This window comes from Scophthalmus maximus, chromosome 11, assembly GCF_022379125.1.
Source record: "Scophthalmus maximus strain ysfricsl-2021 chromosome 11, ASM2237912v1, whole genome shotgun sequence".
NCBI classification, from domain to species: Eukaryota; Metazoa; Chordata; class Actinopteri; order Pleuronectiformes; family Scophthalmidae; genus Scophthalmus; species Scophthalmus maximus.
The window spans coordinates 757,639-901,817 of NC_061525.1; the positions used below are offsets into that span (position 1 = coordinate 757,639).

Consider the following 144,179-nt stretch of genomic DNA (forward strand, 5'->3'; position numbering starts at 1 on the left):
TCAAATTAGTTGTTTTTGCAACCTGCTGCTTTGATACAGGACATTAAAATGCTGATATATTAGTCAATAGTTGGCAATAAACCTGCTTATTGTATGTTCTAGGGGAAACACCAATTGAGACTTACACAAAATACTTCCAATACAAATAAATGTGACCACCTGCTTTGTGTTTATAGTCATTACATTTTATTTATTGAATATGCCACTTGACAATGATTACACTGAAGTGGGTCTTTTCTGGCTGATCCAGACTTCACCTCGGGTAGTGGCACTCCACTCCAATGACAACCCTCTGGCTCCTTATTATACCACTTAACACTTTGGGGTTGTAGACCAGTGTAAATGCATAAATAAAGGCATTGTCTGTCATCTAAGGAAAAAGAAAAAAACATTTCATTACTCAACTTCAAAAATGACATGAATGAATTCAATGAATAAAAACCTCATACCACAAGTTTGCTGTCACAGCCATGCAGCTCTGATTCAAAGACAAGCACATGAGACAACTTGTCAACATCAGTGGCTGAACAACCACCGAGCATGGTGTCCTCTGGCTTTATCAACTTGCCGAGTCCAAGCAGGTCTTGACTCACTTCCACCTGGACTCTACTTTCCCCACACCTCACGGCAACACGCTTGCTCGTCACCCGTTGCGGCCATTCAAACTTAGGAGGAGGCCTGATCACTGGATCCACCGGATCTGCTGGAAAACTCCAGGAGAGTGCGTTTACTGTTGGCTGAAGCTGCTCTACCTGGAGTCTGCCAGCTTCTTGAACAAACGCCCCCGAGTGCCCCCTCTCAGGTTTTACTGCTGCTGCGGGCTTCTGCGCCTCAACCCCCCAGTAGATTGGCTCACTCATACTGAGGAATCGAGCATCACTAAGCCTCACACAGACCAGCACAAAGCCAAACACAATAAGCTGGCTGGAGCCCATTGCTGCAAACAACCAGACACATATCTATGCAGCTCTCTTAAGCATGATCATTGAGCCAGACAAAGAAGGTGACTCCTCCCTCAGCCCGATTAGCTGAATCCCTCTCCACATGTGTGGATCTCACAGCTGCTCGTCCTTCACTAATGGTCAGTGTATCGCAGCATTGCACATTCAGCTGAGTGATTCTCAGCCATCCAGGAGTGATCTACAGGAGAATCTACAGGAGTGATCTGTAGGAGTATCTCCAGGAGTAATCTACAGGAGTGATCTACAGGAGTGATCTGTAGGAGTATCTCCAGGAGTAATCTACATGACTGATCTACAGGAGTGATCTACAGGAGTAATCTGAAAGATTGATCTACAGGAGAATCTACAGGAGTGATCTGTAGGAGTATCTCCAGGAGTAATCTACAGGAGTGATCTACAGGAGTGATCTGTAGGAGTATCTCCAGGAGTATCTCCAGGAGTGATCTACAGGAGTGATCTACAAGAGTGATCTACAGGAGTGATCTGTAGGAGTATCTCCAGGAGTAATCTACAGGACTGATCTACAGGAGTGATCTACAGGAGTAATCTGAAGGATTGATCTACAGGTGAATCTACAGGAGTGAACTGTAGGAGTATCTCCAGGAGTAATCTACAGGAGTGATCTACAGGAGTATCTCCAGGAGTAATCTACAGGACTGATCTACAGGAGTGATCTACAGGAGTGATCTACAGTAGTGATCTACAGGACTGATCTACAGGAGTAATCTGAAGGAGTGATCTACAGGAGTGATCTACAGGAGTATCTCCAGGAGTAATCTACAGGACTGATCTACAGGAGTGATCTACAGGACTGATCTACAGGAGTGATCTACAGGAGTAATCTGAAGGAGTGATCGACAGGACTATCTACAGAAGTAATCTAAAGGAGCGATCTACAGGAGTGATCTACAGGCGCTCCACACAGTGAAGTCAGATGAGAAATATATATCTAGAGTGATTGAGTGGAAATTGAACAAGCATATACTATACTGTTTAATGCACATTGATGCAAACATTTATTCAGTAAATTCTAATAATAAATAAATAAATAATATTACAAAATATCTGTGTTGCTATAGTCATATCAATGAAAATTTCATGAAGAAGATATTTTTCCCCTCAAAGTAACATAAGGCGTTTAAGTCTAATTGGTTTAGTATGCAGTGATGACAAATAAAAACATACCTAAATTTGCATTTTTTATTCCGGTACAGCTTAATATCAACAAATTCTCTTGTAATAGATTTATGTGCTGTGGCTCTCCGGTTCTCTCTCTCTCTATCTCTGTGTCAGCAGAAACCAAATAGTTTTCAGTGACTCATAATTACAGAGTGAGACAAATGGATGCGGTTTAGAGAGGTATAGAACATGGCAGGAGAGATGATGAGGGGTAAACTAAACAAATGTAGGTCTTACAATGATCTACTGATGGATGTTGGTTCTTAGGAATGTCTGTTGTTGATGTCAGTGTGGAGCTCTTGTTTTTTAGGGCCCCGGAGGTGCAAGGCCCTATTGTTTCTGTAAGGATTATTATTAGGGCCCGAGCACCTGGAGGCTGGCAAAGGTCCTCTTGTATTTGCTCTGTTTATTGGGGCCCGAGCGCCGACCAGCAGAAGGCTGGCAAAGGCCTTCTTGTTTCTTTGTATTCTGCTTTTTATAATTTTTTACTGTTGCAACATGCATGAAAAGTCCCCAAAATTTACCCTGAAACTGGATGATCTGGAAACCAGACATCAAAGATCAAATCTGAGGCTAATTGGTCTACCCAAAGGAGCCAAAGGTGGAGCCTCTATGTCGTTCCTTCAAACCTGCTGCTAGAAGTTTTGGGTCCAGACACTTTTCAAAGCCCGCTCATCATAGAATGAGCACACAGATTACCAGGTCGGCAGGTTCCGAACTGGCCCCCCTGCGCCATCATCATGAAGTTTCTCAATTATCAAGACAAGGTGAAGGTGATGAAAACAACTCGACGAATCACATACAACTTACATACATACATAAAGTCTCTTATTTACCGACCCCCACACATCCGTCTACCCTGAACCCACAGCTCTTGCAAGAAATTAGTAGTAGCAATAGTAATAAAAATAATAATAATAAATATAATAATAATACAATTATATAATAAAATAATTTTAAGAAATGTAATAATACTCATAGAATGAAGTTCAGAATTATAACAGATATATTAACAAGTAAATGCTTTACAAAATGAAAAGCACAAGAAGACCATACAACAAGGCAGCAACATGATGTTTAGAGAAAGGAAAATAGTAAGTTCTTGAAGATGTGTAGTGAGTTAATAGTTCTAATGTTAGCTGGGAGATTGTTCCAGTCAGAAGGTGCTTTGTATTTAAAGGCACATCTGCCAGTTTCTTTATCGGTTCTAGGAATAGTAAAATAGGGTTGTTGAGAATGTCTAAGAGGGTAAACGGATAAATATGGGGTTAGATATTGTTTTAGATAGGAGGGATAGTTCAAATTGATACATTTAAAGATACATAGGACCCAGTTGTAGTGTCTTCGAGTTTTTGGGTATAACCAGTTCAAAGATTCGTGATGAGTTTGATACGGACACCTTAGGATGAATCTGCAGAGACTGTTGTAAATAATAGTGTTGCTACCAGGGTCGGAGCATAAGTCTGTATTAACAGTAGGACACTTTCTCTGCTCCTTATAAAGGATCAGTGTCTATAACCAAGTCTTTTTTTTTCTGGGAGGGAGGGATAACTTCACAGTTGGGTAGTTTGGGGTTTGTTTATAGGTATTCAATGTTTTTAAGCTTTTTCAAACTAAAACCAGTAATGACCAGACTAAAACAGTATCACTCAAAAACCATCTTTATACAAGAAACACACTTACTCTCAAGTGAAACTCCTTGATTAAGGAAAAGATGGCCAGGTCAAGTAATAGCATGTTCTTTTTCATCACATGCCAGAGGCGTTGCCGTGCTTGTGCATAAATCCATTCCCCTTCACATACAAAAAACTGTGTTGGATCCTGCAGGCAGATTCATCATTATACAAGGTTCATTACTGAACCGAGATTTAATTCTAGTTAATTTGTATGGACCCAACAATGATGACCCGAACTTTCATAATAATCTGTTCCTATCAATCTCTTCACTGCACGGTGACATAATAATAGGTGGTGATTTCAACTGCGCCCTAGATCCGAAACTTGACTGATCTTCAGGTTCAGATATTTCTCATCCAAGAAGCAGGAACATTATACATCAGATTATGCTTGATTTAAATTTAAAAGATATTTGGAGATTTAAAAACCCCATAAAAAAATGTCACTCTACTAGCCATAATACCAACAGTCGTATAGACTATTATGTTATTTTCAGTACAATTGTTCTTGTTAAAGAATGTATGTATAAGAGTTTCCTAATATCTGACCATGCTTTTATTTTGCTCAAGTACTCTGCTGCCGCTGAGGGAACACTTTCTGGCGTCTAAAGCCACGTTGGTTACAAAACCCTTCTGAAATATGTCAGGTCAAATATAGACGACTACTTCCTGCTCAATACTACTGAAACGTCTGCGACAGTAAGATGGGAGGCCTTTAAAGCCTACATTCAAGGTCAAATGATGGGTTACACTAAAAAGAAATCACATAAACGATGTTTACACATGCTAGAGCTTGAAAGGGATGAAAAGGAGCTTGAATTGGAAATAAATACAAATAATAGCAGTGAGGCACAAAGAAAACTAATGATTTTAAAAGCAAAATATAATATGCTATCCACTAATAAAGCCTCAGCAAGATTAATCAGACGGAAGCAGGCTTACTATGATCAGGGAGAGAAGGCAGGAAAACTCCTAGCATGGCACATTGCAAAATGAGAGAACAATCAATGAGATCACAGATACTAATGGAGATCAATTAATAAATGGTCATTGTTACCAATTTCCATGATAGGCCACATAAATATTCTCAGGATGAATGTTCTCCGAAAATTCCTTTCTTTCTTCTAGTCGATTCCTCTTAGTCCTCCTACTCAGTTGTTTGCCAAAATGAAAAGCATGTTTTGTAAGTTTATCTGGAATAATAGAAGGGCTAAGCTTCACTTATTTTTGCTTTATCTCCCCTATGAAAATGGAGGTCTGAAACTTCCAAACCTTCAATGATATAATTGGGCAGCCCAATTCTCTACTGCCTCCTGCTGGTTTTCACTAGGAACACCATTGTCCTGGGTAAGCACTGAAAGAAAGATTACATCTCCTTTACATCTCAGTTCTTACTTGTACTCAGCTAAACTAAAGGAACTCAAGAAATGTATTCAGAATCCCTTCGTTAAAAATACAATTCAGGTATGGTTTGAGGTACCTAAACATCATTATCACAATTCTCTCCGATCTGGGGAAACCGTCACTTCTCACTGGGTAAGACCCATATGGGCTTTAAAATCTGGGCTGATAAAGGCATATGTAAGGTTGCTGACCTATTCAATAAAAATGTTCTCATGTCTTTTGAAGATTTGCGACAGAAATATGACATTCAGTCCAAGCATTTCTTTAAATATCTACAGATCAAAAGTTTCATATTCAAGACGGAAAAATCATTATCCTTACCTATTCTTACCTCTGTGGAGGAAATAACAGTAAAACACGACTCCAAGAGAGGCCTGATTTCTCGCAGAAGATCTGCCTAAAAGCATAAAAATATAAACACCCATTTTAACAACAAAAAGGTGCTCTACTTCATTGCCTATGGGACTGCCCGAGTATACAGACTTCCTGGTTAGAAGTTTTGAATATCCTTTCATACGTCACAGGTGTGAAATTATCATTATGCCGCAAGATATGTATCCCTTAAGCAAGTAAGAAAATGAGTGAATACTGCTTGTTACAAGCAGAACACACCATAGCCACATTTTGGAGATCTGTTACCAAACCAAGTTTACAAATGTATTGTTTCACATGACATTTATTCATTTTTCTTTAATTGTATGTTTATTCTTAATTTCCGAAACATGCTCATACATACTTTAGTTCACGAAGTGGAACTCATTGTAATGTCATAGAACTTTATAGGAAGATGCCTTAACAATAACCTGACTTGTTCTGTTTGTTTGTTTGTTTTTGTCGTAACCCTTGTAATAAGTGGAAAATATAATCATTTGTTTAAAAGTCTCCTGATGCTCTTAAAGGAGCTCCTCCCCTTAATAAAGCCTGTTTGACCAGGTTTAATTAGTAATGATATTACTGATTCGAGCCTCAAGGTCAAAACCTAAGCCAGGATCTTTGCATCTACATTGTTGAGTGAGATGGGTCTTTAAGACTCTGGATCTTCAGGGTCATTGTTTTTTTTCAAAATCAGACTGATGCTAGCCAATGACATTGTTTCCGGCAAATGGGGCAGTGTTGAAACTGTAGTTATAGGTTTTGACCAGGTCTTATTTTTGAAAGCTTTAAACTATTCAGTTGGGAACCCATCTGGGCACAGGGACTTTCCACTGCGCATAGGCCTATTGCCTCTAATATTTAATTCTCCTGAATTGGCCTCCCCAGGGTTGTTTGATGTTCCTTTGTTAATAATGGTGATTCAATTCTTGAAAATAACTTGTCAAGTTCCTCTTGAGTACTATTGTTACCAGATTTATATAACGATTTGTAAAATGATACAAAGACTGAACTAATGTTTTTGTGGTCAAAGTGTCTTTTCCCACTCAGATCTCGATCCTTGCTATGGTATAATTTAGTTTCCTGTTTAGTAGGCCTGCTAGGTATTTACTAGGTTTGTTCCCGCATTCATACAGTCGCTGCTTTTGATAACATAATGACCTGAAAGCCATCTCATTCAGAATCGAGTTTAGTGCTGCTTTAATAGTCTGAACTTTAATGAGGTTTGTTTTAGTTGGGTTGTATTTATGAACATACTCCACCTTTTATAAATCTGTTTCCAATTCGCTTTGCTTAAGTAGCAATGTTTTCTTTCTGTGTGACATATATGATATAGTGAATTCTCTGAGGTAAGCCTTTGTAGATTCCCAGAGAAATTCAGGTCAGGGTTAGGGTTTCACGGTTGTCTTTCATATCAAAAAAAATAAAGATCTATTTCTGCCTACATCTTTTTCCTAAATTCCTTATCATTTCGTAAGTATGACGGAAATTGCCATCTCTGTATACCAAGTGTAGCTTCACTTATCATCATTTCCAGATGATATGGATAGATCCTATACTACATGTCATACTACCATGATTTGCTGTGGCAAGAAGTAGTCAATTCAAGAATAGGAATTGTGTGGATTGGAATAGAACGTGAAGTCCCTTGCTGATGGATTCAAAATTCTCCAGACATCCATCATTGAGATGTCTAACATTTTAGTCAGCAGAGCACCTGTATCTGTTTTTCTTTTTGTATCTGTAGGGGTTCATTCTAGTTTATTGTTTAAACAACAGTTGAAGTCACCCCCCAACACTGTAAAAAAGACATATATATTCCTCCAAGACTGCTGCTATCCCAGTCCAGAATGAAGAAGACAGAGGATTAGGGACATATGTGTATCATAGTGACATGTACACCATATATTGTGCTATGGAGAAGGACATATCTGCCCTCGGGCAATAGTTTCCCCTATTGTGGTGGGATATAAAAGACCCCCAAAAAACCACCTAACAATGAGAAAACACTTACATTCACATATAAATGAACCTAGCTATAGGGCACATGTGAGCCCTGTTGATCTCCAACATCTTTCTTGCCATTAACATAAAAAAAACTTGAACAAGCATTGAACATAAATCCCCAGACTTGTCTTTCTGCATCTCTTTCACATACCTCTCTGCTTCTGCTGGGTTTTTGAACAGCTGGACCTTGCTGTCATGTGTGATGCGCAGCGCTGCGGGGAAAAGCGTCCTGTAGGGAATCTCCAGTGCTTGGAATGACGTTTTTGCCTTCAGAAACTCAAATTTTTCATGGAGGACCGAGAGAAATCCTCAAAGAGGTGTATGTGGTTGCCAGAGACAGTGATTTCCCCCATTTTACATGCGCTTTGCATGATCATCTGTTTATCTGTGTAGTTGTGAACACGGATATACACGATCCTCTGTCTCGTTGACTCCGTCCACAGCTATGCAGGGCTACGATGGCATCTGTCCATGTTGATCAGCCCGTTTCTCACCATGAGGGGAAGGGTTTTCGGTAACCACGTTTCAAAGAAGTCTATGGTGTTGCCGTGCCACGGCGTGTTCATGTTTAGTTCGCAGCTGAGATACCGTGTCCTCTGTGTCGGAAATTCTTTGTTCTGCGTCCTCCACCCTTCTTTAGACAATGTTGTATACTAAGTAGCGATGATGTGAAGATGTATTGAAGAGAAGTCCGCCGACACCGTCTTGATTGTATATAAAGGTTTATTACAAAAAGACCAGCATCGATTACAAGCACTGCAGAACTTGGAGAGTGTCCGGCCAAAATGACAACCCTCCCGACTCTTCTTGGGGGTTACATTTATAGGTCCATCGTTGGCTTGAGTAGGAACATCTGGTTTGAATTAAGAAAGGCTATGAAGAGATGCAGAACTCAAAGGGGTCAAAAGTTGAGGTGAGGGGTCCACAGGAAGCCCCTGATTTGGCCCTCCGGTAGATAATGTGATAATGATAATAATAAGATAATGTGAACTACTCACAGTGCATCTATTGACAAAAAGACACTACAACAACTTTAACATTTTCGCACACCGAGCTCACTGATTTGGCAATCTGGTCGAATTTAATATCCAAGCTGGTGCTGAGCTTAGCAAATACTCCTTCTCTAATCTTGCTTACCAGGCTGCCTATTTCATCACCCTCCGCCATTTTGTTAGGTGCGCCGGTCTCTGAACTTGACGGATTTCGAGTTGAGTTTTAGGTCACAAGCCCTTTCTACTGTCAGGTGTTTTTGCCCAAAGTTCACGCAGTGACATTACCCTTGTGGTTGACCTGTTTTAGAAGTGTAAAACTATCCCTGAATTGTTCCAAAAAGTATTCAGCTCCAGTCAGACGCTCCTTCTCACTCCACATCACGTGGCCCTTCATGAAGGGGTCGTATTTTAACGAATTCCTCCTAGGTGGTTAATAGATCCATCTCCAACTTGGTTCAACATATAGAAAAGACCTTACGGATTAAACGATACCCAAGGTTTTAATCAAAGTCTAAAGGCGTGGCTGTGGCAAAGCCTGATTCAACATGACACAGGAAATTGTGTTTTAAGGGGTTAGGGATGCTTCAACAGGCACGAAACTTGCCATACGTAACTAAAGTTGGTAGGCACTTTTATCATGCCAGGACCTACCAAAAAGCCTATGGATGCCATTTCCTCCACCCCAACAGGAAGTCTGACATTTTGAATTTTAAATGCAAAGTTGGTGCATTTGGGGTACTTTTCTAACATCATACTTTAACTACGTCCTCCTCGCGAAGCCCTTTTGATTTTGAGAGTGTAATAATTTTTATATAGAAAATATAGATAACTCAGCATTTAATTATCATGCTCTGCCCAATTCCCATCTGTACTAATCCACAAACTCCCCTTGACGTGAGCAGAGAGAATCAGTGAGTCATGAGAGTTTCATGTTGTCACAGAACAAACACTTTCCTCTTCCTGCACCGAGAGAATGAGAGAGAGAGAGCCGGTGGTCAAGGGAGCTACAGACTGGATGTAGAGAGGAGCGGAATCAGTGAGGACAAATAATTGAATCAGAGAAATTACATTTTTGTTTTAAATCTGATTCATGGTAGTTATGTCGAAAAGCAGAAACAAACCGAGCACATCTCTGCTCAAGATAGGAATTTTATGTTTGCAATGCAAAGAATTGTTAAAAGGTGGATTAGGATTATTTTCCTAGTTTTACAGGGTTCTCTTTTTTTATTAAATTATATAAATTTTGTGTATTAAATTTTACAGAGACATACAATTAATCTGTTACAATTACAATGGGCAAGACACTTAACCCTATAGAGTCCATTTACAAATGACATTCAGATTAATGCATAGTTTTACAGGGTTCTCTCTAGTGCCACATAGTGGACACTGGAAGGGATATCTGCGACACACCCCAATGTGCATGTATGTGCGAGGGCCCGATCATCGCTACTTGCAGCTTTTATTATATATATATTTTTTAGCTGCGACGGGCCATTTTTGAGGCTGTTCCGATAGGCAAAAACTCATTGAATTTGGTACACATCAAAAATTGCTCCCACTACTCAGGCATGAAGTCTTGGTGCTGGGTGTGGCCCAGGGAATCCATAGGGGACTTGGGATGGTTTGTGTCTTATGAAACTTGGCAGACATATTTAGGGCGGCAAATTCTGACGTCTGAAATGGCTCTTTGGTCTAATTGTGTCAAAATGGCTCGATAGCGCCCCCTACAACATTTCAAAGTCAAGGCCCCCAGCTTTAAATTTGAAGTAGATGGCCGAAATCTGGTAGGCACATGTATCATGTCAGGACCTAAAAAGCCTCTGGCAGCCATTACCTCCGACTAAAAAGAATTTGGCAATTTTTAATTTAGTGTGGCTAATTGAAGGGGTCGTACTTTAACGAATTACTCCTAGGAGTTTAATCAGGTCCACTTAAAACTTGGACAACATATAGAAAAGACCTTAAAACTTAACCAAATGAAACGATACTCACACTTATTACAAACGATGAGTAGCTCAATCTGAGATGGGGTTGGGTAATCCAAAACGGCTACATAACGCCCCCTAGAATTTTTCAAAAATCAAGCCCCTCCTCACTTTTTTACCTTCCTGTATGAAATTTCAGGGGCACGTGTATCATTTCAAGCCTGAAAAAAAGTATCCTGTTGCCATGACCTAAACCCAACAGGAAGTCGACAAATTTTGAATTAAGTTTGCAAATGTAGGCTCAAAACATGCTTCAGTGACTGTTCCACCTTTTGTCAATGCGTGGAGCCGGAAAAGTGCCTGATGGGAGAAGGCAGCCATCGGACGAACTCAACTCAAAAATACATCAAAATTCAGAGCAACATGCCAGACCAAAATTCCAGTAACAAGGCCGTCGATGTAGCACGCCCCGACGTGCGTGTATGTGCAAGGGCCCGATCATCGCTCCTACCAGCTTTAATTTATATTTGGAGTTTGACTGGATCACCATTCTTTTCATTTTTGCTATCTGAGGAACCCATGCAATAATAATGTGATTGTAAACAATATTTATATTATAATGAATATACAACCCACTTGTTTTTTCATTTCCATCATGCAAATCTTAAAATTCTGGTACATTTCTGAAATTTAAATTTTTTCGATGAGAAAATTAATTAATCAGTTGTTGCCCAAAGTGGTTGAACTCGCATTATCACAGTTCGTATTTAACTATTCTCAATAGCAATCAGTATCCAGTACTTATTTTGAACAATTTCAGTCAATTTCAGTCTATCCCAATCAGTTGCATCAGTTATATTACACTCTAAAATGTAACAAGAATCTTATTTCATCTGAGGTTCCAAAAACATATTCACAATTCATTCCTTTTATTCACTCAAATTTTCTGAATAGTAAATGATCACATTTCAGATTCTTAACCTCTTGGATAGCAGCAGTGAATGAGTCGGATAACAGGTCCTCACGTCTTAACCCATCTAAATGGGGAGGTTAAGGCGAGGGTAGGTCACACATCAGGGTGTGCATGATCCATCTTTAACTCAGAGTCCAGAACACTGGAATAATTCAGAGTCCAGAACCCCTCATGTGACTGATCCTGCCGGCAATGCCAAAGTTTGAGGGGAAAATCTAAAATTAAGATTGCAAAACATGTTGTCTTTGTGATTTTACTAAAGCCTTTGCAAAGGGACCCCCAGTCTGTCAGAGCATTTCAGAAGGAAGACAAAACAATCACAGTTATCTACGCAGTTGAAGGACAACGTGGTTGGAAGAGTCACCACTTAGAATTTGTTTAGTGCGGAAAATAAATGTCCAGGTTTAAATTATGTATAAAAACATACTGAATATAATTATGTTGCAACTGAGATGGCTGCAACAGGAAGCAGACACATCAACCTAACTCCAATCTACAAGTTTCTGGACGGTGGGAGGAAGCTGAAGTATCCGGAGACAACCCACACAGACACAGGGAGAACATGCAAACTCACACAGAAAGGCTTAGACGGCCCAAACTGGATTCAAACCAAGAACCTTCTTGCTTTGAGGCAACAGTTGTAACCACTACCACCGCACTGCCCTTCTGAAGAAATCAGATTTTTTCTTTCATTCAAAACACAGAAGAACCCTGATGTTTTAAATTTAAAAAAAAACTTTCAACATATTTAACCTTCATAAAGAAAAATCAGTTTTGGGTTTTACTTTTTGGTGTTGTTTATAAAAGTGGGTGAGTGTCAAAGACAGATTCAAATATCGTGGAGAGCAAAACATTTTATTACTAACACTGGAATAATTCAATTTGTATATTATTATACAGAAACTAACTGCTTTACAAAAACAAAATGATACAATATCACATGTATGTACAGTGTAGTAAATATACCATCTCAAATTGTACACAAAGTATTTACAATTGTCACACTTACTGCAATAAAAACTAAATTCAGACTAATACTCTGCAGACATTAGATTTTGCATAACATCAAATTAAACATGCCACACTTTGAGATTTTTCATCTTAACCTATGACTGATTTTAAATTAGTGCAAGTCAGTCACTTCTTTAAGAGGTTATGGATACACAATCCTTTATATTTCCATTCACTCACTAGTCAAAACAGAACCTGGAGACAACTGATAACATGGTGGTCAAATAAAATCTTGCCTTCAGATTTTCTGGCTGCAATTTGCTAAAGGTACACAAGCTGATTGTGTTATTCAGGCTTTAAGTACACATATTCAAAGGAAATAAAGGAGTGTAGCTTTAAGAACAGACAATGAAAGTGTCAGTTTTAAAAGCTACACTAGAATAACTTTGAAGATGTCATAACTGCTGAAAACATTGTGTTAACCTGACATTAAATAGAACCTTGACACATTTCATGTATTTGTTCAATCGTGTCAGTAGCTGAAGTCTTCGGTAAGCTTCAAACAAAGTGCTTTTTGGACTGTTAAACAATGTCTGACCTTTATGATAGCTTCAATTTTTTCCAACTTTTCCTTGACAATCAGACACATATAGGGCCACGTTTCAACTGTTCAAGTGTCCAACTGAGCTACACCACCAAGACTTTTCAGGACAAAATTGAAAAGTAAGTGCTATTTTCCATAATTGTCAAATTCACCTCTGTGCCGGGATGCTTTTTAGTTAATACATTACACAGTCTAGATCAAAGCAGATGAACTGGAGTGGCAATCATCCTTTTTTCTGAAGCCATGTTCTGATTTTTCACCATTGGAAAAAAAAACATTTTGTGGTTGGTTTCTGATTCACAAAATAAGAGCAAATCTTTTTATGACAACTTATTAGAGATGGAGGCCAACAAGAAAAGTTTGGTTGCTGATGGATCCATTCATCAGGCTACAATCCACTTCCACAGCCTTCAGTGGACCAGGGAATTTATTTAAATGTATCCATTCTTTTGCCGTTCTTCAGGGCTGAACAATAAATTTGTTTCTGAGGCTGATGAATGGCATTCATCTAGTGACCATGTGTTGGCTGAATGAACTCCATGGACAGAGGGAAAATAATGCAAACTATTTTACAAGGAAAACTTAATCAGTTGTGAAGTGATTCACATATGTATTCATAGTGAACATGAGCACTCAAGAAATATGGAGATGTTGCTCAGACAAAAATAAAATAGGAGTTGAACAATACTTGACTCTTGTCATGAATAGATAAGGCAGGATAGAAGCGTTTTGACAAACCAACCGTAGCTGAGGTGTGGACGGAGGGTCCGAGTGGAACATTGATCAGCGTAGTCTAATTGTGCACCTGCTCAACTAAACAACCCAATAAATTGAAAACAATTTAGCAGCTGTTTGTCTGCAAGTTTAAACATTTAGACCAGTTTACAATAAACCATGGTGTTTTTAATCTGTCAGTAGGTCACGCCACTCTCTAGGCAGCCATTAGTTCCCAGTTATTTCAGTTCATCTAAATCAACCTGCAGGCAGGTGTCATCCATCGCAATGACCATCATGTCAAAGAGGCATCATTGTGTTGTGCTAATGCAAACTCGACTCTGCCTTAAATCCACGAAGTCGTGTTTTGATTCCGCCATTTGTTGTTAAATATTATAAGTCCACAGATTATTTTACAGTGGAAAAATAAAATGCTCCCTGGTGGACAAATTCTGAGATGACACTTTCTAAAAGACCTAAAACATCATTTTTTTCAACTGAAATGTCATTGGTTTCAGTCATGACAATGTATTGGGTTCTGTTGAAGATTGTTTGTGTACAGTAGAAGCACATGCAGTTCTGAGAAAACACAGACGGCACGGACCTCTCTGATTGCTCTTGTATAAAACACGAGATAGCCAATTGCTGACTGTAATTTTGGAAACAAATTCAACTAAATCATCTGAAATACTATGGAGAACAGTCTGCAATTATGTGTAGCTGATGTGATGTGTAGCTGATGTGCCTGAAACATGTTTTTGAAAGTCGACTACCGGTTCCCCTGCAGTACCTGATGTGCTGAGGGAACAGTGGGCTGATCTAAAATCCAACTTCTGGCTTTTACACCAGCAATAACCTGGTTGATTATTACAGCTCCTAAAGGAAATCTCCATCTCACACTATAGGAATAATGAATCAATCTATGAGTTCTGTATGGTGACAGCTTTGGAATCAATGTTTAAGGGCCTGACAACACACAAGTTAAATGACCTGTTATTTATTGGCATCATGCTTCTGGAGATGCTTGATTTAGTTTAATAATAATTTGTAGTGCCACTGCCACCCCTCAAAATATTCCTTTGCAGCTATTGCAAGTAGTTGTAGATCTTGTTGGAATATTAATTGTGAAATAACGTCCGGCCTGATGAATCCTTATTACCTCCCTCCATGATATATAAACAGAACGTACGGCTCTACCTGTGTCGCAGACAGATGACATAGTGTGGACACGTAGACATAAAGCTAGCATAACAGAGTTGCATTGAATAGCTCGGTCCTCATGTCAGTCAGTACCAGACTGACATCAGCATTGAATCACTGCTACTGACACCAGATGTTGACTGTTTGTGTATCACATCTGTGGAGGATTCATATTTCGCCACTGTGTGGAAATGATGGAACTCCCTCAACACTTTATTGTGCTGGAGTTAGAGAATACTGAAATCAGAGGTGAGTTCATTCTGACTTAACTGTGTGTAGCTAAAAGAGTCCAGTGATGGCATGACATGTTTGGCTAGATTCCTTGTCCTGTTAACTTTTTTGATCAGATTATTTATTGTCATTTAAGACTACCTCTGATCTGTGCTTTTGAGAAATGTGGCTCATTCTAAGTGTGTTAGTGAATTCCTGACTTTGGAAAGAGTACTTTTGTAAACAATAAATTTCTGTAGAAAAAAAATATTTTCACTCCATCAACACTATAGTGTCCAATGCTGCATGGCCCTAACAAACTGACAAAGGTTATCTTAGGGTGGACAAACCTCCCACAACAGTGGGTTCAGCTCAGACAGCTGAGGGGAAAGAAATGGCGGTGTGTTCTTTTGTGGTGGGATTAAACATAATGGCTATTGCCAATTTTGTTTAAAAATGATCACTGGATGTAATTATTAAAAGTTATTTCTCAATGTCAACTTGGAGGTGGCTTTATATTTCACAAAACTGACATAGTGATGTGTTGTCCCAGTACACTGCACAAAATAATCGGTGGTTGAAAAATTAGTTGAGGATTATTGCCTATTACACAATTTTGCTTTTACTGTGTAAACAAATGAAAATGCTATGCTGCTGAAAATTCGGTTCATACAAAATATAACCAACCAAATTGCAACAAACATTTGCTAAATAAAAGCAATTGCACAAAAAACAAACAAAAAAGCTTTGAGCTATTTACACAGTTGTTTCCCCTTTCCCCTGTTTTGCAACCTTCATATTGATACTTTGAAAGTGTTTAAAAAGAAGATGATTTGTGTAGCATTATCTAGCTGTACAGGATAAATACTTTCAGGCAACAAGGTAAATGGAGGATTGTATATTTGACGATCATTCGAGGCCAGTCATGACGCAGCTTGTGTGAACTTGTGGTGATATGGACAGCTTGCCTCCATAATTAGTACCTGTTCTTTGTCCTCAGCAAGGTTTGACCTTTACTTTACAAATTGTACACACTGAAAACCCCTGACAAAGGCACACCATGGAGAAATCATCTACATTGAAATTAGCACTAAGGACTGGTTATACATAATCTGTCTATGTAAAATATGTACAAAACCGCGAGAGGGGAGCTGACTTGTCCGAGTAGGACCAGAGGGAAGGTCCTGTCATAGATACAGCCTCCCGCCGCTGTTGCTTTAATTTTGGTCCATCTCAAGGAGTTTTTATTCATGAGGAAGGCTAAGGGATGTTACAGTTCAAACTCAAGTAGTCCATGTCCATAACTTCATCTTCATGTCCAGAGTTATTCCCAACAGCCTTTTCTGCAGATGCATGTGTCAGCAGGCGCTTAGAAGTGAGGAGAAACGATTGAACAGAACCTTCTCCAACACCACAGAAAGGCTCAAATAATAGATTTGATAAACCTTAAGCAACACAGAATTCAAGTTGGTAATATTTCTCCTCAATGCAAAATCATGTGATGTGAATGGGATGGTGTTCTCTGGCTGATCAGACAATCTTCTTGATACTGGGTCTCTTGAAGCTGCCGGCACTGCGTTGCTTCTGGACCTGACTGGCTGAACCGTGGCGAGTGCGACCCCCACTGGACAGAGCAGAGCTGGGGGACAGCTGGACATTCTCCTTGTCCACGCCTTGAGAACCACAGGGAGGACACAAAACAAGGTTTTAAAAGCTTAATATGAGGCAGTCATCAACTGTTTGTAACCATTTCAGGACAGCTTCTAAATACGACACTACAATTTCAACAATTACCAACAATTTCCCCTAAATCAGTGGTTTCTAACTGGTGGCTCATTGTCAAAAAGTTGCCAGTTCATTCTTAGTGGGTTATAAGTGTCAACTTCACACTTCAACTCGCGCTAAAAAATATTTAAGTGCTATTTGCTGCTGCAGAGCGAGTATGATTTGAAAATGTTCATGACAAGTAGCCTATCAATGCCAGCTTTGTCAGAATTATGACCCTCACAGCAGCTCATAGAAGAGATGGAGAAGAAACAAACACTTCACAACATGACAAAGCATCAAACACAATGTATTAATCTTGGTTTTATTTGCACTGGACACAAAATGAAATAAATAAATAAAAACTGTATTTTATCCGGTGAAGTGCTGGCATGTCTTGAAGCTGCTTAAGCTGCTATACTGCTACATTTCCCTCCCTCACATACAACAAACTCATGTTTCAGATCTCATTATCTCTACTTCAATGATTGTATAAAATATATATTTTTTGTCTGACAGGAGTAAACAAATGTCAAATAAAACGAGGGACAAAAAAAGTCTCATTTCAAGAGTTCTCCTGCTTATAATATGTCCTTTCTTTAACAGCAGAGGTCGCTGTGTCTTAAGTGGCTGAGATGTGTTTATTTATCCATTTATGGAGGTCACAACCATTTCGATATTTGGAATCCATCTCTGCCAGAGGTCAGAGAAACTGAATATCACAGTATGAAAGACTGAAGTGTGGATGCCACTGGTAAACATATTTTATCACCTGCCTATGTTTGGAGTTAACAAAGAACAAGAAGCCTCAGAGAAGAAGCAGTGGTGATTCTCCAGTAACAGTTTCCATTTATTCCACAGAGTCAGAGTGAGGGTCTGTCTGTGTATGTGTGTGTCAAACCTGGTGAGTGCTGTGAAGTAGCCAGTGAGGTCATGGAGTTGGACAGGTTGAGGTTGGCAGTGATGCTGAGCTGGCTCTGGCTGGTGGGGGGGTAGGGGGAGGTGGGCGTCCTCAGCTGCTCCTCCCCTCGCTCCTCGTCAGCTGCTGGCAGGTAGCTGTCAATCAGTGCCTCCAAAAACTTGACAATGAGCTCGGCATAATCTGGTATCTGGGTTTGCTGCAAGGTTAGCAGAGAAGATGAAAACTGTTAGAATGAAAGGTGTTTATAAAATCGAACAACAGTGTTTACACTGGTGCTGATCTAATGTGTTCTGTCAGTCTAATCGAGGTCTGTACTCAACTCGATTTTGTCAGATTTGACTGTTCAATATATACATGTTCCTTTATTTTCATATGGACAATCAAGCAATGCTTAATTGATCTGGCAGGTCTTTGAATGCGGTTCAGTGGGACGTTCAGGGTGACCGTGATGTTCATGATATAGTGAAAACAAGCCAGGTTTTTTCATGTGAGCCAATGTGAGCTAACCAAGTTTACAACGTATTAAGTTGCTGTGAGCTGTAAATTCACCACTGCTAAGCCACAAGGCAGAAGAACTTTTTTTCTTGGATCCTGACCGACCCAGACTCACCCTGGGTCTAGGTTTACAACTTAAGCAAGCAGACAGGATGACTTGAGGCAGAGGAATGATCTTACCTCTGAGAGCAGCATGAACGTGAGGAGCACGCACTATGCAGCTACTCCTGGGCATCAAAATGGCCCCAGAAGTAAACTATGCTAAATTTGAAGAATCTGAGTTGGCTGAGGGGTTTGAATCGCTGACTCTCAGGGGGCAGCCCAAGTCTAATCTAACAATTTACACTTGTTGTGTTCCAGGACCTGAGCTTCATATACAGAATACTTGGGCAAAAAAAAAAAAATAATAATGTGTTTTTCCAGAACAAAGGAATGCGAGCACACATTTAAAAGTAAATTGGTGACATTTATTGAATCACCAAAAAGTTTCACTAGATTTCACTCTATATTGGTATGACCAATGGTCAATAGATTCAATTTTTCATTTAGAAAATTTAACTAACAAGCTGATAAAAGAAAATATATTTCTGAAAGAGCTAAACTTGGCTGCTGCTGCTTAGTGTGCTCTCTGCATGCCATTGTCAGTACATGTCAAAGTTTGTGGAAGAAGAGTCGTTACTGTGTAACACCATTATCAATTACAGCCTTTAACGTCTTTTGCAATGAAATGTATCACACATTTTTTGTATCAGGTACACTGTGCTTTCACTCTGTAAATATTTCTGTCTATTACTAACAAATGTAATACTATTAAAATACACAATCCATTCACCAGGCAGTTAACTCTATGGGGTGACAGAAGAAGCTGGAGACAATGGTAGACTCGATATGAACTGAAAACTCTGCTGCCGTTGCATAAGTGTGGTGATATGTAAAGGCTGGTTGCAAAGCTGATGTACAGTAATAATTGCCTCAAAGTGGTATTTTTCTTGTGTGGCTGGCAAGTGTGCCTGAGAAAAACCAACAGGAAAAAATAATTATTCATACCTTAGAGAAGGGTCCGGCAAACCTCCAAAGTCCATTAAAGCCGAAGCCTGTGAAATGAGAGGAAGGGGAAAGAATGTGTATGTTTGGGGGCGGGGGACATAGAGCTGTTATCAATTTCAAATGACTTATTTCAGGCAAAGGGTTGCGGTCAGTGTGAGAAAATATCAGCGTGTATTACTTTGTAAATAGGATGGCTGGTACTGGGGCGGCGACTCCTCATGGTACACCACACTCTGGACGATCCCGTGGACGGGGTTGAGGAGATTGGTGTCTTGGCACATGGACAGCACAGTGTTGATTTTTGAGTCTAGCAGGTTATGGCTGAGGAGGAGACATACATACATACACACACTGTTTGTTAAGCCTGTATATGTACACTTTTGGTTAAGTCTGTGTAAATGCTGCTCGATTATACCTTCTCTTGGCAGTTTCCATATATATTGGTAATTTCTCAACATTATGTAAATGATTAAAAAGGAATAAAGGTGCTTTTTCATGAGGATGACTTGGGACCTACATTTTGTAAATGTATCTCTTTGGCGATATTATAAGCAGTGTTACATTTTACTATCATTTCTGACTCAAAGCAGTGAGGAGTAGAATGGACGAATGTTATGTTTCTTGGACTTGTCTTTGACTGGGACCAGCAGAAGTAGAGTGCACTTTCACTGTCCACGCGTTCCAAGTGTTGTCGCCATCGTTTTGTCGAAGTAGAAGCAGACTTTCGAGCAGTTCGCTCTCTGCCCTATTGCCACATGGATCAGGTCTGCGTATGTGACGGGTAGTGGGAGCTAGCGGACGTTAGCAGCAACGGTAACGTCGAAGCTTATCAATACTACAGTCTTTCAAAATTTAATAACCTGGGGCCTGTTAAATACCAGATTTTGGTGCCCATCCCTAAGGGCTCCCACAAGGCAACATAGCAGATGTTCAGGACATCTACAAATTCCTATGGATCCCACAGGCAAATGGAATCCATAAAGAGGCCCACAAGGAAGTCAGCCACAGCCAAATACCTACAGAGAGGCTAAACATCAGCTCCCTCACCAAAAAAAGTAAAGCAGAGGATGTACTTCCTGCGGCAGCTGAAGGAATTCAACCTGCCAAAGACAATGATGATACACTTCTACATGGCCATCATTGAGTCTATCCTCCCCTCCTCCATCACCGTCTGGTTCGCTGCTGCCACTGCCAACGACAAGGGCAGACTTCACCGTATCATTTGTTAATTTGCTCTGCAGAGAAGGTGAATGGCAGCAAACTGTCATCCCTTATAGACATGTACGCCTCCAGGACTCGGCGTGCAGGTCAGATTACAGTTGACCCCTCCCAACCCACCCACAATCTGTCTGTGGCACTCCCCTATGGCAGAAAACCTCACGCCATAAGAACAGTCTCTTCCCGTCTGCAGTCGGTCTTAACAAAAAAGTCAGAGACCCCCACTGACACTCAGCCCGCACATCATCCCTGCTCATTCCACCACTTTCACTTATTTTTGCCCATCTTCTTCTGAACATCCTGTATCAGCTGTAAATCTCAGCATGACATTGTACAATTTGTCATATTTCCCATTCTATATAGCTTTACTTTATATATATTACATTTTTTTATTGTGCAGTTGCTATTCTCTTTGTTCTTACAGTGCTTGCTTATTAAGTTCATTTGCTTTATCCTTCCCTTATTTTTCTATTTACTGTGTTTGTTATGCACTAATCAACAAAGCATTCCTTGTAAGTGAGAACCTCCGATTCTGATTCAGAGTCAGCTGAACAGAAAGAAACAAGATCCAAGCCATCAACACATGCAGCCTGCCTGTCATCAGATAACCCACTGGTGTAATAACCTGCTAGAGGAGGAGATACAAGCCACTGATATCTACACAAGGAAGCTCCTCACAATGCATGGAGGGTTTCACCCAAAGTCCAGCAACCTGAGGCTTTACACTTCCAGTGCATGTAGGAACTTCTCTTGCTCTCACCTGGCTCTGTTCGACAGGCTTTATGCACTTCGGTGACATGGTGAGTCATCATGTTAGGGAAGTATTGGCGGACTACTGACGAGCCGTTTAAGGAACTCCAGGAGCAGTGTTTTTCTGTTGGGGAGAGGACCTCCCTTTACCTCGGACTTTCGGCTTTTTAACTTTTACATAGAACCTTTTACATACACAAAAAAAATCTATATAACACATTAAAGGAATGGGAAAAACTGCATAATATGTCACCTTTAAGATATTTTTCACTGAGTCCCACATACATCGCAGGTTGGGTCTCAGTTCCTAAGAACAGTGATCTGTGAAAACCTCTACTTCAGAATTCCTGCTCGAAATATTTCCAGTTGGCAGAGACACTGATTTAAAAATTCTGACAGCTCAGAGTTCAACCTAATGCAGACACATGTTGATTACTTACACAACTGGGAAAACCTTTGGGAAGACAACGCTTGCTTCAGCCAAGTACTCGTACAGAATCCGTTGGTCAAAGTCATCAGTAGTGTATTTGACCTGGGTGGCCTAGAAAATCAGAGCAACAGTCTGTTTACTAACAGAGTAAGTGAGGAGAGGTAATTGCATTTGATTACTATCAGTCATGATCCACTGGTTTGAACTGTTGTCTTTCCTCACCAGCACAGTGAGGAGCAGAGCCTGGATCTTTGGGTCTGTCAGCACCTCCTCATCCAGCAGAACGTTGGACTCTGATACAGACACTTTACGAAGGTGAGAGTTTCCAATTCTCTGCGTCTCTGGAATTGTAACATGGACAGGTTACAATTACATTGCACATGTACCATATGCATCAGGTCAGGTCATGCCAGGATTGTACTCTCACCCATCTCGTAGTCGTTCTCTGCTACACGCCTCATCTTGGGAGGAGTTGTCATACCCGACTCCATCTCTGGTCTTTTTGGTGCTTTGGAGTCTGATATGAGGTGATCAAAACTCTTCCTGGTGCCTGGCCAACAAACAAACACAGCAAATACATTTACAATCTGCAGATTTAACATGAACTTTTTTTTTTCCTGCTCCTCAGGAAAGATCAACATGTACTGTACAGAGCTAAGGGACAAATAATACCCAGAAGCTTCTTGGTGTTGGCTTGTGAGGGCTGACCCATGTCAAGGCTCATGGACTTGCGTGTTCGCGGGCTGATCTGGCCCACTGTGGAGTAGTGATGGGCTGAAAGGTAGCGCTCTGAAACCTGAGGTGACGTCCACGGCTGAGTCTCTCGCAGAGTTCTGAGAGGAAGGTGAACAGACAATGTGATGATTCATTTGAAAGCTAAAACCTTAAAATTGGTTGATATAAACAAAAATATGAGAAAAATCCCTTTTTTCAATTATCTATCAGATTTAAACCCATTAATCTCAGACACTTAGAATATGTGCTCAAGTTTAAAAAAGATAAATATTATTTCTATTTGTGTTAATGAAGTAGTCAACATCATCACCAAAAACTGAAGTGAACAAATGCGATGCACAGCAAATAATGGCTTGTAGATGAATCTAAATTATGTTTAGGACCATGAAGATGAGTTCAATCAGACAGAGTCTGGTAGCAGCTCTGTGAGGCTGTACTATGACACTGTGGTACTTTACCCAAAATACTACATCCCGATTAAGTGCTTTATAGGTATAACATTTTCCAAGTTCACCATCCTATTATATCAGGTAAGTATGCTAACATATGCTTATTAGCAGTGAACACACAGAAGATCTGAAGCTGTTTGGAATGTAACTTGTTTTGTTTGAGCATAAACCTTAAGAACTGAATCTTTTTTCTTTGTTCATTCTGATTCTTCAGACATTTGAAATAAGATAGAGAAGGGACTTCCTGCTCACAGTGATCAACCCAACTGGCAATTTGGTTGAATTAGTTTTTTGCCATAGCCATAGCCAGAACTTGCATAAGATATAGTTTTGAGTCTATCAACTTATTATGTCTAATGACAAGTGAAAGGGTCTTCTGGTGAAAATAAAGATTAATTGAATGGGACAGAGCAGCTGTCATACGTATGGTCTACTTCTGTTACCTGCAGCTGGGATCAGAGATGTGACTGGAGTAGGTTTCCATGGGCACTGGGTCCATGGACAAGTCAGACATCAGTAGTGACTTTCTGTGTTTGAGGCTGCAGCGACTTCGTACCTCTTCAGATACAGTGAGCAGTGCTAAACCACAAAACAAGGAGATGGTGACGATGGTCATCATTGACAGCAAACAGACTCAAACCAACTAAACTACAAGAAAGTAGGTGTTGGTAAATAGTGAGAACTGAGCGCCCGGTAAAAACTCAGTAATAGAATATGAAACTTAAAAACCCAATTTTAAAGGTGGGCAGGATGAATGGAGGACGCATATACTAACAGACCTCATGCCAAAAAGTTTCCGTATTTTTTTCCTAAATTTCTCTTACAACAGGCAATATCGGATTAATCAAACGTTTTGTCTCTTCAGAAAAGTGTATACATTTTTTTGTTTTTACATTTTCCCCTGTGCTGTTACACCCTGTGCTGGTGTTTGGATTCTAAATTACACCTACGGGGGATCAATAAAGGTTAATCTTATCTTACCTTAAATTACCTGCGTAAACAAGATGAATACAACCCCTATGTATTTGAGCGAGCATGGATCAGTATATCTTCATTCCTTGCAATATTAAACCATATGCAGCATAATTGCTTTAAAGTGATGAAAAAACGATCCATAAGTGGAAAAACCTGGTTAACTCGGAAAAGTTCTCCTATATCCCTCGTACGCACAATTTAAGAACAAATTGGATAGTACGAACGATTCTTGCATGAGGCCCAATGTGTTACATACCAGCCAGATAGGCCACACTCTGGGTGTTGACCTCAAACTTGTCACATTTCAGGTGTTTGCTGATGAGAGCCAGCAGTGTGTGAAGGATTCTCACTGTTCTCGCTACTGTGGTGGGTGATGGGTGTCTGTAGCCTAGAGACACAAGTTGGAGACATAAAGAGAGACCATCAGGTACAACATACTGATCCAAACATTTTGAAAACAAAAAGGATACGCATGATACGTTATACTCAAACACAGCAGTAATAATACATAAAGTGGAGCTCACTGTAACTTTCTGATGGTAACTGGTTTCCTTCATGAAAAACTGAACAAACGTTCAGCACTAAAAACAGTCACAGCCAAATGATGTGATTTTCCTGTTGTCGTCATGGTTTCAAGTATGAGGCTGATGTGAGTTTGTGCACCCAGTGACCTAACAGAGATCACAATGTATCTGTTGAATTTAAAAGCGTATCTCTATCCACAGTTGCTTTACCTTTGAGTAGGTGGCCCACCAGTGCAAAGTTGAAATTAGCACTAAAATTGAGGCCCACAAAATGATCCATCTGCTTACAGTGCCACTCTAAGGGATGTCTGATCTCCATGAACACTTCTTCTGGACTCTGGAGGAGAAGAGGTGTAGGAGTGTTTAAAAACATTCACTGTCTCATCAGTGCAATTAGATGTGTAGTGGCTTTTAGTTTACAGGACATCAAAATGTGGGAATGGTCAAGCCCAGAGCAGACCAGACTTTGTGCTTTCAGGGGTAAGGTAGGTGTCAAAGCATCTGTTTTACCTTGTCGTTGAAAATGCGCATTGTGTCAAGAGTATGGAGGTTCTGCTCCAGCAGGGCAGTTCCAGCAGAGTACAGGTTGACTTCATCCAGCTGCAGCACAGCTACTGCGACCCAGAACAGAGCTTTGTGCATGGGGGACTCCTGCAAACACAGAGGAAGGGCTCAGTTACACAGCAATTTATAGATGGTGTGACTGGCCAAAAACATCAGGGGAGGGTTGTACTGGTATTGCCAGTGACATGACTAAATACCAAATTTGAGGGATGAAAAGACAACAACTAATGAACTAATGAAACTGTTCACATTACAAATACTGACAAAATTTCAAGTCTGCAATTTAAGTTCATTAGTTTGGTATAACTAAGAAACAACAATCAGCTGTAATAAGTAGTGACATTGGTGGTTCCTGTGGCTGCAGGCAGATTTACAGTGGTTCTGTACCTTATTGAGAAGAGGCTGCAACTTGGTTAGAGCAATGACTGTGGCCTCTATTAATACTTGGCTGTTGTAATTGTCTGGTCCCTTCAGACAGCTCTCCAGACCCTGGGATGGGGACAAGACATCAGTGGACTAACATTAGCACTCTGCTGTTGTTTTTGTACACAAACACAAACACACAAAATTATCATACATGTAGTATCAAAAAAATATCAATAATTCCTTCTTTTTTTATATATTAAGATTATCGTCAATACCGGAATATTGCATATGAATTACACAGTCACAGTGACCTTGACCTCTGACCACCAAATTCTGATCAGTTCATCCTCGAGTCTCATAGAATATTTGAAAAGGTAAGAAATTCCCAAAGCAATTCTGAGATTTCGCATTCACACATTTCAGGGAGGGACAACCTGAAAACATAAAATATTATCATATAGTATATATCATGTATTTCAATCTTCACATTAAGACAAAGACAATTTCAACATCGGATTTGACACAATCGGACCACAGGTAGCGGAGTGAACGTGGGCTCTTACCCGGTCGATGCTGAGCAGGGGGCTTGCCTTGCTGAGGATTCGGATGATCTGCTTGATCTGGCCATGGCTCACTCTTTTACTGATGCAGCCAAACACCACCAGTGCTCTTGGCTGGAGAGACGGGTTATACTGGAATGCAAACCTAGAATCCAAACACACACAAACACATATGATCCACGTTGCACATTCATGTTCTTAGCACAGATGCATTCGATTAGAATGGAGGAAGTTCATACTTCTGTGCAAGTTCTGTCCACTGGTCTAACCACTTGCAGGCTGGGATGTCCCTCATACAGGCCTGAGGAAAGACAACAAAGAGCTTTTATGACATGAATGCACTGGGCTAACAGATGATTAGTAGCAGGCTTGATTTTCACTGCTGACCTCCATGATCTCTAGTAAGGCCTCAGTGACGGTCTCCAGGGAGGACAGGGCGAACGTCTCCCTCTCGTAAGAGCCCGGTGAGAAGGAGCGGTCTCTGTAGCTGGAGCGGAAGGCAATGACGGCGGCTGACTTGACTTTACTGATGCCGAACAGCAGGTAAAACTTGGGCAGGGAGAATTCAGTCAGGCTTAGCCTCAGCACCTGCTTTGTCTCCTCTGGAATCAATACAACAAAACATTGGTTTTGATAGGACACAAGTTATTTTGTGCATGTGTGTGTGCAGTGAACGTCAGTCCTCACCACTGAAGTTGAGCTGAGAGCAGGTGCAGAGGGAGTGGATGATGTTTATAACCAAACCATGGGTGGAAGCCCTGAGTGACAGCGGCCCGGTGGCTACCAGCAGGGTTACTACGTGGAACAGGTAGGGCAGGTGGGCTGCAACATCGAGGGAGTTGTTGAAAGACAGCATGAGCATGTAGCGTGCCAAGATTGCAATATCGTCCCACATAAGATGCTGCTCCAGCGTGGGTGTTGGCGACAAGCATGTCTTGTCTATGATCTTGCACATCCGTCCAATAACCTGCCATAAAGAGAAAGACATTAAAAACACAGACACCATTTGTACTTCTCTTTTTCCTGCCTCTTTATTGACTGGTAAAAGTCTGGATATTAAATGGCAAATGGAATGCATCTATATAAGGATTTTCTGGTCTCGCTTGCAACTCAAAGTGCTTTACAGTTCAGTTGACATTCACCCATTCACACATTCACACAGTGAGTGTAGTTTGTGCGCAGTAAACACAGCAAACGGTAAGAATCATCCTTCGCCTGAGAAAAGTATATAGTTTCCAAAAAAAGTACAAATACTCAAAAACTGTACTTAAGTACAGTACTTAAAAAAATGTACCTCGTTACTATCCACCACTGGAGAGGACTTAGTGGTTTTTTGAACAGTGGTTGTAGCATTGTAGACCGCTGTTTATTTTAGTTTGAATGTTTGGTCCAAAAGTTTCACAAATTTCTTTAAAAAAGCGAAGGGGAACATCATCTGTAGGACAAGCTGTGGGTTCCACCGCTCACAAGCTCAAACTGGTTGAAAACAAGTGACAGAGATGGAAGGGTCAGAAGGTGAGATGTGCGCTCTAATAATCAATGACCTCGTCAGCTGATACTGTTAGCCAGTCCCCGCTAGCCGGTGCTAGCCGCTCCAGTGTAGCTTCTTTAGTTCCTTCTGCTCCCCCAGCAGCTCCCGAGCAGCCGGGAGGACAGGGCAACTGGGTGACTGTCCGCAATAAGAGGCATAGTCCTAAACTGAAGCTCACGGTTCACCACCAACCACTTCACGTTTCCAATAAATTCTCCCCTCTCGACACACCCGCTGAGGAAACAACTCTGATCATTGGTGACTCTGTTTTGAGGAACGTGAAGTTAGCGAAACCAGCGACCACAGTCTGTATCCCTGGGGCCACAGTCTGTATCCCAGGGGCCAGAGCAGGCGACGTTGAATCCCACATAAAACTGCTGGCTAAGGATAAACGTAGATATGGTAAAATTATTATTCACGTCGGCAGGAACGACACCCGATTACACCAATCGGAGGTCATGAAGATGAATATTGATTTGTGTGTACTTATGCAAGAGCAATGTTGGACTCTGTAGACTTCTCTGGACCCCTGCCCAACTTGAACAGTGATGACATGTATAGCCGTACATCATCACTAAACCGCTGGTTGTCGAGGTGGTGTCCAGATAACAATGTGGGCTTCATAGATAACTTTGGGAGAATTCCTGGTCTGATGGGGAGAGACAGCAACATTGGATGGTGCAGCTCTCATTTGTAGAAACCTTTTTCGGTTACCTAGACGGTCAAACCCGTGACATTTCAGAGTAGGGACCAGGAAGCAGAGTTGCAGTTTTACACGCTTCTCTGCACTTCTATTACAGCAGCCCCCCTTACAATACCCTTATTCTGCCCCACGACCACTTCAACTATCTAAACGAAAGGTAAATAAAAGAGGTGTAATTCACACAAATCTCATAAAGATCAACATAAAGTCTATAAATGAACCTAAAAATAGGACAATAAAATGTGGATTATTAAATTTTAGGTCACTCCCATCTAAATCTTTGTTAGTGAATGATCTGATAACTGATCAACACGTTGATTTACTCTGTATGACTGACACCTGGCTATAGCCAGAAGAATACGTTAGTTTAAATAAATCAACACCTCCCTCTTATAATAATACTCATATTCCTCGGACCACAGGCCGAGGAGGAGGAGTAGCAGCAATCTTTCAATCAGACTTATTGCTTAACCCTCGACCTAAACATAGTTTTAAACTCATTTGAAAGCCTGACTACAGTTATTGTAGTCGTTGTATATCGACCACCAGGCCCTTACTCTGAATTTCTATCTGAATTTTCAGACTTTTTATCTGAGTTGGTGCTAAGCACAGATAGTTATTATAGTGGGTGATTTCAACATTCATGTGGACGTTGCCAACGACAGCCTTAGTTTTGCCTTTAATTCGCTCATAGACTCAATTGGTTTTACTCAACATGTAAACAAACCCACTCACTGTTTTAATCACACCCTCGACCTCGTTCTGACATATGGCATAGACACTGACAATCTAATAGTATTTCCTCAAAACCCTCTGTCCGATCACTACTTAGTTACATTTGAATTCTCGATTATTAACTCTACTGAATTTGGAGAAATGTTCTACTACAGCAGGTGTCTATCAGAAAACTCTGTTAGTAAATTCAAAGAAAAAGTTTCTTCGTTATTTACTCCACTGCCATGTGTCGATACAGTGCAGGATAGTTATCCAAATTTTACTCCCACACAAATTGATGATGTTGTTGATAGTGCAGCAGCCTCACTACGTTCCACACTTGACACTGTCGCCCCTCTGAAAAAGAAGACAGTCAAACAGAGGAGGAGAGCTCCATGGTTTTATGCAGAGACACGTGCTTTAAAACAGAGGTCACGAAGGTTAGAAAGGAAGTGGCGTTCCAATAGTCTAGATGATTCTCACCTAGACTGGAAAAATAGTTTAATTACATATAGGAAAGCCCTCCGAAATGCCAGAACCAATTATTATTCTTCACTAATAGAGGAAAATAAAAACAACCCCAGGTTCCTCTTCAGCACTGTAGCCAGGCTGACAGAAAGTAAAAGCTCTACTGAACAGTCTATTCCTCCAACTCTAAGTAGCAATGACTTCATGAGCTTCTTTACTAATAAGATTATTACCATCAGAGAAAAAATTTACCAGCTTCTTCCCACTAATAGCACAGACACACTGTCCAACACAGTAGCTTCTGAACCAATAGTATCGCCTAATTTATATTTAGAATGCTTCTCCCCTATAGATCTGGCTGAGCTGACTTCACTTGTCACTTCATCCAAGCCATCAACCTCTCTTTTAGATCCTATTCCATCATGCTATTTAAGGATGTATTAACTTTAATTAATAATTCCATATTAGATCAGATCAATTTATCTATATTAACAGGCTATGTACCAAAGGCCTTTAAGGTGGCAGTAGTTAAACCTCTGCTCAAAAAACCGACTCTAGACCCAGATATCTTGGCTAACTATAGACCCATATCAAACCTCCCCTTTATCTCTAAAATCCTTGAAAAAACAGTTTCTAACCAGTAATGTGACTATTTACACAGGAATAGTCTGCTTGAAGACTTTCAGTCAGGGTTTAGAAAACACCATAGTACAGAAACAGAACTACTGAAGGTTACCAACGACCTTCTCATGGCCTCAGACAATGGATATGTTTCTATTCTCGTCCTTTTAGATCTTAGTGCTGCATTTGATACCATCGATCACAAAATTCTGTTACAGAGACTAGAACACATTGGGATTAAAGGAACAGCAATAGAATGTTGTAAGTCCTACTTATCTGATAGATTTCAGTTTGTTAATGTTAATAACAAATCTTCCATTCTTACAAAAGTGAGACATGGAGTACCACAAGGTTCTGTACTGGGACCGATACTTTTCACTTTATATATGCTTCCTTTAGGCAATATTATAAGAAAACACCACATCAATTTCCATTGCTACGCCGATGATACCCAGCTGCATTTATCTATAAAGCCAGATGAAACTAATCAGGTAGACAAACTTCAGGACTGTCTTAAATACATAAAGGCCTGGATGACTTTTACTTTTTTACTTAATCATTTTACCCTGCCCTAAACACCTCAGAGAAACATTATCTGATCATATAGTTACCTTGGATGGTATAACCTTGGCCTCCAGCTCTACTGGGAGAAACCTTTGAGTTACATTTGACCAGGACATGTCCTTTGACTCACACATAAAACAAGTTTCTAGGACAGCCTTCTTTCACCTGCGCAACATCAAGAACATTAGAAACATCCTATCTCAAAAGGATGCTGAAAAACTAGTCCATGCATTTGTTACTTCTAGACTGGACTACTGTAATTCATTACTGCTAGGATGCCCCAATAAGTCTGTGAAAAGCCTCCAGTTAATCCAAAATGCCGCAGCACGAGTTCTGACAGGAACTAGAAAAAGATATCACATTTCTCCATTGTTAGAATCTCTGCATTGGGTTCCTGTAAAATTCAGAATAGAATTCAAAATCCTGCTCCTAACCTACAAAGCCCTTAATAATCAAGCCCCATCATATCTTACAGAGCTCATAGTTTCATATTATCCCAATAGATCACTTCGCTCTGTAAATGCAGGACTACTTGTGTTTCCCAGAGTCTGTAAAAGTAGAATGGGAGGCAGAGCCTTCAGCCACCAGGCTCCTCTCCTCTGGAACCAGCTCCCAGTTTGTGTCAGGGAGGCAGATACCCTCTTTACATTTAAAGTTAAACTTAAAACCTTCCTCTTTGATAAAGCTTATAGTTAGAGCTGCTCAGGTGTTTAATAAAACATTTCTTTATTATGCTGCTATAGGCCTAGACTGCTGGGGGAACTTATATCATGAGCATCTTTCTCCCTCTCCTGTTCTCTCCTTCTCCCTCTCTGACCCCAGAGCTGCAGGACCCAAACCCCTCATTATTATTGTTATTATTATTATTATTAATAATAATATCATCACTAATAATAACAACAACATAATTTTATTTTCTAATTATAAGTATCAGTCTGGTAGAGATTAAAGCGGCGGTTGTACAACTGTCCTCTCTCTCTCTCTTCTCTCCTACTGTCTCTCCTCCCACCCTCTTTCTGCCCACCTCTCCTCTCTTCCTCATTTCTCTCCTCACCCCAACCGGTCGAGACAGATGACCGCCCACAACTGAGTCCGGTTCTGTCAGAGATTTCTTCCTGTTAAAATTGAGTTTTTTCTCTCCACCGTCACCAAGTGCTTTGCTCATTGTGGGATTTGTTGGGTTTTCCCTGTAATATTGTAATATTGACCTCACTATGTAAAGTGCCTTGAGACAATGTATGTTGTGTTATGGCGCTATACAAATAAAATTGAATTGAATTGAATTGAATTGAACAATAATCTTGTCAACAATGATCTTGTCTCTGAGGAAAGATCAAGAGAAGCAGATTGGTTTTTTTTTAGAATAGACTTATGGTACTAAAAAGAACATGAACAGTTTTCTGATATCTGCAGCTGGTCAATATGACAACATGGCTATGGTTATAACCATTTAGAAAATAGCATTTATTCAACTCTTGGGAGACAAAGAGTTTGAGTACTGCAAACAAGGGTCCATTGTTCTTAGTTGGCTGTCCCGGCATGACATCAGACAGTATTCCAGTGGACAGCACTGGAGTAAACACTCAGGTATGTTCCAAAAGACATTTCATATTATTAATTGAACATTCATAAATTCAGTACAGCACTCTGATAAAACTACACTAAATCACTAAGGGGTGCAGCAGCACATCAACTTCAACACTGACTGGCTTTTCTTCCACAATCTTGACTTCACAATAGCCACCATTCAGTGCATTGTGGTGTCTGGGGCCTGGCTTTTCTTTTGTCTGCATGTGTATGTTGTGTTTGTTTATCTAAAGTTGAGGCTGAATTAGGATTCAAAGCACACAGATGATGGACAGTGATTGGATGAGTTGTTCTCTTTGGATTCTTTAGTCGGGGGATATTTACAGCTTTGGATTAACTTCTTTTATAAGTAAGTTATTATTTTCATTTACTGCAGATTTCTCACATTATTGTCAACTAACCCTTTAACAGAATTTCCATTCCTTCCTTCATTCACCTTGTTAATTTATCCATAAAACTATGTCAGAGCTGAAATACATTAATTTTGTGTTAACCTTGTGGAATATCACATTCAGATTTTACTCCAACAATATGGAAAAGTATTATTCAAACTTGCGGTAGAAGGATTTGAAGTATTTTGCCTAATTTTTTGGAAAACCTCTGTAAAACTTGTGTTATTTGTATTTAAACGTTGCTGAATTTTAAGGCTGACTGGTATTGGAAGTCCATTTAGTGCAATACAGCATTGCCTCATCTGACACCTAAAGCACATGCCAGATGGCCCATATGGAGGTACAGTACAGGAGCACTGTGAAGTTCCCTGCCATTGAAATGTGCTCAATAGATTAATTTGCCTTAAAGTAGCTGGGATGTGCTTATCTGGGAAAAGATGTGACAAGAAGAGCTATTTTTCTGAGTGTTGAGACATGGCAAGACACTGCACTTTGAGATTGCTTTTAGCAATGAAAAGTGATCATAAATGAAATTTATTATTATTATTATTACTGGTGGTATGAATGTTTCATAAGGGAGCAATATCTTGAAACGTGAATCACTCCCTTCGTAACGAGAAGGAATGTGTGAATACCCACTGAATCAAACTTAGTGCAAAATTCTGTTCATTTGGACATGGTGATGTTGCTGTACTCCGTTAACATCATCTCAACTAGAAGTGACCGAAAACAAAGAGGTATGACATCAGTTGGTTCTATTACCACCGTGCCTCAATAATGTCCCAGGTCAAATATAGAGGGAGACATGCAGTGGTTGACTTACCTGGTTATCTAACAGTGCTCACAAACACTGCTCTGCGCACTGGGCAAAAACAAAGTCTCCTCTGACATTGTAGAGATCACTAATTTAATCCAAATCATAACTAGGTCTGTCCAGGTTAACATGTGATGTGTACAGGTCACTGTGCTATGAGCTCACAGAGGGGAGTCTCACCTTGCTGGAGACCAGTTTGACATTCCCTGATGCCAAAGCCACTGCAGTATCAGCCATGACCTCTGCTTTGATGGAGCCTAGGCCTCCTGTGGCACTTGTCTTAATGAAGCTGTCCAACACCACATCCAGCAGGTCTGTTATCTGAAGACAGCGACAAGGTTAGAGGCCAAAACACTTGACATTTGGACAGTACAAACGGTTGGTATGGTGACACACCTGGCCGAGGCTTCCCCAGATCTTAGCTTGGATAGACGGATACATCTGCTTTTCATTGATGGTCATGGTGATGAGTTTGTCCAAAATTGCAGTGACGCGCTGGCGCTTGGCATCATCATTGTGCTTACAGAAGCGAACCAGGTTGAGCAGCCAGGGTGTCATGTACTCCAGGCAGAGATGCTTCAGCTCAATACCTGCAACACACCAACACAGAGACTTTACACAAACCCTGGTTTGCTATCACAGAAATGGATTATTGTTGCAAGTAGAGAGAAAATAAAGATTTTCTTATTATTTGTGACTTACAGTCAGCCACACTACTGTACTTTGTCTTTTTGTAAAGAACCACCTCAAATCATTTTAACATTTGTATTCACCAATTTTATAAATACACACAGAATAAAAGTTAGTATCATAAATAGAACTCTGTGTTGGAAAACAGTTGTGGGATATCTTCTGAGGCTCTGGAGGAGCTTTCTAAAGTCTTAGAAAATAACTGATGATGTCATAGTGATCTCCAGTGTGTAATATCAGCTTGGGCTTGGTGAGAGCCTGTGTCACAAACTGAGGGCAAGCAGGCTAACAAAATGCCATAACTGGTTGCCTCATAGGAAATGTAGGATCCCATTAGCCCACCGACACTCTGTCTGCATGACAACTGCTTTACATCATGTATGTGTGCCAGCAGCTCTATTAAGTGACTTACTGGACTTGCTGAAGCCCGAGATGCACTCCTCCAGAAACTCCAGTGTCAGATGGGGCTCATTGGCAGCTAGAGTCTTGCTGATGGAGACAATGAAGAGGGTGTTGTTGGCCGGGATGCACAGGCCTGACGTCTCCAGCAGCTGTCCCTCTATCTTCAAGTTAAAGGTGCAGGTCAAAGCACACAACAGATTGTAGGCTGCAGACCTGGAAGTGAGAAAGCATTAAGTCAGGTGCTAAGCCCAGTTCAGCACAGGTATTATGTTATTTTGGCCATGTAGAATAAAGCAACTCTACTACCTGAGCCACAGCTGGCAATGTAAGAAACAATTTGTAAGAATGTGTGTGAATGGGTAAATGTGACCTGTGTCCTGTATAGGACTTTGACTAGTCAATAAGCCTAGAAAAGTCCTGTATGAATAAGAATACTTCGGAGAATAACTCTAGATGCCCTGCAATACTGACCTGAGGCTGGGATCAGAACTGCCAAGGTTGAGCAGAGCGATGTTGAGCAGAGTGCCAGGAACATCTTTTGGACGGATCTTGGTGTGCTGTGGTATAGAGTCGGGCTGCGACAGCTCCCAGCGCGTCCTGATATGGATGATGGACTGGACGATTGCATCACACTCCTGGTGCATGAATGTGAGTGGTGTGCCCTGATTGGCCATGGTGAGGGTGAACTGGCTCTCATCCACCAGGCAAATCTCCTCAATCTCCGACGCGTAGTAGACATCATTGAGGAAGACTGGCTGGCCGAGGACACGTGTGCGCTCGGCTGAAGTCACCTGAACTGCTGTCGAACCCACCTGATCAACAAGAAAATGAGTTGTTTTAGCAAACCCAACGCTTGCTTGATTGATTTCTAATGACTTCACTTTGCCTAATAAAAACCAGTCTAAATATTAAGCGCCTTTTAGTACAACTGTATTGCTGCATCCTCACCTTTATTGAGACCTTGGTGTCTTTATGGGCCAGCTTAAGGGCATTATGGAAAACTTTGAGGTCTTCCTCCAGGGTCAGCGTGGCTGCAGGCAGCTTCTGCTGGTCAGGTTCGATATGCTCGGCCAGTTTAGCAGGAGAGTCAATAAACTGGAGTCGCTTGCTGCCTTTCAGGCCTGTCAGAAGCCGCTCATGGTATTTGGTGTACTCTCTCACCCATGTGTTGCAATTGTACACATAAACAGCTGCTACGTTTTCATAGGCGAAGCCAGGAAAGACCACAAACCACTTGGATAGGAAGTCGGTCTTGAAGCGATTGCTGGGTCCTACATGGGTTAAGTCTACAACTATCTCATATGGCTTGGCATAGTAGGGTTTGAGGGTAAGGAGGACATGATAGATGAGTAGGTCACCGTTGATCTGCCCCGTTTTGAACCTATAGAAATAAGACAAATAACATCAGACAAAATCAAATATAAATTACTGCTTTCTGTACTAAATGAATGTATTATTGGGTTGGTTGTGAGTTGTGGCCACAAGTCAGCCCAGAATTGCAAATAACATATATTGCATACATTCTGATTTCTGAGAAAACCTTTTCTTTATTGTATCACTTTTCTTGTCAGAGCTCTTCTGCCCCTGAAGTATCAAACCAGAGGCCCTGAAAATACGAGACTAGGACAGTCCCAGGGAACAGGTTGGGAAGTGAGTTCAGAGCATTTAAAGAGACTTTCTGCAGCAGGTGTCTCAGTCCATCTCCAAACCAACACTTCTACCATTAGACTGGTTCAAGTAAGTATTGTTAATATTACATCTTGTAGCTTCTCTCTGAATCAAATCATAGAAAACCCCGTTGTTATTGAATATGATACCACAAAAATCATTGATCATACATCAACTTTGTGTTCTGTGTTTTTTGCAGTCACATACTGCAAGTTGTTAAAAAAGTTGTTAATTAAGGCTGAGTGATTCAGTACAATCAAATTCACCTGAAACAGTTTACAGACTGTAAATGATACAGCTAGACTAAATAACTGACTTAGTTATTCTTTGAAAAATGTCTTTATTTCAGAGCACAATGAAAGGCACCAGAACTTCTCTGAGGCTGTTCCTGCTACTCAACCAACTGCTGTTCTGTCCCACTGATGCAGGCCAAGGCCTTTCAACCATGCAGATGAGCACATACAAAATAAAGGATCAAGGTAACAGTTCACCCTCTGCCATGGAGCCCAGCCCCACTACCACTGACACGCACACCAATGGCACTTGTGCTGACTGTTTGATTGACATTGAGATGGGTCTGATTGCCATAAGTTCAGCAGGGGGGCTGATTGTCTGCCTCCTGGTTGCCACCGTGGTATTGGCATGCCAGGTCTGCCACATTCAGCGCAGGGTTTATCCCCCTCGAACGTCACAGTCCAACATGGACCTGATGAACAGAGCAAGCTACTGGGGCACAGACCAGCCAGATGACAGAGGAGTGGTTGGGCCATGTGACACGACTGTCATACTTGAAGAGGAGAGAGCAGAGAGCAAGATGGAGGAAGAGATGCAGGTTGAAATAGAAGAGGCAAATGAAGAGGCTGGGAAAAGACTTGAGGAAGGGGCAACGGCAATGGCTTTTGACCCAGAAGAGAAGGCCAGTGATATTCAGAACTACAGGTCCAGGGACTCCTGTATTGAGAGTCCCAGGGATCTAGAGGACATGCCCCTTGTTGTGTAAGAAGAAAAAAATCCAGCCTTAGACACTCAAAACATTAACCAGCCAGTTCAGCTCATGTGTTGAGGTTTAATTGAGCATCATTCACATTTTAACAATTTATTTTACAACTTTAGTAAAATGTTTGAAATTTTGAATACCTGTGCTGATACAAAACCTGAGTTGTGGTACCGATAGCAAAAAATATATATTCTTTGAAATGTTTTAAGAAAAATTCAAGAAATCCTTATTTCATTCAAGAGGCAGAAGTTCTGAAATGTAATATACTTGTTTTATACTTTGTAAAGTGTAAAATTGGCAAAATGTGGGTTCTTTATCAGGAAGTTTACAAATCTGATAATGCATCCAGATATTTGGATATTTAATACTAGACAGTATTGTGGTTACAATATTGAGGTTCAATACCCAGTTCTAATAATGTGTATACATTTTGATGTGTTATTTTAACATAAATTGTTCTAAATAATGGTAATCTATTTGGAATTACAAATACTTCAGTTGGAATAAGGAAATGAGTATTTGCAATATAAAGTGTTGCTGAGTTTAATTTGTGGACAAGTGTTAGGTCAAAAGTAATGCAAAAGCCAGCTTCAACTCTAAACAAATATTTTTTTAAAAAGTGAATGGTACATCAATTCTTATGTTTTACAAAGTAACTGAGTGGACACGATAATTTCAGAAACACACAAAATGTACTGCAACAAGTACATCAAAAACTTTTAAAGTATCGAAGTGATCCTGAGTTCTCTGCCGCAATGCAACCTTGTGTGCTACTACAGCCACGTTGAAATGATAGTCAGAAAGTTGGGCTCAATGTCTGCTAACAGTTGTTGTATTAATGAATCTCTGTTGAACTTAGCTTCTGTCACTTCAGCTATCTATGACTTAATACCTGTAATACTTCTGCTCTTTTAAAACCATTATGCACATGAAAAAAGCATTAATTTAAAAATTCCTGATTTTAAATAAAAAGATTTTTTGCATTATGTCAATGTCCTTGTGTTTTCAATAATTATTCATAATTTTGGTTAATATCCCTCTATTTATATTGGCCTATAGTGTATAGTTGGAAAAAGCATTGAAGCATAATTGTAAAAAGAAATTATCTAGATCAAGGCCGCCCATGGTGGGCCAAATTTGTTTTGGCCCACCATGGCATTCGACAAGCTCATGCTCATTCTCCTCTTATTTTGAAGCGTATTGACAACGGAAAGTACATTTTGTACAGCTAAAAAGTTCATAATCTGAGTTTTTTTCAAGCTGAAGTAAAATGCCCACTATTCAAAATATTAATAATATATTCAAAACTATACAAAGGTGGACGATGCAGCTGATTCAACTTATTTTTCCTTGATTTGCACGTCTTTCCTTTTAAATATGTTTATGCTCCCAAAAACAAGCATATGGATCATCTCTTCAAATTAATAAAATTACTGTAAAGCAGATTAAAGAGTAGTGTGTATTATTTTGAAATTTTATTTTAGATTTAGAGTGTTAATTGTCTAAAAGAATATGATACATTTTGATGTAATGTAATTTGATATGACATCAACATTTATTTTTGGCCCGTGGCCTTCCATTGAGATTAATGTTTTGCTCTTCATAGGATAGAATTTGGGCACATCTGATCTAGATACTAAGTAGTTAAGTACTGTAGTTGTGGTGAGTACAAATTAAAAATACTAATGTTCTATATATTACCATTCAATGTGGTGAGTTAGACTAAAGTTAAAGTTTTGCTGCATAAGCTAAAGCTAGCAGTCAAAGATTAACTGTATGAGAAACACTATTTCTTGCAATCTGAAACACCCAAAACCGTTTCTGTAGTTTAAGAATGTGTGAGCTTACTTAGATATCACTGTGTGTCTATCCAGTTGTTGAGCATGTTTAAAAAAGTGAGTCATGCCATTAAATTCATATATCTGACATAGCAGCTACATGGAAAAAAGGGCTCTGCTAGAGATTCATTTAATGGCTGTATATTCAAGACATCATGCCTACATAGAGCACATGTTAAAAATGTATTTTTGATCAATTCATAGTTTTGTTTAATAATTCTAATGTAGTGTGTGAGATATGAATACAATGTTTTGCAATGCAGTCGTTAATAGTAAATTGACTGCATTTATATAGCACTTTTCTAGTCTCGACAAGTACTACAAATCCTATTCACATACTCTGTGAAGAGTATACTGTGTGATTGCCTCGTCTCTCGGGGGTTGTTAGTCATTGCTGCATCCGACAATATTAGTTTTTTTATTTGTTTGTTGTATTTTTTTTAGTAGAGCAGGATACAACAAGTGAGACAAGAAACATTTGGTGAGTAACACAAAGGGTGGGCTACAACAATAACAGTGAGGCTTAAGATGAAAACAAACTAAACAAAAATAAATATGGTGGACGATAAGAAGGGGTTTGTTACTGGAGAAAGTGAAACTTATCCCCTGCATCTCAACTACGATCTGGATGACAAGCAGGAAAAGATCAACACCAGTGTAGTGATGGAATGGAAACGGTAAACGGTAAAATTAGCTCGACAACATTTGCAGTAAATAGTTATTTGGTCCTGGTCTGACTTTTTCAAACCATGCCATCCTCTATTTGTCATTACGGTCTCTAAAACTTTCTAAAACAACCGACCTGTACATCATGGTTTCTGCTCTACAGCTTTAGCATGGCTTTAGTGGTGCATCACTGAAAAGGGCCGCCCCCCCCCCCGTCAGCAAAATGAATGTAATGTATTGTAATGTAACTCTCAAGATAACCCCCAGTCAAAGTATTGGCTGTTTCTTAACAAATTATGATAAACGGAGACATTTGAAAGAGTAAACATTTCCTCTTAACAGTCTCAGTAAGCAGGGAAAAACATTTCCCCAACAGTTCCCCCTTTTTAAAATTTTAACTTAACACTAGATCACAATACGATACAAGGATACAAAGCAACATCAACAAAAAATCAGATGACATAGATTAATCAAAATAAGATTTCAATGATCTTAATCAACCAAATGCTGACGAACATGTCTGATAAACTATTTGTGGAATGCTTATTATAGTTTTATAGCTCCTCCCTCAGGAGCTCTGCTAAGAACAGGGTGATTTTGGCCTGTCCAATTAATATTCATGAGCCTTTCTTCTAATTGGCTGACTGTTTTCTGAGTGACACATGGCCAGGCCAACCACAGGTAACATGTTGTTGACGACAGGAGACAACCAACCACCTCCTCAAACACGTGTTTGGTAGAGAGGCGTAACTCCTGAGGAATGGGGCAGTGAATGGAGTCTGTGCGTAGTGGTGTGTGTCTGCTGCTGCCGGGACAGAGACGCCGGCTGTTCTGGGCGGTGAAGGAGCTGGCGGACCGGAGCAGCGCCCAGCTGTGACTGCGGCAGCCTGTCTCCCTCTCGGTCGCTTCCTGGGCATTAGCCACAGTTTCTTACATTAACCTTCTTAGGAAGCTTGTGCAATGACCAAATAATAATATATAATAATGAGGCCTGTGCAATGATGTAGCTTCCTGACATCCAAGACTGAACAGCGTTTCCTGAACATTTTCTGCTGTTGATAGCTCGGCATCGGAATGACGGGTGGGCCGTGCTGGGGGAAGCTGAAGGCGGTGACTATGTAGCTGTGACATCACTCGTTATGGAAGTCCTGATGCCTCATGAAAAAGCACAGCTTCTGAATGCAGGCTGTGTGAGCACTTGAAGCAGTTTTTGCCTATTTGATAAATGTTTATGCACTATCGATTCTTGCACTTTGGGGTAATATCTTCATGGTTGAATGCACTTATTGTAAGTAGCTTTGGACAAAAGCTTTTGCTAAATGAATGTAATGTAATGTATTTGTATGTGGTTTGACCGTTTTGACACTTATTTACTTACAAAGCCCCTAGACCTTATTTATTATGAAACATTTTTTACAATATGGGGCCCTTAACGGTAAGGTAGGAAGAGTTCCATGTCCAGTAATGACAGATTTGATTTATTATAGATAAATCTCCAGGCCAGCAGATGGCAAACTTCCCTGGTTGTAGCGCTCTTTACTGGTGGAGAAAATAGGAAGATGCATTGGCCATCCTGGCCAGCAGATGGAAATGCCTCCCAGGAAAGATCCAGCAAGTCGAGCAACTCCAAGATGCCAGCTTATTGTCTTTTGATATTGAGGTTGATCGAAATAAATGTTGTGTTCACGTGAGGGTTTTTTTTGTCCCCTGCCTTTAAAGCCAAGGTGTGGATAAGTTGCAGTGGATTTCCTTGTCTTTCAGGGGTGCCAGTCAGAGTTACATCCGACATTATTCGTTTTTGTAAATTGACGGAGATACCATAATCAAAACTCTTTACCCAGTACCCACTCACTTTGATGAAAAACACAAGCAATAGTCACAGAGAAAGGGCAGACACAATCTCAGTTTAAAATAATGTATTTACTCACCGTGGACCCACAACTAACAAAAGAAAAAAGTACATTCAAAAAACCAGAGAGTTTCTAATTCAATCCAATGCTGTTTTTCAAAAATAGAGTCAGGAAAAACTAAAGACGCAACACTACTGGGGATCAACCAACCAAAGAAAAACAAATAAACACAGTTCAAACTCTGTCTAGAGAAAGGGTCAGAGTAAGCACTCATATTACCAGTCAAGTTTTTCTTTTTCTTTCCTTCACGAGTGATTACTCTTATCAAACGATGATCCAATAGCCCTCATCGCTGACTTTTCATAAGGCCAGGAAGAGGCCCAGATGCTATCTCATGCGCACAATCCCCAGCTTCTTCTTCAGTGGGTCGCAGCCATCTTTCTTTTGCCAGTCATTATTTTCAAGGGAGGTGCCAGGATCCGATTGGTGGATTAAGGAGGTTGCCACAACCCACACACACATTCATACAGAGCTTCTATACTTCTATTTATATAGTCCCTCTCTTTCACTCACACACTGTAGGCACAGCCATCAGGGGAAATCGGTGGTGGTAAAAAGTCTGTATACATTTGTCCACGTGATTAATCAAAACACGCACACACACACACACACACACACACACACACACACACACACACACACACACACACACACACACACACACACACACACACACACACACACACACACACACACACACACACACACACACACACACACACACACACACACACACACACACACACACACACACACACACACACACAGAGCTCTTGCTTGCCTCATCAGTGGCTAAATGTGCAGTCTGGCTGCTGCATTTCTCTCCCTCCCTCCCTCTGTCCCTCCCACTACTCGTCTCTCTTTTCTAAGCGGGACCTCTCACTGCATCAGGAGCCTGCAGAGCAGTGAGAGCAGTGAGAGCAGTGAGCAGGACGGGGCTGTAAGAGTGTGACACAATTAACTGTGAACAGGAGAGAACTAATAGAAACATCAAGGAAACAAATATCTTGAGCTGGAGGAGGCAACAGGAGGAGAGATGACATGATGAGGTGAGTGATGGCAGATGAAAAATGAGGGACTTGCACCTGATTAGTTAGTCAGTTAACTGTTTCCTTTAGAATCCTGTTATTCAGAAAACTACTGTGTAATGAGCTGGCTCACTAGGAAGCAACTCCATGCACTATCACCATGCAGATTCCTTCAAATTTTCTATAATATGTGTGAACATATCCCACTGCCATGTAACAACATAAACACACATTGGCCATTTTATGACCTTTTAGTTGTTGTATCATCTCAATTGAATGGAGCATCCTCACAGCAGCACTCTTAGCTCCAGTTCCACTGTCTGTTGGCATCCTTCAAATGCATCAGGAGCACAATGAAGCTGGCGGTCCCACTTCTGAGCAGTTCTGGTCCTGACAGAAAGAGCTGACAGAGGGTCTGTGTTTATACATGTCAAAATATAGTGACATATATGACTGCTCTCGGTTTCTGCTGCTGTTCACATGCATCAGAACTGTTAATTCAATAATACACGCTATCAGTCGTTCTACAATGTGATGACACTTAAAGGCTATGTTTATTCACACAGCTCAGCCACTGCAAGTTGAAGTAAGTTCAGAATGGAAGTAACTAATTATTGGGATTTAGGGCCTGTACCTGTACCTATCACAGACATTTTATACAAGTGAGCAGGACTATGTTTGGTAGTGGAATGATTTTACCCTGCAGTGCAACATGAAAGTGAGGACTGCTCCTTCTGAATGACAAAGAAAAAAATGCTTGAATCTCAGTTTTCTAATGCCTCGGACATACTACACAAAGTGGTAAGATCTCTGTACCGTTCATATTACACGACCTGCTGTCTTGTAATCGCAGGCTTTCAGTCATTGTGACTCATCTGTGACGGGGTTCATACACGATCCTTCACCAGGAGAATTGTCTCCAAATCACGCTTTGTCACGAAAACATGTGATTCACGAGCGAAACAGCAAATGTTTGTCACTTTCATGATGGGCGTAAAAAAAAAAACTGTGTTCAATTTATTGCAGGATACTCTTATGTTGACAGGTCATAACCCGGAAGTATTTTGAGGGGCGCTCTCTGTGTTGTGTGGACGGAGAGGAATAACTTGACGTGTTAATATGTGGTTCAGCATTAAAGCTGCTCGAGGTTACGCTCATTATCAGTGGAAACGTACAACATGACAGAAACAAGCCTCGCATATAGTCTGCTCGATGATTTTTTTTCAGAAACACGAAAAAGGCAGAAAATAAAGGTGTTGTGTTCCTCCCCCGGGATTCCAGGTTGACACACTCACTATCTGTCACATCACAGCTCACACCGCAGGAGATGGGTTCCCCGCTGGTTCCCAAACTTGTCCAGATATTTAGCCTGCTAGATATCTGAAAAACACAGATTTGCTGCAACTCCAGGATTTGTCGGTGAGTTGAATATCAAGCTTAAAGTTGCTGTAGTGTGAACTCAGCATCAAGGGTTTGACTCATGACTCCCCGACACCTTTAGAGACGTGCTAGCTACAGATGAAAGAGCATCTCCCATGCCGGAGGTCAAGGGTTCAAGGACACAAGTCGCAGAGGAAAGGCAAGTTCAAGTATGTTCAAAATTTTGATCTGATTATGTGTGATGTCCGAAAATATCCTGAAAAGGACAGTTAGGGCAAAGTCAATGATTGCCAAAGAATCCATGAAAGCCCGTTAAAAATAATTGACAACACAAATCTTTCGGGCATCGGGCCCCTTTGTGGTCACAGCCCCCAATGGAACTCAGACTCCCAGGGTTCTTCTCCTTTCTCAGCTGTGTTTGAAGTCTATCCCTGGACCCAATCATCAGCTAATGTTGGTACCTCTGTGTCACCAGGGCAGTTCCTGACTTCCATGCAGGCAGACCATTACAAATTAGCCATCCAGTCTATGCACACAGACAGACACACATGCACAAACTCTCAAACCTGTATATAGTAACATTTGTTAGATTAGATATGGTTCTTTTCACCTATACTATCTTTGAATAAATGTTTCAAAATATACACGCTGGTCTATTTTAAGGGGAAGTAAAAGTTTTGGTGGAAGCTCGTTTCTCTCTTTGTTGTTGTTGTGATTTTACTGTTCTGGCCGGGCCACAAACACGCGACCTCCGGTATGGGACGGTGAGGAAATATTCGCTGATTCTTACAAAATGTGCATTGCTTAAAAATCGCTTACTGCCCCTTTAATGTTGCATAAGGCTGAGTATTGTTAACCGCTTTGCAGTAGAAATCCAAATCCTTCAACCTTTGCAAACTACCAATATTATTAATCAGAATTCCAAATTTATATTTATTATAGATAATGAGAATGAATCAGTGTATTGGGTATCACTTCCCTTCCTTTGAAGGGTGCTGCCCCAAGGTAGCTTTAATATGAATCAAAGTTATTATTAACTAAAATATTTTGGATATTTCAGACATTTTTGATTGCCATAACTCATTAGCTGTTACACCTATAGAACTCAACAAAATTGGCGAAGCAGTGTACCACAACAAATCTGATCTCATTTTAAACATAAATATTGGTATTCAGGTTCAACGTTCGGCGCATTATGACAAGAATCATGAATGTCTGAACCAAGTTTTTTTAAATGCTTTAAGAACACACTGAGCGTATTTCATTGGATAACTGAAAACCTTGACCTGGTGATGTGATAGATACAATGCAACTCGGATTAGTCACATGGGGAATGTTAGAAGAAATCTATCAGTTTGTTTCAGTCTGTATTAAAGTGGTCGACCGATAGAACACCAATATAGAGCTTAAGATAAATGATGACTTCAGCAAGTACCCACTTCCATTTTCGGTTTTCTATCCCACCTTAGAGCACATTACAGGAAAGCAATATATTCTCACACAATTTTGTATGGATATACTCTGCCATTCAGTCCAAATGTGTATTGTTTCAGAAAAGAACAGTTAGACTATTTATTGATATAGACCCAGTTCTAGTAAATAAATAGAGTAGGTCTGAAGCAATGTAAGCATACATTGCAAACTGTATTTTCCTATATTTCATTTGGCTGGCAATGAGAAAGATGGAGACTATGACTACTGAGCAGAATGAACTTACCTTCTATGTAACCCTATTCTCATTCTGTAGATTCCCAACAATGCCGGCCTGCTCCGCCTCACTGCTCTTCTTCCTCGTTCTGCTGCTGTGTGGGCTTCTGGGGGGTTGGGTGCTCACTATCTGCCCCTCTGTGTGCTCCTGCAGCCGGGGACACCGTATGGTGGACTGCTCCTCACGAGGCCTGACCAAGCTACCTCCTGGTCTGCAGCACAACATCCGCTTTCTCAACCTCTCCTTTAACAGGTGAGCAATGTCATCTAGTGATAGATCGGCAAAGTTCTCTTTACAAACGTGAGGCAGGCGGCCAATAATCTCATATTTTGTTCAAGAGGTTAGGATTAGAAAGAAGAGAGATTAAAACAGATGAATTTTCCATAATAATAGCCAATAAGTCGTTCTTGCCTCCCTATCAACCACACTGTATGTAGTGGTCTTTATTTGTAATCAATGCAATCTAGTGACTGTTTACAAGGTAGTTATATTGACTCCTAATGATATTGTGGCTCTCTCAAGATTTTAGCATGTAGGACCTGAATTATGTATCTTGCCCCACACAATGATCACAATTTTGATGTACATTCTTTATATTTATACTCCTTATTCTTCATATCTAACATTTTTTATATTTGTTTTTCTTTAAGTTTGTACGGTGTGTTGTTTGCCTGATGCATCCTGCCTGCCATCTATCTATCTATCTATCTATTTGATACTAACATGATTAAATCACAATCTCATCAAATGCTGTCATACTTGTAATATTAAGTGTCAGGATGATAAAAGTAAATATTGTGTGGTGGAGAAGCACTTACTACTCACTGAACTACTCGCCCCACTGACCTCACCACGATCCCTCCGCTTCACAAACTCAAACCGTCTACCACAGACGACCGGGAGTTTTAAAAAAGATCTTAAAACATTTCTTTTTAGCAGAACATATGGCTTTTAACCAACAGCGCTGGCTGATGCTATTTATGCTCACATTTTAAAATGTTAGCTTTTTATCTCTCTTTTTATACAGTTGTTTTAATACGTAGCACTTTAAGATTTTCTTTTAAAGTAAAGGGCATTGCAAATAAAATTATTATTATTGTAATTATTACCTACAATGCCTCTATGGAACTTTGTTTGCTATAAGCAATAATATTTCTGGCCACAGTGGCTTTTGTTGGAGGGGTTCACTAAAGAATAAAGGCATCAGTAACTTGTGAAATGCATGTAATAAATGTTTATGAATGTGCTTTTTAATCATGACATTCCTCTAACAGCTTGTTGGGTCTGGACAGGCAGCTCAGCCCCTATTCTCACCTGCGAACACTGGACCTGTCCTACAACCGCCTGGAGAACCTGCCACCTTCCTTGCCACGGTCTCTGTGGGACATGCGAGTGGTGGGGAACCACCTGTGCTTGCTGGACAAAAATGACACAGCTTACCATTGGAACCTGAAAATACTGGATCTGTCTGATAATGGGCTGGAGAGAGTGGTTTTCATCAACAACACACTACCCCATCTCCAAGCTCTCAACCTCAGTCACAACAGGTTCTGGACTGTGCCCACAAATATGCCACACAACCTGGAGAGCATTGATTTGTCACATAATTATCTGGTGCAGATCCTGCCTGGATCACTGGACCAGCTTCCTCAACTGGCTCAGTTCTACTTGCATGCTAATCACTTCTCCTGGTTATCTGAGTGGGTCTTTGAGAAGCTAACGGGCCTAGAGTTAATCTCTCTTGGAGATAACCCCTGGGCTTGTGAAGAAGAAGAAAACATAATGAGGCTCCTGAAATGGGCTGAGCAGACCCGTGCAACTGTCTTAGGCTGTCCCTGTTATATAAGACCCGTCTGTGGGCAATCCCATCTGGCAACACCAGGTAAGGTGTGGCGCACTGCGCTTTTCACAGAGCCACCACTTTGGGTAAACAGCAGAGGTGAAGGGCACGATGGTCAATCCCGTGCAAGGACTGGAGAGGTCACATCAAGTTACCAGGCCAAGTCAGCCCTTTTTCAGACAGGAGTAGATCAGGACAAACGAAGAGGGAACGGATCTGGGGATCATGTGGTGAATGTCTGGACATCTTCCACAAGCTTGGAAAGTTTCTCATACAAAAGCACAACAGCATCATCATGGTCTTCAACGAAGAAGCCCAAAGTAGATAACTCACAGAATCAAGGCCAGAGCCTCCTTGTCGAGACTCAGCTGACTGTCACTCTGACTATTTCAGTAATGACAGCAATATTCATCACTTTATGAAGCACCTTGACTGGACACAAAATGCACTGTTGAAAGGATTATTTATTTTGGTTGGTAATAACTGTTGTGACTGTTTCTGTCTTCTGTCATGAAGTCCATCATCATGAAACGATGATGATGGACAAGGTCTATACAATTCCTGATCTTAAAGAATCTGTACAAAGCTTTATCATAGAAAACTTCTAAAAATGTGTGCAAACATGATTCATATGGCGCTCTAAAGTCACTGCACACTGACAGACTGCTGTGCTCTAGGTTTTTTTCACAATACTGAAAGAAATCGAGATGCATTGCTTATTAAATGTTTGCATTTTTAAAATCTAATCCATGAGATTATTAATATTTTATTCATTTGTTTAGAAATGTGACAGACCCAATAATTTGATATTTTGATACTATTATTCCTCCTAAATTGGACCTATGTCACGTTAACATGCACCGCGGGTTGTACACAACAAACATGACGGAGGCTGAGCAGATTTACCCTTTGAACTACAAATCCAAAGTTTGGGATCACCACGAGTTTCACAAGAGAGACGGGAACAATGACAAGTCTGATGCAGTTTGCAAAATGTTCTGCGCTGCTCTTGAGGACACAGGCAGTAGAACTAACCTCATAACTCACCTGGAGCGACGACTCGGTCTGACCGTGGAGGCGTCTGTCAGTTAACCGGCTTCCCCCGCTTTGAATTCGGATTCATTAACAGTTACTACCCCCAAGACTAGTGATGATGGTGTGTTTTCCATGCCCCGCTGGCTGACAGCTCCACTCGTTCAAAGACAATAACTGATGCGTATCGTATCGGCCTCACACCAGAGATCCCCAACCCCAGCCTGTAGTATAGCAAAAACGTTATAATTGTACTGTAATTCCATCAATTACAGTAGTACAATGCAATGAATATCCTGTGCTGTAGTATACGCAAGAAATTAAATTCTGAGAGGACAACCAAGGTATTATTTGTTTCTTGCAAATAATTGCACTGAAAACACATGAAGATGCCACATCCAACTTTTAGCAAAAGCAAAAACCGCATTATATTCAATCGATTCAAAACTAACTGGTTCACAAGTTTTTTTTACTGAGGCCTTATTATTGCCTCCAAAGCGGCTTCATTGTTTTTGGTCTGGCACAGGGGTTGAAATTGGATTTGTTTGAAACAGGAACTGTTGGGTGATTTAGACAACCACTGTTAATACATGTGTTAATATCCCAGAAAATTCACAAGCAATGATTCAAACTGATGCATCATCAGATGCCCTTTTCACACTAACATTTAGGGGATATGCAGGTTTTTAACAGGTAAATCCACTCAAAATAGCTACTGACCTTTCAAAAACTTTGTGCCAGATTTTAAATTTTTCACTTCTGAGTAAACTAAATTCCATGTGTATTCATTAATCTGTTAGTGGTTATTGGCTGTGTTAAGTTTCTCAGACAAACGTGAATTAACACATCAGAATTGATATGTAAAAAAGACTGTGGAAGTAATATTCAAAGGTTGCACTGATCAGAAGCCAGGGGAGGCAAGACTTTCCCAAAATGATGATGGCTTGCTGGTTGTTTTTAATGATGCACAAGTCAGGGTTTTTCTTTCCCCCGCACCCAACTGACTCGTTATGAGAGTCAAACACTGCTACCTGAGGACCGACACAAACCTGATTATTAAAAAGCCCAAGCCCAACCATCAAAATCTGCTGTTAAAATTGACAAATAATTCCTTCACTACTGTCACATTTTAAATCACAGAATGAAAAGAATAGAGGTGCACTACTGTCACACTCTGGTCTATCTCACTTCTGAGACACCCCTGTCAGTAACATTGCTCTACCTTGGTGTGTTTCATTGATGTTCTGAGCACAAAGAGAAATTAAATGATTTCTTTCTAATGTCCTGAGGAAGAAAAAGCCTTTCATCGTGAACTTCTTCTGTTACTGCTTACCTGTTGTACGGGATTTCAATGTTTTAGCCATAGATAAGGGATAACATTATGCTTATCTGGGCTATAATCATCAATAGACTTGTTGAGCAACATAGCTTTCAAATATAATAAAATAAATGCAGACATATGATTAAAAACATTATAAATATACACAAAAAAGCAGATTGACATTCAGGTCCTACCTGCGGGCCACATAGTAGAACACTGGGTTCCCAGTCTTGGACGTTCCTGCCTGGTAGAAGATATTGAGGGTCTTTAAGGCTTTGAACTCCTCCTTTTCATGGACCTGGTGTCTGAAGAGCAACCAGAGAGAAACATTTATTTAACAGGGTTTAGTGAATGGATTTATATAATACATCTTCTACCACTCAAAGCCCTTTACACACACACGCACACATTCACACACACCCTCAATGCTTCCGTCGCAGACTGAAAACTCACCTGTTCAGGCTGCACCTTACTCCCTGAATTTATTATTAAAAAACAAAAAAACAACAAGATCTAAATGAGCACCTGAAGCTGTTTTTGCCTATTTGATAAATGTTTATTTACTCTCTTTTCTTGAACTTTTGGGTAATATCTTAATGGTTGAATGCACTTATTTTAAGTTACTTTGGACAAAAATGTCTGCTAAATAAATGTGACATAATGTAATGTAAAACAGAGCTTTCTATACCTTTGCACTTTGTCAATCACATACACATACATTCTCTCACTCCCTACACGGGCATCATGGGCAATTTGAGGTGCAATAAGTAGCAGGTAATCTGTTTGTGTTGTTGTAACATCTGGTTTTATTACAGCAAGACTATGCTTTATTTCTGGTAAAAATGTTAAATTACCCCAGTGATCAAAATTGTCCATAGCAGTAGATAAATCTTACCAGTGTCAGGTTGAAAAACCATTTAGCTTAAAACATTAACATTGGAACAGATTAAAAAGAGGAAATGGTAACAAACACAGGAAAAACAGCAGCTACAAAAGCATGTTGGCAATAAGTTCAGCATAAAGTCATCTGGGTTGCTGCTAAAACAAACAAAGAGGAAACAGAGAAAGGAAGAGTCATTGTCTTAGACGAAACATTATGTTACATGCTGGAAGGGAACCAACCTTGTCATGAACTCCTCAAACTTGGAGCTCGTCAGGTTAAGACTGGACCAATGAGTGTCAGCTACAGGTTTGTGTTCAGGAGGTCCCAAGTAGGCGAGCAGGGTTGCCATCTTGTCAAAAGGTCGCCTGCCTACAGCCTTGTGATCCCTGGAAACGTAAGTAAGACTTTCACATATAAGAACATACTGCAGAACACACTAATGTTTTGTGATAGATAAAGTCATGTATTCTTACCTGTTACTCGAGAGGTACTGGCCAATCCTCTCCTGGTTGTTCCACAGCAGGCGATGGAGGGCCAGCACATTACCATCACTGATAAACGACAGACTGTGATTGACAGTATCGCTGGGTGGAGAGTCAGAGGCTATGTCCAAGAAAAACCTGTAGGGAGAAAGGAAAGGAACAACTCAACCTACAGACAGAAAATACTTTCACCTCGCTGTATTAATTACAAATAATCCAAGGATTTGTATACCAGTGACACTATTGAGACAAAAAGCCCCTCAGGGGAAGTCCAGGACAATGTCAACACATCTGTGTTGTGCCTCACAAAATCGAGGATTTGAAAACATGGCACTTTTTCCAAACATAAAAGAAAGCAAGAAAACTCAAAACTCCGAGGATCCTTCAATATATCCCTTCTAGGTGTGAAATCGACCATTGGTCACTGGGTGTCCCAGACCCAAGGGGTTCACCAGGGCAATAAAATCCCAGCTCTTCCCCTATTCATTCTCTTCACCCTTCGGGGAGTAAAGATCTCTCTCTTTCTGCCTCTCACTTCAAGGAGAGATCATCTCTCCTCTCTGCTCACCGCTCTGCTTTCTTAGAAGCCTGGCTTCATGCAGACCTGTCTGAAGCAGACTGCAACCATTTCCAAAAGGCAGTGAGACGAGAGCCTGCCTAAGGAACAACCAAAGCTCTAAAGTCTGTTTTAACATCACCACACAAACTCTTGCAAGATGACAAAACAACAGGGGCCACCAAGTAGAGTTGGTGTTGAGCGTCTAACTCTGTGAGGAGACAAAAGGTCACTAAAACCAGATCAATACATCTGCCGCATACTGGACTCACAAACAACAATCCCTTCTTCTTTTTCCATTGACTTGGTAATGTAACCTGGGCATAGCATAGCGCAACACAGCTAAACATAGGGAAGTTTAATTTTGTGAGTGTGCTGTATTGATTTGATCCAATGTATTTACTAATGTGTGTGCAGTGATGTGTGGCCCAGCAGTGGCAGTGAAGAAGAGCAGCGTGAGGAAGGAGCTAGCACAATGGCTAACGCACCAAGCGCTACGTTTAGCATTCAGCTAAGCTACAGAACCCCTTTGATTTTTCCGAACTACTCTAGTTGACAAAATGGATACGAAGATTCCAGAGATTTTGTCAAGCAAGCAATTTAGCAGCAAACTTCAGGTCAATACTTTGATCTTTTGTATGGGAGATGAAGCTGTTGATGTTTTGAGAGGCTTGAAGCTCGGTGAGGTAAGCCAGCAAAATTACGTTAAAGTCAGCGATGGCTCTCAGTTGTTCTTTGTAGTGAAAAAGAATATCCTTTACAAACTAGCACAATTTATCATGCGCAAGCACGAAGCAAACAAGACTGTTGATGCATTTGTCACTGCTCTCTTTGCAATAGCAGAGCACTACAAGTATGGGAGGTTGCATGATGAGCTGATCAGAGAGAGGATAGTGGTAGGGCTGGCAGACACACGTCTCTCAGAACGCATGGAAATGGAAAAAAGACGTAGACCTGTAAAAAGCCATTAACATGGCAAGACAATCAGAAGAGACCAAAAAGCAGGAGTGATGCCAGTGGTGTAAGTCAGATGAATATAATGTCTGTGGACAGAGTATTTTAAGACAGACAGCAAAAGGAAAACTCTAAATTCAGCAATTGAAAAGTAATGGAGAAAAGCCTGGCAGAGTAAAAATCCAAGTCTCTCAGGTTCTGTGGTATGCCTCACCCTAAGCATGAGTACACCCTGCCATTCTGCCAATGGTGCAAAGTGCCGCTCCTGTGGGAACAAAGGGCACTACCAGTGTGCGTGCCTTGCTGGTAAACCTGTGCATGGTATTACACAGGAGGAAGAGGAGGAAAGCGTCTTTTTTGGCTCTGTGTCATTGGATGCTCATCCATGGACTGATAAAATAGACATAATGGACGAAAACATCACTTTTAAACTTGACACTGGCCCAGATGTAACTGTTGTGTCAAAGACTGTTTTCGACAGCTGCCTGTTCTCTAGAAAGCAGAGAAACCTTTGTTTGGTCCAGGAGGGATTCCACTGGATGTGTCGGGGTTCATCAGACTGTGATGTAACGATATGAAAATTTTATCATCACGGTTGGAGTGACCAAAATTACCACGGTTATCAGTATTATCACAGTATTTTTAAAATATGATGAAAATGTTCAAAAATGATACATAAACCTTACTGCGGCTGCATTGCAAGTCTTATCTTGTTCAGAGATGTGTTTGTTTCTGCTTTACAACATAACCACAATGAAACAATTAGATTTAAAATAAATTAAAAAACCAAACATTTCTTTATTTCTGATTCAATTATTTGTCCTCACTGACTCCGCTTCCCCTCTCTGCATTCACTCTATAGCTCCATCGACCCCCGGCTCTCTCTCTCAACCTCTGCGAGGGGTCTAAATATGAACAAGTATGAACACTCCAAGAGCGAGGTCATCACAACTGCCGGCATCTGCTCTGATCCAAGGAAGACTGAGGCCGTCAGAGAGATGGAGGAGCACACAAATGTTGGCAAGTTGAGGGATGTCTAGCGATGGTCTGTCAGCTGGGAAAGTTCATTCCCCGGCTAGCAGAAACAGACAAGCCACTCCGCAACCTCCTCTCGGAGAAAAACTGCTGGGTCTCGGACGAGGATCAGGTGACGGCATTTGAAAGAAGAAGGGACTGTCGTCTCTTCCTGTGCTGGGTATATATGACCTGAAAAGAGACACCAAAGTACCAGGCGATGCATCATTGTATAGCTTGGGAGGTGTCCTGTTCCAGAAGTGGGAGAAAGAATGAAAGCCTGTGGCTTATGCACCACCGGTGCTTACTTCAACTGAACAACTGGATACGCAGGTAGAGAAGGAGGCCCTGGGTCTCACATGGGCCTGTGAACTGTTCCAGGATTTTCTCATAGTAAAACATTTGTGCCTAGAGACTGACCCTAAACCCCTTATCAGCCTGTGTGGAGCTGAAGCACTGAATCTTCTGCGACCGAGATTCCAGCGCTTCAGAATGAGGTTAATGCGCTACACATATTCCGTCCTGCATGTGTCAGGAAAATCACTCTAGACAGACTGGCAGACACTATGTTGAAACTGGTAATTGTTAGTCGATTTGGACAAAAGAGTCAGCTAAATGAACGTTATGTAACTTACCCATACCGGGAGTACTCAAGAGTATTGATTATAACCAAGCTTCATGGTGATTGGGCAATTACGTTGACAACAGAGCACGGCAAAACATTTATTGTCACCTCCTTCCTAACGCCACAGACCAGTGACTGTTAGCTCTATCCTGTGGGGGGACAATATCGCCCACAAGCCAGTCAACTATCATTAACAGTTGCAACAAATTAAATGCCAAAATATCCCTGGCCTTGTGCTACCCATAGTCCTCTTAGTTAACCACAATGGCCAGCAATTTTCTTCTGAACAATTTCATGGGTCTTTTTCTCTGAAACTGTTACAACCTCCAGTTTCAACCCTTTCAGAAGCCAGCACATGTATTTTGATTCACAGCAACATATTTAGACATAGTTTGGATTAAAAAAAAGGGGTGGGGAGTCCTGTGTTCACAGACTGAATGCGGTTAGTCAACATCATGCTCCAAGTGTCTTACCTCCTGGCTGAATCAAAGTTGCTCTTTACAAAGTCATTAAAAGGCCTCATGTGTTCTTCTTTTGTAAACAAGACATGGTTTGCAATGCTCTGTAGAATCTGAAGAACAAGACGGAAATAAACAACAAGCATATTAAAACCTATCCAGACTGTGTCGCTGAGGATTGTTGTCTACTTGCACTGATTTAGCATTAGCACTACCCATTAAGTAGCAGCGTTACATGGTCATTGTGACTATGACAGCAAACATGTCTGCTGTAACACATTTGCTGTCTCAGTCACTAGTCTGATCCCTGTTCATATTTAAGTAAATACATTGAGATTGTTCACCTCTCACCCAAGAGGCTTCTTCAGTTCTTACTAAATTGTGGTGAATCCCAGGTATCCTCACAGTTCTTGGTGATGCTCACGACTGTTTTAACAAGGGTCGTTGGAGTCACAACAACGTGTAATCGTGAGGCTTTCAGACGCTGTTCACACTACGTGACGCATTGACAACAATGGGTCAAACACTACACGATACTTCACTTCTCTTGTTTTGTCATGAAAACACACGCAAGGACTCATGGGAAACATCACAATGTAATTTCTTAACATCAACACCAAGACTACGGATTAGTTCCCCTCCAGTCAGATGCATCATAAGCCATTATAGATACCAGACTTACCTTGGACATGAGTTTGAGACCCCGTTCTATCCTGGGCAAGGGCTTCTTGTCCAAGATGCCAGCCTCATATGGGGACACAATAGCTGGGTTGACAAATCTCAGAAACATGGCGCTGCCCACTGCACCAATGCTGTTCTGAGGGAAGCGCTGACTCACCACCTGCATGAAGTAGGATGGAGGGAGAAGGGCACAATAAAGGGGAAATGTAGAATAGATGGAACAAAAGAAAAAGGGTTGAGTAGGTTTGAAGGAATGAGGGAATAAGAAAATATTGAAAATTAAATTCAGTAAATTTAATAGAACAGGAGGGAATGACGAGAATAATAAAATATATACAAGTATCAATGTGTAAGAGAGGAGAGTGAGGTGAAGATGTCAGGCTCAGGGGAAGGAACAATGAGGATACACATAAAGAGAGACTTTGAAACAATCCCAGTTCATTTCAAGCTGTCACAAGAGTGAGGATGACTCGAGTATCAGCCCAAGAAAGAGATGGAAGGAAGAGAAACACAAGGAACCCAACTTCGTACTGCTCCTGATAAAAACTGGAAGTAGTAGTATGCCGTACAAGTGATCATCCAACAATCTGACAACCCACAGGTCACGTAGCTTGAGGCAAAGCAGGACTGTGTGACACATTTAGGGTGGTAATGGATACAGTTCAGTCTGTCCCTTGTCAAGCTGCCAATGAGTCGAGAAAACTGAAGCAGGGCTGCAGACAAAAGTAGTTCCTGGAATATTTGCCCCTTAAAGGGTTTCTGTCAATTTGTTTAAAAAAAAAGTAAAAAACAATCCCATATGGATTATCAGTCCTGAAGCTACATCATGTGGTTAATGACAAAGAATTGTTATCCAGTCTTCCTCAACTGTATACTGAGAAGACATCAATGTGGCCAAAACAAGTGCTCATTAAAGGTTCATTCTAATTTATTCATATTTTTGTAGTTAATTTTGACCACCCTTTCAATTAGTAAAGTTAAAACGGAGCTGTCCAGCCAGTAGATTTGTGTCATGTGAGTAAATGAATGGGCTATGCTCACTCTTGCAGCCCCGAGCGCAGCACACTCTAAGCAGGCCTGCACGACAGCCAGCATGCTGTGTGATGTTGCTGTGTTTTTAGATAAACAGCATCATGGTAGGCAGGTGACAGTTATGTTTATATGCTCTAGAAGAGGTAACGGTGGCGAAAATGAGTGCGTCCACAGAGATGTCATGTTTGAAACACTCAAGCATACATTTTACAAAGGTTAGACATGTACTTACTTGAAAGACAAAATCAAGATGAACATCAACTGCTCTAGCTTAAACTTACGGCATTGTCCGTTAATGTGTGAGCAAAGTTTTTCTGTGCTACATGGGATTGCTACAAATATTTGGAATACACTTTTCTTTTCTTTTTTTTACCTCTAAATGAAGCAATTACAAGGCTCAGCATAGTCCCCAAGCCAAATCGTCTGCTCATCTCCTCTGTGGCCTGCACACACTGTCAGCAAAAATTCACATTTATCTCCTTTGGCTATTGTTCTCTGACACTCTAGAGAAAGACCCATATAACAATTAAGTATTTTGTAAATCAAGATTAAAAAAGCTGGAGACCATGTAAAAATGGCTATCTAATATTCCTGTCTAAAAGTGATTCTATATTTTGAATATCCAATGCAAGTTTGACACAAAGGAAAACAAAAACCTGTGAATGCTGTGAGTGCTTGAATTAAACTGGTACAATGAATTCCAATGGTGACATGCTGACTTTGGCAAAAATGATCCAAATATAAGTCCTCCACAATATGTTGTTAAAGAATGAAGACTGAGAGGCACAATAGAATAAGTCGTGCCTTATAACGAGAGTAGAGATATAAACTATCAGAAATTAAAGTTTGTATGCCCTCTGCATGCCATTGTCAGAAATTCTCATAGATAGTTAGTGAAAAAAGATTTGCTACTTGGTAACACCCTAGTAAAACAACAAGTGACTGAGTGTTTCTTAAGTACAACAAAACAACATATTTGATTTTCATGATTTTTTTGGACATACTAACATAATTATAAATATAAGGACTGTTTTTTATACAAAATCATTATCAGTCAATGCCTGTCTGAAGTCTAGAATCGACGGATGACACCAAATTCTGAGTTCCTCCCTTGACCTCGCAAGGCCTTTACTCCAGCTGCCTATAGTTGCTGGTTGCTTGTAGGTTTTTCTGCCCCCACTAACTGAAACACTCTATTGGGCTGAGATCAGGTGATTGACTTGGCCCATGAAGAATTTCCCATTTCTTTGCCTCAAGGAGATCTTGGGACGCTTTTGCTTTATGTTTGGGTCATTATCCAACTGCAACTGCATGTGCCATCCTATCGATTTTGCAGCATTTGACTAAATCTGAGAACAGAACGTACAGCACTATACACCCCAGATTTTATTCTGCTACTTCCATCAGCAGTGGGGCCAAATCTGTGTTATTTCAGTGTCTCAAATGGGGCTGTCAAAACTTTCACTAAATTATTATCATGACCAAACAAATTCACAAAATAATAATATTATCAATATTATCATGACATCTAAAAAAAAGCCTGAGAAAAAACAACATACTAAAAGCCAATTTCATCTTTTACTTTGTTTATTGTGTTTTTTAAACCTAATTTTAGGAAAATTAACTAAGCTTAAATACTCCAAAATGAAAATACCTAATAGGGTTGTGCAGTGATCTCTGCAATTAAAGATGCCAGAGAGATCTGACAGATCTCCAATGAATATAATACATTGTTATTCATAATTTATTTATATTTATGATAATCATTTGTGTATATCAAATTGTTACAAAAAAATCATAAGCATGCAGGCACGCACAAAACTAGTTTTCAAAGTAATTTTACTAAACGTGCTTCACTGATACAGAACAGACTGACGGAACATTTAAGATGTTACGGTATGAAAATTTAACATCAAGGTTAGTTTCCAAAAATTATCATGGTTATCAGTATTATCGCTGCATTTTAAAAATATGATGAAAATGTTCAAAAAGTACTGATATACATGAACATTTCAAAAGAAAGGCTCGTCTTTCTTTTTTTCTTGAAAAAGATCCATCTTGTGCAGAGATGTGCCTGTGTTTTATTCTGCTTTACAACATAACCACCATGAAACAATCAGATTAAAAGATAAAATGAAATAAAACTAAACTGTGGAGCTCGCTCAACCACCGTCTCTCTCTCTCTAACTCTCTACGTGCAGGAGGGGCAACTGAAACCTAGAGTGTGTTCTGCACAGAACCTCGACAACATGTAGCTCTCATGACTGACTGATTATCTTTGCTCACGTAGGGGAGTTGGTGGATTAGCACAGATGAGAAGCATGATAGTAAAATAAAAAACATCTCCCAAGCGCGATAACTCCCTAAAGACCTGTTCAATATTAATGTTTTCCCCCTGCATGTTCTGCAGACAGGATAGCCACCTTCTATCAACTGTTCCAACTGTTTCCTTTAGTTTTTTACAAATATATACTATACTATATCATCATTTGTGTATTAATTAAATTAATCCTTTTTTATTACTATTAACTTCAATATCAGTCTCACAACACCCCTACTGAAATATCGTTGAGAATTTGACGATTATACTGCTCTCATCGATTTGTTTCTTTTTCTTTCCCTTTTTAGTAGAAAAATTTAACTAAATAAGAATGGAATGGACAAATGTTTTGTTTCTCGTACTGTACTCAGTACATTGCTGAATACTGAACATAAATATTTTGAACAGATGACTAATATAAAGTACATGATGTTGTGAAGTAACACATCTCAATGTGTACAGACAGACTGACTGACCTGGGTCACAGCGAGGTGGAACTCATTAACCCTCTCCTCAGCTGTTGTCTCTGATTGGGACCAGCAGCAGAAGTGTACTTCCACTTTCACTAAATGGTTCGACAGATCAGTCGTGTTACCGCTTTTACTTGCAAAAGAAATTGTTACACTTGGGGCAACGAGCGTTGTCTCCATCGATTTTGGTGAAGTACAACCAGACTTTTGACTGTTTTCACTCTTTGTGCCATCGCCACAGGGAGCAGGTCTGCGTGTGAGTTAAAAATGTAAAAGAAAGATGTGTTCAGATGTAAAATAATGATATTCTGGAAATTGTATGGTTAAGTATAATTACATTGAATAATTTAAGTGATATACGTGAACACACGCCAATCATAGTTAATAATATTGCCTTTTTGGTGCATTAAAAAAGCCAGCAGCGGTACTAAATGAATAGCCGTTGTGATCTGAAAGAGCTGGCTCCTATTGCTGAGCTAAGCCATATGATCTGGCTTACTTAAGAGAGCCAGAGTTCCAATCTCTACTGTCCTCTCTCCCCCCGGTCCGTGGCTCCATATCGTACACTAACAGCAGTTGCAGTTCGATCTCAGCTTCCCCCAGGCCATGTGTCCTTGGGCAAGACATTTAACACTAAATTGCTTCTCACTACTCTTCAGACAGTTTATGAATGTGACAAAAAAAACGCTGTAAACAGCTCTGTATGAATAAGTGTGAGGGTGAATGTGACATATACATACATACATACCTATTTACACACACACACACACACACACACACACACACACACACACACACACACACACACACACACACACACACACACACACACACACACACACACACACACACACACACACACACACACACACACACACACACACACACACACACACACACACACACACACACACACACACACAGAGGGGGGAGAGAGAGAGGGAGTACTCTTCGTTGGATATAGTTGAGGAATCCATGACAGAGGCCAGTTTATCAGAATATTAAATCTAAGACCATTCATGTCTTTTATAAAGTAAGGCTGCAGCTAACGATTATTTTGTTATCTATTAATCTAAAGATTATTTTCTCTTCAGAAGATTAATCCTTTGGTTAACTTACAGATATATAATAACCATAACTTCCATTAATCTTTCAACCTTTTACTCACGCATTTTTTCATAAGAATACTTACAAATATAAATTTCAAATCCTTTACTTTAAAAAAATAGTGCCAAGAATGCAAAAAGGAATGTAGGGCATTGTTTACTTTAAAGTCCAAGACCAACATAAATTCAGTACAACATAAATAATGCAAAAAAGATTTCAGGGCATGTTTTAGTAATAATAATGTGACAAAAATACACACAAAATAAAATCAGTGACATAATTTTAAAAGAAACCTATAAATGAAGGAACCATTTCAAACTCTACACTGCCGAGGCCCTTTTCGCATGTCTCTGGTCGAAGATGACCTGCTCAAAATTAAGGGTATATATCTGCAAGATATATGGGTCGAGGGAAGATGGAACAAAAAGAAAAAATATGTATTATCTACGTAATATGCAGATGAAGCAAAAAAACTCTGAACATTATCTGTGCCAAATTCCATGCTGATAAAGTGAAGCAGAGCAAAGTTACAGGCTTTATATGGACATGGTCAGCTGTTTGAGGTCTCATTCAATTTCACTTGTATGTCTCTGTTAGTGTGTATTACATCTATACAACTGTTTCAGCAAAACAGTAGCGCTGCGTAATGACGTCAGAGATGTAGGGTATCATCTCATCTCAAAGTGACAAGTAGTCTTTGTGCTAGCCAACGGGAATGGATTTATTGATCAAAACTAGTGCTGTCAACATTAAAGCGTCAAAAACATTGAACGCCATTGACGCATTTTGTTTACTTCCTGTGGCAGCTGACATTGGTGATGACGTGTGCCGCAAAACCATTATCCATTAGCCATCCTGGCTTAAGATGGATATGGACAAGGCAGGAGTTTAAGCAGTTGAAAGTACGTTTTATCACGAAAACACACGTGAGAAGTGACAAGGGGAAATATGCGATACACGGGCGAAACAGGAATTGTTTGTAACTTTCACGATGAGCGTTAGAAAGAAACCATTCAATATATTGCTGGATATTCTTATGTTGACAGGTCAGAAACAGGATGTAGTTTGAGCGGCCCTGTGTTTTGGACGGAGAGAAAAAACTTGACGTTTAATATGTGGTTCTGTATTAAAGCAGCTCGATATTACGCCCATCATCAGAGTGAACACAACATGATAGGAACAAGCCCTGCATGTAAGTGATGAATTTTTTTCAGAAACATGGAAAAAGCAGAGAATATGTTTGAAGAGTGTTGTTGTGGTTTCCAGGTTGACACACTCACTTCCTGACACATCAAAGCTCACACTAGAGGAGATGGCTCCCCGACGTGTCCAGATATTTATCTGATAGATATTTGGACACGTCACTTTGGCCTCGATGGTTTTATGGGAAATCTGTAGTTCACAGGAGAGAATCTGTGCTCAAAGTTTAAAAGATGCTATTAAACAATAGTATTTGAATGTAAATAATTCCTTTGTGTTTATTAACATAAATTCCATAATTTTACATTTAAATATTGATTATTACAAACTTCAGTCTTAAGAAGAAAAGAGCGATTAATATCAAAGATTTATCAAAGCAAATTGTGCGATGAATTAGTAAAAAAAAATGTATCAAATAACAGCACTAATCACAACACAACTACGCTGTTTTTTTTTGCTCTTCTTCGACTGCTGGTTTGGTGAGAGTTGGTTGAAGAGTGATAATTATCGGTGGACTCAGAGCTTTCTGATGAGAAGTAGCTTGTGTTGTTAGCATTAGGTCTCTATTTAAGAAATTCCCACACTTTGGAAGATCTGGTCCAGGTGTTATGGTGCGTTCAAACCAGATTCTTGCATCGCTTAATTTTCGCAAGTATCTGAGTTTACAGCCTCTTCCTGTCTGGTGTCCAGACCAAAACAGGGGAGATGTGCGTGTCACTTTCTCCAGGGCAAAGTGTTGTCTCGCTCCTAAACTTGGTAAATAACACAGAAACTTCTCCTTTGTCTTGGGACGCTGCAGCATTTAACATCAGACTGTTACCTGCACTGCAAATTCACTGCTGCAGTCAACTATATTTCTCCAGACCCTCACCTTGATCACAGTCACACTCTCTACGTCGCTCTCTTCCGCCACACACACACACGCCATTCATATAACACAAGGTTTATCGGATGAAGTTTCCTTTTCTGAATACCCCACTAAAGGAGTTGCCATAACTGGGGATGAACATATGATGCGTTGACGCACTCTACGCAAATTGAAGATTTCACGCAACTGATGACATCTAAGCGTCGTTGCCGCCCTATTATAAAGGATTGTCATCTGTGAGGCATGCGTGTGTGTATGTTATAGAAATTTGTCATATAGGATGAAATGACTTGATTTGAAGGCAGATGAAATGTTCTGAAGAAAATATCTCCCTGCGTGCAAACAGAGTCCAGAGAAAAAAAAGAGAAGAGAGAATATCCCTGCTTCTAAGGAAATGTTAATTGAAAATACATCAAATGGTGCCAATATTAGTACAGTGATTTTTAGAGAGGGTTGTAGACAAAGTTGAATATGGAGAGATTGAAAAATAAATATGAAGAAATTAAAAATAATCAAATGAGTAAGATGCAAAAAGGCTTTTTTTGCTTCAGGGGAAGTGTCTGAGGTAAAATAGATTCTCCAAACTTACTGCTTTTTTGTTTTCCTTTTTTTCTTTTACTGTTGCTTTATTCAGTAGAGAGTGGCAAGTAGCCTACAGAACAGAGATGAGCACAATCATGGTCACAGCGCTCGTTCGCTCACTCACTCAACAAGTCAACATTTAAACATCTCGTAAAACAGAAAAATCAAGGCTGCTGTAAGAAAAGTGTTTATCATTGCTCAGGGGACCATGCATGTGTTGCTGTGGTTTAACTTCAGCAGACTGTACTTGTATGTGTGTGTGTGTGTGTGTGTGTGTGTGTGTGTGTGTGTGTGTGTGTGTGTGTGTGTTTGTGTGTTTGTGTGCATGAAAATGAAAATGAAGAGTGATGTCAAAACAGATAAAAAACACATCACTTGTTGCGGGTGTGTGTATGAAGAGTTGTAGAGTGTAAGCAGAAAGAACTGTGAGTGAGCGGCAGCGGCGGCGGCAGCAGCAGCAGCAGCAGCAGCAGCAGCGTGAGGCTACTTGTACATTCAGGTGGAAACTACAGCAAACTCAGTGCTGAGTGGAAATGGTGTGAGTGTACTAAGGTTAAACTGGAATATTGAATGGTGATATATATTTGGTGAGACAGGCCAGTCAGGTTTCATCCTGCTGTGATCACACCTAATCCATTAGTAGACCCTACCAACATCAGGGTGCTAGTTTTAAGGCATGCGGCCCTTATATGACTAATGTCAGAGTTGTGCCCATATTTTCAGTAAACACATTTCCAGTTGGTGCTGGCCTCGTTTGTCAACGACACCTTTTTTGATGTTCATGGACAGCATCTCAAAGCACTGATGAGGTGATGGAGGTGTCCATTTTGGGGAAATTCAGAATGGTTTCTCTGCTATTTGTTGAGATGTGATTCTTTTGACTTGATCAGATTATGGCCTTCAGTATGCACTGGGGTGATTTTCAGCTCACTACCTGGTGGTGGATTGCTTCATATTACAGGAAATAATATGAACGAGAAACAACAATGGTGAAATGTAAGATCTTTTTTTTTTTCTTGGACTAAAACAGCATTTACAAAATGTTGTGTTCAAAGCTGTTAGTCAGAGTATTAATCTAAAGACCATTTGTTTTTGTTTTTGTTTTTGAAGCAATGTCAGCTGTCGTGACTTATAAGGACCAGGAAGTGAACATGGGTGACTGCGTCATCGTTTCCAAAAGTCTAAATTTTTCTCCATCCATACTACAAAAAGCTTTTCAAAACTTCTCTTTATTACGCGCTCGAAAACTCAGGAGGATTGTGAGCAGCAGGTGTGAACTTAGCAGGAAAGATGCTTTTTAAATTTAAAACATGGTAATTTGGTGGTAGCCTATATATTTAATCTGGCCTGGGAATGTTGCTGGGGAGACGGACCTCATAGATAGTTCATTCAGTAAATAAACTATCTATGCATTTCTTGTACTGCACTGTAACTTTTATAACCTGTCTTATTCTACTGTTTTTATTTTCTCTTTTGAATTATTGTATTTTAATGTGATTATATCTGATTCTTAACAATGCTTTTAATGTTTTAAGTAAAGCCCTTTGAATTGTCTTGTTGAAATGTGCTATACAAATAAACTTGCCTTGCCTTGAAAAGATAAAAACACCACAAACTTGAAAAAAGAGGTGTAGTGTTTATAACATCAGCATCTTTAAGATTGTGACATTGGCTCCAGAAAAACGACAGATCGAGGAAATCACATCCTTTTGTAAAAGAGTCAAAGATAAAGTCAAATCAAACCTATCGTTATCACTTTACAAATTGAACAATGCACAGCCATTTTGTTTTTCATCTTTGTAGCCAATGCAGTTCTGAGTACGCCTAGATTTTCTACTAAAACAATTGAGCTAATATATGAAACAAGCAGTTTCTTTGTTGCATGATGTTACCATTTCTTGGTCTCTCATGTCATCCAAGCACACAGCAAAGTATCATGGGACAGGGGATGAATGACACCATAGGAAGGATTAGGTGTGATCACAGTTTGCATTCTGTCACCATCGTGTTTAAGAGGTGAATTGTTACCTGCTGTGAAACCCTGTCTTACTCCATTTTAACCCCTTTTTCTTCAAGCAGAGCTTCGTTTCACTAGTTTTTGCCATCATCAGTAAGACATTTATAGGTGATCTGTATGTGAACATCAGATAATAGCATCTGATCACAGGCCTCTCTTTAATATATGATGCCTATTATTTCTGACCCTCTAGCCCCAAATGGCTAACCCTGTGTTTTTAACCTCCCCCATGTATATTTGATTTGTTTTGTAATTAACTTATTATATAGATTAGATTAAATTATATAGATGGAATAAAATCTTAGACTCTTTGTCAGACATGTAATGGACAGCATAAGTAAACTGCTCTTTCTATGTGATGGGGTCTACAAGACTAAAAGACTATTCTCACCAATACATGATGCAGCTATTTAAGTTAGTATAGGAGCAATATAGATTATCAGTGTTGGATCAGTGCATCACTATTTCTACGTAGGCCTGAAACAATTAATGAACGGTTCCATAGAAAACAAATTGACAGTAATTTAACAAAAGATAAATCATTAAAGCAAATATTCAAAACATTTTCTTGGTACCATTTCTTATATTCAATTTTGGCTGGTTTTCTTTCTTTTTCTGGACCAAAATGATCAATCAGTTACAGGAAAAGATATATTTCAGCTCAATTGGATGGTGGGAATTATTGTTAGCTGCATCCCTATCTGTCTAGTATTTCCACCACATATGCTCATATTGTATCAGGTTTTGGTCTAACTGAAAGCAGCACTTCTGCTGAACTACAGTGAGGTCACAGTAAGCAAGGAACTATCATGAGGGCAAAAGCTAGGAAACAGAGTCCTGTTTTAGAATCACATACACGCTGCAGTGTCCCATGGTGCTTCAGCTCTTTTAAAATCATGGGTTGTTAAGACTGAGCACATGGAAATGATAAGAAGGCCCCTATGTATCGCTCCAACCAAGAGCATGTCATTGAAGATTCAGTACATTGATGCAGACAGCAGTGAGTAGAACACCAGAGAGTGGAGAGGCAGGAGCTTGAAGTGACACTGCACACACAGGGCAGGGGATGTATGGAGTCAAATAAGGGTCATTAATATTTTGAACTTGTGCAATAATGTTGAAAAATAATTTCACACCCTGCAGTTGTGTATCACCAAAAATGCATTCACGTATCTGAATGAGTGAAGTTGAAAAACCTTTTGTAGCTGTAGAAATATTTTGGACATATGCAGGAATATTTTCAACAGTACAGTTTCACAAAGTCAGAGAGAAAGACATGCAAATGCCTTATCTGTGCATGTGGCACTGAAGTTACCAGCTCAAAGTATGAGCAGCTGTCCAGTTGGCGCAAATGAAGCGTGCCCCTATCCTGCCACCGCTCTGCTAACTGCTCACAATATCCTAGCCTAGCCTATGATGCTAACCGGAAGCCTCTCCTCTTAGCACCCACAGCTCACGTCGTCATGTCCAGTTGTTGCTGCTACTGGAGGTAAGGGCTTGTGAAACTTTGCTTTACAAATTCACATATTCAGATTTTTACATGCACAAATAAGCTGATATACAACCGCAGACTGTAAAATGATTTCGGTCATTTTACAAGCTCAAAATATTAAGAACCCCTATTTGACTCTAAAGGAGAGCAGGAGCGAGCAATGGTGAGTGGGAGAAGGGGTGGGCTGGGGGACCCTACCTGATAAAGACAATGGCAGACACTGCGGAGCTGTGGGGGGAACTCGCTGGATGAACCAATGATAGCCTGGAAGAAGCGTTCAGTGATCTGCAGCAGGTTCCTCTGGTTCTCTTCCAGGTTCTCGCCTTGTTCCAGCCTGATGAGACACACAAACAGCTCCAGTCAGGCCTCATGTTCCAAAGACATCTGTGCTTAGTTGGATACAACTCTGGAAAAGAATGAGTCACTTATGAGTCAAACAGTTAGAGTATATTCATAGTTATAGTGACAATCAGGAAATCAAATCTTTGTACAAAGAGAGAGAGAAAGGCACTGCTCTACAGTGATAGTGGTAAATTGGTTCATTATGAAACTGTGGCTGGCTGCAAACGTCTAGGTAATTGATGGGAAACAGACTGCACACAACTTCAAGTGCTCAACAAGAGTGAGGCTGATTGACCTTTTAACATCTAGATACAGATACTGGGCCAACACATGTTCTTATAACTTCTATTCAAACTTTAGACAAGTGGTCATGGCCAAACATTCTGTCATTTCTGTGAATACATTAAAGCTATGCTTTCAAATTCAGGCATTTGTCATTGGAAATAAATTGCAATGTGAAAACTTTCAACACTTCTGCTGCCAGCATTAAAGAATCTACCAGATCAACCAGGTCTGAAAGAATTCAGTCCTGTTTGATTTGGCGACACCTACAGTTGCTTGTGGTATCATCAAATGCTTCTTAACACAACAGGTCGCGGAGTGTATTACTAGTACACTCCGTGTACTAAGTGCTGAGCTCACTGACAAACACAACATTTCCTGTGACTGCTTCATGAGTCAACTTGTGTTTCACAGGTCAAATGTTTTAGTAAGAACCTGCAGCATTAGGAAATGTTCCAGTGACTTAACAGACATTAACATGAAAAGATTGCACCTTTAATGATACAAAGCAAGTCAGTTTTTTCATAATTTGAACAGTGTTGTCAGATGTTAAGCACAACAGTGACACATAGTTCACTGCATTCTAAATCAAACAGATTACAAAGCATGTCATGTTATTCAACTGAATATTGGAAAAATAACCCATTGATGTTGTGATATTTATCTCTACCATATTAACATATGGTATACCTTTTCAATGTGCAAGTTCATCTAATTAAAGGTCCACTTACTAATTTGTTATGACCTCATTAACAACCAGCCATGTGCCTTCTGACTGAAACAGAGTATTGGATAGTGGTGTGTCAGTGAGGGGCAAAGAGATACATCTTTTTTTCCAAAAAAAAGCATGATTAACAGTAGTTTGGAACATTATGTGTTTTACATATTTGTAAAAAACATATTTGTATATGTGTGTACATATATACACACACACACACACAAATATTTTTTATATATACACACATATATGTATATACATGTACATATATATATACACATATACACATACAGTTATGTACACATCCTTCTTAATATGAATTCTATATGTCTATACTGTCGGAGCAGCGATGCAGGTGCTCACCTGGTGGGGTCCACCTCAAAGCTGATGTGGTCAGGAGTGGTGATCACTCCTCTTAATAAAGGCTCCAGTAGCTTCTGCAGGTACGCTGCCCCATAAACCTAGCATAGCGTAATCCAGCATAAAATAGGGTGAGGCATTTTGTATGTATTCAATTTGAAGTTATTTCATGACAGCAGTTCAGCGGTGTTTTCTACCTTGAAACAGAAGGTCATAATTTTGCTGGCTAGGCTGTTTCCTCTGAAGAGAGTTTGCATGGAGTCAGCCAGCTCCACCTCTTTAGAGAACATGTTCCACAGCAGCTGGTAGAGCAGGTGCCGGGAGTCAAACAGTGTCACCAGGACTCGGGCTAGCTCATCCTGGGAATAAAAGAAAACGCATGTAAATCACAGCAAATATTCACACTATCAACACAATATTGGCAACCCAATCCTAAATCAACAGGGGGTACACACCCACTGAGATCCAGGAACCACGTTAGCCAGAGCCATGGCGATTGGCAGCTCTCCCTGGTCTCCCATCATGGTGACCAGCTCCACCAGCCTCTCAAAGCGGTCAGCTAGTACGGTCTCCGCCAGCGTGTCGAACTCTGTTCCCTGCTGCAGGATCTTGGTCAGCACCTCCATGAAGGTGGCTCGAGTCTGCAGGTCCTTGTGGTAGCCCAGACCTAGACAGGAGGAAATCAACATTAGCACTCCTGGGCAAACATCTTGGGGCACCACACAACCAGCTGAGAGCAGTAATAATACTGTGGCTGACTTACCAATCGAGTGCATGAGGCCACTGTCTACGTTAGCATTGAGCAGGTTGGACATGGCTAGGACGGTGCAGTGGCGGAGCGAGGCCAGTCGGCGAGACATTCCTCTTTTGCGTCCCCCCACTGCCTGGCCCTCGTCCTCCACCTCACTGCAGTCATTCAGCAGGTTCATGAACAGGGTGAAGTACCTGCTCAAACGACAACGGCTCATTTATCACAAGAATCACATACAGAAGTTCAAATGTCTTCAGTAGGTGCACTGTTGATCTGATCTGTTCTTGTACAGGGCGGGTGGACCACAAACTGATAAAGAAGGCAGATGAGTTAGCTTGTACATTTTGTGTGTAAAGCCATAATTCTGAAGAGCTGAGTTGCTTAAGGCTGGACAGTGATGCCCACGAGAGACCTGGAAAATAAATGTTCAACCCATTTTGTGTAGTGTCAACCCGAACATTTGTTTTAATGTTTGCACTTAACTTATTAATTTCTAATCGATAGCGTTTCTTTTGAAAAAATATGGTACATCAATATCAAAATGCATACACAAACAATGAAATTCAATTGTGATCAATTCTCTTAGCAGGGCATTGTCATCAAACTTGTACAAAGACTTGTATTAACTAAAGTGCAGTGTAACACCAGTAGCACGTCTCCCTGGTCTAACCTGGTTACACCCCTATTTCATCCAGTTTTGCTTTGTTGTAAATCTGATTTCTCATTTTAAAAAGGACCTCGTTTTTTTACTTCTTAACTGAACACAAAGTTTCCTCTACATGTCTTAACATTTGATGAAAAAAGCCAAACATAGTCCTGCTTTGTATGGCCACTAAAGCACAGCTGGCCAGGGACTGTGCAGAGGAGCCATTTTCATCTCCAAATCACTTGAAATAACAATGCACTCTTATCAAGATACATTCAGGATAAAATGTGTGCAGATGTGTTCTTACTTGAGAAAGAGCTGAGATTTGGCCTCCATCAGCTCTACTCCGTCCCCCTCCTCTGGCTGCAGAGGAAGGCCAGCTAACAGAGACACCACTGCCTCCATACTGGCCTGGTCCAGGTCTCTGCATAGCATGCAACACACACAAACACACACACAGTGAAGCAGACGTTCTCGCAGTTCCTTACAATGTATTTGAGTACATGTTACAGAGGTGCACCTTGTGAGGCACTTGATGTCATCATCAGCAGCTTGGTTGGAGGTTCCCATCACCCAGTCTGTCAGGTACTCCACCATCTTGTTCCTACAGTAGTAAAGTAGTAGTACAGAGTGGAATGAAATAGGATCTGATGATAACATGATGTGTTATCACTTTCTCACAATTTGAATGAATATATTTATACAATTTAAAGTCCAATTAGCAAAGAACAACAGTGGCACAGGAAGCTTGTGTGGAGTCGTAGACTGATGATGTGTATCCATCACCATCAGCTGTTTTCACTGACCTGAACTTCATCTCCTGGCAGAAGGACAGGTCGTCTCTTCTCTCCATCATCACCTCCACCAGTTGGCACAGCTTGGTTTTGATCTGGATCGCATGAACCACGTTGCCCAAGATGCGCACATACCTAAAGGCAGGGATGGAGCACATTGGTTCAATATGTTCGGTCTTAAAGTCAGTTAGTAGTGAAAATTATGTTCTTTCTTTAATCCACATTTACTGATTCTCAACAAGCTTTGGCTGCCAAATATATGTACACAAAGCCTTTCATTTTAAGTACCATTAGCATTTTCAGATTATATCTTGAGCTGTTAATCCTGCAGGGTCTTGAAACATTTTTTTCCATTCTCTAAGATGGGGCTTTTCTTTCCCAAGAAATATGTAAATATGCTGTATTCACTTAGAGGACCAGAAGAAACATCATGTATTCAGAGATCACAAGTGGGATATTGGTAGCTACTAGCTAGTTGGTCATAACAGCTAATGGCTCATCGACTAACTTATTGTGTGGTGACATTGTTATTACAGACAGTAGTCCTTAGCAAACAAGCCTATGAATGTTCTAAGTGAAACACTCAGGAGCTACTGGTCAAAACCACAACTACAGAAACCTTGGAAGTCAAAGGTTTCACTGCTGTTATGGCCAATATAACTACTGAATATCAGTGCACTGAAAATAGACTATGTGGAGACTGGACATTAGTCGTAGCAATCCCCTGTTGAACTGTCAGGGACGTAGAGTAAAGCAGTGTCTGGCCCTGACCTGACCAGGTTGAGCATCATGGTCTCGATGCTGGCCTGTCCAAGGTGCTCCGAGCTGCCCTCTGTATGGCTGTCTAACAGGTTCTTCATGATGGCTATGGTCTGCTCCACAAATTGGGTGTTAGTGTCGTTGATAGGAACCTGGAAACAGGAAAACTAATGAGTGCATTTCATAAATGGGGTTCCATACATATTTTAACATGACAGCAATGATAGTAACAGTAAATATTACAATAAATTCCAACGCTTTTGAATTTAGAACGACAATGACATTTCAAAAAAGTGCTGTTACAAAGCAGAGGAAGGAACTGGTTGAAAGATAAATAAAACAGCTGCAATTCTGACGAAAAAGATTAAAAAACACAGACACATGCAGATGTCGACAGTTCAATAAGCAAGTCATTAGGGCTGTGCCATATCATACAGTCCTCGATAATACCGGTATACATTTTAACATGATAAAAAAGTGTGATATTGCGTTGTCAATGATATAGCGACGCAATAACGTATGACACGTGCATGCCAGGCCGGGCAGCGACAGCAAATAAAGCCACATGTTGCAAGGACGTGACTATTCGCCAGGCCCAGGAGGTTTTTATTCATCTGCCAGGACCTGTCTGTCTACATCATGCATCAACGTAACGACGCCTGTGTTTGGATGCCTGTGTTTCCCCCCCGAAATCACGACAACAAAGAGAGAAACAAGAGTTATCCAAAATTGCTAACTGCCCCTTTAAACCCTACTATATTATGGGATGTCGCCAAAGCTGTTCTCAGGGGGAAGATCATTGTCAGGATGGTGTTGAAAAAGACAAACCCCAAAAATTGTCAAGACTGCACGGAGAATTGAGAGATGTAGAACAAGGTGTTAATAAAGAGCCTTTTATCATACACCAAATTAGAAATACTGAGTAGGACATAGATAAAATACTTAGCGAGGGAGTAGCGAGAAACTTAAGGTTTATGATAGAAAGATATTATTTGGCCGGCCCCAAAGCAGCAAAATTCGAAAAGATTTGGGATCCTGTTATAAATAGGATGAAGAAATTAATTATAGACTTGTCTCACCAATAACAATAGATGAAATGGGAAAAACTATTTCAAGCCTGAATTTGAAGAAGCACTTGGGGGCAGCCTTTATTGGGGACCTGTTTGATTATATTCTAAAAGAAGACAGCAGGTGGTGAAATTCTCTAATACAGGCACTCCTGACACGGTGAAATAACAATGAAATAACAATGGAGATGTGGCTGACTGCCTGAGAGACACATGTTGGAAACACTTGATCCACTGGAACTCAGCTAGACTGCTGGAGGGAGGAAGGAGAAACCTTGGCAGGGCTCTGCTCATGTTTTCTGGTCTTGTCCCTCTATTCTGACCTTTTAGAAGAACGTAGCAACAATCATCTCAAAAACACTGGGCTTTAGTATTTGTGCAACATTCAACTCTGTCTTGGACATATCCCTGAGGGGATAAGTAAGGACGATACTTTGTTTCTCATACAGTACATTATTGAACACTAAACAGCACTCTTTGGAACACATAACTAGAGATGCACCGAATGTTCGGCCACTGAAACTTCATGATGGAATTAAGGTATGACTCCAAGATGTTTTTTGGAGGTCTGCAAATGATACATGTTTCATCCAAATTTCAACCAGCATGTTGGGGCTTCGGGATTGAATTTTTGTAGGGGGCGCTTTATAGCCTTTTTTAAATATCCATGCCAAAGACCAAAACAATTTAATGCCTGACTACATTTGATGCACATGCAAAGTTTCGTAAGTTTTCAAGCATGTTTAACCCTAGGATTTTTGTTCACAGCGTTTTGTGTAGACAAAGGCTTTTGATAACTTTTTATCAAAAAGGTCTAAAGATGAAACTGACCAAAAATGAAGTTGCTGTGGTCAAATCTCTAGGGAGAGTATCACCTGCAAATGGCAAAAATTGCATCAAAATTGTACATTACATTCAAAATAGCCGACTTCCTGTTGGGATTACGATATGGCTCCAAGACACTTTCAATGAGTCTGGACATGATACAAATGTGTACCAAATTTTGTGCATATAAGTGAAACTGGATGTTGGGGCTCGCTTTTCTAAATCTAATAAGGGGCGCTATAGAGGCATTTTGTTAAAAATGTATTTTAAGCTAATTGAATCCCAATTTTCCATGAGTTTTTGAGCATGTTTAGGTCCTCAAATTGAGGAGCAACGCACAAGAAGAAGTAGAAGAATTCCTTGCATTTCTATAGGGCTTTGAATCAGTCGGGGCTCGGCTCCTAAAAAGGTGATCAAAGGAATTTTGACATGTCAATACGTAATATCTGCCTTGTGCTCCACGCAGGAAACAACATTTGCTAATTCAAACACTGTAAAATAGTTACGAAAGTGAACAGTTGCATCAGTCCCCCCGACATGTCAGGGCCCAATCAACGCTGAATTAGTACTTTCTTTCTCTAACAGACAGATTTGGGATGTGGGCATCCAACAGTCGACTAGATATTGACTATATTCTACACTATCTCGTCCACTTTTATACCAACCAAATGCAAACCAAGTTGTGAGTCTGAAGAACTGTTACATGATTACACACTCACCGGTCCTTGTGTGTCAAAGAACTTTCCAATGCTGTTCCTCAACTTGTTGAAGAGCATGGGGTAGAGGGCGGGGCTGAGCTCCAGCCCCAGCAGGTCTTTAACATTAGAGCGAACATGGAGTCCAACCCTGTCATGGCCACACACAAGCAGGGCCAACAGCCGGTCCAGGAAGCGGCTAACGGGCGTCTCACTAGAGGCCGATGAGGAGCAGGATGCAGCTGACGCCATGGAGTTGGACATCTCGCAGGGGCCCATGGAGATCATGGAGTGTTTGCGCTCACTCATGGGACCCATAGGTGGGCTGTAGGTGGCTGGGCCTGGGGTGCTGCGTTGATGGAGACAAACACCGCCAAGAGCACATAGGAAGCCCGTCATGTTGATCCACTCCTGCTGTGGGAGGACACAGAGACACTGAGCGGCATGTAGTATTCACCACAGTGTGTCAACGTTCAGCTGTCAGCATGACACAAAACTGTTGCTGTGCCTTTATGTTCAAATTAACACATCAACCGCAGAAGCCTAGCAACAACTAATGCTGTGTTCACACCAAATGCAAATTAAACTGCAGGATCGTTTGTGTTTACTCGCATGAGTAGAGGCCCGGGTTAAGGCCCGGGTTAAGGGCCGGGTTAAGGCCCATAATGCTGCCTGCCTCCATGACTGTGAGTCGCTTTGGACAAAATTAATGTAATGTCATTGGCTTTCGCCGCAGTGCGCCACGCAAAATATTTGCATGAACCAAAAGACACATATTGAGAAGTGAATATAATGTATCAGTGGGTAATATATATTTGATTGATCTGAATTTATTTAGGAAATCCTGAAATAAGTAAACTCATGCCCCTCTGGGCCTAATATCGTGTAGTGTTGATATTTATCACATTTTAGTCATGTTTATCCTTCATAGTTTTAGTCGACGACAACTGAAAAAGTTTTAGTTGACGAAAAGTGATTACAATTTAATCGACTTTTAGTTTTCTCTCTTTAAAATAAATTAAATTAGGCCAATATGAGTATCGGGAATTGAAATCAAGGTGACAGTTTGTATCAATTGTTGAAATTCATGAAATAACGTGTGTGTGTGTGTTTGTGTGTGTGTGTGTGTGTGTGTGTGTGTGTTTGTGTGTCAGTCATATCTCGAGAAGCGTTCATCTACTCAGTCTCACACTTGTCATGTGTGTTGTTGAGGGAACAAGAAAGCGCAGCGCTGGACAAACGTTACGTAGAGACTTCGTCAATCGCGATTCTCCAGTTCAGGGTTCTGTGTACTGAGTCTTGATTCACCGAAACAGTTTGTTATTCACATTTCTGAACATGAGTCAGTGCACGTACAACATGAGCGGAGCGAGGCTGTAGTCTGAGAAGTGCTCTGCTAACAGGGCTAAACACACACAAGAGAGGTGAGCTGTGGGTTCACCACTGCTGGACTTAAATATCATTTTATCTTAACACTAAACATTTTCCTCCCGTCTCCTCTCGTCAACGAAAAAAACATTTTTTTATTATGAAAGATCTATTTTTAGCTCGTTGCATTTTTCGTTGATCACTTGATTGACATTTCAATCATGGAAAGGGGAAAAGTGAGGAGCTATCTTCTCTGTAACATCCCTACCTGCCCATCATCAGCCTTGTTCTTGGGAAAGTTGAGAATCTGTTTGGTAGCCTGGTCCCATTTAGCATACGTGTCCTCCCAACCCTAAAAGCAGAAAAACAACAGATACAAAAATGATGTCAATGGTAAATTGACTGTATTTATATTGACATATTCACCACTCAAAACACTCAATGGTACAAAGCATTTCTATATACATCCCTGTTTCACACTCGGCGGTCAAGGACAGTCTGGGGTGCTTCACAGTCAAAGTCACTTTCACACGCATTCATACAGCATTTGTATATACAGTATTTTTTCTATCACATATAATTCATTCACTGCCAGCAGAGCTGTCAGGGGCGATTTAGAGTTAAGTGTCTTGCCGAAGGACACGTGAGCACACATCCTGGAGGAGCATGGGGTTGAACCATCAATTCAATTAAATTTTAAAGCACCAAATCACAACATCCGTTATCTCAAGGCACTAACATCAACATGTGCTTAATGCACATGAGCCACAGATGTGTTTTCAGTCATCAAACCAACAGGAATTTGAACAGAAAGTTACCTCGATATTTCCTGGCGTGGGGTGCTCTATCCTCCTTAACAAGGCCATCACCCTCTTCTGCAAGGTGGATCGTCCTGTGGAAAACAGAACCGCACAGGTCACAGAAAGGCCAACAGATGTGTAAGTACCTTCGCCAAGAAAGTTATGTTTCCACAAGTCTGTCGGTTGGTTTGTTTGTTTGTTTGTTTGTCAGCAGGATCACACACAAACTACTGAATGGATTTCCATTAACTTGTTGGAAGGATGGGTCAAAAGAACCCGTTGAATTCTGGTGCAGATCTGGACAAAGGCGAGGATCCAGGATTTTATTTCCCAACTTTAACATTTAACTTTTTGAAGATGTCAACTTAACTTAGGCAAGGGGCCACACCAGAGCGTAAACTGTCAGGTCAGGACCAATCCCAGATTCCGACAATTAAGCAATAAATACACATACGACCAATCTAGACTAAAAAAAGGTGGAACAATCATGTGAGCAATAATCCCTACTCAAGGCCTGAACCAATAACTTGAGGCATGTTTTATTCAAAATGATTGGTGTGTGCGTTTTGACCGGTGCTGAGTATATAATCCAGGTACCCACAGCCAAGCTGAAGCTGGAGCCCATTGAAATTCCATTCAATGACTGATTCTCCTCAGATGTAAGACCACACCATCATCTCATCAATGTTGACTAAAGTACTTCTAATAGCTTTTTAAGTTGATTATGAATGTGACCTGACATTCAGTTGGACGTCTGTAGACAGCTCACAGTGACTACAAGTAAGGTGACTGAGGAACTGTTTTTCCTTTCCACTTAAACTCAAAACTTATTTTCTCTTAGGTTAACATTTTGCAGAATTCATTATTTTTGTGCATTACCTGTGAGACAATTTTGTTTGTTTGATAAATTTCAGGAGCCACTGTGAACAAGGGGTAGTCTTGAAGGTGGGAAGCTCTCAGACCTAAGGTTGAATAGGGTGTGATTAACAATACTGACCCGTTCCCATCAAGTTGCTCACAGAGGCCAGTTCACTGAAGGTAGGGTAGTTGGGCAGGATGTTCTGTACAGGCACTTCATCAGCAGCGCTGCGGATGTCAGCCTCCTCACAGAGGTGGCGGAAACAAGACATGGCCACCAACACCGCCTCAGTGTCTGAACTCCACAGGAACATGTAGAGACACACCTCCAGCTTTGTCTGCGCCTGTCGGCAAATGGGAATCCCACCACCAACAGTGGCACACTCCTGCAACGATCAAGGTGCAAACATACAGTTTACACACAACTTCTCTCATAGAGAGGGGGACACAAACAAATCTACTGTGATGATTTGTAACTAACAAAGCAGCCTGTTACTACAGCTGAGACACAGGACGGCACCTTGTTTTTGAGCAGGAACTTGTTCCTGCAGATGAGGATCTCCCTTAGCCACTTCAGAACTTCTGTCCCATTCACCATCTGCTGGCCAATCAGCTTGCGGCAGATGAGGAAGAGCACCTGTGAACTGAAGAAAGAAGAAAACAGGACAAACAGGAGTCATCAAGAGATAAAATATTGTAGATAATTTGGTTCTATCTGTTACCTCAAGTGATAATGTTTCCCTTACTTATAAAGCCAATTGTTCATCACATTTGATTGGCTGAAGTATTGTCAGGCAAAAGTTTAAATCTTTATAAAAGTATAATGAAAGCTTATTTATTCATGTATTTGCAGATGAAATGAAAAGAATTGGAGGAGCAATGCATAGTGTTGTATATAGGCTACTAAATATACACTATATATAGATATATATATATATATATGTGTGTTTCATCATAAAGGTTCCCACGCAATGCACTTTCTGAGATCAAGTATGAGCCACGCTGTTTCGTAAGTTCGGCCGTGAAGTGAGTTTGTGTAAAAAATGAAGGGAGCTGTTGAGATCAGTTGAGTCTATTCCCTCTAACTAGTCCAGTAGGAAAGCAGATGCGCATGTGTGGGTGAGATTCTTAGTTTTTTATTTATTTATTTTTACAAAACCCCGTAATTAGCAAATGTTTATGGTATGATAACCGTCATATTTCATATGGTGGTATAAAATGAAACCGTATATGGCTGCAACCCTACAAGGGACTGTGAATTTTTAGGTCCCTTGGACTGCCACTACATATGTTGCATGTGTCACACAGCTATCTGGACATTTCGACACCTTACAGAGTGTTACGCTCCAGCACATGGCATCTTCTGCCAGCACCAGCAACAGATGAGTGAGTCAGTCCACCATTACATAGACAATTTGAGAGGCTGTTTAGGTCACTGGAGGAGGAATAGATAAAGGATCAGCTAGCTGATCACACCGACACCCCAAACTAACGGAGAAGTTCCTAATGTTAACTGACAAGTAAGCCCTAGCAAAGGCTCCAGTTTTTAACATTGCAACTGGCTCCCTCCAGACACAACAGATCCAGAGCTTATTCATATGCCCTACTGCCCCACTCCAAGCCACAGTCTCCCTTTGTGGACCTCCGGCACAGGACTCTACACTCGCCGAGCCCTGCCGCTTCATCCGGGAGGCCCATTGAAAGTCCCAGAGGATTATATATATATATATATATATATGTGTGATTCCTAAAATGCCATTATGACAAAAAAATGTAATTGATATTTTACAGTTTTCAGATTAACTATAAACAATAAAACACAAATACAACCAAACATATATAAACATTAATGCGCATCTTTTCTGCATTGTTTATTCTGTAAAATAAAAGTTCTCACATCAGCACATATCCAACATAAAACACTGAAACAAATATGTAAGTGAAAGGCATATCGGCAAACCAATATATTGGCCGTGGACAATGGTAAAAGACTGAATGGCCTGCTTTGTGAGTCACAACAGACAAGTGCATCTCCATCTGTATGACTTGATTATTTCATTTATGGAAACATGAAAAGACTGTTGAGTACCTGATGTCCCAAAATGTCTCTATGGGGGCATCGGGATTCCACAGCTCTATGGTATCTGGCTGGTGTAGAACCAAAAGAGCCTAGAAACAGACAGAACAAAAAGAACCAGGACGAGGAGATACAAGCAAAGCTTTGTTCAAGAAGGATTTACAGTAAACAAGTTTCACAGACTTAAACTTTAGAAATGTAAAGTCTCTCATAGATAATGAATGCACTTATTTGCCTACATTTTTGACGACGGCTATATTTGTAATTGAATTTTATAAGTATATTTCATCAGATTTAAGGAAGCAGCTTCACTGTTTTTAATGCGCTCCCGTTTTCATTTTCAATTTGCTGTGTATATTAATAACACTAAGCATACATCATTTTACACATCTCTAAATCCATCACAACAAACACATTAAGATGACTAGGTCTGATGAGAACACTCTTTTGAACACAAACACGGTTTGATTTCCAAACACTTCTACACTCAATTAAACTTAATGATGAACCTAAAACTACCTGAACAGTTAGTAAGTTTTTACATTTAAAGTATTCCTGTCATTTGAAATGTATACTTACCCTCTTTCCTGGCAGGCTATTCATATGAAACATCCGCCTGAAGTGTTGATAAGTCAGGGTATCTCAGCCTGTACTGCTTCAACTTTTACTAAGCTTTTTGGTCTGTCATAAATCAGTCCAGCAATATGCATCTGAAATTCTTATTATTCCTATTAAAAGTTCAATGCTATATTTCTTTGATGTCCTAAGAGTGCAATTATAGTCAGGTTCAAGTATTTGGACATTCACACAGAAAATATTTTTCCATATGTACACAACAACAATCTATTTGAAATCAAACACAAGATGTGATCAAAGTGTAGACTTTCGGCTTTCTCTGAAATATTGCATTAACCAAATAGGAATCATAGCCATTGTAAACGCAGCCCATCCATTTTCAGAGGTTCAGGAATAATTGGACATTTGTAAATATGAGGGGGGGATTTTAATTCTTGGATGTTGTTAAATTGTGTTCTTAAATAGTGCGTATGAGTGATTTAGGAGAATTCCCACATTCATATTCTGTGAATTTGTATGTATACTTTGTATTTTGAGATTTCTTTCAAGTACGCACAGAATTTGAGTAAATAAGTGGAGTGTCAATCAAACCGAGATTTTCCACTTTTTTCACCACTTTGAATAAGTAATATGTATATAAATAAAAGTTATAAAAAACTATATATATAAAGGTCTCCTCATTATGTTGAAATTATTCTGTTTAATCTGCAATTCAAATCATAATATAATTCTACACGTATTCATGTTCCGGTGAAATGTTGTTGCACAGTGGCCAGGGGAGTGCACATCTTTGGCAGTTTGCATGCGAGTGGCGCAGAGTTGCTGGCCTGTAATGTCAGTTGTTGAGTGTCGCCATGGAAACTATTTTCGGATCATTTACCTAAATTTCCCTCACATTAACTCACGGCATCTCTAGTCAACCTGCAGACAGGAGCATCATACAACAGGTGTCACATTCTCACTGCCGTGGTAAAGACAGTGGATTAGCCTTCTCACAGTTGGTGGTAAACTGCTCCACACGTCAAATCATTTTAGCATGCTGCATTTTGCATAATATTGCAATAACAAAGGTGCACTGAGCCAGCACCAGCAACACTCACATGACACATATTGTTTCATCCAGAACAGTGATGGATACTCACCCTGACTTCCCTGCAGTCATTGATAACCCATTTTCATATCGATGCATTTCCTCTTTGTTTCAGTGCGACTCACAGGTGACTCAGCGTTAACAGATCTGCTTTAGTCCTTCACTTATAATAATAATAATTATTATCAGCATCCCGCTGATGCTGCTAAGATATAGACTTTCATTTATGGATCTCTGAAAACAGAACTTCAATCTCTGATCTCACAAACTTCTTCTTTTTAATTTTTAATGCCGTTTTCATGATTGAACTCTTCCTGACATGGGGCAGGAAGGCGAAACCTAAAATGGTATTTTTGGGACATTAAATATGCTAATTTGCGATCCTCGTGCACGATCACTTTAATAGGCACAGGTGACATTGACCGTTTTTATGAACGTAATTTACGCATTTTCTGGTAAGAAGCGTTTGATGAATCTGACGTGGTCTGTTCCTACGAACTTTGAAAAACAAGGTAGACTGGATTGAGAACACAGAAGAATAGCCCATTGTTATGCCTTGAAAAGATCTTGGGTTGCTTTCACAGTATAGGGTCATTGTCCATCCTATCAGTCTTGCTGCATTTGGCTGAATCTGAACAGACTGTGTAGCCCTACACACCTCAGAATTCATCCTGCTACGTCCATCAGCAGGCAGACCATTAATTACCACCAGTGATCCAGTTCCACTGGCAGCCATACATTCCCATGCCATAACACTGCCTCCATCATTTTTGACAGACATTGTTAAATATGATCTTATCAATTTGTCATGGAATAATACAGGAAGAGGCCATGAAAATGCTTGTCAGTCAAGTCTCCAAATATTTCGGAGCCTCTGAAAATGAAGGGACTATGAGTATAAACTGAAGTCATTTTTAAAACGTATACTATAATACTTTTGTATCCCTTTTGTTGATTAAACATGGTTTAAGGTCTATACTTAAATCACATCTTGACAGCTTCATTTCAAATTCATTGTGGTGGTGTACAGAGGCAAAATACAAACATAAATCTGACTGTATGTTCTTCATGTCCATAACGGTTATTGAAAATATGTTTGTTGAGAAAGAAGTTGAAGAAAGAAAGATAGATAGATAGATAGATAGATAGTAGGGGTGTAACGATACAGGTATTTGCATTGAACCGTTCGTTATGGGGCTTTCGGTTCGGCAAACGTTACGAGCCGAACCATACGTTGTAATTCTAAATACAGCTTCAAATGTGTGAAATATTAGATTCTCAGAGCCACTGCGCTCTACAAGCCAGTGCTCCAGACTCCGGGGAGGCACGCTAAGCTAAGATAGCTCGGTGCAATAGACATGTCATGACAGACATGTCAACTCATTTATGGCGACATCATGCTGCGTGTCATTATGTGGAACTAGATGAAAACACGGAGCACCACACACGCTACAAACTATCCTGCAGCATTTAGGAGGCGTTCAACTGATTCAAACAAGGAAAAACAAGTAACGCCGGCATTTGGTGCATTTATAGCCGTGGATTCCTGCTTTGTAAAATAAAACAATAGTCCACACTGAACCAACTGTCCGAAGCACTCGTTGATCTGACCACGGATGGCAGCAGGTCAAGGGCTACACAAGCTAACGGCACACTCCCTCACACTGTAACACTGTTACTAGTCTGTGAACATCTGTCCCTAGTGGAGAGAATCTTACACTGCGGGTGACTGTCACATCAAGCAGATCTGTGCTGTGTAACCACAGAAAATGTGGACATTATCATCTTTCTTGTGGAACAAACTTGAAACTTGAGTAATAACAGTTCCATAAATAAACACGTTTCTTTTGTACTTTTCTTGTTTGTATTTGTTCATAACTACGACAATACTACACGTTATTTTATAAAAAGATCTGCTTTTGTTTTGTATGCTGCTAGGAAGCACACCCCAGAAGATGGGTCATTGTTCAAAGTCAAAAAACCTTTCACATTATTATATTATCTAAAAATCAAGGACATTTCTCTGGCATTTCTCTGACTCGTTACACCCCTAATAGATAGATAGATAAGATAGATCAACTTTATTGATCTCAAACTGTGAAAACACAAGTACGAATTTGGCACATGCTACCCTTGTCCTGTGCCATAGAAAGAGAAGTTTTAGTATGCTATGGTCTCTGACCTCCATGGCTTCTTGTGACAGCTGGGTGGTGTTGTTTAGAGGCACTAGCTGCACCAAGCCGGTGATGAGCTCTGCTGTGCTGCTTTGCATCTCTGGGGCTTGCTTCACTGGGTTCTAACGCAAAACAACACACACAAGTTCAGCAGGCATTTGTCATTCCAGTTTAAAAAAAAAAAAAAATAGATCTGAAGCAATTTAACACAAATGCCTTCATGACATCTGTGTGTGAGAGTCTTTGTGGCATGAATGTTGTGCAGACTCACATGCAACAAGAGTTTGGGGTCAGCATGGATGAGTTTGACCAGAGCAAGGAGGAGGCACTTGTAACTTCGAGTGTCCAGGTCTGTGGTTTTCTCTTTGAACTTAAGGCTGGTAGTCATCTTCCCTTTGAATGTCAGACTCTGTGGGAGGGCAGCAGGCACTGGTTAGATTCATACAGGGTTAGAGCATCCAGAGACTCTTTGGACAATAATACACGTTCTACTTCTCAGTAGAATCAAACTGTAATAAAAATGTGTCCACGTCTCAGTTCTGTCAGACACAAATGGAATAACTGCTAGGCCAACAACTTTCCATAGATGACATTCTCTCTTTGTTTTACTGGACACAAAAGATGTCAAGCTATAACTAGAGACATTCCAGTTTCAGCTTCTTTCAAATCCTTTTGCGAACCATCTGTATTCTCTGGCAAAAATGTGGACATGACTGTCTGCACTTCCCCGCTCTATATGCAAATAAACACGTCCATCATTCCTGTTCAGAAAGACAGTTTAACTGTGTCAATATGTGTATGTAGGGGGTGAGACCAAATGGGAGAGAGACAAGCAGATGCTTAGTGAGTCAGAGCGCTGTATGCAGCTTTAAAATAAAATACATTTCTACTCATTTGCAAAAGTAAAAAAAAAATACTTTAAGGAAGATCAGGAACCTTTGGGGTGGGACTAGTACTGCAGTGTTGAAAATCAGTCGGTCCATCTCCACAAAAATCTATTTCCTTAATAGATTTTCAGGTGTTTAGAATATGCTTTGTTACTCGTGGTTGTCTGTCTTCTGATCAACGGGAGCTCTGGAAATCTGAATCTCCTCTGTTTCCTGATATAGTGTGCTGGAATTATGAACAGTTTTCAATTTATTACTGACACTGTGGCAAACTGCCAGAGTCCTGCCAGTTTCATTATGATAAATGTAACCATAATGACACATTTGCTCTGCTTGTTTAACTAATAATTTATGATACAGACATCCAATGACTAAAATCTGGCTAAAATAAATAGTTAAACCACCAAGGTCTAAAAAGTGATTGAAACAAACACATGTTGCAGTATGATGAAGATGCCAGAAAAATTTGTACATAAAGAACAGAATGTTTAATACAGCCTAGTCAGTCAACCTTTTTTTCTAATAGATAAAAATTACAAATTATACTTTTAATGTATCCTTTCAGGAGTTAAACATCTTCCTTCAGTCACAAAGTGGAGTCTGACTAGGATTTGGCATGTTGTTGGTAAAAGTAATACAGCATGTTGTTGTCCTCTCACCGGTGTCATGCGCAGTGGAGCGTGGGTGCTGACGCCTTGGATCACCCGATTGAGGGTGTCTGAGAACATAAAGCGGAGCTCTCCAGAGTGGCAGTACACTGTGTCGATCTTAGGCCACCAGTCAAGATGGGACTAAAAGTAGGCAACAAAGGATGACAAATGAGATGAAAATAACACAATTATTCTATCATCACTAATATGTGGAAAAGTTCTGCGAACTTACGTTAGTGATTATTCTGTGCAATGAGTTGACCAGGACAAAGTGAAAGGTGGAGGGGGAGGAGGAGGACAAACAGACCTAAGAGACAAAGAGGAAACACTCATGACAATCAAATAGAGCTGCAGCTCCATGCCGTTAACAAAGGGAAATATTACAAACAACAAATAAATGTCACTGCTTTTCAGGCCACCTTAAAGTGCTGGTTGTTGTGAGGACTGATGCGGAAACAGGAGACAAAGCAGTCCATCATAAGTTCCACGTCAGCATTCTGGCTGCCTGTACCTCTCCAGAAAGGTTTGGCTGGGTTGAAGAGCAGAGCCTGGTGGGACAGAGGGGCAAAAGTAATTTTAGTCTCCTGGAGTCTACTCTGGACTGGAGTAGATCACAATACTTTAATAAATAATCTAAGAGATCTTCATCAAAAGATATTTGTTTATGTTATGTGACTAGAATGAAGAAATGACTGTTGGCCTGTATATCTTTATTGGCTTTATAGGCCTTTTTCACCTGCTTCCGACACATCAACTTCCAGGACTAAATATGTACTTAATGCCTTGCTACCCCCCTAAGGGAGGGAAGATAATTAAGGTCAGTGGTCATAATGTTGCTGCTGATCAGTGTAAGTATTTTATATCATTATAAGAATTAGGGGTGGGTGTATATATCCCGATTACTTTATGGGGCATTTTTTTCCCCTAAAATCGATATGATTATAATTTTTTTATGGTTTAGCAGACGCCGATAACGTGACGCTATAACCGTTTCTGGAAAAACAGCCAATACAATTCCAGACCACCAGAGTTAAGACCTGCACCTGTACTTTTTAAAATCCATAGTATTGGAGCGGTGGTACGTTATACTATCGAGAAAGTTTTTCTTGGAGACAGACGCTCCTCAAATCTACAAAAAGGTCATGTCTGAATTTAAGCTGAGCTGAATGAGTGGCTCTTATCTGCGACACATTGGACCTTCCAGACCACCGAGTCCTGTGTCACCCTCACAGCCCACTAGATTGCAGGTGATTGGTCATTGTCCTCTCACGTCCTCCAGAAAAGAGTCATGCAAGTCTCACACCGGCAAACATTGCAGAGCTGTCGAGTAGAACATCTTAGAGAAAGACGCTGCTTTAGCCACAGACATTGCAGCTAATATGGTTTCAGTGAGAACTGAGTAGGAATAGCTTAATAGCACCTAAGGCTTTGTACATTTTGTTTATGTATTAAAAAAAGGTTAATTTATAGGTCCACCTTGGTGTTTTGTGGCCTGATTTTATTTATTTTCTAAAGGCACCAGCTGGGGCAGCTGAATAGCGCTATTTACTTAAAGAAAATTGTAATAATCGATTCTATCAAATCGCAATGCTTCTAGAATTGTAATATGAATCGAATCAGCACCCAAGTATCATGATACAATTGTTATGTGATTGGTATGCAACTACGATGTAATTAGGGAATGCAAATTGTAAGCGCCTTCCTTAACTTATATTCAGAAAATGTTAGCGATTAATCAGCAATTACTTGTTAATGAAAACGTAGATTTTTCCTGTGACGAAAACAATACAAAATTTCCTCAATCAAATAGTGTCTCCGCCTGCCATAACACCTTTTCTCCATAGCAGATGCACATTTGTGAGACCGAATGTGATGGAATGACTGTTGTTGCACACTTTAGTGTGGTCATTGTGGTCAGCGCAGTATCCTCTGGAATGCGCAAATATTCCTCTCTGAGCTCCAGGGTTTTAGCGGTGTCCTGCTAGGTCAGTTTGGACAGGACGGCAACCACAGGCCACCTCTGCTCCAATAGCCAGTCGAACATGTCACAAACAGAATTCCACCATGCCTCCACCATTTCCTCCTTTCACAGTTAGAATCCAGGTTCGAACCAATAAGGGCCTTTTTTTTGTGGAGTTTGCATGTTCTCCCTATGCTTGTATGGGTCTTCTTCAGGTACTCCAGCTGCTTCCTCCCACAGTCCAAAGAAATGCAAATTGGGGTTAGGCCAATAGGAGACTCTAAATTGACCATAGGTGTGTTCGGCTCTGAATGTTGGCCCTGTGGAACGCTGGCGACCTGTCCAGGGTGAACCTTGCCTCTCTTGGCTGGCTCGAGAAATAAAAAGTACCTGTTCATGCTATGAACGAATGTTATCCTGCATTCTTCACAACAAATGTTTAGTAAAATTTGTGGTGTTTCCTCCTCTGGTCTACACAGATTTGGAACTGTGGTCACGTCATCTATAATTCAGAACGACGCGGCCACGACGTTACCTAATTCTGCAGCTTGCCGCAAATCAGTGGAAAATCATGGCTCGCCAATTGGAACTCGATCGCTATGTGTGAAGTACCAACAACACGATGAAAGTGACTCGCAGAGGCCCAAAATCCTGTAGCGTGAACTTTGCTGTGACTGGCAGTGAGTGACTGCGAAACCCGGGTGAGGAACTGTAGCACAATAACACAACAACATTCTTCCCCCATATTCTCTGCCTTTCCCTTTTCTGTGTTTCCGAACAAATCATCTTCAAGAGTGTTTGCAGGACTTGTTTCTGTCGTGTTGTGCTTTTAGATAATGAGTGTAACCTCGAGCTGGCTTTACTGCCAAACCACATATTAAAGGGGCAGTAAACGATTCTGGAGAAAGCTTGTTTCTCTGTTGTTGATGTGAATTTGCTCCGGCCGGGCCGTGAACCCGGGTCCTCCGTAATGGGAGTCCCAGTTGCAGTACCCATCAGCAACTGGGACTGCAACTGGGACTTAAGGTGTTGATGAGTGATGTTTACAAACTACACATATTTTTTGTTTTTGATTTACAGAGCCATGGCTGAGCCGAAAACACAGATTGAGACACAAAATGTGTATTGCTTTAGAATCGCTTACTGCCCCTTTAACACGTCACGTTTTTTCTCTCAGTCCACCCAACACACAGAGCTTACACCCAATTCCTGTTTCTCACATGTATTGCATAATTTCAAGTGTAGCTTCTCACATGTGTATTCACGACAAAAAAACAGAGTCACTCGTAGATGATTTCTCCTGGTGAAGGATCGTGAAGTGTGTGTAACCACCCGTCGCCAATGATTCATGTAGTGTGTAGAGCACAACGATTGAATCCTTAAGATTACAAGACAGCACTTCGTGTAGAATGAACAGGTCAGCTATTCAAGAACTTTTAAAAACGCATCGTGTGTCCGAGGCATTAAGGACATCAACACCTTTAACAAATAGGCTTGTTGGAGTCTTTCCCCTTTCTTTGAGAATCTCGTAACACGTGGTATCGAAAAAATATCGAAGTATCGATACTTTTGACTACCGTAGCCCCGATGTAAAATGGTTACATTGCACCCTCAAGTTACAAATCATTTAAAAAACAGTTAATTTGTTCTATTGTTTCATGTTGGTAGTTTCAGTGCTTCATACTAGTAACTAACTACAAATACCCCCATGTATTCTGTGGGTCATATTCACAGATTGTGTTAGGGACAAATAATACAGATAGGACTTTGGTTCATTTGTCAAAGAGCCAATCCAACTTGAGCAATTTGTTGAACCTTAGTTTTAGCACTTTGAGCTTCAAGAATTTGTGGGGAGATGTGGGGAAAATAAACTTTTATCTAGATCAAATACTTGAATTTTCTTGCTGCTGTGAACAAATTGCATACAAAGAGGGAAAAAAACTTAAAAACGGAACGGGAGAGAAAAGCACATTTCAGACCTTGAGATCCATGACGATAGACTGCACCAGGAGGAAAATGGTGGAGTGATCCTCCCAGTTGATATAGGTCGAGGCTTTACAGAGTTTGACACAGGCGATTGCAGCACTCTCCGTCAGCTGCTTGCTGCCACCCTGGCCTGCTAAAGCTTTCCTCAAACTGTCCAAGAACAGTTTCTGCAGACACAACAGGACAGGAAGGTTTTTATGCATGCTGAAGTTAGTCTGTGAGTGTGAGTGTGTGTGTGTGTGTGTGTCTGTCTGTCTGTGTGTATGTGTGCGTGTGCGTGTGTTCTTTCCTCCCACCTTGTTGGCTTTGCTGTCTTCTACAGTGTCTTTGGAGATGGTGTGTGTTATCTCTGGACAAAGGATTAGGAGGATGATCTGCAGGGGCCACACAGCTGCCTTCCTCTTGGCACTTTCTGCAAAGCTGTCCACCAGATCAAACAACTTCTCTGCCGCTTCTGAGCACACAAACCAAGAAACACACAGACACAGTTAAAGGAGACATATTGTGCTCATATTCATAGTTTTAATTTGGGTTATTACTTGAAAAGGTTTACATGCTCTAATGTTTAGAAAGCGCATCAGTTTCCTCATACTGTCCATTTCATGCAGCTCCTCTTTCAACCCAGGCTACTTTTACAGAGACTGAGGGAGAAATGTACAACTTTAATCTTGATCTTTTTTTCACAATCATGAATGAGGTGAAAAACTAGGTTGTTTTGTTTGTTGTACAGTCCATTGTTGAACACTAAACAGTATTAGTTATTTGATGTTGTGTGTTGAGTTATCAGGCTAACATGAAGCCTGTCAAAGAAAAAAAAGTAACACAACTCAATATGTACAGACAGACTGTTACCTAAAGCCCTTGGGCTTAGTTGAAAGGGTTGTAGTTCTGTCACTCATTAAACCTCTCCTCAGGGTGGATTGGGATTGTGTTCGTCTTTTCCTTTCTACTATTTCTTGACCTCAATGGAAAAAGTCATGAGGTCAAGGAAAGGTGTAAAGAATGATTCATATGACTTAAGAAAAGCGGTGCTCAGAGAATCCGACTCGACTTTCAATATACTACGTCATTATGCGACGGCTGATATTATTGATGCGTCTGTCGTGGTGAACTACAAATTGAGATGGACTACAAAAGCGCAGCTGCTCCATCAGATGTAAATTATTCATATGCAATGGTAACTTACATGATGGCGTGTGTACCTTCTGGGTCATATTCATACTCTTCTACTCCTATTTTGAATTGAATCATTTACGTTCGTGCAGGGCGCGTCATGTTAAATATCACTGCCGCAATGAATTGTGGGTATATTTCTCCTTTCCTTTCAAATAGGAAGGTCCAGTGTAACATATACCATATAAGGAGATAGGAAAGGAAGCATTGAAGCACATTTCCTAAGCATTGAAAGAATCAGTTGAAAAATTTCCAGGTCACTTCCAGATTTAGGAAACTTCCTAAGCAAATTTGACAATTCGAACATCCCTCAGTCTCTGTGACAGGACAGGGCTCTGACAGACACAGACACACAGGTCTCTCCTCAGGATTGGGAAGAGCAAAGATTCATCAAAGAAGAAAGCATTCCTTTTTTTCAATACGGATAGCAGCACTGCTTACATCAGAGCTTATGTTTACTATGACTATGGCCAGTTTAATCATGAGTTTCAGTACCCATCCCTAGACCTAAGAGAGATGCGTCGTCATCCCTCCCATGACTAAATGCCTGCTCTGTTTACCTATCTCGTCTGTTTTTCTTTTCCTTTGAAAATACCTCAGTAAGCTCATTTTAACTACTAAATGACAAAGTAATTTAGCCTAGTGCCGTTAACCAACTGAATTCCGTAATGCATGCACGGGGGTAGATACTGGAGTCACCGAAGCATTGGATGAGATGACTGATTGTTTGGATTGAAAATTTCTTTTGACCGTGGCAGCTCCGATTTTGCTGTGGCGCGTACAACTAAATGCCTTGCAAAACCTCGACGCCACACACAACTGTGGCCCTTTTTGTTTCTGACTCCACAACACAATGTGACGACAGAAGAGCAGCAACAAAAAGTACCAAACAGTTGATTGTGGGAAACCAACTAACTTTGATATCTTAATTTCTTTGTTTTGTTTGAGCCTCATTATAATCTTGTTTACTTGAATAGTCACCTCTTAACTCCTCATCATCAACAGGAAACCAACCTCATTATAAATTCTCAGTCAGCTGAGCCACATCTGATCATTTTTGTGCACAGCACAAACAGGACAAACAGCTGCCCAAGAAAGTTAGTAGCAAACTGTCCAATTACTTTTGAACCCTTGCAATTTGGGCTCTGTGTTAAATGGTCATATTTCCCATACAGTTCTTTCTCTATTGATATGAACTGACTAAAATAAAGCAGAGACTAGGCACATTAATGTAGTATCAATTACTTTAGTTCCAAAGTGAATGTGCTGAAGCCGAGAGAATGAAGAACAAAAAATGTGGAACTGTCCAAATACTTAGTCTGAAATGTCAAGTGTAAAAAAATATCAATATGTTTTCCATCAAAAAAGATCTTATCAAAGTGAGAGAAAGAGAATGTCAGGTTTGACAAATCTCTCTGAATCTTTATTAAAAGAAAAAAATCAATTTTAAGTGTAGGGTTTGTCTCTGTACATACCTGCCATATCTGCCTGTGGTCGCTGGTAGAGCATGGTGAACTCGTCAGGGTAATTCTCCACCCAGTTCCAAAATGCCTGCATGAACATGTACACACATAAAGCTGTTGTGATTGTCCACCTCTACACAGACGTCAAAGTTAAGTAAGAGGCACAGGGCTTAAAGCAAAAAATAGTAGGAGAAAGAAGGTAAGATAATTTCACAAAATTAATACATTTATTACCTGAAAATGAACAAAAACAACAACAAATGGAAGATATGATATATACTTTGGTGGTGTAAGATCCAAAAAAACATAGCCTAGTGAGCTCTAGGCTACAAGCCAGATGGATGACAGCTGTTGATCATATAGCAATCGGTGCTGCATCAGCAGTGATCCCGGAATACCGGGCCATTGTGGTGAAGAGGGAGCTGAGCCGCAAGGCAAAGCTTTCGATTTATCAGAAGATCTAAATTCCAACCCTCATCTATGGTCATGAGCTCTGGGTAGTAACCGAAATAATGAAAGTACGAAATTTGTTTTGGCTGGGTTCAGGCTTAAAGAAAGGGCGAGGAGTTCACACATCCGGAGGGAGTTCTGAGTAGAGCAGCTGCGTCAAAACGGGCATTGAGGTGGTACGGTCTTCTTGTCAGGATGCCTCATGGGCGCCTTCCATCGGAGGTTTACTGGGCAGGCCCAACTGGGAGGCGACCCCGGGATAGACCCACAATTTGCTGAGGTGGACAACATAACCTATCTGGCGTAGGAAAACCTCTTAAACTCCCTGGAAAACCTCGAGTAGAGGGATATCGGGGCCCCTGCCCTGTGCCAGAAGTCCATTCCATTACATATGTCAAGAATTACAGTTAGAGACAAATTCAGGATGGTAGAACAATTACCTTCTCTAAACTGTTGATGACTGCTAGCTGGGCAGGCTTTTTGAGAGCTCTAAACTTCAGTGCAGTTTCTGAAAGAAACAAACATTAGATCAAACACAGAAACAAACGCAAAATAAACACATGCTTCACAAACCTCCATCTTAATGTCTTTATTTTTTAATTTTTTTTAGCATCTAATAGTTTAGGAATTCTTTACAGAAAGAACTCTTGAAGAAAAACTGACCCAATTCTTTACCTGGGGCTAACAATGGATGGGTATATTCACCCAGCATTGTGACAGTCCAGTAGAATTCTCAGTGGCCCACCCCCCAAGACCAGTTCTCAGAAAATAAGACCATTACATGTGAAACAAACTATGGGTTTCTTTTGGAGTCGGTTAAAATAAAACTTTTAAGAACATCAGAAGCAAACCTTGAAGCAGCCTCTTCAGCTTGGCACAGTCCACATTGATATACTGCATCAGCTCTATGTCATGAACATCCACATTGTCCTCAGAGCACACCGTCAGCTCCTGGAGCCTGACAAAACACACAAATGCACACATGAATTCTGCTATTAAGGATGAAGTTGGACAGATCAAGAAATTAACTCATATTTTTAGCCTTCATCTGGAATTGAACATTACTGGAGCCAGAGTATTCAGAAGAGTATCCCAGCGAAAACAGTGAACGCTGCATTTTAATTATTGTAAGGGTGATGGTGTGTTTACTCAATTATGTGTTGTATGTTATTGTTAGTCAGCATTGTACAGGGAAATATTTTCATTGACTTAATCAGTATAGTCACCAATCCAACTGATTTAATTATTTTTTAAGTAATTAAAAAATGCTCAGAGGGGATACCATACAAAATGATAAGGGTCCCAGTTACACACAGGTCACCAAAGTAATGGTTATGTTCAGTAGTGACTAATTGTTTCTGTGTTTGTGCTACAAGTACACTGCTCCCAGAGCTCCAATTTTGTGAGGGTCTATAGGGCTAACTCAGGGCTGGGCGATAAAACGATAAAGATAATTTTCAAGAAATAACTTTTCCTCGATAGGAATATATGACATGGTCGACATAACTTTGATCTAACTAATTGCATCCATGTTTTGACAGACAGCCCGAACAGTCAATGATCATGGAGGTACGAGGTGGTGGGTTACGAAATAACAAGACTGCGAAGGGGGGGCTCCAAGCTTGCAAAGAAGGCTACACACAATCCCAAGAAGTGAAAGACTACGTAATGCCATGTTTATCCCAATCAAGTAACTGCTGGGTGATGTAAAGTATTTGGCCTGGGGTTTCGAACCGTCCACAACCCTACCTCAGACCTAGACCATGAAACGTGAATTGTGACAAAACCAACACCAGATGTAGTGTTAGTTTTGCCAAACGAAGTTTGGCTTATGTTCCCGGCTGGGAATATCACTGTCGCGCAAAATACAGGGATAACTACGACACCATTTCACACAAAGTGGTTTGGAAAAAAGGAAAGCAGGGTTGGAGGAGATCATTTCCACAAAATGTTGGTTGTACCAAGTCAATCCTCGGGAAAAGAAGGATGTTAACAGAGAAGTTATTCCGTTTATTGCTGAACCCACCATATTCCTGGCTGAGGGACATGCTTTCAAAAAGAGCCTGTATGACGGTAAAGAAATCTCTGACTGGGACCAGCAGAAGTAGAGTGTATTTTCACTTTCACTCATTAAATATTTCACAGATCGCTAATGTTACCGACTTTACTTGCAAAGCCTTTGTTTCACTTGTGGCAACGAGCGTTGTCTCCACTAACTTTTTTCAAGTACAACGAGTCGTTCACTCTTTACCATCTGGCCAAGCCCCTGCACAGCTCAGGCCCCGACACAGTCACACAGAGACACAGGATTGTGAATAGCGAAAATTCATCATAGACGAATGAATGAATTTCTTTAGTACTTCAGCAGCACCGGCAACGTGACTCACTGAACGTGACTGACGCTGCAGGGCTGTAACGTGCTACGTTCATTAACAATAAAAGTAAACTGACGTTTTGCCAGTTAAATGCTTGATTACTGGTGTTGACAGAATTGACACAATTTCGGCTGAGCACAGATCACTGAAAAATAAGCCAATCGCCGCACCCCTAGTTCCATATTATGACAATATATCACTTGTCTCGGTAAACTCAGGACTACTTGTGGTTCCCAGAGTCTGTAAAAGTAGGCTGCTCTCCTCTGGAAAGGTTAGACTTAAAACTTTCCTCTTTGAAAAAAGCTTGTAGTCTGGTTCTGCTAGACATTTCTTCCTGGGTTTTTTCCTACATTGTGAGTAAATGTTGAATGGACTATATTTATATGCGCTTTTCTAGTCTTATTGACCACTCAAAGTGATTTATAGGACATGTCAAATTCACCCATTCACAAACATTCATACAGTGCTGCTATTCACCCAGCTTTTTCACTAACATCCATACACTGTTTGAAGAGTGTCTTGCCCAAGGACAAATCGGCTTGTGGATTAGGGGAAGGTGGGATCGAACCGCCAGCTTTTGGGTTAGTTGACTACCGACTCTGAATCCTGAGCCACAGCCGCCCGTTTAGTGCTTGTTGTGGGAATTTTTGGGATCCTCTGAAGTATTGTAAGGTCTCAACCATACTACGTTAAGACCCTTGAGATAATGTATGTTGTGATTTTGCGCTATACAAATAAAACTGAATTGAACTGGCTGTGTGGTTAGCACCTCACATAAAAATATTGGGTTCTTATTTTGGCACTGTGTAAGGACAACTACCTCATGCAAGTTTCTATGAATTTAAACAGCCAACTAATGTCCAATCCTTAATGTAGGGGTTTGAAAAATGAAAAAGTACTGACATTACATTCATTTAGCAGACGCTTTTGTCCAAAGCAACTTACAATATGTGTATTCAACCATGAAGATATTACCCAAAAGTGCAAGAATCGATAAAGTAAATAGACATTTATCAAATAGGTATAAACAACTTCAAGTGCTCATTCAGATATATATGATTAATATTGACCTAATAGAATATTTTTTTGTTAAAGAAAAAATCTATGAAAATATTAGGGAGGTTCCAATTGACTAATGTCCTAGTCAATTAGGTGATTTGTCTAATGTCCCAGTTAATTAGGTTATTTGAGAAAGATTCTATTAGCAGTCATTACTGTCATCATTAAGATGACCATGAGCATACTGATTGACTAGGTTATAGTAAGAGAGCTACCTGGTGGAGATACGGCTGAAGACGGCATTGAAGTTGTTGCAGCTCAGAGAGAAGAGGACCGCTGAGGCAGAGGACCGGAGCTCTGTTGCATGCTGGTTGCCCTCACGGTACGTATAGATGAAATGGCAGATCTCTGGCAGCAGCTGTTTGACCAGCATGGTCTCATCCAAACGCAAGCAGTCCTTAGATTGCTGAGGGGGAAGAGAATATAGAGGAAGAAGACAGTCAGGAAAAATTCATCGGTCTATTTCACTGATTTGATCACTCAAGCTGAAATTGGAGAATGACTAGGGCTGAACTGTGATTTGTGATTTGATTAGCGATATAATTTTTTTTAAAGTAAAGCTTCAGTTCAATATTCACTGTGTAACAGATTTAAAACATGTGATGGAGCATTACCATGTGAGATACCATCAAAATATTGACTACTCTTTATTCTAATGCAAGGATGAGAAATTGTAGATATGAATTGCTTCCAAAATGTATTTATATATATTTTTTAAATTGGCATAGAACATAGAACAATTATCACAAAATCTGTGACTGTTCTAACTAAATAAACTAATAATAAAAAATAATAATAATTCCAATAAGAAAATTATAGCAACTTTCAGTAAAAAATCTCTGACATTTAAATAGGAAGGTTATTCACTTATGTCTCAGGAGCCCCATCTAAATATTGCACAATCTGCAGTCAGTAGAACAATATTTACTAATACCCAGCATTTAGCTTATAAATTAACAAAATACAGACAGAAAAATTATCAAAAAAGTAAATGTAAATGTAATAATAGAAATGTGATACATGAAATATGTAAATATGGCACATTCAAATGTAACACTTATTTGCTGATAACCAGAACTTGACTTTTGAACAATTGTTTATGCCACTTTATGATAAAAGGCAGAACAAATTAAATCCTAAAATTACTCAACTCAACAGAAGCTTTCATACAGTAACACTAACTTCCCTGACATCAGTACTTCTTCTCAACACTCATAGTCAACTGACAAAAGGGAAAAGGGAAAAATGAGACTGAACACAACCAGCACACTTTACTAAACACACAAGCACACACACAGAGAGAGAGAGAGAGAGAGAGAGAGAGAGAGAGAGAGAGAGAGAGAGAGAGAGAGAGAGAGAGACTTAACAATTGTAAGATGCAGCCTGTGGCCAAAACACTGAAGCCTGGTCCACTGATTTAATTTCAGTGGTGATGCACATCTGGCCCTCTTTATTCTGACTCCAGCTGGACAGACAGTCTCTTAGTCCACGGGCAGTGATCTCTCCCGTGTGTTCAACATGAAAGTCCTCGTTAATGAAGATTACGGTGAGACTGGGGTACGGCTCGGTCGTCCTGCTTGACCACAAATCTGCTGTTGTGGTGGAATACTCCACACTCCTACATTCCACGTACAGTTCTGAGTGTGTGTGTGGGAGGGAATTGAATATCTCTTGTCCAGCGTTCAGATGAGTTTTTGAAACCCCTCTCCATCTTTCTTAACAGTCTATCTATTTGCAGTCTGTCACGTTAGCCAGTTTCATGCGGAGCAATATTCGCAAATGGGATGTAGCGACTTTTCCACAACATGCAGAATACCTTCTTTTGTTGCACTCATCTCAAACCAGAAAACACTCCCATATCACATAAGTGCTGCTTCTCTTCAGCGAATAAATTGTCCATCGTTGCTTCTGGCTCCTCCAAGGCCACTCCACCAATGCAATGTTTTTCTTTAGTTTCACGCGTGTTGTTGGTGGGCGTATACGCAGTTGCCCTGGGCAACTTCTGATTGGTGAGCCTCACTAGTACATGAGGAGCACTGCATTTCTGATTGGTGGGCATGACGGGCACATGGACTGCATGAATATGTTAAACCATTGACAGCAAAGTATAAAGCCTGGGTCAGATGCACTGCAAAACATATTCTAAATCGCAGCTTTTGAGATTTGCAAATCGCAATTTCGATTTGAAAAGGATTAATCGTTCAGCCCTAGGAAGAACTCATGACTGAACTACAGTATAAACTAATAGTGATTGAGAAAGCACGTTACGACGGCTGAATGTTGGTAAACAACTTTTGAAGCAGAAGCCAGTGCTACCCGCTCAACTGGCATCCAGCTGTCTCACTCTTCACTGCAACCAGTAAGGAGACAGCATTTTCCACTTCGAGCAGGACACACGTTTACATCTCTGACTGTGTGGAAATGTGAAATTGTTGTGAAAAATTTCATGATTGAATGTCATGAAAATAACGGGGAAAATAGCTATATTTAAGAAAATGGTAGAACCACAAAAAGTTGATCATTCAGGAAAATATGGTGGGTACAGCCCTAATAACCTAGAAAGTCTGGTAAAACTCTACCAACAATGAGTAAAACAGGACAAAAACACTTGATTTGAAGGTCTCTTTTGGCTCTATTCAGTAGCGCGGCTATGAGCTCAGTGATATATATAATTATGGAGATGTCTTTTTCCCGGACAATAGATCACCACGTCATGTACCGTCAGATACAGATAACTCAGTTCAGACATGTATAAACCACTGTTATTCTGTAAGCTTACTGAGAAAATGTCATTATAGTAGGAAACAAAGGATTGGGAGCAGAACCAATCTACATCTGCATTTTTGATGGATCATTATCTGATGCATATACTTTCAGCTGTCAAATATTAAATTTAAAGTATTAATAATATTAATACTAATTATAAAAGTGCAGTTCGCAAGTTTTCCACTTAACATGGTTTCTTCCTGAGAGGGAATGGTGGTCACCTGCCAAGAGCTTCAGCCATCATCATAGCATTATAACAATTTCTTTAACTGGTTAGCATGCTTACTCCAGTAGAAGCAAAGAAATGATAGAAATAGAAGCAAAACATTTTGAATTGACTTCACTTTCCACTGTTAGGGACAGCTCTAGGTGAGTAAACTAATGAAGTTTGATGCTGAACTCACAACATTTCTGTTCTAGTAAATAGCCATGCTAACGTTGGCTATGTAGCAATAGAGTCAAATTACATATTGCGCCTTTAATTTAGGCCTTCCGCAGAACAAGTATTTGATGCTAAGCTGCAATGTATCATGTGAGCTTGCCGTATAGGATCCTGACTTTTTGCGAATCTGCCAATACGAAGAACCAATCCAATACCAGTGCAATTTAAAAAATCACAACTATTATTAAAATACCATATTTTATGGTATTTTAAGCTGTTTAGTAATAACCCTGTATAAAGGTGATGATAACCATCATTGTCGTATGGCCTGGATCAGGTTAAATGCTTTGAAAAACAGATACAGAGAATGAATGACATATAACTTCTTTTATTATCTCGTTTGACAGACATAACTGAAAAAACGAATGAACCTAGGAATAAACAACAATTACTTACATCTAAATAACTGTAAAAGTGCAGCCACAGCATATAACAATAATGGACCTAAAGATTTTTAAACACAACAATAACAGTATAAATCAGAGCAACAGCAACTTCAAAACTAAATAAATCTTTTTAAAAATGTTAATGGCCACTACGGTTTAAAAAAGTAAAAACCCTTTAGATTGTATCTTTCATAGGAACAGTATAAACATGGCAAACGTCGCTATTTTACTAGTTTGAAAATATTACAGGAAATAAATATATATATATATATATTTATATATATCTATATCTATATCTCACTTCTCCGTCGCTCCAAAACAGCTTTTGTGTCTCTGCTGAGAGAAATGTTATCTAAGCCAGTGATTCTCAAACTAGGGGTATTGACCGACACAGGGTTAGCAAGATGATTGCTGGGGGTCGCAAAAAGGTTGTGGAGAAAAACAAATATGTATGCTATACTCAAAAAAAGATGACATACACTGCTCAAAAAATTTATGGGAACATAATAATCTCAGTATAACACCAAGTCAGTCAAACTTCAGTAATATCAATCTGTGTCACCTACTTTGGTGCAAATCAAAGTGACAACAGGTGCAATGGAGGCAAAAGCAAGACAACCTCCAACCAGGGAATGGTTTTACATGTGGAGGCCACAGACAGTTGTTCTCTCCTTCCTGACTGATTCTTCTCTAGTTCTGTGTTCTGCTAGTGTCCTTGTCACTACTGGTAGCATGAGGCCAAACTGTCACAAGTTGATTCCGCCTGTGATTTTTATTTTTTACTTTGATTTTTGGTGTGATTTTGAAGCCAGACCTCAATGAGTAGATTTTAGTTTCCATTGACTGTTATTACTTCATTTTGTTTGTGAACAAATTATACAATGTACATTTTTACTGCGCAGGCGCCGCAGAGACTGGCAGCCTGAAAGTCTCCCAATTTAAGCTTTTAACTCTTAACTTTACAAAAATAAACTTCTTACTTTTCCCCTAGTTACTTAACATTTTTGCACAAAGTGCCTGCTTACTTTGGCGGGGGGGGGGGGGGTCGTTGTTGTTTTTAAATCTAACTACGACAACAATGTGCAAGTCAACAGACCACCACCTAAAAACAACAACACTGCGCCTCCACTTGCATGAGGAGCTATTCCTGAAGGAGATCCTGGGGGATGAGCAACACAACCCGGGGAGATGGTGAGAAAAGAGGACAGAGAGGAGATGGGGATACAAACAAGATGAACACATTTTCTACCCTGGTCAACGGACAGCATGAATACCCCAGGTGCAGTCTATTATGCCTTACAGAGAAGTGGCTGAGAGGGAAGATACTAGACAAGTGTTTCTCAAGGGTTAGGGTGGTTGTGCATTAGTTCCCTCTAGTGGCATGCAGGAGGAAGCGCCAAAATATATAACATTTCTAAATGAAATAAATTTTAATACTATAAAAATTCGCTTTGGATAGTTTTATCTCAGACAATGACCTGACCTGACCTGACCCCTTGATGATGGGGTCAGAGACAACATCACTGCACACCTCGTCTCGCTCAGGACAGTTCCATGAATATTTCCCAGCGACGGCCAGAGCAAACAGCTGGATGAGAAACCCGCTCAGCGTCGAAACCTCTGAAATGCCCAAGGATTTCACTGTTGGAGAGCAGGAGAGTTTAATAGAACTGTCTTGTCTGCTTTCAGAAGACAGTCGTTGTTGGAATTTTGGATACAGCAACACAGCAAATACCCTGCACTTGCAGACAAGGCTGTGTGCTTTCTACTTCCTTTTGCGACCACATATCTCTGAGCCAGACCTGAGACTGAAGCTGAACTGAACTGAACCGATGGTGACAACAACCAACTCACAACTCTGTATGTTGTGAAAACATTTTTTGAGACAGTGAGAGTACTTTTTACTACTACTCATTTTATTACTAATCATATTGGTAGGTCTCTAATTACAAAACAACTTTATCATGCTGTTGTTCCTGAAATGTCCAAATTAGTTTTTTGAGCGAAGCTGTAATGAACATCTTACAACATTATTCATTTCAACAATGGAATTAAGGGAGCACTTAAATCACTCATCAGATATTGACGAACAAATTATACTGATGTACTGATGTACATTGTCAAATTTGTTGAGAACAAAATGACATAACAATGGTCAATGGAAACCAAAATCATCAACCCATTGAGGGATGGATTCAAAATCACACCTAAAATAAAATTAAAACAATTTAAATCACAGGCTGATCAAACTTGCAAGAATTTTACCAAGGCAACTAATTATGTGACCCAGTAGAGTGTATTGCCTCTACTCCTGATGAGTCGTTGGATAGTGTCCTGGGGGATCTCCTCCCTGGATCAGGGCATCAGTGAGCAGTACTTGGTGACGATGATGCACCGATACATATCGTCCCATAGGTGCTCAGTTGGATTTAGGTCAGGGGAACGAGAGGGCCAGTCAATGGCATCAATGTCTTCAACACCCAGGAACTACCTTAATGGTAAATTATATTTATATGCACTTTTCTAGTCTTATCGACCAACCATTCACACAGTGCTGTTTGCCCTGCCTTTTCTGTCACACCCATACACATTCATACAGTACCAGAAAAATAATTAAAGGAAGTGAATTTTTAAACAAAGTTTAATTATTGTTACTACCCAATCTGGCCACATGAAGCTGGGCATTGGCCTGCACCAGGAGGGACCCAAGGCCCACTGCACAAGTGTAAGGTCTAAAAATCACTGAGGATTTCATCCCCGTACCTAACCCGCAAGATATGGTACCGTTAGCCATGAAATGGAGGTCTGTGCAACACTCCAAAGAGACCGTCACTGACCAACCGCCAAACAGGCGGCATAAAGTTCACCGTGGCGTCTCCAGACTCTTTCACGCCAGTCACATGCAGTGTTTCCTCTAGGATTTTTTTCAGCAGCGGGGGCAGGCCAGTGTGAACCTGCTCTCATTTGCGAAGAGAATGGGGCACCAATGGTGTACCTGCATATTCTGGCGTCTTCAACCTGAGCCTGAAGCTGGGGAGCGTTCCACAGCTTTGGAAGACATCCTGCTTGGAGCTGGTACCAAAAGTATCGCACCCGAAGGACCTCAACAGCTACAGGCCAGTGGCATTGACATCGCACCTAATAAAGACATTGGAGCGCCTGGTGCTCGTCCATCTCCGCCCCCTGGTGAGACCCTCGATGGACCCGCTGCAGTTTGCCAACCAGCCTGGCATCGGGGTGGATGACGCCGTCATCTTCCTCCTCCACAGAGCTCTTTCTCACCTGGAGAAGCCTGGAAGCACTGTGAGAATCATGTTCTTTGATTTCTCCAATGCCGTCATGTACAGCACAGCCACCTGCCATCTGCAAAAGTTCTTTGACGACTCTGCCACCGTCGGACTCATCACAGATGACGATGACAGGGAGTACAGAGAACTGACCCAGGACGTTTTGGACTGGTGCCTATGGAACCACCTCCAGATCAACGCAGGTAAAACCAAGGAGCTGGTGGTGGATTTACGCAGGCGCAGTAACCCCCCCACGACAGCGGTGAACATCCAGGGAAAGGACATAGAGAGAGTGGACTCTTATAAGTACCCGGGTTTTCACCTGAACAATAAACTGGACTGGACAGACAACACCATGGCACTCTACAAGAAGGGCCAGAGCAGACTGTACCTGCTCAGGAGAGTCAGGTCCTCAGGAGTGCAGGGAGCGCTCCTCAGGACATTCTTTGACACTGTGGTGGCATCAGCCATTTTCTATGGAGTCGTCTGCTGGAGCAACAGCATCTCAACAGCTGACAGGAAGAGACTCGACAGACTGATCAGGAAGGCCAGCTCTGTAATAGCATGCCCCTTGGACACAGTGCAGGTGGTGGGAGAGAGGAGGATGGTAGCTAAGCTATCATCAGTGACGCCCACCCCATGCAGGACACTGTCTCTGCACTGAACAGCTCCTTCAGCGACCGGCTCCTTCACCCTAAGTGTGTGAAGGAGCGGTACCGCAGGTTCTTCCTTCCTGCTGCTGTCAGACAACCAGCACTGCTCACAGTAGAACGCGCGCACGCACGCACGCGCGCACACGCGCACACGCACACACGCACACACGCACACACACACACACACACACACACACACACACACACACACATACACACATATTATATATTCCCCATTGTAGGACAAATAAAGGCATATCTTATCTTATCTTATCTAATCTCTCATAATACCAATTGAGCTACACAGAGCTGGGCTGTGAGCACAGGTCCCACTAGAGGATGTCGGGCCCTCATGCCACCCTCACAGAGTCTGTTTCTGACAGTTTGGTCAGAAACATGCACACTAGTAGCCTGCTGGAGGTCATGTAGTATGGCTCTGGCAGTGCTCCTCCTTTTCCTCCGGCAGATGCCGGTCCTGCTGCTGTGTTGAGGCCCTTCTACAGCCATGTTCTCGTGTAACAGTCCCCCTGGTATCTCCTCCATGCTCTTGAGACTGTGCTGGGAGTCATAGCAAACCTTCTTGCAACAGCACATATGGATGTGCCATCCTGGAGGAGCTGGACTACCTGTGCAACCTGACTGGGCTGCTGGTCCCGCCTCATGCTACCAGTAGTGACAAGGCCACTAGCAGAACACAGAACTAGAGAAGAATCAGTCAGGAAGGAGAAGGACGGAACATCTTTCTGTGGCCTCCACATTTAAAACCATTCCCTGGTTGGATGTTGTCTTGCTTTTGCCTCCATTGCACCTGTTGTCACATTCATTTGCACCAAAGTAGGTGAGACTGATTCATAATCACTTATGCTTCCTAAATGGACAGATTTGATATTCAGAAAGGTACATAGTGTACCTTCCATCTGGCAGTGTGGACAGGACTACCAGCAAATAACTGCAAATAAAAACTGGACCGAGGAGGAGACCATGATTGATACGTAGATTACCAGATGTTTGAGTCTGGTTGAGCACAATACAGCAGCATAGATACTCAATGATTTCATGGTTTGACTTAATTTGCAGCAAAAGGATTGAAGGTAACAACTTATGCACAACTTCTTCAAAGAGAAGAGATCAGATAATTTCTAAAATCTGTTTCAAGACCAGGTGAGACTCACCCCAGCCAGGCACTTCTTCAGTGTATCCAGGATGATGAGCTGGGAGAGGTAGAGGTTCTTTTCAGAGGCTTCTCCAAATATCCGCTATTAAAACAATCACAGGACACAGCATTAGGAAAGCGCACTCCTAGAATGATCTTTTTTTTTCTTTTATAAAAGTGTAACTATTGCCTCTCAGTACTTTTGTTAAGGAGGACCTTTGAATCAACTTAATCAGGTTTTACATTTTCAAAAAAAGGAGACCCCTCTGGGGCCTGTACTAAGCATCAGCCGTCCTGATGACCTGTACTACGAAGCTGGTCATCAGCAGTCTCAATTTTCTTGTCAAGTGAGTTCATGTGGAAGAGGAGGGGTTGTTAATGACAACCAATGTTGTCATAAAGTTTTATGTATGATATGAGAAAGAACGCTGTTGAATTAATATAATATTATTATCGGCCAACCGATATATCAGTAAGGCTCTAACAGAAAGGAACCACTCAAAATAATTTTTTATATTTAAAGTCAACCCAAATATTTGATTGGTGGATTGGAGGTCATCTATGTATTCTGGAGATATCACCTTATGAGCCATAAAAGTAATCACTGAATGGTGATATCTACTGTAAGAGATTTTTGATTGTTTGTTGTTGATTTGATGTTGTTGTTGACCACTTGATATACTGACAACATGGAGCTAACATTGAGAGCCCTCACCGTAAAGGCTGCACTGCCACTGATATTGTTGAGATGTGGTGCTATGGATTGTGCATGGATGTTTTTGTTTTTTGCATCAGCTGCATTATTACATGGAGAATATTCACTCTAAATGAATTAGAGAATTAGATAAATGAATTATATCTTTTATTTATGTTGTGTTCCATCTTCATTTAGTCTGACTTATATATATATTCATTTATTGGTAAGTTAACCAAAGGATTAATCGACTTAACATAAAATAATCATTAAATCAATGGAAAAAATAATCATTAGATTAATCGACTAATCGAAAAAAATATTCAATAGATTAAACGACAAAAAAATTATTGTTAGCTGTAGCCTTACTAACAAGGCAGCAGCCTTGACGTCATGCGTCAAAAAAACGGCGCCTGTGTTTTTATACGAGCTAGCAATTAGCGTGCGTGGCTAAAGTCAACTAACAGTCAAAAGTCTGGCTGTACTTTAACAGATAAAGCGATGTTCAGTGTATTATGTTTTTTGTGGTCTCTGACAGCGAGTTAGCTTGCTCATCTGCCCTCGCCCCTGAAAAAAAATCCTAGAGGAAACACTGGTAATTTTTTTTATTAGATGATAATATTGTACAGTAGCTGGCTAGTTGGATAAGAATGATGTAAAATGCCCTTTATTTTATCTGAGTGAAAAGTGTAAAAATTATTTTTGTTATTTTTTTATTAGTCTGTGATACAATAGAATTAGACTACAGTATGTTGGGCAACCACAGTCTAGTCAATGTTTGGCAAACACCGGTTTACCTAAGAAGTGAACCAGCTTCATAGGACTAAAAAGCCAGAGTTAAACCTGAACTTACCTTGATAACAGCAAATCCTGCTTCATAGTACAAGCCCTCTGACTTTAGTGCGTACTAGTTACTTTAGTCCTAAGTATTGTATTGAACAATACATTTTTTCATCATCCCTTATCTTTTTACCCACTACCTCTTCCCATATCAATTTTTATACTACGCGCACATATACGATTAAGGATGGGATGTTAAGAGCCTTGCTAAAGCTAGCCGTCACAAGTTTTAGCTCTCTGGTAGTGCGCCTGTCTCCAATGCCGGTGGTCGGAGGTTCGAAGCCTATCCGTGACACATGATTGAGTGCCCCCCCCCCCACGCCTTTTTTACTAATCGCAACCTATAAACACACACACACAGATGATTGCATGAGTGTGAGAGAATATAGTATTTCAGTGTTCTGATTTCTCCACGCATGTTTTGTGTTCTGAGACTGTTAAGATGCACATTTTCAACATTTTATGTTTTGTTCTTACTTTACTTGAAGTGAGAAGAGAACATTATTAGAGAACTTGTTATTTATAAATGCTCCAGATCAATATGAAACCTGACAGTTAACATTGTTGAAATGTTATTGAATTGCAGGTCTTTTTTCTTTATTCGATTTGACAGTCAGTTATTGATAATCAGGCTAGATGTCGATACAACCAAGCTTCTGCAATATGGCACTGAATCATAACGCAAGTTAGACATTATGGTTCCGGACCTTTGCTTGAGGAAAATTTCTCAAACTGGACCTCCCTGCATTTTAATTGAATACTCCTGATCTAAGGCAATCCAACTATTCTGCTATAAAGTCAACTTTTCCTGATTCCTATGATGCTCAGAGCTTGTTGTTGTTGTTAATATAGTTCTACAGTTTGGCTTTGAGCTAGTGATGCTTTGGACTGCATTATATTATTAGGTATTCCTACTATTCTTGTAGGTGAATAAAAAGGGACCAAAAAGGTAAAACATCTCAGTATAAAGATCAAACAGACTGTGTACCTGCATGTGCTGTAGAATGACAACAGAAACCACTAAGTCTATTTGTGACTAAACTACAGAATTTGTGCAACAGCTTCAGCAAAACCCGGAGAGGAGAAAGCCCACTTACCATGTTGTTGACATTTTTGAGGATGGTAGTGAGGCCACTGATGACGAGGGAGAACTTGTACTTGGAGATGTTGATCAAACATTCTTTGTTGTGCTCTGTGCTGACTTTGGTGTGGGTGTTCTGGTGACCAACTTTAATGGGAAGCTGAAGGGAAAGACAAGAGAGGATGATGAGGCACTCAACCCTGTTCAGCCACTTCATTATTTTACAATTCAAAGTCAATTCATCATTACGTTAAATAACAATGTTTGACATCATTGTCCGGTCAGATCACCCTGCCATGGGCCTGCCTCAACTGAGGATGTCTTGTGATAAAAGGCTGAAGCACCCAATGACATTGAGGTGCAAAACTGATGGTGTTATAAAGGCTACATCTGGTGGGCCAAAGACAATGGCAGGTGGAGTGATGATTCTTCAGTCCTAGCCAATGAATCTTTACAGAACTAAACCTACTTCCCTGCCCACTCACTTTATCCTAACCAGGCTTAAATCTTAATCTACGATGTATCATAATGGTAGCTCCATCGGGTGGTTATTGGAAAAACAACTTCATCAGGTCCTAGTTAATGAATCTGCTTCGTTATTTATAGTTTGCCATAATTATCAAACACTGTATGTAAGCTGTCGCAATTATTATGTCATCGACTTATCATACGATACATGAAAATGAACTTGATCATTTCCATTGACCTCGAACAATCGCCATTGTGTTTGTTGACAGGTAGGCGCGCTGCTTCAGTCCTCTCCACTGCTGTCGCAGGCGCAGCTCACAAACAGTGTCAACACCTTAGATAACATTTTTCTCAGCAGCTTTCCTCTAAATTCATTTTGCAAAAACATTGCTGCTTCAACTACCCGACTCTGCGATTACGGCTTTTATTTTGACACAAGACAAAACGATGGCGCTTCATTTAACCAATTAAACTAACGTTGTACCGCTCACCATTTTTCCGCACAGATGCTTATTACTGTCGCACAACGGGCTTCGGAGCGAAAACAGTGATACAGGCGAAGAAAGCGACAGAAAGTGTCCAAGTTTCCGTATAAGCAATAAAAATTTTGCCTTTTTCTGAAAAAGAAACCACTCTTGTATATTTACTATTGCTCATGTTGTATGACTGGGGCAGTGTGGTGTGTGTATGTGTGGCGCGACACAGAGAAAAGGAGCCGAGCAGCTAGAAGTCCGGTGTGCATGCTAGCAGCAGATGTGCAGCTAATGTTACAGCTGATGTCCAATAACAAATGCAGCAACGCCTCGGTTCCACACAAAAGTCTCTGTGTCTGTTCATCTCGCTGTTGGAGGGAAAATAAGGGGTTGGTTGAATTTCGGTTCGGCTTATCCGTTATCTGTAAGGACGTGATTACCTGCCAGGAGGTTGTAATTCATCTGCCAGGACCTGACTGTCTACGTTACGCATCAACGTACTGAAACAAACAAAAGAAATCACTCCTCTCTTAGGCATAATCTCCTCGTCATCATTCTTTAAAACTTCCTAAAACTTATTTTTCTGACCTGTCCATCATGGTTTCTGCTCAAAAGCTTTAAGCTGTGTCCGAAATCACCCCCTAAGTGGTGTCCGAATTCTTAGTGAAATTTCATATACCCTATATAGTGCACTGATTGTATCCCAGAATGCATCGTGAAAAGTAGTGGACATCCGATGGTCACTAACCGAGCAATATATACCATGATGCATTGCGCTCGCTGCGCCGATAAACGGCGGAGGGAAGAGACGAGACAACGGCGGCACAGCAGTGACACGCGTCAGCCTTCTCTCTCTTCTTGCTCTATTTCGCCTAATTTTTGTCAAAAACCATTGATTAATGGTGAAAATAGACACGGATATAAATATAAAATATTTTAAATATAATAGGATCGTCCACCGGCCGGCGTTGTTGTAGTTACGTCATAATCCTGTGACAAAAACGTAATTACCATCGCGACTCAAGTAGTGTCCGAAATCGTAGCTGGTGAGTGACTATATAGCCCACTACAACAAATTCCCTTTATAGTGAGTAGGGGGAAGTGAATGAGTTGGTGATTTCGGACACAGCCTTAGAATGCCTTTTAGCGGTGCAGCAGTGTAAAGGGTCCCCCCTCAAACAGCGCCAGAGTGCTCTTCGCCACGTTCCAACCATTATATGTTACGATGTATGAAAAATTCATATCATACGTAAATAAATATTCGGTATGAACCGGTATACCACCCAGCCCTACTTGTACTTGAGTATTCCCATGGCATTTTCTGCTACTTTATAATTCTATAATTAAACGGATCACGTTACTGAAGAAATGAATGCATTCGTCTATGATGAAATTTCGCTATTCCTAATCCTGAGGAGAGATCTGTGTCCATGTGCTGTGCAGGGGGCGTGGCCAGCTCTCAATGCACGACACAAGAAGCACAGGCAGAGACACTCACCTGCTCCGTGTGCCGGTGGCAGAGAGTGAACGTCTGGTTGTACTTCACCAAAATCAATGGAGAAAACGCTCGTTGTCACAAGTGCAATAAAGGCAGTAACAGTAACCTGTCGAAACATTTACTGAAAGTGAAAGTACATCCAAGCCCAAAGCCTTCACAAATGCAGCTAGTGGGGGGATGACTGAGGAGAGGGCAGGGACAGACTGGGACTAAAAAAATGGCCCAGAACTTTCCCCCCACATAGGCCCGACCACCACTAACTGTGCAGATTGACACGTAGCACCATAGGAATTGGAAAATTCCACTGTTTGTTTTGACATGTGTTTTAGTATGAGTTTGTGACCAGTTCTTGAGCAATTATACAACTGGGTGTGAATTTCAATGTTGCCTGGGTTAAGTTACACAATAATAAATTTTAATTTTATTATAGTCTTGTTCAGGGTGCGATTTGTGAAAATAAACTAACAAAAGGGAAGATGACTATCATGTGTCATGGTGTGGCTTTGAACTCACAACCTTCGTCATATAAAAAATATGAACTAGTAATGATGCTTAACGCAAGGGCTCTTGAACTTGATAGCTGGCACGCCTTCCAATGTGTCGGCGTGTGAGGTTTACACACTGCACAGCACAACATGCGACTGAGAGAACACGTTACATCCACACAACAAAACAAAGCATGAATTGAATGGCACTTTCAAATACCAGCCGGACTGACAGCCATTGGGCGGACATCCAGATGGCCAGTCAGCACATGGAAGAGGGGGTATGAGTTCCACGTCTCTGTGATCAAGTGGAGTCCAACTGTCTGTCTGACCACTATATACTGAGTTGTGTTACTTTTTCCTTTGATTGGCTACAGTTAGTCCAATCACTCAACACACAACATCATGTACTTTATATTAGTTATTTGTTCAAAATAGTGCTGTTCAGTGTTCAACAACGTACTGAGTACAGTTCGAAAAACAAAACATTGTCCATTCCATTCTATTCTCATTTTGTTAAATTTTTTCTACTTGGAAGGAAACAAGAACCGGTAAGAGTACTGTTAAAGTACCGGATCTATAAGCAGCATATTGTACAAAGATGGATCTCTCTAACCTAGTGCATTATTAAAAATATTAATGTTTACATAAAAAATTGACCCCAAAGCAGTTACATGAATGCACTTTTTATCTTACATGACTCACACACACATGCAACTCTACAGTATTGTGGTAGGTGTTAATTCAAATACTGTAATGGACACAACAATATCTGAACAGTTCCGCCGGGTCAACACATAAACCACTATAGGACACCAATCAGGTCAAAAAATGACATGAGTATAAATAAATGCAGAAATGAATTATATCGCAAATTGTATTTATTTACTCATTTATTTGTGTATTTCTAGATGTCTACATTCATTTATTTCTGTGTCTCTGTGTCAATTCATAAATGGTAACTCAGCCGGATTGGCTACAGCGGTGTGATCATCGAATCTACTACCTCTGTCTTGACCTGATCAGCACGACGGAGCTTCCATTAGCTCAGTATCAGCCGCTTAGCCTGTGTGCTGGCAGCTGCAGTTTCATTTGCTTATCTTTCAGCTTATGGCTTAACATAGTACTCTAAAAATTAAGCGATTTGCCTCACTCGGCCAAGCAGGCGCGCAACAGCTGGAAGTCTGAGAGCTACTTGCGAGGGGAAGTTTAGTGTGTGCGCAAATTAGTCAATGTGCAACAGTCCCATCGATTCCACAGCAGTTTTAAAACCAAAATGCTGCCAGACATATGCCTTCAGGCCTGATGCTGCTTTCAGTGGTGCAGCCTCTGACACGTTTTGGTTTACCCGTATCTCCTGGTCAAATGTTGTTGCGCGGTATAAAGCAAATGATACAGGAAATGGCATATATTTAAAGTTTGATGTAATTAGTTCATGAATCAATATCGATGTTTGAAATTATGACCGATATGAATCGGAAAACTATTTTTCAAAAACAAAGACACAGTTTGCAGAACACGTGATGCTACTCTGCTTCTTGTCTGCTGCAATAGCCAAAATATCTCCACACTACCGAATTCCTCGGACGCTTCTTTTAAACAATGTCCTCGTCTTTTGAGCCTTGTGCGATGTCCGTCATGACGTCTTCTTCGTTAACGCTGTCACTCGAGTTAACATTTCCTTTCGTCCTTTTCTCTTTTATCCTGACGGCTGATGAGCTGCAGTAGCCAAAACATTAACATGTGAGCTGCTGCCGGCTGCTTCTCCTACTCTCTGTGCTGTGTGCGTCAACCTAACTTGACGCGGCTGTAACTCTATTCCAGCCACATGATTGGTTTGGCACGGCGCTATTCTCATTATCATTGGCTGTTCGTGTTGTCTGTCAAACCATGGACAGAATTAGTTCTATCGAAGTTCTACCGACCTGTCTTATATTTCTATCGAGGAATGGTTATTTTGCGATTATTATCTTTATCGTTTTATCACCCAGCCCGATGCGAACCTGCATGTTCTGGTGTCCAATCGAGCTGCACAGTGCTGGAATATGAGCATAGGTCCTACTCGAGGATGTCGGGCCCTCATGCCAACCTCATGGAGTCTGTTTCTGACAGTTTGGTCAGAAACATGCACACCAATAGCCTGCTACAGGTCATGTTGTCAGGCTCTGGTAGTGCTCCTCCTGTTCCTTCTTGATCAAAGGAGCAGATACTGGTCCTGCTGCTGGGTTGAGGCCCTTCTACAGCCCTGTCCAGCTCTCCTTGTGTCATTGTTACTTCATGACATTTAATACAATTCGGAAGTAGTGGCTGCAATAATTTAGCAAAATGAACATTGGAAAGCAAGGCTGCTGAGAGAAACGTTATCTAAAAGTTCTGACACAGTTGGTGGGCTGCACATGCGATGCAGTGGAGAGGATTGAAGCAGCGTGACTGGCTATGTCAACAAACACGCATGTAAACACAATGACGTTTGCCGATTATCGAGGTCAATAGAAATGATCGAGTTCATGTTCCTCTATCGTACGATAAGTCGATAATGTAATTATCTAGACAGGCCTACTGACCACACACATAGGAGAGTAAAGTAGTGTCAGCAGTGAACACAATGTTTCTTGAGAGAGTAACTGAAATAAAGGTTTGTTCACTAAGATGAATTCCACTCACTTCATTTTAGTTACTCTCTCAAGAAAGTCTGTTTACTGCCAATGTTAATATACTGACCCTATGTTTATAAGATAAGGTAAATATGTTGCAAAATGCAAGCACTTGTAGACTGGATTTGTGAACTTGTAGAATACAATGTGAGAACTTGTAGATCAAAAATCAAAATCAAATATTCATACACATGTAACCTGAATTTGAAGTCACGGAAAAAATATTCACAAATGTATGGATTGATATTTACACGAATACAATGGCGGCTGCAAACTTGTAATCCAACATTTACTCAGGAGGCAATTTTTTGGTACAACCACAACTCGCTCATTACAACCTCTCGAATCTGCCACTGCAACCTCACAAGTGACAAATCTGCGCCTTGACTTTTGTAACATTTCTTGCAGTGAAAGTGTTGCAGAACTGATTTGTATTTGCTGTGATGAGAGAAAGCATAGTGGGGGGTTTGGTGAGGGCGGGGCAAATCCGTCACTCATTCACAAACATATTACTGGCAATTTCCATGCTCAGTTTCATATCTACTGCGGCCAATATTACAAAAAAATTAATTCAAGAAAATACAATTCTTCGAACATCGCATGGAGTTGGATTTGATCTCACCACAGCAAAGTCTCTGATAATCACCCCCGAGCCACGCTAACTCCTTCATCTACTGGTGTCAGTCACATATTGATCGATTATTTCAGCAGACAGGAAACATTTTGACTAGGTTCACCTAAATCAACTGGTTACTAGGGAGGGGACGAAACAGTTATCTCACAATTTGGTTCAATATACAATATGAGGTTTGCGATTTGTTAATAACAGTTCAATAAAAAAGTATCAATATTCAGAACTGATATTTAATTTTCAGCCATTAAAAATACAAAATAAATTCTCAGACAGACAGATTTTTGCTGGAAACACATAGGCATACACTGCTTGAGGCCACAGACATAAACTCTGTTGTAAGATGTTATCACATGGAGGTTCAGCTTTACTTCACATCCTTAGCATCACGCATATTTTTATGGAGACAGATCAAATCCACAATTTTTGAAGACAGCAGAGACCTTTGGGAGGTAACTATTTAATCTGCGGTTAATAAGATGTGCTCTCTAGGCACAGAAGTTGCTGGGATCGAAAGGTAAGCTTTGGCCGTAGAAGCGAGCCCAGGAAAGCTATCCACAGTCTGTTTACACCACGCCAGAATACCGACCAGTCACGTCGCGACATCCTTTTCTGACTTACGTAATGGATCGTAATATTTTTGGATCGAGATATATCGAATTCTAATTTATTCTCCCAACCCTACTGATTACCCTCAGCTCATTTCAGGGAATACCCACATTTATCAAGATTGTTTTCTCGATGTTTTTGGATGCCAAATTTACCACTACATTACATCCGCGCACGACAGTACACATTAGGCTGTGCCATATCATACAGGCCTCAATCATACAGGTAGTCATTTTGACGTGATGAAAAAGTGTGATATTGCGTTATCATTGTTATAGCAACGCAATGATGTATGACGCACGCATGCGCTCAACAATGACACAAGCCCAAAGATGACTGAGAACGGGAGCAGTCAGGCCGGGCCACATTTTGCAAGTGACTACTCGCCAGGCCCAGGAGGTTTTTATTCATCGCCAGGACCCGTCTGTCTACGTCAGACGGGTCCTGGCTTCAAGTCGGGTCGCACCTCGAATCTGGACAAACATTTAAGGCAGCACCACATTGATTTGGGGCAGTGCACAGTGTTGATGTCTTGTGGTCTCTGAGTGTGTGTGTGTGTGTGTGCTAATCTGTCCTCACTGCTGAAAAAATCTTAGAGGAAACTCTGGCAATCCAATAAAAAGATGCAAGGCATCTGTTATTTCAATTTTAAAAGCATTTGTATTTTTTTTTCATAAGCAGTGAGAGTTTACATTTGTTTTGCTGCCGTTTGTTTACATTTGTACATTTAAAGGTCAATTTCATCAGGTGATAATATTGTACAGTAGCTAGTTGGAAAAGAAGGATGTTAAATGGCCTTCATTTTATTTGCACTAATGAATGCTGCTGCCTTTAAGCTGCGATCACCAACAAAATGTTGTTCAGTGCTTTTTTTCTATATCGTCATAAATAACGCTATCGCAAATGCCCTTGAAAAATCGTGATATCATTTTGAGGATACATCGCCCACCCTACACTGGACCACAGGAAGAGTAAAATACAAGTGGTAATGAATGAAGCCTTTGGAAATAAACCTCTTTTTTTTGCAATAAATGCTTCCTGTCTGCTGAAATAATCGATCAATATGTGACTGACACCAGTACAAGTTAGCGTGGCTCGTGGTGATCATCAGAGACTGTCACATAGTATTCTACAAGTTCACAAATCCAGTCAACACGCGCTTGCATTTGGCAACATATTTACCTCCATACATATCTACAGTATCAACCGGTAAGCGTGAACAGTTTCCATATGACTAAATGAAATGAAGACCATTGAGAATGTCAACTGTATCTACAATACAAAGCTTCTCTATTGTCGTATCATCACTCCTATTGAACTACCTGACAGTGGTAGTTGAAATGTCTGTTAGCAGGAAGACCTGAATGAACCCGTACTACTGACGTTTCCTTGCTCCTGTAGCTCTGACAGCTTTGTACATGGACGGATGAAGAGTCGATGGACGGATGGATGGACACTGACAGGTAGCAGCTTCAAGAGACTTTGTGTCTTTTAACTGATCTCTCTGACATCAATCAAGACCCTGGGGATCTGACCGGAGACCGTGCTCTGGACGCCACTGTGCCCGGTCCTGGTCCTGGTTCCGGTCCTGCTTCCGGTTCACTATCGTTCCCATGCTGCTCAATGTGTCCCATCTTATTTGTTTACATCGGACAGCAGGGCCTCCTGACGTTAGCTCCCTAGCTCCCGTTCCAGAGCTATCGTCTGAGATCTCCAACACGTCAACACAGGCGTGTGTCATGTTCTATCGGTGTGTGCCGTCTGTTGGCTCGCGGCTCACCCCGCACGTAGCCCGGGACAGACGTGGGACAGACGTGGGACAAATGTGATAATTGACGGTGGAAAAAGCGCTAGCTCGAGAGAGCTCCTCCTCGGTGCTCTGCAGCTCAGGCACACACACACACACACACACACACACACACACACACACACACACACGCTAGCGCGCACGCACACACACACACACACACACACACACACACACACTGTGGTCGAGCTCCTCACATCCGACAGTCTGTGGAGCGGACCTTCCGTGTGCAGATGTGCCGTCAACGGCTCCTTCCACCCGCCAGCCCATCTTACCTGCTCATCGAATCTAGTAATCACGGCCTGGACCCACTCCACGGGTTTGTGAGCCGCCATGGCCGGGCGGGGGGACACCGCAGCTCCGTGCGGACTAATCCAAAGTGCGACGCCGAAGCTGACACGTTTATTTCTGTGAGAAAATGTGGTCTGAGTCGACGGGAGAGGACCACGGGGGCGAGTATTTTTCCCTTTCTGTAGGATTCACCATGCCACCGCCATGACACACCACCGGAAGTCTTCTTCAGAGAAACTGGTGGGCAGTGGTGGAGACTGGGGTCAAGCTACCGGTGGTGACGAAAGCAACTTCCTGGTGTAATCTTCAAAATAATGGCTGTTACTGACCACATGTTTCTCCAAGTAATGGCTACAGAAGGAACCCGCGGAAGCTCCAATCTGCACACTGTACAGAACTCCCTCTCTGTCTGGTAAAAGGCTGCTTTACTGCAGTTCTAACAGTCAAAAGCATTGACAAGTACGACTGCTTGTAAAGCTATTAAATGGGCGTAAAAACATCAGATATTCTTACATAGTGTGTTTGATTATATATTCTGCTCAACCTCGTGCTGCACATCTACCCTGGTGACTTTCTTTGTTTTATTTTGAAGTAGGATGGTCCTCACATCCGCTACGAATGTACACAACTCTTGTAGCGGCGGTGGATGACATGCATCAAATAGGATCATCAGGCTTGTCCAAGTGTTTGCAGTCCCGAAGGATTTTATTGTTTTCATTAATGAATTGGAGTCGTCGTAAAGACAATTTACGTAATACTCAGTGTTTAATGTGCATGATCTGTTGGAAATGAGAGGTTACCACCAAACACAGAAATTGTGTTCCCAAAGTTCTCTGAATGTGAAGCATGTGGAAAATAATGAAAAAATGTTTGCTAATAACATGCATTTTACACAGGCAACACAGTTAATAGAATACAGCATTCTGCCACTGGAAGAGAAACTGTGAGGGATTATGGCAGTTGGTTATGGAACAAAAGAAATCAGCTCCACTCAATTTTATTTGTACAAAAATGTGTAGATATACAGCACACAATTGATAAAAAGTGCTAAGGTACCTTACAGCACACAGGTTAAAGGAAAGGAGGAAAAAGAAATGAAATGAAAATACAGCACAGACTTAGAGAGATAATATTATTATCTTTATTAATCAAATCTAGGCCGTGGATAAAAGGGTTTGCCAGTTGAGACACTATACTAATAATAATATTAAAATAATAAAAACATTATCATCATCATTACCATAAAGACATGTGGCCACACAAAGCACATTGAGACAATACAGGCCTGTGGAGGCTTCAGAGGATATTCAATTCATGGAACAATTGGGTAAAAGTTGTATTAATACTAACATGTAATTATGTTATTAATGATAACATCAGCAATGATAGAAGCACCAATTAGTAATGATAACAATGATAATAGTTAAAGCTGCAAGCAGCGTTGAACTGGCCCTCACATCCTGGGGCTGGAGCCAATCCCAGGTGACATTGGGCAAGAGGCGGGGTTCACCCTGGACAGGTCGCCAGCCTATCACAGGGCAAAATACAGAGACACACAACCATTCACTCTCACATTCACACCTCCGGTCCATTTAGAGTCTCCAATGAACCTTACCCATGTGTTTGGACTGTGGGAGGAAGCCAAAGAACCCACTCAGACATGGGGAGCACATCCAAACCGGAATCTTCTTGCTGTGAGGCGACAGCGCTTACCACTACACCACCGTGCAGCTCTAAAAAAAAGGATATCTGTATAAAATGTGCAATTTCCTTTTGCCAGTAGATGGTGCAATTAGTGTACCTGAAAATTGGCATGGGGCTGGGACTCCTATTAAACATGTGAAGTCTGGGATAGCTTAGACAAAGAATACATGAGTTACAACAAGCTCCTGTTTCATGGTGAAGGATGGAAATGCTACCAAGGAAATGCAGTCTGATTAAACTTTACATTCTTGATGGTCACATGTTGGTTTACACAGCTGTGGACTTTTTCACCACATTACAGACTGTGCCAACAAACGTTATCTCTGAGTTGCAGCCATGATGGGTTTTTTGTTTATTGTTGTTGTTGTTGTTTTTGGGGGGGGGGGTTCTAAACTTTATTGTCAAAGTACAAAATACAAGTTATACAGAAAAAGACAGACAATCGGCAATATAAAAAAACACCAAGATCAAAATAAATAAATGGCATTTTAAATTATAATAAATAATAACAGGTCATAGTTCCAGGGACATAGAAAATAATTCTTCTTCTTCTTGTCTGCTAATGTCTCCATGTATTAAATTATATCATAAAATAGTTCAAGTTTGGGAAGAACGTTTCTTTATGAATGGGAAATTTACCAATTATGATAGTAAGATAATCATATAAGTCAGAGGTTTGATATTACATTTAGACTCAGGGTTGATGTCTTCATGCTTAATTGTTACAGAATGAACAGATTTATTATAAACAAAACATTTTATGTCTTCTCAATAGAGGGACAATGACAAAATCAGTGCATAACTGTTCATGGCTCAGCTCCACTAAAGGTGAATTTGTCAATGAATTTAGCAATTATTATGTTACATGGTTAAATAGTATGCAAGATTTTATAAATGAATTTCTCTTAGTTTGTTAGAAACACCGAACTGAAAGGGGCACAACCACGCTTACTACAGTTTATCTTTTCCAATTGTGAATTCCAAAAAACTTAACACCTGGGTGAAATCCTATGACAGTTTTGAAGTTCCTTCCTTATGAGTTTGTTTGAACATTTAACATCGGTTAATTCAATCCTTCCTAATTTTCAACAGGGAAGTTAAACATTGACATTTTAATAAGATAAGTGACGTTTCATTAGTTCAATTATCCCACCGCTGCCACCAGTGTAAGAGTTAATATTCTCCCACTCTTACTGGGAGTAACAGTATGTCGGTTTTGGGCTGTGGGTGTGAGAAAACACGGGGAGGGCTTCGTCTTGTTTCTCAGGTCCCTTTAATGACCCTCCAGAGAACACAGGACATTTGAACACTCTACCTCACGAATCACTCCGTGTAGCTTAACAATAATGTCACAGGCAAGGTGCACCATATGAAATAGTTCCTAATCTAGATAAAAATACATAACACAATTTACGTATATGAATATTGATGATTCAATTATATTCCCTTATGAAGAAAAATAGAAAATACCAAAGATCAATATCAAAATAAATCTCATTATACACTCCTGAAATAAATTCTTTATATTTGTTTAGAAAGAATTTGCTTCTCAGGAAGTTTTTATAATCATAGATATTACCTTTGCCATCAGATGTTACTAAGATTATACCCCTTTCAATCCAGGTCTTTTTACATACACTTTTGTTATTAACAGTAACACTGCCAATGTTCCAAATCATTTCTTTATGTTGTGAAAATTTGTGAACATAACATTGTTTCCATGACAGAAACTTTTCTCGGTAATTTAGAAACAGTGTAATTACAGCCTAATAAAAACTTTAACCCACCAAAATATTTGAAAATATTATGTGGTTATCACTGTGATATACTGAAAATTCAATAAAAACTAAATTAAAAAAAAGAAAATATGTGGAATCAAATTCCATAAAGATCTGAACGCCCCAGACATTTTCTCAAGCCACTTGTTCTTAAAGGTGCAATTTAAATGGACAAAATTTTGAATTTTTAATCCTCCTTCTGCTCTCTCTAAATTGACATTTCAATTTTGTTTAGGTGGTGAAGCCTGTTTTCCCACACAAATCTGATGAATAAATTATTGATTTCCTTACAATTAACGTCATTAACAAAAAGTGACAGGTGAGCCACACCTCCTCCTTTCCTGTCTACCCTCAGACTTGCATGCAATTCCAGTCTTAGCTCCTTTTTGATTTAAGCCCTTGTTGATTCTGGTGTCTCAAGCTGGCATCCCATTGGAGACCCTCCCCATTTCCAAGACTGTAATCGCTCTAGATGGGAGGTAACTTACTGTACTGTCCCAATCTCCCTGGCAACTCAAATTACTCATAATTCCCTCACCTCACACCCATATAGTTCTGGGTCAGCCATGGGTACAATTGCATAACCCCCATATAGACTGGTTGACTGCCTAAGTTTTTGTTGGAGTTTTGTCATTCTGTGTTTGCAGTCAGCTCCTTCCCCGTCACATTACAACCTGAATCCTGTCACTTCCCCACTTGATCTCTCGTTGGTTTCTGATGCCCAGCAACTGGACTTCAGCCTGCTGTTTCCTCGTGTCTCCAGAGGGGTTAGTCGCCACACCACTCCGTGCCTGCCTGTCTGCTCAAGTTAATATTTACACAAACTGACAGTTACCAACTTCCCCTCAACGTCTGTGTCTGCCTTTTGGGATTCCAGCTCTGACATTTCCTTACAACGTAACAAGTTTCATTGAGTATACAGCTTCATTAATTCACCTCAGACCTATTTCAATTCTTCATTTCAAAAGAAATTTTGTTGTATATAATTTGCCATAAAAAGGAGGTAAGATAATCTGAAACATCCTTAGGGTCTGAACTGACACCATTTATATTAAGTTATGTAATATTATTTTGTTTCCTTTTTCTACACTGAGAAACTAACTGGTGTTTCTTTCTCCCTCTTCTAACACTTGCACTAGCCCTGGACCTAATGAAGGCAATTTTGGCCAAACTCACTTATTTTTTTGCTACATTTTATTTCAACTTCTCTGATGAAAGGAAATTGAATGTTTCCTTTCATCGGTAAAGATATCCTTTGCAAGTAGTTCTAGACTTTCTTTAAATATGTATGATTCAGAATATTACTATTTAACTTTCAGAATCAGAATCAGTTTTATTGCCAGGTAAGTAACAGGTTACATACAAGGAATTTGTTTTGGTGTTATTAAGGTGCATGTAGCAGTCAACATATAAACACAGAATTAGAAAGAGAATATAGAATAAAATAAAATAGAATAAAATAAGATAAAAGGAAATAAAATTCACACTATTTACAATAAATGTACAATAAATATTGGGGTCACAGATGGCTGAATGTGTGTGTGGTGGATTATGTTAATATAATGTGTTATGTCCATGTGGAAGGAAGGGAGGTGTCAGTGGGGGTCCCGGGCCTTGTCTATGAGGCTAACGGCAGTTGTTCTCCCACTTGAGGTCCTGGGAGATGATGACTCCCAGGACTGGGAGAGCTTGTCATGTAGAAGAACCGTGATTATTGTGTTGAACGCGGATCTCAAATCAACAAACAGGATCCTGGCATAGGTTCCTGCAGTGTCCAGATGTTGGAGGATGAAGTGAAGAGCCATGTTAACAGCATCGTCTACAGACCTGTTGGCTCTGTGGGCGAACTGCAGGGGGTCCAAGAGTGGGCCAGTGATGTCTTTGAGATGAGACAGGACAAGGCGCTCAAAGGACTTCATTACCACAGAGGTCAAGGCAACGGGTCTGTAGTCGTTAAGTCTTGTCGGCCTTTTTTTTTTTGGGACAGGAATGATGGTGGAGGTCTCGAAGCAGGCTGGTACATGTCATGTCTCCAGTTTTTTTAGTCCCCTGCAGTCTTAGACTTATCATTTTAAAATCAGTCAGGGGAGCATGTAAATGAGAAACATTTGATATGAACTGTAATCCTTGTCATGAAAACTGTCACAGTCTGCTCACCTCCATACTGGCTCAGGTAAATTTCCACTCACCCCACCTCTGCTCCTATCTGCCAGCCAGCCACACCCACCTCATTAGTTCATTCCACTCACCTGGTCTCTCAGCTGGATCTCATCCACAATCAAACACAGTATATAAGCCTCTCCAGTTCACAGACTCATTGCCAGATTGTTCTTTGCATCGATGACAGACTTTCCAGCGTTTGGACTGATTCCCCGGCTTCACCGCGGCTCCACTGCCTCGTCTCTGCAATGGTAAACACTTCTGCCCCTGACTACGAGCTTTGTCAGTGTGTTTCTGGAGCACCGTCTGCCTGTCTCCTCAGCGGCCTGGCTTCTCCCCCGCTCTTCGTTGTGAGTTTCCAGCCATCAATGCTGTGGGTTGCCTCATCTTACAGACTCTAAGCTGTGTTACACCCCGGTCGTCTGGACTGCTCCTGGGTGCCTGCTCTTCCGCCTGGTTTACGCTACAAGCTGCAGTTAGACTGTTTTCTCTGCCAACCTGCTGGTCTGCTGCAATAAAGGACATTGCCAACTCTCCCCGTGGTGTACTGCTCTTGGGTTCAATGCTTGAACTGTTCCATTTGATCCATAAACATTTGAAATAATAAAGAAAAGATTGTCCACCTGTAGGACCAAAACAATATACCGTCCCTCCTCTGAGATAACCAATTACAAAACATCACTATCAAATCTATTCAGCAACTCTGGAAGATTGATGTGAGCCATGAGGAAAATACAATGAGATTTCAATAGTTTTATTATCTCTGCGTGAATGAGTTTAGAACACGGACTAAAGAGAAACAATGCCCTCCTTTTTGTGTCATCATGTAAACCTCTTGCATTAATAAAACATAAATTTAGCACACCAAACTTAAAATCTGTAATAAAAAAATTTATAAAAATAGTTGCTAATGTCTGAAGAAAACTTTAACTCCTTATAGACTATTAGAAAAAAAACAATGAATAGGTACGTACAAACAATGAACCTTAAACTATAAGTAGCATTTCCTATATTGTGCTTTTCAAACCATTTGGTATAGTTAAACGTCAGTTAATGCCAGTAACTTATTGATTAAGCACAGCTCTGGGCCCAGCATAAACTTGGCATGTCACCTTTTTCACTTCAATAAAGGCATCCAGGCCATGGAAACAGCACGTTTTCTTTGCTTTCTGGCTTCCTCCACCAGCGACTAGAGCTTGCTTTTTTGCATCCTGTCTCAAGTCTTGATTTGTAGTTTCTTCACTTGTAGGATTCCATTATCACAAATCTTCCAGATTTTATGTCTGAAAGATCTCATTGTGAACTGGACAATGACAGGTCGAGCTACATTATAACAAGACACTCCAGCTCTATGAACCAGGTTGATAATAAAGCCCATCTTTTCCTTATCCTCGGGTGAAAGCCATACCAAGACTAGATGTCTCCCCTGATGTTCTCTGCCAGTGTTTCTTTCATCCCATACAGGCGCAGGTTCCACCGCCTGCTGTAGCGCTCAGCGTCTTCACTTCTCTCTTGCAGTTGCAAGACTTTCCCTGACATATCTGTCATTTGTGGCTCATTTTAACCCACTTGAATTTCTATTCCCTTCAACTGGTCACACATCGTCTCGATAGCATCAGTGTTCTGTGTTATATTTAGCTCAAGAGGTGAAGTGTTATGTCAATTCAACCACTACTTTTAGAATATAAGCATCTGAGATATCTCCTGGTTCTTCACTGTTTGGCAAATGTTTCTTTGGATCCGGCCTCTAATTTGATGTATCAAGCAGCGTGTGAATAAACCATCTTGTTCAAGTAATGTTAAGTCTTTGGATTTGATTTTTTTTAGGCATGTCACTTTTGAAGTTCAGCTAACAAAGCTAGGCAACTAGGCACGTCACATTTTCACAAACTGCATTTAAGTTGTATTCCGCCTACCATGTGCATTTTCTTCAGAATGTAGGCACAGTGTTTATAATGTATGGTTTAATTGTCTTTCTTGACGTGGTACAACTTATAGTTCAGGATCTCCTCACATGCCGTCCACACAGGTCGCCATCTTGAATCGACCGTTGAGGCAATGATTTTGGGCAGAATGTCCTACACATTTTTGACCACCACCTGTGTCCATTATGTGGTGCGGTAGAGCATGCTAAAAATGAGTCACTATTCTGTAGGCTATATCAATTGTAGACCAGACCATGCAAATTAAATGATTGTCTACGACTGGAGAGGCTTGGCAGTAGATTTTTGTCACATGGTTGGTTTTGTTTGTGAGGCAGACCATAAAGTTACTTTTTATTCAGTTTAAATTTAAAAAAAACTAAAAACACACTTTTTGATAATTAACTGTTTTAAGTACACCTTCAATGCAGTTTATATATTTTGCCAGGATCATTGCCAGGAGTCATCTGGAGTTAGTCGCCTAGCTCATCCAGCTGACGTTAGCTGCACATCCATAACCAATGGCTCCACTTGTGGAACTTGAGGGACGAATCTCCAAACTGAACAAAATCCAAAAGGCTTAGCAAATACTGGACACCATTATTTTTGGTCCACTACATCCCGACATCTCTGCTGGTTCTGCTCCTCCTCCGGCCACTGAGCCTAATGCCCTGGATCTGCTTAGGGGCTAGACCTAAGGTCCAGGTCAGCTCAACTCTGTCCCATCACGTGCCATGGTCCGTGGTTGTAGCTCATAGCAGGAGAGGGAGACGCCCTCACTCTGGCGTATGGCCTAGCTTTAACATCCAGCTGGAGAATATTTATGAAACCTTTAACTTGCGCCACTTTCCACTTTTCCACCACAAATAACAAGACACTCCAATAGTAGTATCTGTAACAGAAAACTCCACAATCCCTTGATAATTTTACTGAGATGCTTTCAATTATTTCCAGTGAATTTGACTGTATTTATTTAGAGGTGATTTTAAAGCTACAGGGTGTAATATTTAGAATAATTTATTATTACCCATAACTATGTGTTCATATATGTATAATCACAGATGTTTTTTCGTCAACTTGGAATGAGTTAAATTTAGTTACATGAGGTGGACCCGACCTCCGTGTAAGTCTCCATGTTTGATAAGTCGCATTCGCTTTGAAATTCCCACGCTGTCAGAAACCTGAAATGGAATCAGTGGTGCGCCACCATGAAGTGTCCCCTGTCTGTTGTTCAGTTGGTTGCGGTGTGCAACTTTACCACCAGATGATGCCAGAAAATTAAAAGAATTACACACTGAGGATTTTGTGCCATACTTGACAAGATTGATCTATCCCAACATGTGAAAGGGCCAGCCCATATTAGAGGACACACGCTAGATCTTGTTATTACTAAGGGTATTGACATTTCAAATGTCACTGTACTTGTACACTAATCTTTCAGATCACTTCTGTGGATGCTTAGATTTTTCCATCATACCAAAAACTATTATTAGATCAGTAACTGTTAAAAAAGCTATATGAATGAGAATACCAGAATACTTTTTATTGAGGCCATCAAATCTGAAACTCTTTCAGCAAATGTACTTAGTTTTAATTACAAGATTCCAAGTATTAGACAGGCTATTAACTCCTCACTGCCAAACAGAAATGTGTTACTACTGCTGTCCTTTAGAAGTAACTTGGTAGTTATGACAAAATACTTAAAGAAACTATTTCTAAACTAAAGTCATCCACATGTAGCCTTCTCTTCTACCTACTTGCCTCTAAAAATCAGTTTTATGCAGCTTGGAGAAAGACCTTATACTTGTTGCTAATAATTCTCTCCAATGTGGAATTTTTCCAAGGGCTTTTAAGACTGCAGTTGTTAGCCTCTCCTGAAGAAGATCAGTCTTGATGCTACAGAATTGGGTAACTGTCGACCTATATCATATCTATAACTTACCATTTTTAGGTCCACTCTTGTTCAATCTTTATATGCTTCCTTTAGCCCAAATTCTACAAAATAACAAAGTAGCCTACCATAACTATGCAGACTCTCGCAGTAACGTATTGTGTCACTTCCTTTGTTGTCGCTTCTATGAACTGTGTTTATCCACCGCTCCTCCTCGACTCTCTTTAACACTGCGGTTTCTTCTAAATATTGGGACAACTATCCGCTCCACTCTCCCTTGTTTAGTCCAAACACTCACAGCTCTCTTCCTTTCTCTTAGCGACTCACTCGCTAACTCACAGCAGTTGACACGCCCTTATCTGCGCTCCACACCGTAGCTTAGCTAGTTAGCTTTAGCAGCTAACAATCCATTCTTCCTCTCCTGCTGTCTCTTGCTCTGTGTGCTCCATGTTTAGTTACTCCTCTCCCTCCTTTAGCGATAGTGATACTTGTAGTAAGTGTAGTTTGTTTGCCAGGATGGAGGCGAGGCTGAGGCCCCGTCCAAACCACAAGATATTTCGAAAACCATCTCCCCCGCCCCCATTTTCCTCAGCAGGGCAGCCTGAAACTTCTCCGTAATGATGGATTCATTGGAAAGGCGCATCTAGCTGTAGAAACACTGTAGTACCTATTCCCGGCCTATATGTGGCGCTGTTTTCTGCTACAGAACTCCACCAAAAAAGAAGAAGAGGCGAAGCATACAAATACTCGTAGAAGAAGAAACCGAACAACAACAACAGTACGAAGATGAAGATTTAAAAGGATGTGGCGTATGATTCTGTCCGTACTCCTTTTTAGCTCATGGTAGTGATGGAGCAATAGTATATGTTATATGAGTATATGAGCCAGCATCTGATGCAGCACCATCACATGCCTGTAGTCCGCCATTTTTGTTGTTGGAGATGGCGAGAACCGAGGGGTGGGGTGGGGCGATGACATCATCGTATGGGTATCTGGCGTTCACACGAACTCAAATACACAAACGCAAGGGGGGAGATTTATCTTCTCCACCCTTGGACCTGGATTCCAAAGAATGCATTTTCAGGCAGCGAAAACTTCAGGTGCGTCTGGACGGGAGGCTCATACGTGCAAGTTTTTGAGCACGCTTAGCGTTTGATAACTGCTTAATGGTGTCTCACAGCCACAGTGGTGTGGGATTTGAGTTGGATTGTGCTCTTGACCTATACAGTGTACATGATTTATGTTCTTGTGAGCCTTTTTACTCAATAATCAGGAAACATTGATTATTACCCTCCGTGTGTGTTGGTGTTTTTCATCAGATTTTCAATCATATCTATTTTAATTAAGCTTGAGAGAACAAATTTAGCTTAAAGTTACTTAACGGCTTACTGACTTAGCGCCATAGGCACACGCATGACGCATCTGCATGTCCGACGTGTACATTGTTTGCAAATTTAAAAACAACAACAACAACAAAATCGGAAACAAAAAAATGCTTTTGATGCAAGAGTCGAAAAACCTATTAAAATTGTCTTTTATATTATTGTTAATATCTACTCGAAGCTGAGGTCAAAACAAAACTCAGTGGATGGAATGATAATTGTATATAAAAGTGCAATATTGTGCAAGCACAGAATCTACACAGAATGTTCCAGGATGATTAAGTTAATAAATCAGCTACTTAAATAAGTATATTTTTTTGTTCTTTTGTTTTAAGCATGAAATGTTTTTATTCAAAAAGTGTGTGATATATTTACTACCATAGTGTAAATTAATTGCTTATTATATGTGGAAATAGCCTGTGTAGTCTGAGTAGGTCCCCTCCTAAACAGACTATGGTTTCCAGCTCCATATAGCTACTGTAACTTACATTTGAGTTCAATGAGTGTTCATGAGTGTTACTGTATGAGTGCATCAAAGTTTCTTTCTTGGCAAGCGCGGGGTGGGTTACTATAAATAACCAGTCAGCATTAATACCAATCTCTAGCATATGGCGACTGGAATTTACTTAGCGATAACAGTAGCAGTCAGTGTGTTGACATTTAGTGTTTACTTGGTGAGTGTGTAGCTACTGTACACACACACACACACACACACACAAACACACACTGTAAAAAGTTATTCAGACAGAATATCTTCTTGCTGCAGTCATTAGTTCACAGATCACTAAAAGGGTAATAAAATTGTAAAGATATGTTAAATGTCTATCAGACGATGGACGGTACATTGTGACTCACTCCAGGCCAAACACTAATTTTGATAGTTTCAGATTCAGTAATGTCAGCTGCTGATCCGCTTTGGAGGGTCCATGGTCTGCAAGTGTGGATTCCTTGCTGATAATGGGATCAGTCTCCTACCAAAGCCCTGCACTCTCGGCCCCTGGTGTGACTGATGCAGCTACAGCTTCATTATGATTGCTGTGTGAGATGAGCAAGAACGAGTGCAAGAGTCTCTTCCCAGCTTCTCCTGGAATTAAGGTCCACTGTGTCAACACCACCGTCCTGAATGTATTTGGCTGTGCATGCATAGCAACCCGTCAGGCCACATTTCAAGAACACTGGTATGTCTAATTGATATCTCTAGTTTTTCCCTTTCCCACCATCAGGCTCACTTTTTATAAAAAAGATTTTAGTATTGTAGTAGTTTAAACAAATACAAACAAAAGAAATGTATAAAAAAACATCTGTTTATTTATTCAACTCACTGTTTTTACTTAAGTTTCAAGTTTGTTTCAGAAGAAAGATGAGATTGTCGACATTTTCTGTAAACAGCACAGATCTGCTTGATGTGACAATGTCACCTGCAGACGAAACTACCCTCTGACTGGTAACAGACGTTCACAGACAAGTAATGCTGTGCGGTGAGGGACTGTGCCATTAGCTTTGTGTATCCCTTGACGTGCTTCACGGTGCTTCGGACAGTTGGCTCTCTGTTTGGGCTTTTGTTTATTGCACAAAGCAGGAATCGCAATCGCCACCGTTATTGATTTTTCCCTGTTTGAATCAGTTGAACGCCTCCTAAATGCTGCGGGGATAGTTTGTAGCGTGTGTGTTGCTCCGTCTTCCCATTTCGTTCCACCTAATGACACGCTGGGGGATGTTGGCGTAAATGAGTTGACCTGTCTGAAGAAGTCCCACTGAGACAGATTCAACAGATGTGACATACCATTGTTTTGCACTAGTGTCTTCCTACAACACATTGCTCGCATTATTCTTCATATATTTTTTTTCTATATTCTTTTTTACTGTATATAATAACAAAATGTTATTGTTATGTTCTTGCTGTCTAGCTCTGTTGTCCTTGTTTTTTATGTACAGTAAGTATTTTTCTGTGAAAGTACACTGAGAGCTCAGGAAACCCCAATGCCAATTCCTTGTATGTTTACACATGCTTAGCCAATAAAGCAGATTCTGATTCTGATTTATGGCATTACTGGCCATATTGCAACGAGCTAGCTCGCTCTTGCCCGGCTGCCTTACTGGAGTGCAATGTTTTGCTTTGGGGAGGGGAGGAGCAGACAGCATGCTGCCTGTTACGTAGTGTGGGCTGCTTGTTGAGTGCAGTGGCTCTGAAAACATTACATTTTGCACAAATATAATGTTGCCCCGTAAAACTGTATTTAGAATCGTTCAGTTTGTAATGTGTGCCGAACCGAAAGCCCCATACCGAATGGTTCAATACGATCATTTTACATGGCAGAGACTGGGTTTGTGCTTTACTAAAAACTTCATTCATGTCATTTTCACATATTACAGATTTAGCCCATTGAAATGTCCTCCCAGATAACAAGCCAATTAAGAAAGCAATACTGGATTTATCAGAATGATAAGTGGCAGATCGTAGGTAGAAAACGTGTGTAGGTAGAAACGGCTCCATTTCTTATATTTCTTCTACGGTGAAGCGCTGCGTTTCTCCACTGCTGTTCCACGAACATGGACATCTGACACGTCCCACAGTGTTTGCTCAGGCCAGAGAGGAGAGGCTTGGCTTTCTACTCAGACTGTATCCCGGATCACTCAGGACCTTTAACCAATCAGGTGAGTTCCTGCTGTTCATTACAACCTCATTACATGTAACTGATTTGTGACTAAAACTCAGCTGGTACTTCTTCCTGCTCCAACACATGATAGTCAGTGAAAACAAGATCAAAGGAGAAATATCTGTTTTGTTGACACAAAATGAGATGGTGCATCTCCAGGGGCTATCCTAACAATAAATCTAAACATGACTCTTTATTAATCCCATGCTGGGGAAATCACTTGTCACATCAACAGCAAGAGACCAAATGGTTTCAGGGAAGAGGTAGAAATGTAACAAAATATAGCTAAATATACAATAAACATTTTATACAGTGTGCAAGTATTTCCTTGTTGGAGAAGGCTCAAGTGTGCAGTGGTTTGGACTGAATGCAGTGGTTTGGATTAAACCAAATAACAAACAAATAACTAATAAATACATATACTGTATATTGCACAGGATTAGAAAAGATTACACAGGTGTGGTGGATATAGGCAGATATATAGTACAGAGGATAATAATGAATAATGAATATGCAATAATGAATACAGTGTGGCAGGACAATAGTGCAAGTAGTTTGCTGTGATGTTGTAATGGGACATCAACACAGTGCTACATTAAAGCTGCTGTCAGCAGGATTGAGAGAAGTGTGGACATAGTCCCAGAATTCAAAACCCAACGACTCCTGCTCCCTCCCCCTCCCTCTCTGCTCCCTCCCCCTGCTCTTCGGTTCCTCCTTCACAGCTCCTCCCCCTCCCTCTCTGCTCCCTCCCCATCCCTCTCTGCTCCTCCCCCTCCCTCTCTGCTCCTCCCCCTCCCTCCCCCTGCTCTTCAGTTCCTCCTCCACAGCTCCTCCCAGCCCTCCATGCCCGTGCACTGTACTATGGCAACCGAAGCCAGGCAAGGTACGTAACATGACGTTCCCACAGGTAAGAAGCTAACCTGAAGCTAACACGGACTACTGTCCACATTGATATACTATAAGACCTTTTTTTGTTATCGTTGCCTCACGACTTTTTGTGTAAACAACATCGTCAGTGTTTTTGAACGTAGTTGACCAAAAATCAGTTTATATTAGCTTGTTTACGTACCTAGGGTTAGCTAGCACGTTAGCTACTGCAGTGTTACGTGGTAGGCCTGTAAATGAACAGCTTTGTCTTCACAAACATCATTTGTTGCTTTGCAAGATGACTGACGGTTTTATTTTATATTTTATAACATTATTAGAGCTTTGAGACTGGTACACTGGACTCCGATGAGGAAGAGAACAAGGCTGCTTCGACGAGCAGTCGAGACGGGGCAGAGGTCGGCGTGTCGGCCCGACACCCGAGGACCTGGGAGCCGAAGACACAGCTGATCTTCATGTGATGAACCAGTTGGTCCCTGCCGCTTGCACTGGTTTCATCCCCAGATGGTTTAGCTTCAGACTGTGCAATATGTAAATACTGTGCTGTGCAATATATTTTTTCATTTTATTTATTTATTTCAAAGTTATATTTTAATATTTATGCAACGTCAGTATTTGCTTTGCAATAAAGTGCATTTTGAAAGTGATTGGTTTCTCATTGCATAAATATACAACAATGTGAAGATTTCTTACAACTATCAATTAACTTTTGAATCAATTCAAGGCATTACAAATATATTTATGTGGGGTAATCAGATTTACTGGTTCAGTACTACGGATGCAGTAGCTCAAAGAAAAGCATAAAAAGTACACAATATAATATTGTCAAGCTTTATTTTGCACATGATAAAATACAGTAGTTGTGTTGAATATTCCTTCCTCAGCTGTTCCCCCAGCAAAGTCAGCATCTGTGGAGAAAGGCAAGACGAATAGCGCCACATACTCAGCATTTAGCATAGCACAGGATGCTACGTTGGTGATAAAATAGTGAAGCTAACTAAACAGTCCGACACAGATGGGGGAGCATTTGGTCGCGAGACTACAGACAACGACACACACGTAAAACTCTCAAAAGTGATTAGACCCCTTGGACACGAACATATTTTCAGCTATTATGCTACAAACACCGCCAACCACTAGCCGTAGCACTGTGGGCCTACAACTAGAAGCCTGATTAGAACTAGCAGCCTGATCACAACAGGACAGTAACACACGGTCACAGAGTGCGACAATAACATGGAAAATAAAAGAGATAATTTCCGGTCAAGAAGAACGCATCGTTTGTGAACCCTGTTGGTGTCGTTTCTTCTGTGGAGCCGCTCCGATGTTTCCACCTGCTCGATCTGTTTCCTACTAACTAACTCCGCTTCTGCGGCAAGCTCCTCGTTGTGAAGACGTGAGCTTGGTCGTGACTGATCAAGTGAGTGTGTGCGGGACTGCAGCGCTGCGCAGCTCGTACCCGGATGACTGACAGAGCGGAGACACGCCCCCTGGCTGTGATTGGACATTTTTGCTCAGGCGTGGTGGATTCTGGCAAATGGCATTAAAGGCAGTAGGGGGAGGTGAATGACCCAGAGTCTGTCACAGACGATCTGTCTCACATATTACTAACAGCATATAGCGACAGTTTCAGCAAATATGAAAAAAAGTTATTTTTGCAAATCCTAGAGACAGCAGCTTTAAATGGTGTTGAGAGCTGTTGGAATGAATCACCTGCTGAAGCTCCTTCTTCCACTGAGGGTACTGCTTAAGCAGGGCTGGACTGGCAGCCCACCACAACCAGTTGGACAACACCCACCAGTACACCAACTTGTGGTCCCCTTTCATTTGCACACCTACTGTGCTATTCCCCCAAAACCACTACAAAGCTGAGTAGTAAGAGGTGTGGACAAGTGTAGCACTGTACTCACTCACTCTTGACTATGAAAAAGAAAATCTCCATATATGTAATTGTCAAAGAAAAAGCTCTGAAGTCAAAGTATTATTAAATAAAATGTAAGTATAAAAGTGTGTTTATATTCTTGAAGAATAAGACTTCTAGATGGACAGTGTGCTCTTTAAATAGAATAGAACAGAATAGAATAGATATTTATTCTCCACCAGAGTGGAAAATTGTCTTTGGCTCGAGGCACGAAGACTGACAGTCGTACAGTACAAACAGCAATGACAGACAGGGTTGGCATAAAGGCAGCACAAGAGCCACATAGTAACAACATAAAAGCATCTTAAAAACTGTTTAATTTCTGTGGACTTAGTGTCACTCTGTGGAGTTTAAGATACTTATGGCACTAGGAATAAAAGAATATTTGAAGATGTTTCTAGTGGAGCCCTGGAGAGTATGTTTTTATTTCTGCAGTTTAAGTGACAGTACCATGCAGGAAAATGAGAGGTTAAAACACTCTCAACAAGAGATTTGTCGGCCGACGCTAATGCGAACGGAGAAAAACACTTTTAAGTGTAGTATCAAACTTCAAAAATATACAAATTTGATGTTTAGCGAGCTAAAGGTACATATGTTTAATAAACCGAGCGACCTTAAAACGGGATTATTGCTGTTAAAATAGTTTTGTGTTCGCAGAGCTGCTGTATCAGACGGATGAATTATTACCAGCACATTAGAAACGTAATAATACGTTTATTACTGGTAAACCAGACCTTGTGTTCGTGATGTGAAGTAAAACTGACTGACTGTTGTTTTGTTTCAGGGAACGAGGAGCATAAAGGAGAAGAAAAACTGTTCCATAAACAATAGCCAGATATTAATTTCTGTCTTTTTCACTTGAGCAGTTTTTCTCATCCCTTGCAGTATATCTATGTAAGTTAGTGTATGAATACATGTCTCTACATATTTATTCTTATACTTTTTTTTCTGCACATCCATACAACACTGTACTTATCAGTCATATTTCTATCCATACAACTTCATAGTTTAGCCTCTTTTCCAATATTAATGTATTTAGCTTCTTAGTCTTTATAGCTCTTTTCAATTTTTATTGCATTTGTTATTTTGCTTTATTCTATTATCCCTCTCTTCCCTGATGCCTTTGAATCTTGCTGCTGCTGTAACAAGTGGATCCCCGGTATGGGATTAATAAAGTCTTGTCTGATCCTAATGCTCATTGTGCAGTAAAATGGTCCCTTTCAGTGTTTTAATATTATATAGTTTTTAAAATTCTTATTATTTAAACATTCATGAGCATGTTGCAATTTACTGGTGCTAGTGTTTAGAACTTTAGCTGATTTTAACTTCTTTCCTCTCTGTTGGTACGTAATCCTACAGCAATGCAACATATTCTGTAAAATCATCATATTAAGATCAATATATTTTGAGATTGGTGGCTTTCAGTGGACATGAAGGTAAAACAAATTGTAATCTGAGTACATTTGCCTGTTAAATATAAGATATGGAATTATATCATCAAAGTGAAATGAAATAAACCATACATTAATAAACCGTTGTTAATTTATATTATAAAGATTAACCAGTGTATTTTAGCCATACTCTCCTCTCAAGGCATATGTAATACCTAATCAAGTCTGTAGGTATCGATAATGCGACTCGCCAGTGAAACAGAAAGTAGAAGAAGGAACTCCACCGTAGACCAGACCGTCTCAATTCTGTTCTGCCATCCCAGTCAACCTGGCCGATGAAGGAGTATCACCTGCTTTGCAGCCCTTGAATTGGATGCAGCCCTTGAATTGGGACACAGCTCAGGTTTCAAAAGCTTTAATATGGGTAAGATAGGCAGCTTCACAGGATGGGTCAGTTTCATTAGGAGGCCCACCAAGGCCATGTGGTCAACATTCTTGACCAGTTTAAAGTGTCCCTCATTCATCTTAAATTCATTTGTGAAAAAGGAGAACAGTAGAGGGGAGAGAACACAGCGCTGTGGGCAGCCTGTGCTCACAGTGAGAACCTCAGACATATTGCCCCTGACACAGACCCTCTGTGGGCAGCAAGTAAGAAAATCTCTGATCCAGAGAACTAGCCCATGATTGATGTTGAGATCAATTTTCAGGAAAATGTGGGTTTTCATTGAGTTAAACGCTGAAATGAAGTCCACAAATAAGACCCTGGCATATCCTTTAGGATGCATAAGTTGTTTAGTGACCGAGTTGAGAAGCGTCAGAACAGCATCATCAGTGCTTCTGTCACTCTTATTAGCGAACTGGAGATGGTCCAGCATACTGCCCCATACTGAGGTGATGGCAATGTGCCTAAAGTCATTCGGAATACTAGCCCCTGGCTTTTTTGGTACAGGTCTGATGGGAGAAGATTTCCATGAGCTAGGCACTGTGCATGTATCTAAGAGCACAGTCTTTTAGAAGACTGGCATTTAGGCCGTGTGGGCCAGTGGTCTTATTGGACTTGAGTTTAAAGATACTTGTGGCAACCTCATTCTCTGTAATAACTCTACGGGGAGGTTTTTGCATAACTCATTACATTCTCTACTGTAATCAGCACTGTCAAATCTACTTTAGAAGTGGTTCAGGTTGTCAACAAATGTTTGACTGTTATTTACAGAGCCATCGCCCTTTTTACTGGCTCGGCCCATTAGAGTGTTCAGACCCTTCTACGCCTGCCTCAAAATGCCAGTCAAGGATGGCCCCTCTATTTTGTTCTTAAAATCAATTTCTGCCTACTCCTATGCTCTCTCCTTTTCTGACACAGAAATTATGTTATTATTTCATAACTCAAAAAAGTTTTTGCTATATTTTTTATTTCTACAAACAATACAAATGTAAACAAACCTTGTATGACTTTAAAATACAACTAAAAACTTTTACAAACTGATATATCTTGTATCAAGAGCTCTGGATGATTATACATTCAGGTCCAGAATTGTTGGAATTCTCTGACAAAAATTTGAACAATTTAAACTAAACCACTTAACCACCATTTAAACTAAGTGTTTGTCATCTAAACACCTATGACACTAAAAGTTATCAAAATCCTGAGTTTTCATCAGAGGGCATGGCCGTGATGGCTTGGCGAGTTTCGATCATTCACTATGAAAAAGGAAGTTGCACGTAATTGAAGGTACATGGTCCGATCTGACCCAAACTTCTCAGGCATAATAACAGTCTCGCCCTCAACACATCTCCATGTCAATATTGACCGAACCCCATAGCGCCACCTGCTGGGAACAGGAAGTGACATGTTTTATATTTGTATGTCCTCTGCCTTGCAGGTTTACCAGATCCACCTCAAAATTGATCAGAAAAGCTCAAACACTATGAGGATGTCATCTAGACAAATCTGTGAGTTTTCGTCAGACGCCCTGCCCGTGGCGTGGCAGCAAACATCAAGGTGCCGCCATGAAACATCAGACTGTCATAACTCAACCGTATGTGTTAATATCTTTACCAAATTTCTCAGGCATGATAACAGTCACGCCCTCTGAACATATACAGTACATGTCAATATTGAATGAATGTCATTGCGCCACATACTGGCTAGAGGAAGTTACAAGATTTAATTGTCTGTGATTTATATGTTTTTGTGAAAGCACTTTGTGAAGCTAATTCTAAAAGGTGCTATATGAATAAAATTATTATTATTACAAGTTTTAGACTTTAACATCCTCTGCCTAGCAGGTTCACAAGATCCACCTCAAATTTGGTCTTTATAAGTTGTCAGATGTTGGTGATATCATTATATGTGTTGCCATGATGACCTATAGTTCGCCATCAAATACGAATGTGTGTTTGAGGGACTTGGGATGCTTAGAATCTCATGAAACTTGGCAGACAGGTTAAAAGGGGGGAATCCTCATGTCTGCAATGTCTTTTTGGTCTAATTGTGCCAAAATGTCTTGCCAGCGCCCCCTATAACATTTCAAAGTCAAGGCCCCCACCTTTAAATATGATGTAAATTAACAAAATATGGTATGCACGTGTATCATGTGATGACCTACAAAAAAGCCTCTGTGAGCTATTAGCTCCGCCCACCCGAATGTCTGCCATTTTTATTTTTGTGTGCAGAATTGCTGCATTTTCGGACATCTCCTAATATCATAATTTAACTAATTCCTCCGACAGAAATTATCACAGTGATTCCATATTCGGTCGCTGTCATCTAAAGACTTCTGTGATGAAAAGTTATCAAAAGATTGTTATTAAGTCGCACGCCATGGCCCTGGCCTCCCGGCAAATTTTGATGTTACTCAGTAATAGGGGACGTTACTCTGACTTGCAGCTTAAACATATCCACCTCAGACTTCCTCAGTAAAGCTTCAACATTTTAATGATCTGATGTAGAGACATCTGTGACGTTTTGTCTGACGCCCTCCCCGTGGCGTGGCGGTGAATTTCAATGTGCCGCCAGGAAACATCAAACTACCATAACACCACTCCACATTCTCATATCTTCACCAACTTTCTCAGGAATGAAACAGTCCCACCCTCAACATATTGTCAATATTGAGCAATGGTCATAGCGCCACCTACCGACAACAGTATATATAAGTATGACTTATGTGACAAACTGATTTACATGGTGCACTCCAACGCATTATGTACATGGACACGGAATGTGAAATCGGCAACCAACCTGACTTGCGACACGTACACGAGGGCCCACTTGACACTGCATGCAGTTTAAAAAACTGCACCCGACGACATGCTCTAGTTTTACATTAATGCTCAGAGAGGAGTGATAGATATTTGCATGTTATTGGGCAATGAAATCAATGGTGTGGTGGAGTTTGACCTACACTTCATGTGCCAACCTCGTGAAGGTGCAGCTCAATGGACAGTAGCACCAAACAATCTGAACTTACTGTAAGTGGAGAGCTACTCACAGATAGTAATAACAGTAATCCATAACATATTTTACTACCATACCTGGCTGAAAATAGACAGGACATGAATGAAAAGGGTTTTTTACGCAGCTTTTTTGTGCATCTTTAACAAAGAAACCCTGAGCCTTATCATTTTAACAAGATGCATTTCCTGAAATACAGTGAAACCTTAACCTAACCCATTTTTTTTTTTGAAAAAAGAAGAGAGACAGAATGAAAGAAAGCCATAAATGAATTGCTGTTAATCGTGAAGCTCCTTCATCTCTAATCATGCTCACCTCCTCCACTACACTCTCCTGCTGATCCTGCCCGCCTCTGATCCTCTGTCTGGTAGCGGCCATGACCAGCCACCTCTCCCCCGTCAAGCTCCACCTGTTGATGTACAAGTTCGGGTAGTGTAGATATTGAAACATGGCAACTGAGACTAAAGAAGAAGGCAATTCACTGTCTACAATTAAGATTTCTCCAGAAGGACCTGGCCGCCATCTTTACAATGGTTTGTCCAAACCTTTAGTGAAAAGGACTCTCTTCTTAAGACTGTCTAGAAGTCAACGGGTCTTGAGCGTGGCCTGCAGTGGAGCTGTAAGCTCATTGTCCCTTTTTCTTGAAACTGCTGTAGTAAAGTTGTCTTCCTCTATGTCAAAATTAGTAAATGACTCATCATCTCTCATATTCTACAAACAGGGACGTACTGGGACTAAAAAACGGCCCTGGACTTTCCCCCCAAATAGGCCTGATTGGCATGTAACACCAAAAGTTTTGATATGCATATGATATGAGTTTGTAACCAGTTCTTGGAGTAATTGAAATTTTGTCCCTTCAACTGTCTCTGGTAAACCTAGCAAGTGTTCATTTGTAACTGCAATGCACGACAGGAAGTGCTGGGGGTCGTGTCAGTCCCATTGTCTGCCATGACTGCATTCTGTACTAATGAAGCACATATGAATGGTGGTGAAACAGGTAAATGCTAATGGGATGTCAAATCAGAGAAGAATGCGTTGTGACTGATAAGACCCAATCAAGAATTGAACGTGGTTCTCAAAAGTGTGTTTTTAATCCAAAGGGGGAGCAGTTGCCAGAATGGAATAGTGTGGACGTTTGGAAGCATAAATGGAGAGAAGTGATGCTCTATAAAAGTAAAACATAGTGTGGACGAAGCCTTAGCCCATGCACTTAGAATAGAGCCCATAGTGCGGCATTGGTACACTTGGTTACAACATGTTTTTTGGGCAACTGTCGGACATAAAATGCATATTTAGATTGAGGTAGAGTTTACTGTATTATCTAAATTCCTGTGTGCACACCCATCAAAGCATCCCAACACAACACTAATTGAAGGTAGCTGAACAGGATGAAGCAACACTGACAAGCCAGACACCTCTTTAGTTTTATGAACAAGACACATCTGTATGCCAAATAAAAAGATCAATGTTAAGTAATCAAGAATTTTTAAAAAAGAAAATTATTGAAAAAAAACTAACAGAAAAACATGAATTGACCTGAAATGACACAGTTGCACATCTGTTAAGGCACCTTTTTATTTCTGCACAGATGTGATGAATGACTCAATAACACAAGGCGACACTGACATTAAAGATGAAAACATTTGGGTGTATGAACACACACATTCTATCTTGGCATGTAGTCAAATGTTTGTGTTGAAATCAACTTAAGACGGGAGAAACTGGATCTGTCAAAAAATTCTCTTTTTACACATTATTCATACAGATACTTTAGGAGAGCGCTTGCTCGACTGTGAGACCATGCCTATATTGCATTGACTTGAAATATTTACGACAAGACCCAGTCTAGACAGGTTTTCCCCCTTCACCTGTTTAGACTTCTCCTTTGAGACACCTCTGGACACACCTGGCAGGTTTGCTCACAAGTCTTTTGGTACAGTATGCCTGATATTGCATCATTTTGTAAGAAATCAACACAAATCCATCTGCTGCTGTAAATTATTGGGTCATCTTCATTCGTCTGGAGACACCGAGGAAAGATTGCAACTCCACTCAGCTGGACTTCTCTCTGCAGCTTGAATCCTACTAAAAGCAAACAAACACATTGGAGGCAGCTTTCACGGAGACCAATCGTAGGCCGTTCACTGGTCATGAACTGGTCTAGTGGTCACTACAGACGGTCATCTGGGTAAAGCCCGTCAGCCCGTCAAAGCCCAGTTACTTTGGCAGTTCATGTGTCTTTAGAAGAACTGAAATGTCTACTCGATAGCACCAGGCCTCGTGGCTACATAAATGAAGACCACGATGAGCAGCACCACTGCAGCCAGGGTAGGCAGGACTACAGTGGCCACTTGCTGGCGGGCTTCCAGCATGGCCAACTTGCGCTCCTTCTTATCCTTGGAGGTTTCTTTCTTGGGTTTGCCTTTAAGCTGTCTCATGATGTCTCTGCAACAGCTCACTCGATTTCTTCCCTGGGCTCACTGGAACCTGCACAGAGACAGAAACATACCATAATTAGTCGACTTTCAAGCCATGATGTGAACAGCTGAGCAGCACCAGTGCATTTTCTTGTTCCTCTCCTTACTCTCTCTGAATTTTGTTATAAATTGATTTTATGTTTTTCACATTTGTTACCTCCGCCAAAAGAGGTTGTGTTGTCACCCCAGTCTGTTTGTTTGTTGGTTGGTTTGTTTGTTAGCAGGATTTACATTCAAACTTGGTGAAAGGATGTGACATGAGCCACAATAATAACCCCTGGATCCAGACCAGAAAAACATTTCTGGTATACCTTCCTTAAATTTGTAATATAGGGCGTTTTTTGGACATTTTCACTGATTTCCCAGGGAATAATGCTTAGAACCTGATGAAAAAGAATATTAATCTATGATATATCCACAAGTAAAAATCCATATCTAGCAGATTTAAATGTGGTTTCATAGAGTGGTAAATGCTGTTCTTAGTGTAATTTGATTGATCTGTATTGTTCTGTTGGCTAAGCTGTAAGGCTCAATCGAACTGTTGGCCTTGGCAGGGGTAGGCGCTCTACTGAGTGTTTCATGTCAGATTCAACAAACTCTGAACTGCACACATTGCTTTTGCAGCCTGATGATTGCACTCAGCTCCCAATCACACAGGAACAATCTAGGCCAGGGCCAGAATTGGGACAAAATCCAGTCCTCATTCTCTGCCAAATATATATTTTTAAAGGGCCCATATTATGCCCCCTTTTACACGAGTTACATTGGTTTTCAGGTGTGTGCACTACATGTCTTTGCCATTCCATGTCAAAACACCTCAAGGATCAAGCCACACAGCACCCTCCTCTTTCTGTATAAACAGCCCTGTGAGACTATGGTCGATTCCAGCGCTTTCCTGCTCACTCCTCGCCCCCCTCCCTTCGTGTTCCGCAAAGCTCCTCCCCGGGTCTGCTGCGCAACTACGGCGTTGGGCTGCCATGACAACAGTCGCACGTAACAAGGCACAAACACGACGTAGAGACCTGGGAGGCACAGCGAACATGTTCTCCATAATTACACACAGAGCACAAGGGGCTGGACGATAGAACGTTAAGGACATCCTGGCCGCGAGTCTAGCTACGCCGGCCGGCAGCCGCGACCGAACGCCGACAGCCGCGAGAAAATGATGGCGTAGACGCGATCTGTTTTTCCGCACTTCAAGGGGGGAGGTGCTGCTCAGGTTGGGGGCGTGGTCGCCCCAGTAGCAGGAGTCAACTTACGTCACTTGACGCCCGGGCTGTGAATGGCTCGTTTACAGACCGTCTGCACGGTGAACCCAAACCACGAATCAACGACTCCTTGTTTCTTTTCATTCTCCGTGGGCTGGCAGACACCCCAGATAACCAAATATACGTGGAGGCAGGATGAAAAGGTGCCTGGAGCATAATATGGGCCCTTTAAGATTATCTGAAGTTAATGTGAGGCTTCAGCCGTTTGATCAGACAAATACAATGGAAGTCTGAAGTAACTGACTCTAACTTGCTCTTTGTGTAAGAGCAATTTCATAGTTTGACTTTTTTTGAGATGTTTTACCTTTCATATCCACTTACTCTACACCAAAGCACAGGTCTTAGTCGAGGAGGTCATTTCTGGACTCCCACTTCTGCTAATATCATCAGCAGTTCAGTTAACAGTGAACAGTATTCTGCTGTTTAAGACCAATGAAGAAGAACTGATTTACGTCATGGTAGTTTTAGCCTGAGCAAGCAAAAATGTCAGCAATTTGGCAATATCTCACGCTGGAAGGTCCATCTGACTAAGTCAAATTCCCTCTCTGCACCCAATCCCATACAAATAGCTTTATTTGTATGCCACAAAATGTGAAATATCATATACTATCTCAAGTCTGTCTCTGAAGGATAAATATTGTTCCAGGTGAAGAACCTATGGTAAGATCTTCAACCAATTTCCATTGATTTAATCCCTGTTAATCCATTAATACATAAAACATGATTATTGTTATTCCTGAAAATCTAAATAGTATAATTCCATCTGTTCTTGTAGAGTAACATTTCAAGTGATAAACTTTTCTATGTACAACATGTCAGATCTATATATATGTATTCCTGAGATATTCATTTGACATTCATGCTCTGAGCAACCATGTGCTGTTGACAGCCTACACTGTTTTACACAAGTTACCAAATTTACTGTACTGCCCCCATAAGAAAAAATATATATTTACTACAAAATATTGAATGGTTTCTAACAATCCAGGTTTAAGGTCAAGATTTGACTTTGAGAGCAATGAAAGCAGTTGTTCTGAAAACAGAACATTGGCATTTGATTCACACAGCGAAATTCTTTATTTACAAGACTAAAGTGTCAAAAAATATTTGTGTCCACTTTATTCTCTTTTCAGATTGATATCATCTGCATATCTGACCGCCTGTGAAAAAGGTTTGATCATCTTTCCTTTTAGTGTTGCAAGCTTCATTTGTAATGACCAGTGTTGGGCAAGTAACTCAGGAAGGGTAATACTTATTACTTTTTCAAAAATGAATTATATTACCTTACTTATTACTTGGTTTTAAAAGTTATTAGTAACGTCACTCGTTATATTACTATATTACTTTTGCAGGTTCTGCATATTCAGTCATGAGAGCAGCCAGGAGTATAAGATGTTTTTTTACAGAACATAAACCATTGCATAACATCAAAGCTGATATTATGTCCAGCTTATTGTTCTGTTATTTCTGCCCTGACATATTAAGCAAGGTCCCAATGTTCAGAAGTGAAACTGATTGTATGTCATGAGCAGAAGCTTCTCAAACCTCTTATCTACGATATACCCAGCGAAGACCTTCTCTGTCATCCTCTATCCTTCGTTTAGCCTTTTGGCTCGTAGCCGTATCCAACGCGACCTGCTCGCGCGTACACGTCAACATAGAGTAATAAGTAATGCAGAGTTTCTCCGATCAGTAACTGTAATATAATTAATATTTCAGAGATTGTAATCCCTTACACTACTAGTTACTGGGAAAAGTAATAATATGGCACTAACATATTACTGAGGAATTAGTTACTGGTAATGATACAGTTGATTACAGTGACATTGTGGTTATTTTCTCTTTCTCTAGAGATCACAAACACACCCAGTGTAAACCTGCACAGCCTCCTGGATAAGTACAGTGACAGTGGGTTTCTGATCTGCCCCAGATATTACAATACATCCAAAACCAGCGAGCTCCGTGGAGAGATGTCAAACACAGTTGAAGTTAAAATGGTGACTACACAACATCTGGATGCGTGTTCCCAGAGCAACTTTGTTGGTGGTTAGACTACTAACTTAGACGCTAGTTAGTGTCAAGGGTGTCAGGGAAACTAAACAGGTGTGAAACCATGTGAAGCACTAGACCAGGATCAATAAACACCAGGACACTACATGTACAGTGAACACGAGGATATTACACACACTGCTGACAAGGCTGCTGAAGGTGGGATCACCCCGTGAACTCCCATGGTGCCCTGCGGCGGACTGTCAGTCTGTAACCTGACACCTCCCCCGACGTGCGGGACAGCGGGCTCCGACGTGCGGGACACACTCAGCTGCTGAGGAAGTTGGTCAGCACGCTCCTGTATCCGGTCGGTCTTCGTGGTCGTTATGAACGTTTTAACTTTGGGCAAAAGTCAGCAACAGCACGGACAAACCACCGCGGGGATCCAGTGAGTGAGAAAGTTACCTGGAGTTGGAGTTAGTTTCGGTCCGGCCCTCAGCTGTTCTCCCGGAGACGCGCGGTCACGTACAGGAGCAGGAACATTCGAGCCCTGCAAGAGTTCCGAAGCTCGACGTGGCAGTCAGTCAAGGAGCTCCTGGGAGAACCACCGTCATCTGCACCGAGTAGACAATAAAGACACTTCCGGCCGTTCCCTCCAGAATAAAATGACAGCAGCCCCACAGAGTTTGCAGTGGCGCCGTTAAATTATAGTTAATTCTACTTCTATCTGATATTCTACATTAGGTAAAATATTTTTAAGTTTAAAGGAGCATGACCCAAAAAGTAAGACAAAAGAAGTTTTTAATAACTTAGGTAACAAAAAACAGACCTACAGTTTTTAAAGGAAAAATAAACAAAATCCAAAACTCAAACTCGATGCCGCAGAACATGAGTAGAAACTCAGGAACATGGACCTGGAACAGAGCTGAAGTATGACTAAACAGACGAACCAAGCAGAACCAAGGGAAGCACAAAGAATACAAACACACACACGAGGGCAGAGAGAACTGAACACAGGGGAGACACATTTAGAACCAGTGAACACAATCACAGGGAAACAAGAGAAAATGACATTTTTGAGTATGATACGAAAGGAAACACTTTCAATCACCAGATTGATTTAAGTGACATTAAAATGAAAATAATATGATCGAATAACTAGAACAGAAAAGAACCGCATGAATTATTTTAAAGTCAGCCTTAAAATATCATGTAAATAAGCACAGGAATGGATCAAGTTCAATATTGAGTGAATATGTTTGCCTGTTTGTCTGTTGATGATCAAACTATATTGAAGAGAAGCTGAAGTGATGTCAGACTGTCACTGCTGCTGAAACAGAGAAGAGAAGTTAATCTGTGTTGATGTCAATCACACTTAACAGTTCACTCACGATCATGTGGAATACTGATCAGTGTGTGGATCGGTGTTCTAATAAAATAGATTTATTATGTTTTTATTACTATTAATGGTCACAGTCTCCTTGTGTTTTCTGCCCCTCCCCCAACACTCAAATGAATATACAATTATATACAATCATGACTACCAGAATTATTTATAATCATAACTTAAAATAAAGTGCAAAGAACAGAACAAAATTGAAGCATATAGATACAAATAAAATAAAGAATCAAATCACTACCTATACGAATTAAATGATAACATATTGCAAACAAAGCACACAAATAAAACTTAATTGCACAAATCCTACAATCCTAAAACAACACATGACTATTGTGTAACATTCATCTAAATCCAGACCTCTCTTGCCTTTCTTGATGCAAAGTCAACAATCACATCATCAAATGAAATCTGCCTGGCGACTGCATATTAATACTGATTCAATTCAATTCAATTTTATTTGTATAGCGCCATATCACAACATACATTGTCTCAAGGCACTTTACATAGTGAGGTCAATATTACAATATTACAGGGAAAACCCAACAAATCCCACAATGAGCAAAGCACTTGGCGACGGTGGAGAGAAAAAACTCCCTTTTAACAGGAAGAAATCTCTGACAGAACCAGACAGACCAGTGAGGGTCCTTGTGTTTCAGCTTTGAAAAGCTCCTCTCTGCTTAAGCTAGAGAGCTTGAGAGCAGTCCACACATGTGGGTACATTTCTGAGAGCTACCTCTTATCTATGAATGTCAGCAGCTCAAGTAGTGAACTTCATTAGTACTGTACAAAGGTAGAGGTGCGCTGTCTGCTACTGCCAAGCATCTTCCTACTCCCTATACGAGGGGTGGGCAGCCACAGCTCATCTGATCCCGTCTGTTTTCTGACAGCAGAATCCCTTCAATGCTTCTG

General features: G+C 40.7%; 5 protein-coding genes across 10 annotated transcripts; 2 read left to right on the forward strand and 3 right to left on the reverse strand.

The window, feature by feature from the left end:
- Positions 1-171: 171 nt before the first annotated feature.
- LOC118299270 (zona pellucida sperm-binding protein 3-like) lies at positions 172-945 on the reverse strand. The gene is made up of 2 exons (XM_035622856.2): positions 450-945; positions 172-370 (listed from the first exon to the last, which is right to left on the reverse strand). Exons 1-2 carry the CDS (start codon positions 933-935, stop codon positions 254-256), a joined length of 603 nt encoding a protein of 200 aa, XP_035478749.2. The 5' UTR covers positions 936-945; the 3' UTR covers positions 172-253.
- An 11,384-nt stretch (positions 946-12,329) lies between these two features.
- nf1a (neurofibromin 1a) lies at positions 12,330-115,231 on the reverse strand. Of its 2 annotated transcripts, none has more exons than XM_047335433.1 (57): positions 114,974-115,231; positions 106,090-106,233; positions 103,478-103,561; positions 94,987-95,177; positions 92,189-92,295; positions 91,778-91,845; positions 90,900-90,975; positions 88,548-88,705; positions 88,245-88,418; positions 84,725-84,853; positions 84,538-84,612; positions 84,315-84,446; positions 83,040-83,177; positions 82,777-82,890; positions 78,941-79,020; positions 77,372-77,495; positions 76,991-77,237; positions 76,012-76,085; positions 75,462-75,545; positions 73,850-74,236; positions 71,251-71,390; positions 70,492-70,614; positions 70,206-70,289; positions 69,993-70,109; positions 69,052-69,233; positions 68,744-68,955; positions 68,486-68,647; positions 68,292-68,389; positions 66,785-66,920; positions 63,085-63,147; positions 55,500-55,658; positions 54,833-54,930; positions 51,202-51,348; positions 50,968-51,114; positions 50,040-50,150; positions 35,406-35,838; positions 34,929-35,269; positions 34,468-34,670; positions 33,762-33,955; positions 33,546-33,686; positions 26,659-26,938; positions 26,359-26,573; positions 26,211-26,272; positions 25,975-26,116; positions 25,433-25,534; positions 24,992-25,132; positions 24,692-24,818; positions 24,214-24,345; positions 23,426-23,561; positions 22,471-22,631; positions 22,226-22,348; positions 22,021-22,139; positions 21,809-21,909; positions 19,579-19,721; positions 19,401-19,447; positions 17,838-18,054; positions 12,330-16,845 (listed from the first exon to the last, which is right to left on the reverse strand). In XM_047335433.1, the coding sequence occupies exons 1-57, from the start codon at positions 115,031-115,033 to the stop codon at positions 16,703-16,705; spliced, it is 8,328 nt and encodes a 2,775-aa protein (XP_047191389.1). In that variant the 5' UTR covers positions 115,034-115,231; the 3' UTR covers positions 12,330-16,702. The 2 variants fall into 2 exon arrangements, with proteins under 2 accessions (XP_047191389.1, XP_035478709.2); XM_035622816.2 differs by having other exon boundaries at positions 73,850-74,239.
- On the forward strand, positions 32,108-38,108 carry LOC118299268. Of its 2 annotated transcripts, none has more exons than XM_035622852.2 (3): positions 32,108-32,159; positions 36,029-36,194; positions 36,475-38,108. In XM_035622852.2, exon 3 carries the CDS (start codon positions 36,481-36,483, stop codon positions 37,123-37,125), a length of 645 nt encoding a protein of 214 aa, XP_035478745.1. In that variant the 5' UTR covers positions 32,108-32,159; positions 36,029-36,194; positions 36,475-36,480; the 3' UTR covers positions 37,126-38,108. The 2 variants fall into 2 exon arrangements, with proteins under 2 accessions (XP_035478745.1, XP_035478744.1); XM_035622851.2 differs by lacking the exon at positions 32,108-32,159 and adding an exon at positions 32,259-32,508.
- Positions 42,438-49,040, forward strand: omgb (oligodendrocyte myelin glycoprotein b). Of its 4 annotated transcripts, none has more exons than XM_035622837.2 (3): positions 42,438-42,585; positions 45,692-45,904; positions 46,927-49,040. In XM_035622837.2, exons 1-3 carry the CDS (start codon positions 42,578-42,580, stop codon positions 47,912-47,914), a joined length of 1,209 nt encoding a protein of 402 aa, XP_035478730.2. In that variant the 5' UTR covers positions 42,438-42,577; the 3' UTR covers positions 47,915-49,040. The 4 variants fall into 4 exon arrangements, with proteins under 4 accessions (XP_035478730.2, XP_035478731.1, XP_035478732.1 ...); XM_035622838.2 differs by having other exon boundaries at positions 45,806-45,904; XM_035622839.2 differs by having other exon boundaries at positions 45,806-45,904; positions 46,945-49,040.
- Positions 115,232-137,691: 22,460 nt separating the features above from the next.
- On the reverse strand, positions 137,692-142,502 carry smco4 (single-pass membrane protein with coiled-coil domains 4). The gene is made up of 2 exons (XM_035622864.2): positions 142,334-142,502; positions 137,692-138,621 (listed from the first exon to the last, which is right to left on the reverse strand). The coding sequence occupies exon 2, from the start codon at positions 138,570-138,572 to the stop codon at positions 138,393-138,395; it is 180 nt and encodes a 59-aa protein (XP_035478757.1). The 5' UTR covers positions 138,573-138,621; positions 142,334-142,502; the 3' UTR covers positions 137,692-138,392.
- Positions 142,503-144,179: the final 1,677 nt, after the last annotated feature.

What these genes read in the sequence shown, in the direction of transcription:
- smco4 (XM_035622864.2), bottom strand. Translation starts at nt 138,572, where the DNA reads ATGAGACAGCTTAAAGGCAAACCCAAGAAAGAAACCTCCAAGGATAAG.
- nf1a (XM_035622816.2), bottom strand. Translation starts at nt 115,033, where the DNA reads ATGGCGGCTCACAAACCCGTGGAGTGGGTCCAGGCCGTGATTACTAGA. An exon ending in TCAAACTGGTCTCCAGCAAG is followed by an intron (nt 26,939 to 33,545) that starts GTGAGACTCCCC and finishes TCTTTATGGCAG; the next exon opens with GTTATTGGACGGATGTGCAA. An exon ending in ATCTCTGATCCCAGCTGCAG is followed by an intron (nt 22,632 to 23,425) that starts GTAACAGAAGTA and finishes CCTTCCTCTCAG; the next exon opens with AACTCTGCGAGAGACTCAGC.
- LOC118299268 (XM_035622852.2), top strand. Translation starts at nt 36,481, where the DNA reads ATGAAAGGCACCAGAACTTCTCTGAGGCTGTTCCTGCTACTCAACCAA.
- LOC118299270 (XM_035622856.2), bottom strand. Translation starts at nt 935, where the DNA reads ATGGGCTCCAGCCAGCTTATTGTGTTTGGCTTTGTGCTGGTCTGTGTG. An exon ending in GCTGTGACAGCAAACTTGTG is followed by an intron (nt 371 to 449) that starts GTATGAGGTTTT and finishes CTTTTTCCTTAG; the next exon opens with ATGACAGACAATGCCTTTAT.
- omgb (XM_035622837.2), top strand. An exon ending in CTCAACCTCTCCTTTAACAG is followed by an intron (nt 45,905 to 46,926) that starts GTGAGCAATGTC and finishes TTCCTCTAACAG; the next exon opens with CTTGTTGGGTCTGGACAGGC.